General features: G+C 40.3%; 6 protein-coding genes across 12 annotated transcripts; 2 read left to right on the top strand and 4 right to left on the bottom strand.

The window, feature by feature from the left end:
- Positions 1-21956: 21956 nt before the first annotated feature.
- On the bottom strand, positions 21957-34361 carry LOC133956650 (targeting protein for Xklp2-like). Of its 2 annotated transcripts, none has more exons than XM_062391882.1 (16): positions 34266-34361; positions 33738-33860; positions 33307-33426; positions 33011-33164; positions 32556-32633; positions 32350-32445; positions 31920-32029; positions 31613-31761; positions 31084-31394; positions 27215-27434; positions 26979-27074; positions 25427-25600; positions 25196-25342; positions 25007-25118; positions 24595-24761; positions 21957-22208 (listed from the first exon to the last, which is right to left on the bottom strand). In XM_062391882.1, exons 2-16 carry the CDS (start codon positions 33844-33846, stop codon positions 22098-22100), a joined length of 2154 nt encoding a protein of 717 aa, XP_062247866.1. In that variant the 5' UTR covers positions 33847-33860; positions 34266-34361; the 3' UTR covers positions 21957-22097. The 2 variants fall into 2 exon arrangements, with proteins under 2 accessions (XP_062247866.1, XP_062247867.1); XM_062391883.1 differs by having other exon boundaries at positions 33011-33134.
- A 6420-nt stretch (positions 34362-40781) lies between these two features.
- Positions 40782-58008, bottom strand: LOC133956649 (targeting protein for Xklp2-B-like). Of its 2 annotated transcripts, XM_062391878.1 has the most exons (16): positions 57916-58008; positions 57383-57505; positions 56949-57068; positions 56646-56769; positions 55839-55916; positions 55217-55333; positions 54580-54689; positions 54306-54454; positions 53767-54077; positions 51552-51771; positions 51321-51413; positions 44272-44445; positions 44041-44187; positions 43849-43960; positions 43206-43372; positions 40782-42933 (listed from the first exon to the last, which is right to left on the bottom strand). In XM_062391878.1, exons 2-16 carry the CDS (start codon positions 57489-57491, stop codon positions 42823-42825), a joined length of 2142 nt encoding a protein of 713 aa, XP_062247862.1. In that variant the 5' UTR covers positions 57492-57505; positions 57916-58008; the 3' UTR covers positions 40782-42822. The 2 variants fall into 2 exon arrangements, with proteins under 2 accessions (XP_062247862.1, XP_062247865.1); XM_062391881.1 differs by lacking the exon at positions 55217-55333 and having other exon boundaries at positions 57916-58007.
- Positions 58009-60163: 2155 nt separating this feature from the next.
- Positions 60164-98609, bottom strand: dennd2da (DENN/MADD domain containing 2Da). 4 transcript variants are annotated; one of them, XM_062392625.1, is made up of 19 exons: positions 98398-98609; positions 94428-94494; positions 94222-94308; positions 93981-94046; positions 92422-92508; positions 92172-92237; positions 82959-83006; positions 82492-82587; positions 81605-81780; positions 80763-80875; positions 79300-79369; positions 79125-79202; positions 75523-75663; positions 64240-64388; positions 63340-63511; positions 63191-63238; positions 62387-62468; positions 62067-62306; positions 60164-60475 (listed from the first exon to the last, which is right to left on the bottom strand). In XM_062392625.1, the coding sequence occupies exons 1-19, from the start codon at positions 98425-98427 to the stop codon at positions 60408-60410; spliced, it is 1884 nt and encodes a 627-aa protein (XP_062248609.1). In that variant the 5' UTR covers positions 98428-98609; the 3' UTR covers positions 60164-60407. The 4 variants fall into 4 exon arrangements, with proteins under 4 accessions (XP_062248609.1, XP_062248610.1, XP_062248611.1 ...); XM_062392626.1 differs by having other exon boundaries at positions 62067-62303; XM_062392627.1 differs by lacking the exons at positions 92172-92237; positions 92422-92508 and having other exon boundaries at positions 98398-98608.
- A 5879-nt stretch (positions 98610-104488) lies between these two features.
- stk38a (serine/threonine kinase 38a) lies at positions 104489-125663 on the top strand. Of its 2 annotated transcripts, XM_062391821.1 has the most exons (14): positions 104489-104566; positions 112484-112621; positions 113401-113452; positions 113746-113868; positions 115672-115755; positions 115852-115975; positions 116062-116216; positions 118978-119089; positions 119219-119280; positions 120381-120498; positions 120590-120713; positions 120926-121021; positions 122979-123073; positions 123164-125663. In XM_062391821.1, exons 2-14 carry the CDS (start codon positions 112491-112493, stop codon positions 123298-123300), a joined length of 1413 nt encoding a protein of 470 aa, XP_062247805.1. In that variant the 5' UTR covers positions 104489-104566; positions 112484-112490; the 3' UTR covers positions 123301-125663. The 2 variants fall into 2 exon arrangements, with proteins under 2 accessions (XP_062247805.1, XP_062247804.1); XM_062391820.1 differs by having other exon boundaries at positions 122979-125663.
- LOC133956728 (E3 SUMO-protein ligase ZBED1-like) lies at positions 110215-111771 on the top strand. The gene has a single exon (XM_062391999.1). The coding sequence runs from the start codon at positions 110215-110217 to the stop codon at positions 111769-111771; it is 1557 nt and encodes a 518-aa protein (XP_062247983.1).
- A 205-nt stretch (positions 125664-125868) lies between the features above and the next one.
- On the bottom strand, positions 125869-130772 carry LOC133956625 (mitochondrial carrier homolog 1-like). The gene is made up of 4 exons (XM_062391822.1): positions 130457-130772; positions 127660-127744; positions 126802-126889; positions 125869-126081 (listed from the first exon to the last, which is right to left on the bottom strand). The coding sequence occupies exons 1-4, from the start codon at positions 130598-130600 to the stop codon at positions 126066-126068; spliced, it is 333 nt and encodes a 110-aa protein (XP_062247806.1). The 5' UTR covers positions 130601-130772; the 3' UTR covers positions 125869-126065.
- Positions 130773-135048: the final 4276 nt, after the last annotated feature.

Genomic DNA, 135048 nt, shown 5'->3' with positions numbered 1-135048 from the left:
AAGGTCAAAAGCACTACACCAGAAAACTGTATGAATATTATTTGCTCTGGCCCCTTGCTCATTTGTATTCAGTTATTATTTAAATGGAAAACTATATCTTCCTTTGTAGTGATCATGTTATTATATTATTTCAACCTTTCAGATCTGTTAGTTTTGTTTGCGTTTTAAATCAAATCTATCGGGTTGTTTCTCCCTGTGAGTAAGTGCTGGTATAATTTTTTCTTTTTCCTGTAGAGATGGAAGAGTAGAATTACATACAGCCATAATAATCAGATTCTATCAGACCATCATTTAATAAACCTTAATTTTTCATTATCACAATATATGCCACTAATACAAAATATTCCTTTTCTAGATGTCTACCTGATAGGGCTGTAGCTACATTTAAGGAAATAATTCCAATTACATTTAAACCCTTATTATCCGTCGATATAAACAACAAATTCTTTAACAACCCTAGCTCCACTGAGATTGACCATCTCGTCGATAGCTCTGTAAACTCATTACGATATGAGCATTAGACTCAATAGCGGCTCTAAAAAAGAAACGTGCAAAACATAGTAAATTAGCTCTGTGGTATAATTCCTACACACATGAATTAAAACAAGCGTCAAGAAAACTAGAAAGGAAGTGGCGCTTCAGCAACCATGTTGAAAATCTCCTAGACTGGAAGAGTAGTGTTAAAGAATATAAAAAGGCTCTCCACAAAGCAAGAGATGGTGACTATTCAAAACTAATAGAAGAGAATAAAATAACCCCAGGTTTCTCTTCAGCACTGTAGCCAGGACATTCTGCCCCTAATTGATAGTACTTTACTGAAAACAAACAATCTCTCATTATCATCAGGAAACTTACCAAAGTCCTTTAAAATAGCTGGTATCAAACCCCTACTTTAAAAATCCCACTGGACCCGAAGGTATTAGCCAACTACAGACCGATATCCAACTCCCCTTCCTGTCTAAAATCCTGGAAAAGGTTGTAGCCAATCAGCTGTTTGAGTTTCTCCAGGAAAGTAATGTATATAAAGACTTTCAGTCTGGGTTCAGAGCTAATCACAACATGGAGAAAGCCTTGGTAAAAGTGACTAATGACCTTCTAATAGCTTCAGGTCAGAGATTTGTGTCTGTCCTTGTTCTGTTAGATCTCAGTGTCAATTGACCATAACATTTTATTACAGAGACTAGAACAGTTAATTAGCATTAAAGGACCCATCCTAAACTGGTTTAAATCCTATATTTCAGGTCGATTCCAATTTGTGCAAATTAATGATGAGTCATCTGTGCGCACCAAAGTTATCCAAGCCTTAAGCTATATGGATGACACCCAGTTACACTTGTCAATAAAACCTGAACAAAGTAATCAATGAACTAAATTTTGAGCATGTCTCAAGGACAAAAAAACCTGGATGACCCGCAATTTTCTCTTATTAATCTCAGATAAAACAGAGGTTATAATACTTGGCCCTATCTAATGATATAGCTGTGCTAGATGACATTGCCCTTGCATCAGACATGTACTTTCTCAAAAAGATGCAGAAAAACTAGCCCCTGCTTTGTTACATCAAGACTTGATTATTGTAATTCCTTATTATCAGGCTCCAGAAGTAAGTTGTTAAAGACTTTGTAGCTTGTCCAAAATGCTACAGCACGTGTCCTGACAAGAACCAAGAAAAGAGAGCACATTGCTTGAGTATTAGCATTGCTACACTGGCTTCTGGTTAAGTCTAGAATAGAATTTAAAATGTTCCTCTTCACCTTCAAGGCCCTTAAAAATATGGCACCATTATACCTCAAAGAGCTGATAGGAGCCTATCTTAGACCTGCTCTTAGTTATGCTGCTATAGGTCTAGAATGTCTGGGGGCATATAACATAGAAGCTTCTCTTCACAGCTTGACCTTACTCTTCTCCATCGTTATCACATCAAAGAAACTCATATCTCATATATAAATACTCAATTGTTCATATATATTTAGATATATATACCTTATTTCCTATTTTGATATTCTATTTTATTCTATTTCTCTTATTTTATTGTATAGTGTGTAATTACTTGAGCATTGTTAGAAGAGAGCCTGAGACTCAAGCATTTCACTGCCAGCCACTGCTTAATGTTTTTGTTGTGCATTTGACAAATAAAAAATCTTGAATCTTGGATCTTGAAAACATGTTACTGACTTGACTTCTTTGCCGGAGTCCCTTTGCCTTATCGTCCGCAGATCCAGGGCCGTGGTCACATCGTGGATTATGATGGTGGATCACGTATCAGAGATTGTAATTGTATTGGTGGATCCTGTATCGTGTTGGCATCTGATAATGGTGGTGGACCACGATCAAGATGGCAGCTGATGGTTGGATCCTGATGGCGGCAGTGGACAATGACTGTGTAATATAGCAGCATCTGATCTTGATGGTGGATCATGATCATGGTGGCTGCTGACCATGGACTATGATTACAAGACTGCTTGATATACAAAATCTCCCCTGGGATACTACAGACAATAATCCATCAATTCACTGACCTCCAGTTATGCTTCAAAGTGTTTATTCTAATCTATGCTGCAACATTACATTACATTAAATTACATTACATTTCATTTAGCTGACGCTTTTATCCAAAGCGACTTACAATAAGTGCATTCAACCCCGAGGGTACAGACCCAGGACGACGAAGAATCAAGAAAGTACAATTTCTTCAAAATAAAGCAAAACTACAAAGTGCTATAAGTAAGTGCCACTTAAGTGCTATTAAAGTCTTAGTTTTTTTTAATTTTTTTTATTCAAGGTATAGTCTGAAGAGGTGTGTTTTTAGTTTTTGGCAGAAGATGTGTAAATGACGCTTATCGTTCTGATGTTCTTCTTTACAAGTGGCATCTATTGCACTTCTGTCCGTCCTGGGAGAGGGATCCCTCACATGTGCCTCGCTCTGAGGTTTCTATGTTCTTTTTACCCTGTTAAAAGTTTTTTTTTTGTAGTTTTTCCTTACTCTTGTTGAGGGTTAAGGGCAGAGGATGTCACACCATGTTAAAAACCTATGAGACAAATTGTGATTAGTAAATATGGGCTATACAAATAACATTTGATTGATGATTGATAACACAATGCAAAGCTGTGGCTAATGTAAGTATTATGCCTATTCCCTTGAAACGTACTGTAATATTCTGCAGAATAAATAAATTGATAATTAATTCTAACATTTCTAATTCTAGAATAACTGATCAAATCAAGATGACCGTTTTATATTAATATGTACAAATTTGACTGATTTTATCCAATGAGATTTACACCTCTGGGACAATGTTTCTCATTATTCCAAACCTGATGATGCAGCACTAGAATGAGTTGGGGGTTCAATATCTTGCTCATGGACACTTCAACATGGTAAGTAGCCATGTAGAATCTTTTATTTTGCTGCCAGCCAAACCCACTGAATTCAGTTTCCCTCGCATAGTACAATTTGCTTCAAACTAGTGAAAAATAAAATTATAATCAGGCAGAAAGGTGTTTCTGGCCTTTTGACCCACAACATAGTAACAGCTGTTTGCGGTCACCTTGATAAGGCGGTGGGGAGAGCGCTCTCCTTGTGGCTGCTTGCGTCACAGTCGGATAATATTATTCACTCCCATGTCTTCCCATGCGGGGCTGCTCCAACAAAGCTTCCAGTCACATCTGATTCTCATGGCCATGCTGTTGTTGTCAAACCAAAGGGTTAAATATTAGACTGGCAACATTTTGCTAAATAATATTTTTAGTTGCATCCATGGTTTATGAGCAGCTGATTTACAGTGAGCTCAGCAACATTTCTATCTTCTGTCATGAGAAGTCGTCAGAGCTCGCCTTAGTTTCTCTCATTTGACTATTTCCAGCAAGTCTAACAGAGAGAAGTATGGATGAACATTCCATGCAGACTTCACCTATCTTGAGGAAGTCTATTATAAGACATAATGCACCTTTGCCTTCAGGTCAATGCTATTAATGAAAAAAATGTTACTCACCTACACCTTAAAAATGTCACCACATTATTAAAGCATCAAATAACTTATTAAAACCACACTTAAGTCGTTTGATGTGTACATGTTCTTGTTACATCGACATGATTTCACTTACCTTTGGGAGCTGTTATGGCATTCATCTTTAAATACCTGGCTAGCTCTGTGCTATTACATGGGCTAGGTTTGACTCTGGTTAAGGTGCATGTAGATGCTACGCTCCAAGGCAGATGTGACGTCATGTCACATGACCAGCTAGTTTGTGCGTCGTGACTTTTGATATATATATCTGTATCTGTATCTGTATCTCTATCTCTATCTATATCTATATCTATATCGCTATAGACATAAATGTTCACATATATATATATATATATATATTTAAAAATACTATAGGGGGATGGGGTGAATATTAGTAGGGACAAACCCATGGTCCTTTGTCATGCTATAGTACAATAACAGCTCTTGTACTATTCTGTATTTGGATTTAAGAGACATTGAGAAATGTGTTTTTTGTTTTTGTTATTTTGCAGTACATATACACAACACCAGAGTGCCCTGCTTTGTGCACAAACACAGACGCCTAGACTTTGAACAGGTCCACCTGTACAGTTCAGTGCGACTGTCAAGGCTGCTGAGGGGTCTGGATGCTCCTTTTCCTGCTGTCATATCAGCAGGGTCACATCTGCAGCACAGCAGCTGCAAACCCACAACACAATGACAAGTAACAGCCAACACTCAATCTGGACCAATAACACATGCTGGGGGCCCCTTTACTCCTGCACTGCGCAGATATTTCCTTACAGATATAGGTAGGCCAAATTTATACTGTGGTGCTGTTGTTGTTTTACAATGACTGACTATCTCTGTGTGGTTGTATTCCAAATGTATATTAATTTATTCTCAGCATTTCTGTTTTGGGAATTTCTAGAAAACAAAAGAATCCACAACTTTATACTTACACAGTTGCTTGGCCACCTGTAGTGCATTCGTCACATGACATGCTTACCTTTGATGGCATGAGGCCAAGTTAAAAAGGGACATGAGAAACCATGTGGCTGTGATTTAAATAAAATAAAATACAAATAGTTCGACAGGTAGGATAAAAAATATGCTATATTACTCCAATTCTCAATCATGAATTGTTACAAGTGTATGTCTATGGAGGAGCCAATAAAACAAAATTGAGCTGGTCTCGGTCATCAAAAGCTGCTTTCAGACATTCACTGAACTCTAGCCAGAAATCGAAATACAGAATCTATCAGCCATTTTGTTACAAAACATAACAAAATAGTAGTTCCATTTGAAATAAACCCAAATCAACATATTTCTCAACAGCCTTCTGATTTTCTCTGTTCCTACATGACCCCTGCAGTGATGAAACCAGCATCAGTTACAGCAGATCAGTTTGTAGAAAGTCAATAAAAGAAACTAAGAATAACTAACATACATACAGTACACAACCATCAGTGCAAGTACAATACTGAGACTGATCCTGCATTATTACCTAAAATCGGTATTGTCAAACTGCATCATTTTTATCATCCCATTTATAGTAAAAAAAAAACTATGAGCAGCAGTTACACACATACTTAACACAGTGTCGACAACAACAGTGAACGAAATAGACCAAACCGTTTGTTGGCATTTTCAACAGTTTTTTCTTAAACGTATATATATACTGTATGGTATAGTATGAGTAGTAGAGGTTCAAGACACAGGCAGTAAAAACAATTTTGAACAATTCAGTGAGGGTGTGGGCTGAGTGCCACGTAAATAAAATACAGTGAAGCAGGCACAAATGTGTACTTATCAGGCTGTTCATTGTCTCCTTTTGTTGTTTTGTTTTGCTTTTGGTGTTGGCATGATAAAGCCAGTGTACTTTTGCTTGTGATAAGTGTGTGGGTACACTTATAAGATTAGAAAGGATGTAAACGCACCCTCACCAAAGAGGACCGGCAGAGGGAGGATCATCTAGACATCTAAACAAATTTTAGTCAGCAATTTGTGACGCAGTCGTCCGACATGTTTTCATCTGCTGCATTCATCACCTTTACCAGCCATTTTGCCATGAAATAGTTAAACATAGTTATTACTAATCACATTCACTAAGGTTGAATTAATGATTGATCCTTATCCATAAAAAATATGTTACGAAGCTCCTTCAATCCATTCAATTATTATTATGGCAGCCACTGCAATACTTTCGGGTCATTTCACTCAGTCAGGACTTATGTAAAGAACTGTGTGCCAGAGTGGTGGTGGCGCTGTGTTTTGGTGCAGGAATAAAAGGCTGTGATCAAGGCTCAGTGTCCTGTGTGCGCAATGCCGAGACAACCCATGGTGACCTCTAGTGTTACACTGCATATTTGCATCAGATGCTGGCTCCATCCACATGTTCCCTCAAGGCCCCTACGATTTACAATGAAATGATGTCGACAAATAAACAGGGATTTAAAAAAAGTTGGAAGGCACACACAACTGGAGTCACCCAGCAGACAGTGGTATCAAACAGAAAACAGATGCATTTCTAAGTGGTCAAACGAAGAGATGGCGAAGGTCAATGTGAATGTTACAGGCCTTAAGATTAGATCATATCACAATCAGTGATGTAAAATGATAATCAGAGCAGAAAATGTGAAGATCCCAAGTTCAACACATCAAACACAGGAACAGGTTTACAGGGTTTGATTGTCCAATCAGGTGAGGGGGACACATTACACATGGAGCTTCTCTTCAGAGCTTCTCCTTCCTCTTCTCCTTCCTCTTCTCCCTCCTTATCACATTAACTAAATGAATATCTCATCAATACATGTTGCTGACTTGACTTCTTGCCTCATCGTCCGCAGATCCAGGGCAGAGGCTGCGGCCACATCGTTGATTATGATGGTGGATCGAATCAGAGATGTGATAGTAATGGTGGATCCTGTACCGTGTTTGCTTCCGATAGTTGTGGTGGACCACAATCAGGATGGCAGCTGATGACGGCAGTGGATCATGATTGTGGACTTTAGTGGGATCCAATTATGATTGTGGATCCTGATCGTGGTGGCTGCTGACAATGGACTATAATACTATGATAGGGAGAGGCGGTGGTCTAGTGGCAGAAACTTGGACTATGTGCAGAGAAGGTCTCTGGTTCATCTCTGGTTCGACTCCATGGAGAAACAACAAAAGATGAACCTGGATTGATCTGTCCAAAAATCCAAGAGGATTCTCCCTACCCTGTCTGGTGCCCCTGAGCAAGGCACCTTACTCCCCCAACATCTGCTCCCCGAGCGCCGTACATGGTCGCTCACTGCTCTGTTTGTCCTGCACCAGATGGGTCAAAATCAGAGGTTAAATTTCCCTACCTGCATGAGTGTGCCTTTGCATGTCTGTGCATGTGTTTGGGACTAATAAATGCATCTTAATCATCTTAATCTTAATGTGTTTGGGACAAATACATTTTAACCTTAATCTTGATCTTGACAACAAGACTGCTTGATATACAATATGTCTCCACAGATGCATTACTGACAATAGTCCATCAATTCATTGACTTTCCATAATGCTACAAACTGTATATTCGAATAGATTCTGTAAACACCCTTATCTTTTTGATGTTCTCCATTACACGTGGCATCTATTGCACTTCTGTCCATCCTGGGAGAGGGATCTCTCACATGTTTTCTTTTGGTAGATTTTCTTACTCTTGTTGAGGGTGTCCCACCTTGTTAAAGCCCTATGAGACAAATTGTGATTTGTGAATATGGGCTATACAAATGCAGTTTGATTGATTGATGAATTGATCGATGGTTTCAGGAGGCAGACACCATCTCTACATTTGACCCTAGAACACTGACGTCGGGTTGTTTTTACCCGAGCGAGAGTGGTCATGGGATTTTCATTGTGTTGCTGCTGTCTGAGTGGTGTGGGTCCTTGGATAGCTTCAGTCTGCTCTCTGACGTCATAGAAGGTCGGCTAGTTTCCCTGGTCCAATCCCTGTGCTTTTCAATAGGCACGTGTTTCGGGTGATTTTCACCCTACGATGGAGGGTAAAATATTTGTTGAATATGATATACCTTGTAAATGATGCAGGGAGATTGTTAGTGATGGTGTTACTAATTGTACGTTAGTGCTCTAGGGTTAAGGTTAGATTTAAGACGTTCCTTTTTGATTAAGGTTAGTTTTGAACCATCCCGTAGTTATACTGATAGGACAGACTGCTGGGGGAACTCCCATCATGCACTGAGCACTTCTCCCCTTCTTTCTGTCTTTCTGGCCCACATTTATTCATTTAACTTTATGTCACTAACTTTGTGTTTTTTCCCTCACATAGTCTCTTCCTCTCTCTGCAGGTAACTCCTCCTTACAGTCCAACCGGTCGAGACAGATGCTTGTCCACATTGAATCCGGCTTTACAGGGTTCTTCTAACCCAACTCAGAAACAATTAGATAGCATGGATAATGCAACGATGAGAAGAACCATCCAGACTGTTACAGGCAACAAGTCCAAAAGCCAGGGTCTGTCATGGTATGGGGTTGTGTCAGAGCCCTTGTTAAAGGTTAATTACCCTTCAGGTCTGGCACCATTAATGCTGAAGGGTTCTTAGAAATTTTGGAGCAGCATCTGCTCCTTTCAAGACAACATCTTTCCCAGGGACGTCCATGCATATTGTAAAAAGACAATGCAAAACCATTTCTCTCTCCACAATCCAGTGTTAATTTTGGCAGCTATTTTTGATTTAGTCTTAGTCTTAGTCTTTTGACGAAAATGCATTTTAGTTTTAGTCACATTTAGTCATTTTTGTCCTTCTTAGTTTTAGTCTAGTTTTAGGCACATTTAATAGCCACATTAAACTCCTTTTCTATAAAAACATATAGCTGCAGCCTAATAGCTTAAAAATATATATTTAGTTTTAAATGTGAAAACAAAAAGTGAGAGCAGGTCAGACTGGAGGCGAACACAGAAACTGCAGCTCGGTAGAAACCAACTGCAGCTTCTGCTCTGATCAAGAAGCTGAGGCGCTGATCTCTGATCAGCTGAGACCAGAGAAACTCTGTGTTTTCACTGTTTCCATAGTTAAGAAGCAGTCAGTCACTGAGAGGCTTCTTCACGTGTACTAGCTCTGATCTTGTGTCTCTGAGCGAGTGAGCGGGGCGGGGGGCAGAGCTAACGGTGAGCTATCTGGGAGCGCAGAGGCACACTCACACACACACACAGAGACACACAGACTCACTCGCCCGCTCCTGATACTTGACATGACGGCCTGATCAGCTGATGTTAAAAAAATTATTGTGACTTAGTCAACCACCAACATTTTCGTCTCGTTTCGTCTCGTCAACACAAGTTAAAAATAGATTTAGTCCTAGTTTTTATTTTCAAAGATCCGTTTTCGTTACGTCTTCGTCTCGTCTTCGTCATGGAAAAAGGGTCGTAAACGAATATATTTCATCATCGTTTTCGTCAACGAAATTAACACTGCCACAATCACCAGTGGGAATTGTTGTGTTCTCTATCATTTGAAGGTCCTTTAACAACCCTCCATGTCCAGTGTCTTGAGATAATGTATATTATGATTGGACCTATACAATCAAAGTGGATTTCAATGTGGGCGTTGTGACAATGTTTTATGTTGACGATAGGCTAACAATCCCGATCAATTCAGCCAAGTTACATGGGGTTCACACCGGACGTGGAAGCTCCCCGGAGCACCGCGCAGCGCAATTCGGGGCGCTTCCGTAGGTGATCTGGGGTAAATGACGATTTCATACTCTTGAAACAACAGCTAGCTGAGGAGCTAACAGTGACATTGTGTAAATACGGATGAAGCTGGATGGTTAGAGACTAAACAGGTGTATACGGTGTCATGCGAGAGAAAGCCACTCCCTAAACTTCTACATCTGGTTTGATGGGATTTTATTCAGGCACAGTTTGAAAACTATTTCCTGCTCTGGATGCAAAGTGGCGGAAAATAATAACATCAGATTATTAAATTGGTTGATCTTATTTTAACAGCATTCAAACACCAAATCCAGAATGCATCCAAGGTCTCAGTGTGGAATTAGCTGACTTGATATATGATTGCATAATCGACTTTTATCAATAACTCCTATTGACAGTTGTTATTGACTTTGGGAATAACCTGCTCTAGTCAGAATGTGGTGTTTGTGTTTTGTTGTGTATCTAGTTTGTTGCTGTCGTCTCCTGCCTTTCTATGTTTTCCCTGTGTGTTGTGTGTGGCAGCGGGCGTGGCTGGCTGGGGACTGCAGCAGGACGAGACACACCTGCCTCCAATTCAACTAATTATCACTGCTGTATAAGCCTGGTCGTCTCGTCACTTCGACGCCAGATTATTTTGTCGTCTACGGTAGCTAGTCGCAACCTGAATGCTCCACTTATGCTTCACCTGGATTTATGCTAACCGTACTCTGGGGTTTTTTTTGTCGAAAAGAAGGACAAGTCGCTGCGCCCTTGTATTGACTTTCGGGGCTTGAATGACATAACCGTTAAGAAGAAGTACCCCCTCCCGCTTATTGACTCAGCGTTCGGACCACTTCACGAAGCTGCTATCTTCACGAAGTTGGATCTCCGAAATGCTTATCACCTGGTGAGAATCAAGGAGGGGGATGAGTGGAAGACGGGATTTAACACCCCTCTGGGACATTTTGAAAACTTGGTGATGCCTTTCGGCCTCACCAATGCACCTGCAGTATTCCAGAATCTTATTAATGACGTTTTAAGAGACATGTTGAACTGTTTTGTGTTTGTTTATTTAGATGATATTTTGATTTTCTCCCGTAATCTCCAGGAGCATGTGCAACACGTTAATTTAGTTCTTAAGAGACTCCTGGAGAATCGTTTGTATGTTAAAGCGGAGAAATGTTAGTTCCATGTTTCTTCTGTCAGTTTTTTTGGTTTTATTGTGGAGAAGGGACAGATCAGATCCGACCCTGCCAAGGTCATGGCAGTGGCCGACTGGCCCACTCCCACATCAAGGAAGCAATTGCAGAGGTTTCTCGGGTTTGCCAATTTCTACCGTAGGTTTATCCGAGACTATAGCAGAGTTGCCACACCTCTTACGCAGCTAACCTCTGTTAAGATTCCGTTTGTATGGTCACCGGCGGCCGAGGCTGCATTTTCTAAGGTGAAAATGTTGTTTTCTTCAGCTCCTGTTCTCATTCACCCTGACCCCGCTTTGCAGTTTGTTGTTGAGGTGGACGCCTCTGACTCCGGGGTGGGGGCCCTGCTTTCACAGCACTCCTCCGTTGACCAGAAGCAGCACCCGTGTGCCTTTTTCTCCCGCCAGCTCTCCCCGGCAGAAAGAAACTACGACGTGGGGAACCGGGAGCTGCTGGCGGTCATCCTGGCTCTTCAGGAGTGGCAGCACTGGCTGGAGGGATCCACGCATCCGGACCACAAGAACCTCTCTTACATTCGTTCGGCTCGGAGGCTCAACTCTCGCCAGGCCCAGTGGGCGTTGTTCCTGGGTCGGTTTCACTTCACACTCACATACCGTCCAGGTTCCAAGAACACTAAGCTGGACGCACTGTCACGTCAATTTGCTCCTCCTGTGGAGGACACCGCAGGAAGCACCATTCTTCCATCCGCCTGTGTGGTGGGAGCAGCTGGGTGGGAGATCGAGGGTGTGGTCCAGGGGGCTCAGAGGGACCAGCCGGTTCCCCAGGGTTACCCTCCTGGCAGGTTGTTTGTGCCCGAGGTCGTGAGGTCTCCTGTGCTGCAGTGGGGACATGCCTCCCGGATTGCCTGCCATCCCGGTTTTCGCAGGACACTGGTCCTCCTTCAGCAACGGTTCTGGTGGCCTTCCATGGCGGCGGACACCAAGGAATTCGTCGCGGCCTGTTCTGTCTGCGCCAGGAGCAAGGCTTCACATCAAGCCCCTGCCGGACTGCTGCGTCCCCTGCCTGTCCCTCATTGCCCGTGGTCGCATGTGGCAGTCGACTTCATCACTGGCCTTCCTCCCTCTGAAGGGAACACCGTCATACTCACCGTGGTGGACCGTTTTTCCAAGGCGGCCCACTTCATCCCTCTGTCGAAGCTACCTTCCGCTCTTGAAACTGCCAACCTGCTGGTCACACACGTCTTCCGCCTGCATGGAATCCCTGTGGATATTGTCTCGGACAGAGGTCCTCAGTTCTCCGCGAGGACGTGGAAGACGTTTTGTCAGGCATTGGGGGCGTCGGCCAGCCTGTCTTCAGGGTATCACGTTTCGTGTTTCGCTCCTTAAACAGAAATTATGCCTGATCCCACATGTCTGCATTCACAGCCACATTGTGTAAATACGGATGAAGCTGGATGGTTAGAGACAAAACGGGTGTATACGGTGTCATGCGAGAGAAAGTTCTACATCTGGTTTGATGGGATTTTATTCAGGCACAGTTTGAAAACCATTTCCTGCTCTGAATGCAAAGTGGCGGAAACTAATAACATCAGATTATTAAATTGGTTGATCTTATTTTAACAGCATTCAAAAAAACAAATCCAGAATGCATCCAAGGTCTCAGTGTGGAATTAGCCGGCTTGATATATTATTGCGTTATCGACTTTCATCAATAACTCTTATTGACAGTTATTGACTTTGGGAATAACCTGCTCTAGTCAGAATGTGGTGTTTGTGTTTTGTTGTGTATCTAGTTTGTTGCTGTCGTCTCCTGCCTTTCTGTGTTTTCCCTGTGTGTTGTGTGTGGCAGGGGGCGTGGCTGGCTGGGGACTGCAGCAGGACGACGGTGTGGCCTAGTGGTTAGAGTGGTGGTTCTTCAACAAGAAGGTTGCCGGTTCAAATCCCACTCTCTCCCATCTGCATGCCGAAGTGTCCTTGGCAAGATACTGAACCCTTAAATGGCCCCTCATGAATGTTGAGTGTACTAATTGTAAGTCGCTTTGGACAAAAGCGTCAGCCAAATGACATGTAATGATGTGCCCAGTTTGAGTTGTTGGCTACCACACAAGAGGGGTGACGGATAGTATTTACACAACTCTGTAATGTTATACATGTAGTGTTTCATCCATTTTAGGCCAGAACCTAATTTGAAAATCATAGTTGGTTAGTTAACTGCTTAAACCCTAAGTGAAACACTGTAAATATCTGGTGGAGTTCCCTGAAATACTATGGGCCAGTTTTTCTGAAAACTCTCCAGGAAAAAGAAAAAGTTACATTTTCTTATTTCGGCCCACAGCGCAATTTGGTGTCATCAAGCTGAGACTGTAGCAGAATTCTAAAATTGAGGGTTTGGTGTTATGGTTAAAGTGATACATTAACAAACTGACGTCAGTAAAACCATCTACACAATATCTAAGGTTTCATAATAAGAGATAGAAAAAGATGGAGTTTTTGTTCTGAACTTAACACCTAAGGAATTGTATGTTGTTTCTTATTTTTTTTACTTTTGAAGAAGTGGTCACCAGATATTTAATTGTATGGATTTGGCTTCAATATTGTTTACCCCTTAGACTCCAAAAGTGTTTTGTTGACTCAAACACAGTTCATTGGCATAGTGACTGGTGATCCTACTTTTTCTGGGACTGAGACTCTGATTATTCTGATAACTGCTCTTATGACAATGACTGAAGCAGAGAGCTGTGTCCAGACCGTCAAGAGAATCTAGAAATTTCTGTGAAATGCAATACAACAGGAATGTGTGAAAGCACTGGCCACGCTCCCCATGCACAAGGAACTAGTGAACATGCATGAATTTTAAGTGTGGGAAATATATCACTGCATGTAAGAGATTATCCCATTTTAAGTACAAATGATTAATGGAATTTAAAGGTTCAGTGTGTAGTATTTAGTGATATTTAGTGGTGGAGTTGCATGTTGCAGCTGAATACCCCTCACCTCACACCCCTTCCAAACATGAAAGAGAACCTGTCTTGGCCTTCAGTGTCCTAAAAACTCAACAGGTGTATAATATGTCCAGTTTGGACAACTGTAAAAAAACATGGCGCCTCCATAGAGAGGACACGCTCAGGATGTAAAGATAGTATTGTAAGTATTGTAATGTAAGGGTCCTATTATAGCATAAAGAAAACAACCATTTGTACAATATAGGTAAAACGCACAAATGAAAACATCACTAAGATTATTCTATATTCACTTTCAGCCAATAGATCCCTTTCAACCAAATCTTACACACAGGACCTTAGAATAGGGATTAAACATATCAGCGTCGGCATAAATGCACGCTGTTATCTTCAGTCATAAGAATAATACTTGTAAGTAATGCGCCGGAACAATTACCAGAGTCTTCACTATTGTGTCCGTGACATTAAGTTGAGTTGTCTTTTCCTGTTTTAGTAATTGTTGTGAGGAGAATAAGGAACGGCGTGGGTCCCTGCCTTATTTTAATGAATTAAAGGTATGACATTATGATGTGTTTTGTTTGATAAATGTTTTTAATCATTTTGATAAACTGGTTTAAATTGTGAGACCTAAATATAACATTTTTATTTTATAGGGCTGCCTCCAGCAGAATATTTACGGCCACTGTTTTTTCCCACATTTAGATTTCATTTAGTTTATTTGGCCTTGTTTAGATTTAGTTTCTAGCTGATTAATTGGTTTCTTTGTTTTGTTTTATCTTATTTGGTTCTATGGCAATGTGCAATGTGGTCGACTGGTACTGGGCATCCGGCTTTAAGGACTTGAATATTGATGAGTTATTGGCTCCAAAAACTATAGGGCCTCTTCTGCCCTTTTATTGTATTATATCGCTTGCAGTGATTCTTAAAGTGTGCTGTGTTTTGTTTTAATGCATGATATTTTAGCGTTGTAAAATTGGGTCTGGAGCCTTTATATTCTCTCTTTTACTCTCTAATTGTATCAAGTCCAGGCCAGTACTTCAACCTTTGCACGTGTCACTCTGCTGTTTGATCAGTCTTTTAAATCATTTGCACGAATTAAATAAATTGTATATTTCTGATATCTCAGCCTCCCTTCCTGTTTTAATCTGGATATGTGTTGAACCAAATTGACATTCACTGTCACTCTATGTCCTTTCTCCTCACTACACTAATAGAACAGAACTTTATTAACTCAAATGCATAAACCAACAAGAAACAAAACGAAACAAACAATCAACAGAATACAAATTAACATATGAAATAGAACACTTTAGATAAGATCACACAGGGACAGGGCTGGGACTTATCACTGCGACGAGAACCAAAGGAAAAGGCTATGTATTAACAAACTAACCACCCATGACACTTCAAACCAATAAAATGGGTTGTGAAGAAAACGCATGGAGGAGAAGATTCAGCAGCTCAGGGAGCTTGTGTTACAGTTGGACCCCGGTGGGGCTGTTTTCTTTCCCTCTGCTGCAGCTAGTCAGCCGACTGCAAGTGTACCCGCAGCTGTCACAAAGAGACTGGTTATGGTTCCCAGAGACCGTAAGTGTCCCATGTTTAATGGCAGGGCAGTTATAGGAATAGCTGAGTGGATAGAAGAGATACAGGCATGTGTGCGTGCTCGCTATCTTTTTGCTGTTGACCAGTCCCTTTTTATGTTTGATCATTTGGAGGGAGAGGCCAAGGAGGAGATTAAGTTTCACCCTAGTGTGGAGCGGTGAAACCCAGCCCAGGTTCTTTCCATCTTTTTTTTTTTTTTTAAAGATTTATTTTTGGCATTTTTATGCTTTATTGATAGTGTAGAGAGACAGAGTTGAAATGGGGCAGAGAGGGGAGTGACATGCAGAGAACGACCGCAGGCTGGAATCGAACCCGGGTCCGCTGCTGGCCTAGGCCCATGGGGGGGGACGCCCTACCAACTGAGCTAAGGGCGCCCCTGGTTCTTTCCATCTTAAAGGAGCCACAGTGCCTTCCATAAGTATTCACCCCCCTTGGACTTTTTCCCATTATGTACTGTTACTAACTGGAATTCAAATAGACTTAAATAAACTTTTTCCCGTTTGATCAACAAAACATGCATAGTACTTTGGAGGTGCAAAATAAATTTTATTGTGACACAAACAATAATGAGAACAAAAAAGTTGACATCTGTTGGGTGCATAAGTAATCACCCCCCTGTGTCAATACTTGCTAGAACCCCCTTTCGCTGCAATTACAGCTGCAAGTATTTTGGGGTATGTCTCTACCAGCTTTGCACATCTAGAGATGGAAAGGTTTGTCCATTCTTCTTGGCAAAAAAGATGAAGCTCAGTCAGATTGGATGGAGACCGTCTGTGAACCGCAATCTTCAAGTCTTGCCATAGATTCTCCATTGGATTGAGGTCTGGGCTTTGACTGGGCCATTTTAAGACATTAACATTCTTTAATCCAAACCATTCCTTTGTAGCTCTGGCTGTTTGTTTAGGGTCATTGTCCTGCTGGAAGATGAACGTCCTCCCCAGTCTCAAGTCTTCTGCAGACTGCATCAGATTTTCTTCAAGGATTTCTCTGTATTTGGCTCCATCCATCTTTCCCTCTATTCTGACCAGTTTCCCTGTACCTGCTGAAGAGAAGCATCCCCACAGCATGATGCTACCACCACCATGTTTCACTGTTGGGATGGTGTGCTCAGGGTGATGGGCAGTGTTGGGTTTTCGCCACACATTTGCATTGAGGCCAAAAAGTTAAATTTTGGTCTCATCTGACCAGAGCACCTTCTTCCACATGTTTGCTGTGTCTCCCACATGGCTTCTGGCAAACTCCAAACGGGATTTTTTATGGATCCCTTTCAACAATGGCTTTCTTCTTGCCACTCTTCCATAAAGGCCAGATTTGTGGAGTAGACGACTAATAGTTGTCCTGTGGACAGATTCTCCCACCTCAGCTGTGGATCTCTGCAACTCCTCCAGAGTAACCATGGGCCTCCTGGTTGCTTCTCTGATTAATGTTCTCCTTGTCCGACTCTTCAGTTTGGGTGGACGGCCTCCTCTTGGTAGGTTTGCGGTTGTGCCATATTCTTTCCATTTTCTTATGATGGATTTTATGGTGCTCAGAGAGATGTTCAAAGCTCTGGATATTTTTTTATAACCTAACCCTGCTTCATATTTCTCCACAACTTTATCCCTGACCTGTTTGGTGAGCTCCTTGGTCTTCATGATGCTGTTTGTTCAGTAATGATCTCCAACAAACTCTGAGTCTGTCACAGAACAGGTGTATTTATACTGAGATTAAATTGCAGACAGGTGGACCCTATTAACTTGTGAATGCAATTGGTCGCACCAGATCTTTGTTAGGGGTTTCAAAGTAAAGGGGGTGAATACATATGCACTCAACACTTTTCAGATTTTCATTTGTAAATACTTGTGAAATCCATGTAATATTTCCCCCCACTTCCAAATGATGCACTATTTTGTGTTAGTCCATTACATAAACTCAAGATGAATAAATTGTAATCTGTGGTTATACAGTGATAAAATGTAGAAAAGTCCAAAGGGGGTGAATACTTATGCAAGGCACTGTATGTGGTTGTGCTCAATTGTGTGTGACCTTACAGCAGGCTTTCTTTTCTCTGCACCAACTCGAAGGAGAGATGTTGCAAGAGTTTTCCATAGCTCTCATGGCGTGAATGGCACGGGTTAAGTAGTGTGCACCTGATGGAATGCCTAATTCAGATGGCCTCCTCAGGGATCAGTTTGTGAAGCATGTTCTTGACAGCTCTCTTCACCGGGACCTCAAGCAACTGGTCAGATGCCAGCCTACTGTCATCTTACAGTGCCTACTGAGCACTCACAACATACACACATACACACAACAAATCAGTTTTTTGTGCTAATGTGCCATGCTAGCTCTTCATGAAATGCCAAAGGAAAGTATTTTGAAAATAAACTCCACAAACAGACGAGCACATACCAGTTTCAACAACCTTGCAGTGTCCTTTGTGCATTGTTCCCACCAGCTAGTCCAGACCAAAGGGGACAAACGCTGTAGCTGTATCATCTGATTTGGAGTGGTGACCATGTTTTTTCTTTTAAAGTCCAACATGACCATTTCTTTCTTACTTATAGAATCATACACAACTTATGACTCTAATCCACCTTTATCAGCAGTGGAGTTTCAGAGATCTATAATGTACTGAGACACCCATTGGAACAAGAACATGTAGGAGGTAATTTAAATACAACAGTTTATTTTTTTTGATCGATCTAAAGACTGGTCTGGAGTTTGGTGTGGAGCCTGCTTTGCCTCTAGCTCCACGTTTCTCAGGAAATCACCAGTTCAGCTCAGACATACTTTTGTAAAAACCTTGTGTTGTTGAATTTACTTCCATAAGTTACATAAAGTGCCTTTTTATACTCAGATCTGTTCTTTTAGATTTTTTATTGAAGTGAAATACTCCAAAACCTGGTATGCCTCTTAATTTATTTTAATTTGAGTTTATTTGATAAAACCATAAAACCCACTCCACTCTTTGTGTATTTGCTTTCTCACTGCTGTTTGACAGATTCTGTATTCCTCGGCTTTCACTGAGGTCAGTCAGCTGAGTTTCTGGTCTGAGTAACATTCACACACTCGCTGTGCTTTAAACACAACTTGAATAAAACGGTTTACCAAACTGAAGTGATTCTGAGCTGTGATCAAACGGTTCTGTCCCTGACTGAAGCTTCTCCCAGATGTGATGAGAAAACTAAGAACATAGACTAGCTTTCTCTGCGCAGATCAGCTTCACATCAAACTGTAGATACACAGGCAGCAAGTGATGTGGTATCTTCATAATTGTTAAGGATCAACTCAAATGTGATGGTTCACTTTAAAGGGGACATATTATGAAAATTCCACTTTTGTAGTGCTTCTACACATTATTTGGGGTATCTGGCATATCTACCATCCTAAAAACTCTGGAAAAAAACAACTCCCGCGATTTGTTGAGGTTCCTCTATTTCAGAAACTATGTGCTAGAGTGCGTCCAATGGAATTACGACCGAAATAGATGTCATAGTCGCAACATGCCCATTTAGTACACTCCCCCACTACCACTCGACCCACCCCTAGATGGACCCTCCCACTTTATAGACGGTCGGCCCATCGGTGTCCAGCCGCCATTTCATTCTTGCAAGCCTTGGAAACACTTGGATAAGCTAACTAGCAGCAAGAATCTAATTCGACAACCGAGATGCTCAGTGGTCGGCTGCACAAATGTCTTCATGTGACTCCAGCTTCAGAAGACACAAGATTGAGATGGATTGAGTTTATATATGTTGGCAACGTTCCTGCCACCACTTTGAATCGGACTGGTTTATCAACCTGGACCAATATAAAAACGGATTCTCGAAAAGGTTGTTATTGAAAGAGGGGTCGGTGCCATCTTTCCATCGCAATACTGAAGAAGAGGGAAATGTAAGTATTTTTAAATAATTCTGGTATTTGCTTCTTTTAGACATTTTATGTGGAGGCTAGTGCCGTTAGCATGTTTTGCCGTGTGTGTGAGGGGGTGGGGGGCTAGTATGTAGTGGTGGGGGATAGGGACAGACTTTACAGGAGTTTTCATGTTCGACTATCAATAACGTTATTGAACAATTAATCGAGGACGGCTGGCAAGTCTTTGTATGGATGACAGTAGTACAAACATGAATAACATTGCTGCTTTTGGTGTTCAGGCAAGCACATCTGTTCACGGTGCTAGGCTACATCACGTAGCATGCCAGACGGACCCACCAAAGATGCGCACACATGGCACGCAGCTTTCTATGAAAACACTGCGAACTCACTACAAAAGTACAGGTTTGTTTAACCTCAGTTACTTCGTCATGTCATTGATTGTGTCTCTGTGTTAAAGTTGTAACAGCATCTCATTTGTTGTGACTCCATGGATACTGAATGTCTGTTTTATCATAGGCACACAGAAAACTGTGCTGCACTGATGTCGGTGTTGGGACCTCAGCTGTAAGAGGCCTCGCTTGGAGGAGGGAGAGGAAGACCCAAGTTGTTCAAGGATGGACTTCGGAGAGTCACAGGATGCTACCTATGATCCTGATGACTTGATCACAGTCTTGACTGAGTCAGCAGATGTGACGTGGGTGACTCAATATTTAATCTAAACATTTCAATAATCAGATGGATTACCATCCTACGCTTTTTTAGCTGTTGCAGCCTTTTGGTGAAATCTTTATCGTTATAATTATAAAAAGAAAATAATAAATACAAAAAGTGCAAAATGTCCAACTTTTTTCCCAATTTGTATTACAGATTACGTGGATAACCTGTTGGACCTCGTCTTTCACGAGGTTTTTCGGGACCCGGCCCCATATGTGAATGAGGTGCTGAATATCTCAAAACCTGAGGATCTCTCTGCCAAGTATGAGAAACCTGACTAGCAGGAAGTTATAGCCAGCAAAGTTTACATTGTATTGAGAGAATAAAAGGTGACACACAAATATAAAGTGTTCCTTTGTTTACAGTATGGCTACTGATGACACAAAGTGTATTTTTGTAATCAATGTTTTTATTATATTTGTATTTATTACCTCTGTCCCAGCCAGTACATTTAATAACTATTTTTAAAAAGCTCTGTGGCATTCTTTCTAGCAATCTTTCTGACAATAACAGTTTATAGAAACAGTTGTGTGCTTTTAATGTTTGATATGTAACATGTCAACAATTGACACGTGTAAGATGAGCAGTTAGCAAAGTAATACAGAGGGAAGAGTAGTTTATGTATTTTATTCCTCAGTCATAATTTTATTGCAGAAATGACTGATATCTCATGCATAAAAAAAATAAACTTACTGCTCTATTCCCTCTTGGACATAAAGGCCCATAATCTGCCCTAAAGATGTTGAATGCATTCTGTAGTGAGAACACATTCAAACACATGTCCTACACCTCCATGATAGGGGGGAGGGGTGAGAAGGGGGAGGGATGAGAGGGGTGAAAAGGGGTGGGGTAAGATGGGGGCGGGCTGAGAGGCGGGCGGGTCCTCAAAAAGGGTCGATCTGAGGAGGTCTGTTTTAGACAGAGTAAAAAGGTGCTGTTTTAAATGATTAAATGATCTTACAGACATTTCATTAAGACCCCAAGGAATCAACTGTGTCGAAATGGGCATAATATGTCCCCTTTAAAAACTCTTCAAAAGAGTGGCTTCATGCAGACAGGTCACTTTCACTCAGTGATGTCATCATAACAGCACTGAGGTCAGTGTTTGCTGTGAAAAAGAAAACACTTGCAATTTCAAGTGAATGTTAAACTGCTTCACATTCTGCTGCTGTCTGACATCTGCATGTCATCCTGTTCCCTTAAAAAGTTCAGTGTGTAAGATCTGTATTGGCAAAATACATATCTTACAAATAATTTAATATAAAATAATCTTAGTGATGTTTAGTGTCTTTCACCTAAATTGCACAGTTTTCTTTACCCTAGAAAAGGACCTTTATATTTAATACTTTATCAAGAGTAGGTCCTCTCTGCAGAGATCGCCATGTTTTACAGGTTCTCTTTCATGTTTGGAAAGGAAAGGGTGAGGGGTATTCAACTGCAACATGTAACTTCACCACTAGATGTCACTGAAATGTACACATTGACCTTTAAATAATAACTTTATTTATAGAAAACTTACAACAGAATGAATTGGTTAAAATACTGAGGTACATAAATAGATAAGACAAATAATAGCTGGCACTTTAAGTAACTCATTAAGACTATTACTGAGAAAAGTAATGTCTGAGATGTCCCAGACAATTCAGTCCAGATCCTTGAGGCCCTGATGTATAACACTCTGCCTCTTGAGTTTTCAGTCCAGATTCAGGAAGTCACATTACAACCTCGCCTGAAGATCACAAGCTGTCCAAAGGTAAACAGAATACAAATAAATCTGAGATGCAGCTTGGACCAGGCCATGAAGTCTGAAGTGATTTTTGTACAGAATGCAATCATGCATTACCTCAGGGCATGAGGTAATAAAAGCATGTATGATCATTTCTGAATCTCCGAAATGGATTGGATAATGATCCTGAGTTAGTAAAACCAAATTGGACGAGCAAAAATATTATAGGTTACATCCATCAGAAATTCTAATTAAATGACCATAATCATGATTGATTCATCAACTTTATTAAGAGAAAAGTAAAGTGTAAAACACAGCATTAAAATGTAAATACTTCATTGAAATATAAAGCTCCAGAAAATACATCAAGCTTTGATTGTTTCAAATATACAATCTAGACACTGGATCACAGGCGGAAGCGATCAGAGAAGTTTGGACTGTGTGGGACCGTGAGAGGAACGTCACTCTTCTTAACCAGAAGAGGTTTGAAGTGTTTGACGGGCTGAGCCTTGTGAACCTGCAGAGGAGATGCAGAGGAAGAGTGTCACACACACAGATTATATGATACAGCCCATAGAAGTTATTTTTTAAAAACACATCATTCAAACTGCTCATTGTTTTTTTATACTTTAGTTTTTAGCACATCTCAACTACATATAGTAAGATCAACTTGCAGATGTTAATGCAGTGCAGATAAAACAAACATACTGTAATGAACAAACAATTATAACAAAAACAAACAAAAACGGAGCCTGTGGGAAAACTTGGTGTAGATAAAAAGATGAAACACATACTAACCCTATGTAAAGATTAAGCGCAGCTCAAGTAGCTGCCTTACACTTGAATGCAAACAGACTGTGAGTCAGTGTCCTTATAGTTCGTCCAAGTAAAGTATCCACTTCTGCCATCTCTTAGCATACAAATCTAACCTCAAACGTATCACACAAGTCAGTCGTTCCATTGTCCTTATTTCCTGAATGACATCAAACCATTGTTGCTGTTTAGGTGAATCAGGTTTATACCAGCTTCTAGTTATGGTTTTCCTTGCTGCTGTAAGGAGTACTTTTACCAAGTATCTGTCCCTCTGTAGAGTAACCAGTGAAATGTGACCAAAGTACAAGACAGTGCATGACAAAGGAATCTTATATCCAAGCACATTAATTAAGATTAAATGTACATCTTTCCAAAATGACTTCAGTTTTTCACAACTCCAAAAAATATATGTGTGGTGTGCTTCTAAGCAGCCACACTGTATCCAACATGGTTGGGGTGTTGAAGATGCTTTACTGCTGATTTTAGGTGTAATAAAGCTTATTGGTTTTAATGCCGAGGCTCATCCATGCAACTGCTTTTTAAAACATGTTGAATCTATAAGCAAACTAGGGCTAGGTTGTAGCAGTTAAGTGCCAGAGCACAGGCAATTTCTAGCCTGTTGCGGTTGGTGGAGAGAGTGAACGAGGACCAAGTGCTCGTCTCCGCGTTGCATGAGTTTTGCATACTTCGGCAAGGATAAACGCTTCACTTCCTGTAGCCAGTAGGTGGCGCTATGATTGTAAGTCATGATGACTTTGTAGATGTCATCAGGTCGCAACTCTTGTCTTACATGTCTAGATTGGACTTGATTGAACCAAATATGCCTGAGTTACATAAGCTCGTGTTTTGATGGTGCGTCACCAAAATGTTACGCCACAGTCACACGATGTGGCTAAATCAAATATACCCAGTCAGTTTATATCTCCATCTTGTTGAGATGACATTCCCAGAGGTTGAAGTTGATCTGATGAAAGCCAAAGCACAAGTTAAGAGTAAACTTGTAGAGTTCTTTGCCAAGCCCATTTCTTAAAACCATCTGAACGTCTGCAGCGGGGGGCTGTTGTCACATATATGTAGTTTTAGGGAGATACTCATGAACTAGGTAGTAACAGCGATTTTGTGTGTCACGGCGAGTTAATGAACTTTGATGCCACGGCACTAATATGGCGTTTAAAAGAAAGTCCCAGTAATCTTATGCCTACATTGTCAATGTCTTGAGAGCCATTAGACACAGTTTGACATGGTCACAAAAAGTGGATAGGGAGATATACATCCAAGTTTAAGATGTTCCAAACACAAGACATTTCCTGTTTCCACCAGGGGGCGCTGTGATATTAAGTCATGATATCTGTAGAAGTCATCAGGTTGCGACTCTTGTCTTACATGTCTAGTTTGGACTCGATTGGACCAAACATGTCTGAGATACAGAAGCTCGTGTTTTGATAGCGTGTAATCAAACTTTGCCGCCACGAAAAGTAAATATCCGAGCAGGTTTAGATCTCCATCTTGTTGTGATGACACTAAACTACATTTTAAGTTGATCTGATGAAAGCCTCAAGTATGTCAAAGTAAAAATTGTGGAATATGGCCCAAAAATCCAAAATGGCGGGCTTCCTGTTGTGTTTTTCGTAATGCTCTTTGAGGCTTTTTTAAGAATAGTCATGATACACCTGTGTTCCGATTTTAGTGAAGATCGGTCAAGTTGAAACCTAGGGGCTGAGTTCCAGGTGGCGCTGTTGAGCCATTTTGCCACGCCCATTTCCAAATACTCCAGAATACTTAAATTGTCACCACTCTTTAAAAGATTTTTGAGCACGTTGAAGCCCTCAAAAAGCCCATTCACAACGCTCAGAATAATCCTTACAATTTCAATAGGGCCTGCCACCGTTCGATGCGTGGACCCTAAGTAGTCGCACATTGGTAAGATAACAATGGATAGTCAACTGCTTTTTTAACTATATATATATAAAAAAATATATATAAAAAATATATCGTGATTTTCCTTACAGGTTAAATTTACAGCTCCACTGTAATCGCATAGTATTTTCCCTCATCTCATCTCAATGAACAGTGTCGTGTTTGAAAGTGACCTGTTCTTGCCGCAGGCTGGTGATCTCCTCTTTTTGTCTCTGCTCCTCCTCTCGTCTCTGCTCCTCCTCCATGAGCTCCCTGAGAGCCTCCTTCTCGCTGACCAGTCTCTCGTACTCCTGGCGCTCCCGGGCGCGTCGCTCTGTCGACAGCTCAAATTTCTCCACAGCTGTGGAAGAGAGGGGGACTTAAGAGAGAAGTGAACTCACACAGATCAGTTGGAGTAAAATAATACTGATTGTGATGAAGACACTGATGAAGAGTAAGAACTGAAGAGGCTGTGTCTTCAGTAAAGAACTGACTCAGCTCCTGGGAGACCATCACTCCACCTGATGGGGGCAGAGTCCAGTGGAAACTCTACATGTAGCTTCATCAGGCGCTCGTGAAGAGGAGAAAATGAAATGTCAGTCCTACCTGCTGCAGCTCGCTCTGGCTTTTTGGGCTGGAAAGGTTCTTTATGAATGACGGTGTTGGGCCTGGCTTTGAATGTTGCTGCTTCCTCCTGTTGCTTCTGCTCTTCTTTCACCTACGAGGCACAGAGATCGTGTGTGAATGTTGTGAAGAATAGGTGCTTGTGTGCGTTCAGAGGCAGATCTATCATACCATCAACTCCCAGCGACTGTTCTTCACAGAACCACGTTCATCCAGGAGAAGTCTGAAGGGCTCCGGCTTTGTGGCCTCCAACTTCTTCTTTTCAGGGAGATGCACAGACTCAAAGTCTGGCAGCGGCTGGGCCTTGAACTGGGGAACCTGAAACGTTCAGAGGACAGTGATTTAAAACTTGCTATGAAACCTCCAGTATAAAGACACAGCGGCTGAGGAAGTGAGACTCACCTCTTCATTACTCTTCTCCTCCAGCCTCTTTTCTTTCATTGCCCTCCTCTCTCGCTCCCTCTCGTCAAAGGAAAAAGGACAGACCTCCACATGGTGGTGCTCTGGGAGCCGCGGCTGGAAGGGGAGGCCAAAGTGAGGCACTGGGGGGGCCTTGATTGGTGACGGCTGTTTTACCTACAAGACACAAAAGCAGGTTTGGGTCATTTACAGGGGTCTGAGCAGGGGGAGGAGTTTGTTACAGTTGTTGCTGCATGCATTGATTAATATCAATTACTCAGATCAGATTTAAAATTTCATCTATTAAGAACAGAAAACACTGAAAATATGTTTTAAATGACAGAGCAGAATGTGATGGCGTTTTGTTCAACCACTTTTAAATTCAAGTCAGTAAAAGAAAAAAAGGAGATGGAGAATTCTCCAGTTGGAGAGACCATTTATTAAATATGCCTTTTCACATTTCTGGACCTAAACAGATTCAAACATCTACAATGTAATTGCCAAGTGCTGGGAACTACTTCATGCAGCATATTATCTGCAGACCTGTAGATTACAGTTTGATGCCATGCTTTAGGGTAAGTGGTCCTTATTGTGTCAGCGACCCAAGAGGTCATGAGGAATGATTGTTAATCTAAATCAGGTGTAGATTTAATCTCTACTCTTATTGATTGCAAGAGTGAATGCAATATTACAATATAATGACCTCATTATCTGATGCATCACATCAAGACACAATAAAGTGACGCTTAATAAAAATTATTTGCTAGGATTCTTTTCAAACAGGTGTTGAAACACTTAATCTTCAAATTTAATACCTACAGAGAAATATTGGACAGTCATGCATTGAGCAGTTCTCTCTCTCAGTCTCTGCCACTCCATTTATCTTACTTAATGTATTTTTCCCTCTTTTTCCGCACGTGTCCCTGATTCCAGAGCTGCAGGATTCAGACAAGAAATTATATAAATATAGCTTAAGTATGATGATTGCACAAGCGCTCCTTTTCTCTGTACCCCTCTCCCTCTAACACCTGTCCCTTTTCTCTGCTCACCCCAACCAGTCGAGGCAGATGGCAGCCCACAGAGTCTGGTTATAGATTTCTTCCAGTTAATGAGTTTTGTTTCTTTATCTTTCCCGTTGCCAAGATGCTGCTCATTGTGGGAACTGTTGGGTTACTGTTTACTTTTTCAGGTATTCAACCATACTATGTAAAGTGCCGTGAGATAATGTATATGATGATTCAGCACCATCAATAAATTGTTATTTAATATTGTCCTTCATTTTAATTTGAGACTTTTTCATGCCCTGTAGAAGCTGTGTCTGGTTACTTGAGCCACACTATATTTTATAGACATCTGAACTAGAATTATCACCCCTCAGACCACTTCTCCCAACTACATCTATATCTTTTTTGTCAAAAGGCCTGGAATAGTTGACACAGGCATGCTGAAAGAGGTCATGCCCAACACATATGAACGAAATTTGTCTTGGTTATTGTGGACATGTGAATGAATATTTAAGTTGCTTTCCATACAAGACAAACAAATGTGTCCTTACTTCCTCGACCTTGCGATCAACACGAACCCTCTTCTTCAGAGCAAAAGCTGGAGACTCTGGAACAGTTGGATGCAGAACTTTCCTTTCTGGCACTCCCTGTTGAGGAGGAAATCGACTTGCTTTTATTTATGGGAAGAACCTTAAAAGCTCCATGTTGTGGATAAGTGCTGAACCCAGCAAGTTTAATGTGAAGCCTGTAGCTGATATTGAAGTGTCAGGGCAGGTTACAAACTCACCACGACTCCTTCCAGGATCCTCTTGGGCAGAGGCTGGGATTTAAAGGTATGTGGCCTCTCTTCTTCCTCAGGATTCTTGGAAATCTGTCTCTCCTGGAGCCTTTTTTCAATCTGCAGCTCGAAGCCTTCCGGTACTGTGGGTTCCTTCACGGCTGGCTTCTTCAAATGCTCTGCACCTTCCAGAAGTTTCTTGTTTAGCTCCAGAGCCTTGAATTTAAACCTGGGATTAGAACATAATATTGATTAATTAATGGCCCATGAAACTCAATGACGGTCTTTCCAATTGATAAACTTGATATACCTTCAGCGTAAGACCTTAAATAAAGCCTGAGCCCGTTAGACACTTTAAGACAGGGTGTCAGCTCAGTATTTGTAGCTTGAACTTTAAATCGTTAACATTAGATTGTAGCCACACTCTGTTGAAAAGATGAATTTTCGTTTGGCTTATCAATGTGTAACCTCCCCCCCACCCCATAATCTTTGCCAAGAACAACTGCATAATATCTCTGCAAGGATGTGGCTACCTGCAAGGAGCTTTGTATTTATCTGCCTAACCTTGATGTCGTAATCACACAACAGCGCCTGTGTTTTGAAACAAGCTAGGGCTCAGAATGCATAGTTAGCGTCTGAGCAGCAGTGTCAAGAGTAGTAAATGCGGGAAGTTGCCAGTAGAGTTGCACCTCGAGTCCAACCTCACTTGTAAGTAGGGTTGCAAATTTCCGGGAATATTCAAAGTAGGAAACTTTCCATGGGAATTAACGGGAATATAATGGATATGTTGTGGTTAATTTATAGTAGTAAGTATTTACCTTGTCATATAAAGACAAATAAACATTTTGTGTTTCATAGGCTGATTTGAGCCCTGAGGAAATTTTGACTATATGCTTCTGCATCTTTGTGTCATTCTTAACATAGGTCTTTGCAAATGTACACAGCCCTTCCTTCTACATTGGCTGGGGTGAAATGTCTCCAAACATGTGTTAATTTCGTTGACGAAAACTATGACGAAATATATTCATTAACGACCCTTTTTCCATGACGAAGACGTAACGAAAACGAATCTTTGAAAATAAAAACTATGACTAAATCTATTTTAACTTTCGTTTACGAGACGAAAATGTTGGTGGTTGACTAAGTCTCAATAATTTTTAAAACATCATCATATCAGGCCTTCATGAAGTATCAGGAGCGGGCGAGTGAGTGTGTGTTTGTGTATGTCGTCCCAGATAGCGCTCCAGTCCATAGCTCCGCCCCCCGCACGAGACAGTGAGAGCAGAGCTCATTCTAGTCGAGCAGCCTCTCAGTGACTGACTGCTTCTTAACTATGAAAACAGAGTTTCTCTGGTCTCAGCTGATCAGAGCCGCAGCTTCTTGATCAGAGCAAAAGCTGCAGTTAGTTTCTACCGAGCTTCAGTTTTGGTGTCCGCCTCCAGTCTGACCTGCTCTCCCTTTTTGTTTTCACATTTAAAATTAAATATATATTTTTAAGCTATTAGGCTCCAGCTATATGTTTTTATAGAAAAAGGAGTTTAATGTGGCTATTAAATGTGACTAAAACTAGACTAAAATGTAATTCGTTTTCTTCGACAAACTAGACTAAAACTAAGAATGATAAAAATGACTAAAACTAATATGCATTTTCGTCAAAAGACTAAATCAAAAATAGCTGCCAAAATTAACACTGACACATGAGCGTGCACGTGGCATTGTTGTGTGGAATCAGATGAGAAAAGTTTGTAAAAAAACACTAATGCAATGCCAGAGATATAAATAGTTTACAATTGGAATAGTCTCTAACAATATTTTACAATTGATGGATAAATGAATAGAAATAGGCTAGATGAACAATCCTCAATCAGCATGCTAATATATTTTCCCCAGTAATATCATCAAAACTTACCCAACTAGTCCTGCACCCTTCAGCAGGCCTCAATAGCCCTGCTGTAGTGTGCAGGATGCTGGGAATTATCTGTGCATGTGATGGAAGAATGCACAGTGGAGGGTTGAAATTCAATAGGCAGCGTGTACTGCATACCATACATTTTTAAAATAGATTTTGAATGATGATTCAATACTCAGCGTTTCATTTGCATATTTGTTTTTGTTTTTCAAAATTCCCAACCTTAATTTCCATGGAAAGTTTCTGGAAATTCACCGAAAACGTACCCCCCCTTTGCAGCCCTACTCATAAGGCAGCACAACATTGATTTTGAGCAATGTACTGAGATAAGTATCAGGGTATGAGCGTGTTAAGCCTGCTCAGCCAGTGCAAGAACCTCCAGTAGAGCCGAAAACACCAGTTAAGGTGCTAAGCACTTCAGTTCACATTTTGTCCTCTCTGCTGCACTTTTCTGTCTCGAACAGATTGTAGGATTTGTGACAGCAGCTCAAAATGTATTTTATGTAAAGTAGTCATTCTATGTCACTTTTCTTTTGCACAACCACAGATATTAATGAGAATGTTCATGTTGATTTAGTCACATGAGAAAAGTGGGACTTCATGCTTTTCCTTATTAAAAAGGGACTCTTAAGTTTCACAGGTCATATCTGCCTTAACAGAAATGGTTCTCATTGTTATAAAGCTTGTTTCTATTCCGATATTCATCTTATCAGTATTCTATCCCAACAATGAAAATAATACCCTTGTTGAATTGCAAAAGATTGATATGGGCACATTTTCTACGCTAGTTTATAATGTCTTCAACACCTGCACAAAGTATTTGGGTCGATGCCGATATATCATCACTTAGTCCTTAATGCAACAAAAGCAGAGCCATTGATCAGTCCACTGTCAAAAGGTTGTATCGTCAGTGCAGGAATCGGTGTCTCAGAGCTATGACAGCAAATATCATTATTCATTTACAGCAGGCAACATTTACAGTTTTAACACTGTTTGCTCATAATATGAACTGGACTAAGACCCTCTGGAGGAGGAAGTGGAGGTTCACAACAGCAAGAAATCCTTCACATTATTTAGGCGAGAGGTGGTGCGGCCGGGTGCAGTAGACAGGAAGTCATATTCATTCTGCTACGGAGATCATACGAATTTCTTGATAATACACAGACACTGGTGTGAGCTCTCATCACCACAAACTCTCTAGACCAGGGGTAGGCAACCTTTACTATCGAAAGTGCCATTTCGCCCCCTCTTCCCCCAAATTAAATCTGTCTGGAGCCGCACAACATATTTGATAACACAGGTATCAAATATGTATACCCCCCCGCCCTGAGCCCCGCTCACTCGCTCACTCTGAGCGAGTGAGCGGGGCTCAGGGCGGGGGGGCGGAGCCCCAGCTCTGTGTGTTTGTTGGATATCTGGGAGCGCGCACACACATTCATCCGCTCCTGGTATTTCATGATGGCCTGATACGATGATTATTTAAAAACTGAGCGTGAACGCTACGTTCACTCACGTTCATCATATGAAAGAACTGATTCGTTAAGTTCACCTTTCGCGAAAAATATGCGCAGCATGCACTGTACAGGGAGCCACTGAAGAGGGGCTGAAGAGCCGCAGGTTGCCGACCGCTGCTCTGGACCTTTTCATTGGTGTCTTCTATGTTCATGACACCCCTTTTTCACTGAGCCATATTGTTTTCTTTTTGTTGTTAGAATCAACATTAACAACCCCCCCCCCACACACACACACACACCTCACTCGCTATGAATCTGAGGGCCAGGTTGAGAAAGAGTGACCTTTGCGTTCAAACATGGCCATATGCAGGAGAACGTGTGGAGAATCTCTGCAGTTGAATTCATGTCTGAAAGCAGCTCTAGTGTGACATTTGGTTGAAGGTTTCAGAGAGCAGGTATAACCACCAGTTTAAGAAAGTGACAGACGTGATAAGTGACTAAGAACAGGCTCTTACTTGTGAAGTTGGTCCACCTCTTCAGCCTCCAACTCAGCACTACTCTTCAAAGTAGTGGGCCGGCTCCTCTGGCGGGTTATCAGGTGTGGGGTATGAGGTTGGGTGAGCTTCAGTTGGTCGCCCTTTACTGGATGTGGCCCCCTCTCTTGACTCTGGCGACTACGCAGATGGTAGCGGTCAGGGGTTCGTTTTTGGTACTGCTCAATCTGCTGCGCCATGGGCACATAGGCACCTGACCCCTCTACCTTTCTCTTGTTGCCCGTCGACAGGTTGAAGGGTTTGGGTATAGTGGCACCTTTCATGGCCTTTGCCTTTAAAAAACAAATTTATAAAAAATATGTTTAAAATAGAGTTTAAAGAGTTTTTATCATAGCCATTTGTTTGCTTTTAGACGATCATATTACTGCTCAATAAAGAAATTAGAACTGAAGTCTAGTTCTATAGAGACAGTATGAGCTGAAGACAATTACGGCAACAAAATCAGAGTATATTAAGAATTTGGATCAGGTTGATCATATGAAGAACTTACTGGGGAGGAAGGTTTGCGAAGCTGACTGATGAAGTCCACTTCTTTATCTGCTGTACTGGATGAAGTAGTCGCCTTAATGCGGTTGTCTGTTGTGAAATTGAATTCTTTAGGCACAGTCGTGGACAGGGCCACCTTCTTCAGGGGTGGATCTGAAATAACAGTGACACAGGTTTCGGTCAAGAAGCAAAGTGAACTTCGATCCCGTTTTACAGTCATTTTCAACTGGTACAAACTAACAGCTAGTTATTCAGCACATTGAACTGAATTAACTGGAGCCACACAAAGTCAGTCAGTAATATCCACTCACTGCCAGCCAGCGCAGCTTTGTAGCTGGCCTCGTTCTGTCTGCGGTGCAGAGCTACTTCCTTCTGGAGGATCCTGATTCGCTCCATCTCCTGTTCTTCAGAGCTGCACAGCCTGTTTAGCATATCAGCAAACATCTCAGTCTCATTTAAAGTCAAATCTCCACTTCTATACATTCAATACTATTAACATACTTAAGATTGAGGACACTATCTCCTAGTTTTCTACAGACTTCTGTTTTGGAGTAGACAAAACCATCCCGACAGATTCTGCATGTATATAAAAAGGCAACCAGCCGATCCCTGGTATCCCGAGAATCTAGTTCAAGCCTATAAATTGACAATGTTCGAAGGGCCCTGAAGTAACTAAGACCCATAGCAGGTGCATCAGTCCCTTCAGGATTTTTTTTTCAGTCTGAATACAAGTCTTCTTACTCTGTCTTCCCAGTCTTAGGTGCAGTCCTGCAATTTTTTTGTCCATTTCTGCGGAGGACACTACTGGATTTTCGAGCTGGTCTGGCAACAGGACTCCTAAAACAAGGGGATACAAAGTGGGGAGCAGACAAGGCATCACAATCACTTGAACTATTAGTTCGGAATCTATAAATGTCTTGGGATGAAAGGACAATCATGACACTTACGGTTTGGATTTCTTTGATGGTGGTGCAGCCGACTGTGTAGGAGCTGAACCGGTTGTTGTCACTTTACGTTTTGAAATTCTAAAATGAGGGGGGAAAAAAATAAAAGATAAATTGAATTACATCAAAAGTACAGAGATGCTAACAACTTAATCTGAGGTTCCCCAACCACCTGATTGTGCATTTACCATTTCCCCTGTATGGGACTGAGTTTCAATGCAACATTAAACAAAGCACAAACAAGCAGAACATTAACCTTTGGCCTCTGTGCACTTTGTCTCATGTTTAATTCAGTCTTGCCATAGGATGCTTATACAAATGTATTATCGGTTTGCTCAAGAGCGTGCGCAAAAAAAGCTGCAGACTTCAGCACCAGTTTCATTTGTTGTACTGTGAAGCTTGTGGCAGCACACGTCGATCACACTGTGCTGCATGTGTAGCCATCACTAGAACCGCACCTGATTGGCTGGGCAGGGGGTTGATTCGCTGTCCTCCTCTTTGGTCGGCCATTAGCCTGAGTCGCAGTTTCAGCTCCCCAGGATGTGACAAGGTTTGGAGGTGGAGATGTAGATGTGCCAGGACCTGGAACATTAATCATCCACATGGATTCCCCTTGACCAAGTCATGAGATTACTGAATTACAGAAGACCAGAGGAACTCACACAAGGACCAAGCAATCTTTTAAAACCTTAAAGTAGCTTAACAGAAAATAAGTGCATAATTTGTACTTGGCTATAATGCAAAGTTAACTTACCACTGTCTACATCAGTCTTGACTAGAGGAATCACAATGGCTTTGGGCAGGTTGGGTGTATTGCTTCTTATAAAGGACCAGTCAGGTCTTAAAGGTGTAGTAAGGCCCCCGACCTGTTGTTCTGCACGTGAGACACAGAGAAAGTAGATGTGAACATGTGGTTTAAAACACTTAAATGTTGGTTATTCTTTCATACAGACTGTTTGCACCCTCAGTTTCAGAGCCTGGGTGAGTAGTAACAAGAGAGACTTGTCTGCCCTAAGATTAAGTTTAAAGTGTTTGTTTGTCATCATTGTATTTTAACATGTAGAACCAGGGTTGCTCATCAGGACTGGACACAGCTTCAGCGTTCAGCTGGTCAACAATGGTCCAACAAGTGTTTACTACCGTCTGAGCAGGTCAATGTTAAACTGCAGTCAAACTGGGACTCACCGAACCACTGATCATCACTGTCGTTATTCTCCAACTCCTTCAAGTCGACGACGTGGGAGGGAGCATCGAACTCGTATCGTTCAGAGGAGCCACAGTCGAGTTCCGCCATTATTCAAGACGAACCTTTAGAAAACATGCGACATTACAGTGAGTTAAACTACGTGACCATGTGTTTAACCACCAGTTTACACACGATAACTATCTGTGATGAGTTAAGAACAGGACCGAAGCGGAACAGATAACAGAGAACCTGGTTTATCTTTAAGAATAAATGATCGTAACATTCAGTCAGTGAATGTCTCCGGAGACAGTTTCTTCGTATGCGCTGTAGTCTCCGTTGGGTTCATGTTATGGAGGAAGCAAATGGCTAACGCTAGCTAAGCTTAAACCTGGGCTGGTTCAGAAGCGTCAGGTCGTTAAATGAACCAAAGACTCACACACGTTCAATATCGATTCAGTCATTTGATTAGAGATCAGCTTGAATTAACAGTTTCTGATGTTTCACTGAATATGAAAGAAGTAACTTACCGTCACTCTTTTTTCTGTACGATCGGACTTGGAGCACTGCGCGGAGGGATGTAACGTTAGCTTTTAAATTGAAACTGACCAATAACTGACGTCCTGTTCATCAACTCGTCGCTCATTGGTTCATAAAGCCAACTTCCGGTGACCTGGCCACGTGATCGCCGCGGCTTGTATACAGAAAATAGGACATGTTTTTCCCTATTTATTGAAATACACATAAACAATAACAAAGACCACTTAGTGTAGACCAGGTGACAGGTATATGAAAGAGGATATTTGGACAAATATAAGAAACCAAACAAACACACGCATGCACACACGCGCGCGCATACACCCCCCCCCACACACACATACCAAAATTAAACACATTTTTTAAAGAAATTCTGCCACATGGTAGGAACCTTGTGTATTGTGTGTAAAGTTGGTCTCCTTGACCTTTGGAGAAATCGCCCATTTGACATATTTGATTAAAATCATGACAAAGGATGCATTTCAAGACAGCCCTTATAAATGTGTTGTTAAAGTTTTAACATTTAGATTACACTGATCAATCACTAAATTGGGCAATCCAGAATTCACATTAGATTGCATTAAATTGTTTTGGATTAACTGAATAAGAGATAAGGGGATATCTTTACAAAGCTTATTCTTCTGTCTTTGGGTACAGTTGAAGTTATATAAAAAAAAGAAAAATTAACCTTCTCATACCAATAACACTTACTTATAGATTTCCAATTAGTTGATTTTCATAACCTATGATTATACTTCTGTGAAACCTGAACCAAACGAATCAGATCCCATTTTTTCCATCAAATACTAAATGCAAAATGCAAAAGATGCTGAGGGTGTATTCAAAATAATGAAATATGATTGTGTGTCAATACAAATTATTATGCATATCGTGTATCTTAACATACTTTTGTTTACTTTCAAGTTTTTGTGATGAAGCTGATTATGTTAAAATTAGATACACTGGCAGATTAAAGTTAATCTAGTCAGATATTCTTTCTTATCAGTGATTCCCATTTTACAGATCATATTACTACTGCAGTGTCTCTGTATTGTATCCCTATTAAATTCAGAATAGAGATTACATTTACATTTTTTCATTTAGCTGACGCTTTTATCCAAAGCGACTTACAATAAGTGCATTCAAACCCGAGGGTACATACCAAGGACGACAAGAATCAAGAAAGTACAATTTCTTCAAATAAAGCAAAACTACCAAGTGCTATAAGTAAGTGCCATTTAAGTGCTACTAAAGTGTTAGTTTCAAAAAGTGTTAGTTTTTTTTTTTTTTATTCAAGGTAAAATCGGAAGAGGTATGTTTTTAGTTTTCTGCGGAAGATGTGTAGACTTTCTGATGTCCGGATGTCAATGGGGAGCTCATTCCACCATTTAGGAGCCAGGACGGAAAACAGTCGTGTTTTTGATGAGTGTTAAAGTATAAAGACAGTATAAGTTACAAATGCCCAAAACTCTGGAAGAGCAAGTTTTGTTTTTCATAAGTTTTTTTTTTTTTTTCAAGGGTTCAGTTTCACCACTTCACCGATTCTTAGATTCATCACGATGTGGACTCTGCATCGATGAAGAGACTGAACTCAATGACTCATGGTGAAACCAAACTGCAAATAGCTCTCGTCATATTTGCAGAGCTTTGTCTTCTTCGCAACTGGCGCATCGGTTGCCTGACTTTTACGAATCAGAAACTTCTAAGGGTTAAGGGAAGAGGATGTCAAACCTTGTTAAAGCCTTATGAGACTAATTGTGATTTGTGAATATGGGCTATACTAAGAAAATTTGATTGATTGATTAATTGATTGATGGTTTGAAGTGGCAGACACCATCTCTACATTTAAGGTTAGATGTAAAACGTTCCTTTTTGATAAAGGTGAGTCTTGAACCATCCCTGAGTTATGCTGCTGTAGTCTGACACCAGGGGACTTTTTCAAGCCAAGGACCCCCAAACTGGTGGAGAGATGGAGCAGGGACCCCCTACTGTATTGTATACAATTGTGTTTTATATTAAAATGGGCCTAGTGCCATGTAAAAACATAGTTACCCTGTTGTTGTGCTTTCAATGCTAAGCCATTCAAATAATACACAGGTTCAACTATTCATGTTTTTATTTTAACCGTGTGCAAGGTATAGGAGCTGCAGTGTGTGCATTGCTAACTGGAAGATGACTTATTCATCCTCCATTTATCCGTTCATTACAATATGTTGGATGCATGTTAATGTATATTTAAACACATTTAAATTTGTGGGGGGGGGGGGAATTGGTTGAAAAAACAAAAATCAAAAATTGTCTAATCAACCAAAGATTTCTGCAGTACCTCTGTGGAGCCCCTAGGGGTCGCAGACCCCCTGTTGAAGACCTCTGGTCCAGACTGCTGGGGGAACTCCCATCATGCACTGAGCACTTCTCCCCTTCTTTCTGTCTCTCTGCTTCACATTTATATATTTAAATACATGTCACTAACTTTGTGTTTTTTCCTACACATAGTCTCTTCCTCTCTCTGCAGGTAACTCTTACTCTACAGCTGCAGGATTCAGACAACAACAACAATTTATAATTATTATTATTTATCATGTTGCTGCTATCATTAGAAACATATTTGCATCTGTAATTATTACTCTGATGTCTTCACTATAATAACTATTCTGACAGAGTTGAAAAATCATGGTTACACAACTGTTCCTGGTCACCCCTTCCCCTCCCCCTCCTCTTTTCTCTCTTCATTTTGGGTTAGGGTAAGAAGGATAGGACTATATTTGGATATTACAATATTTACATCCACAAATGGCTTTACTGTGTCAAAAGAAAGCCTTATGTTTACCTATCCAGAAGCGCTGTTGACTTCTCCGGACAGTAAAGCATCTGAATTGGACCATAGCACAGTGGAACATGTTCCTGCTACGCTTTCTGACAAAAGTACCATTTGCTCCACATTCAACATGAACACTTTGTGCCCGATGCACTGCAGAGAACATTCCAGAGAAGTGGACACCTGAGGTCAAACACTTCTGTCCCAATGTGCCTATAATTCTGGTGGGAAACAAGAAAGACCTGCGGAATGATGAACACACACGTCGAGAGTTAGCTAAGATGAAACAGGTGAGTGGGGCCTGTACACGTTTAAATCAACGTGGTTATGTTCATACTGAATTTCAGGTTACTGATGTCAAAATGCACAGAATTAATTTTGATAAAACTGTTTGTGAAACTGTATGAGCGAGGAGTCTCCCATATTCTGTACTTTTGTACTGCATCAAAGCTATGCAAAATAGACGGTTTAAATGTATATTTGCACAAACAGAGAGATAATATTGTGCAATGTCATAATTCATCACTCCCTATCTCTCTACCTCTCTGTCTCTCCCACACACACGTACACCTCATCAACACTCGCACAAACAAACATGACATGCACGTCTACAAGTATAATGAAAACGATGTAACAACTGAAACCCAAACTTGCTGTGAATATCTGTATGAGTTATAGCATGCTAAGCTTTCACTGTGTATGTGTAATTGCATAAATGTTGTAGCTCATAAGTATCATATGGCAGGCTCTGTCAACCCTAAAAAATGTATCTCAGTTCCATAACATATTTACATTTTTCGTGCTTTAATATAAAAACTGGTGTCACTCAAACAAACCAGTATTTTTAAAGGGTTAAAATAATGACAATTAACGAAGATAAGTGATCATCATGATCAGGACTGATTTCGTTAAATATTACAGCAGATTTAGGCACGAAGGTGCCGAGAGTGTTTTTGAAATGTGACACTACACCCATGACATATGCCAGGCAGTGTTAACCCTCAAAATGAGATTTTGGCCACGAAGGTGCTGGAAGGACGTTATTTTTAAGGCAGCCATAACGGTTAACCACCTGAAGTATGCTGATGATGTCATTGTCTTTTCTCCTCACAGTGCTGGTTTACAGCAACTGTACAAGTTAAGACGTGCACTTTGACATTCAGCTTAAGTCTAAAAAGAGTGTTGTCATGATTGTTAGAACCCGAGGCCAAGTCCTAAAGAGAAGAACAAAGTCAAATATCTAGGTCACTCATTATGAATGATTTATGTGATGATGACAATGTGCAGCATCAGTGCTGTATACTCTACTGCACATTTTCTGTGTGCAGATGATGTGGAAATGGCACTTTTCTAGGGCTTACTTCACTCCACTTTAAGCAGCACAGAGTCAAATCATTTAAAACGGAAAAAGCTTTAGAATGATGCATTCTAAAATTTGATCAAGGTTCAAAATGGACACGTGCAACCAAAAAGTTCTGACATGATTTATCTTGGTCTAATTTTTTGAGATCGTAACAACCTGTCATTTTAATGACATTTTAACCTGGGGTGTGTAAACTTTTTTTATCAACTGTATGTATCCGCTGCTAAAAAGATGCAAAGATGTAAAGAGATCAAACAATAAAGTCATCCCATGTTCTGACACTTTTTAAAAGGATATCTAATATGAGTTGAGCTGATTTCCTTTTCTTTTTCGATGCGGCCCACGCAGGAACCAGTGAAGTCGGATTAGTGCTCGGCCAAGACGAAGGATGGTGTTAGGGAGGTGTTATAAATGGCCACCAGGGCAGCACTTCAGGCCAAGAGAGGCGGCAAGAAAAGCGGCTGCTGCCTTTTATAGTGTCAGGTAACGCAGGATCAGGAGGGAAATAAACATCCCAAAAAAATATCCCTGTACCTGTTTTCTCCAAGGCTGGCACAGTTGACTGGGGAGTTGTAGGGAGGAAAAAGGAAAGTCTTGAGTTTAGGATTCCATAAACCTGAAATTAAGAGAACATGACGATAAGGAAACATCTCTCCTACTCATACTCTTCTCCACTACAGTAATCAGACTTATACCTGCCTACCGAGCTGTTGGAAGACTTCCATGGCTTGCAGTGTGACTCTGCTTGTCTTTCATTCTGTATGTTTTTCACTCTCCTTAATTTCCAAAGTTAGAACTATATGAACCCGCTTTTCTTTTCTATGATCCTGTAATACTTCACACTATTTCCAATTCAAATACAGTTTGATTAATTGCAGTTAAGTATAAATACATAATGAGACCAACTAAAAGGGTTTTATACCTGCTTTTTAATTAATACAAGTTGATTTAGTTAACCTGGCCTTAATGTGACAAACTGTGATTGAAATAAACCAGAGTGTCCTGTCAAACACGTTGTATATGGGTGGGTATTAAAGGGTTAATAAAATGTTATTGCCATTTGGACGGTTACTGTAAATCCTGAAATAGTAACTGCCCTTCATTTATAACTGCTACAGGGGGCAGAGCCATTTTTTAAACAAGCTGAAAAGACTTGATTCCTTGATTTCCCCAGTTTTCTGAGACTATTTCATAATTTAATAAACATCCTCCCAATTTTATCAAGTGATCACTTTTAATTTGCTGGTAATGCAAATCGAACAGCCTCCCTGGCAAATTTAGTATAATGTACATTTCTGTAGAATAGTATCCTTTACTACACAGTTGTGTAGTGTAGTTTCTTCCTCAAAATAAACACTGTTTTCAGTAACCTTTTGTTAAAAATTATTTACGTATATTTGACATTAGTAGGATAATAGGATGAATTGCTTGATGCCAGTTGGCTTTTAACGTGAAAAAATTTGCACAGGACTTGAGTCACTTGTGGAAGTGAATGAAAACAGTGTTTGTGTTGAACAAGTGATGCTCAGAGGATAGTTGATGGAATCAGTGCCATGGGACTGTCAGCTATAGTGAATGTTCATCTGCAACATACAGTAACTCCAAAGCTCAGTGTTTAACCCTTCTTTCCCCCCCACTCTGCCAGTTCACTCATGTCTTCATATGTTTTTCTGCCTTGTTGTATGTTATGTTATGTTAACTTTGTGATATTCAGGAGGTTGGTGTGTTAACACTTGGAAAATATATGATGTCAGATTACGAAATACAAAAGCAAATCCTTAAGGATCGGCCATTTGTAATATTCTTTTGTATGAAAATGTATCCTGACATTTCTCCAGTAGTCTTTTGTAACGTATTCTAAAGGAAATAAATTGTAACTGAGAATGGCCAAATTCTGCCTCTTGCGTAGTGTGCTTTCTCTCTTAACACCATTTCAGTAATGATGAATCATGTAATTGTCCAATTAGATCCCAAAGTTTTCAAGGTTCCCGATGTGTCAGGCGGAGTATCAAATCATACACATTTCCATTTGATTGTTTGGTGCAGCCATATATAGCTTCTGGCTGTGAAAAGCCTCTGTTCTGCCTGTTGATTGGTTAATTGTTTTAACCTTCATACTGTAACATGTTTTTGCAGTTATACTTTGTTTATCGTGCACAAATTAATCAAAATGTGGTGACAAATGGATTAGTAGTACCAGCGTTCAATTAAGTAAAACATGTCCTTTATATATTTATTGTTCTGACTCCCCTGAAGCTCTGTAGAAAAGTAGGACTTGGATGTAAAAACTCTGAGAGACAGGAGATAAATAAACAGATGGACACAGAATTAAAACAGTATTTTTCATTTCATATGCAGAAGTTGGTGGGACTGGGTTAACATTCTCAGTTTTACAAGCAGAATCAAAATGTTTTTTAAAATCTATTAGATGTGTCATTGGAATTCGGTGGGCTTAGATTCCTTGTTCTGACTGAAAGAGCAAAGATCATTCTCGTAATTAGGGACAGTTTGCATACTGAGTTTAATTAGAACAATGTTAATTAAATTCACATTTGTAAATACTCGAGAATGTTGAGATAGCATACTATTCTGAGGAACTACTTATTTATTTACACTTCTTGATATGGTTGAGACACAGATGTCTGTATTTGCCTGCCTTGGATAAAATTTGCAGATGACGGGGTCATCTACTTCTAGGTCCCGAGATTCATCAGATGAACCCCACCCCTCACCTCCCTGCTGAGGCTCAGTCACTTCTAGATGGATTTGGCTGACAGCAACAGGACACAACTTGGCTTATAGAAGGCGATGTGCTGAGATACATGTTGTCAATATAATCATTCTAAGATATGATTCCGGAGAACGTCTGCAGAAGTGGGTCAGAATTTCTGCAGAGTTTTGCCTTTTCACGTAGCAGCTTCTTCACTCAGACGTGTTCACATCAACAGAAGTAGGCATACGCAGGAAATAACGTTGGCAGGAGGTAGAAATCCTGCACCTCTCCATCCCTCACTCTGGGCTTGAAACTCACGAGGAAGCACCAGATCATAGACAAGTTTATTCTTGGATTTTGGATATTGGAATAGATGTTAATGGAATCCAGATAGTCTTGCTTTTTACATGCCTCAAGTATGTTGGAACCCAGTATTTTTGAAGTACAGTTCGGCCTACATGTTTACTCAAGGCCTGACCACATGTTTATTTGGTCTGGAGACAAAGCAGAGCTGTCAGAACTCCGTCTCCCAGGGTGCTTCAACTCCACACCAAGGTGTGAAAACTGACCGTATACACAACTTTCAACCCCTATTGGTCACTCTGGGCCCCATGACCCATGAGGTCACCAGGCTGATATTAGCAAAGTCCCCCCTCTCTTCTGTCTCTTTCGACTCTTCTCTTCTACTCAACTCTCTGAGAGGGGATCACCTCTTTCTGCTCAACTTCAATGGAGGAGAAATGAAGCTTTCCAGCTCAACAAGCAAGAGAAACTTCCTTGCCACACTCTCCATGGACAAGGAACAAGTGTACATGCCTGGATTTTAAAGAGTGGTTAATAGATCACTTTGCATTTAAGATTTAAAGGATCAGTGTTTAGTATTTAGTGACATCTAGTGGTGAAGTTGCATGTTGCAGCTGAAATCCCCTCACACGCCCCTTCCAAACATGAAAGAGAACCTGTGTTAGCCTTCAGCTGTCCTACAAACACAAAGGATATTTAATATGTCCAGTTTGGACCACTGCAAAGAAACATGGTGCCTCCATAGAGAGGACCCACTCAGGATGTCAGTATAAAGTATTGAAATATAAGGGTCCTATTATAGGGTAAAAAAAAACATTTGTACAATATAGGCAAAACACACAAATGAAAACATCACTTAGATTTTATATTCAATTTCAGCCAATAGATCCCTTTCACCTAAAACTTACACACAGGAACTTCAAATAGGGATTAAATTGTGTCTATTGCAGTCATTGTAGAGCATGTGGAAACACTGACTATGAGTTTTTACGTCTCCTCTCTTCTTCTCCCCCCCTCCCCAATAGTTGTTTTGGGGTAATTTTCCTTACTATATATTTGTGAATATTGGCTTTACAAATAAAATTGGAATGATTAAAAAAACAAACATCTGTCATCAAAACAAATTTGACCCCAAAAATTGGAGAGGAACCACCACTGGTTGAAAGCTGAAGATGACTGGTATTATGCAGGCAAAACAAATGTTTAATAAACGTTACTAATTTTATAAAGAGTTAATGTAGCGAGAAGATTATATACAGCATGTCGTTAAAATCTAAAGCTCAACAGGAAGGAGATAAAAAAAAAAATATGCTTCAACGTTTTTCAAACATTTCCAACAGAAATAAGGTTTGATCACAGGCGGAACCGATCAGAGAACTTTGGAGTGTGAGGGACCGTGAGAGGAACGTCACTCTTCTTCACTTCTACAGGTTTGTAGTGTCTGATGGGCTGAGCCTTGCAAACCTGAAGAGGAGATAGAGAGAGTGTCACATACACAGCATCTGAGCCAGTCACAGTCGTAACACACTCAGTTTATAGAAATCCATGTTTTATATACAACATTCAAACTGCTAATTGGTTTCAATACCAAGGCTCATCACTGAAACTTTTATTCAGCAGTGATTTATCAACAAAGAAGAACGATGTCACATTATGTAGATTGTAGAATAAAATATAGCTCAAATTGTATTTTCTCTCATCTCTTCTCAATGAACGCTGTCGTGTTTGAAAGTGACCTGTTCTTGCCGCAGCCTGGTGATCTCCTCTTTTTGTCGCTGCTCCTGCTCTCGTCTCTGCTCCTCCTCCATGAGCTCCCTGAGAGCCTCCTTCTCGCTGACAAGTCGCTCGTACTCCTGGCGCTCCCGGGCACGTCGCTCTGTCGACAGCTCAAAATTCCCCACAGCTGTGGAAGAGAGGTGACCGATATCGTCAAGATGACAGGAGCACAGTGAGTTCACAATAGTGAAAGAGGCTCGGAGCAGAAGGCTGCAGCTGCTTCACCGTCAGATACAATGTTCAATACCTGATCATGTGATCAAATTATAGTCAGGCGTCTGGCATGAAGCTGCGATAAACAACAATATTTTCCCAAAAAAACTGTTAAAAACGTCATATTCATTTGGATTATAGTATATAATGTTTAATATTTCCATTGATCAGATAATAAAACTCACACAGATCAGTTGGAGTAAAATAATACTGATTGTGATGAAGACACTGATGAAGAGTAAGAACTGAAGAGGCTGTGTCTTCAGTAAAGAACTGACTCAGCTCCTGGGAGACCATCACTCCACCTGATGGGAACAGAGTCCAGTGGAAACTCTACATGTAGCTTCATCAGGCACTCGTGAAGAGGAGAAAATGAATTAACAGTCCTACCTGCTGCAGCTCGCTCTGGCTTTTTGGGCTGGAAAGGTTCTTTATGAATGACAGTGTTGGGCCTGGCTTTGAATGTTGCCGCTTCCTCCTGTTGCTTCTGCTCTTCTTTCACCTACGAGGCACAGAGATCGTGTGTGAATGTTGTGAAGAATAAAAGGTGCTTGTGTGCGTTCAGAGGCAGATCTATCATACCATCAACTCCCAGCGACTGTTCTTCACAGAACCACGTTCATCCAGGAGAAGCCTGAAGGGCTCCGGCTTTGTTGCCTCCAGCTTCTTCTTTTCAGGGAGATGCACAGACTCAAAGTCTGGCAGCGGCTGGGCCTTGAACTGGGGAACCTGAAACGTTCAGAGGACAGTGATTTAAAACTTGCTATGAAACCTCCAGTATAAAGACACAGCGGCTGAGGAAGTGAGACTCACCTCTTCATTCCTCTTCTCCTCCAGCCTCTTTTCTTTCATTGCCCTCCTCTCTCGCTCCCTCTCGTCAAAGGAGAAAGGACAGACCTCCACATGGTGGTGCTCTGGGAGCCGCGGCTGGAAGGGGAGGCCAAAGTGAGGCACTGGGGGGGCCTTGATTGGTGACGGCTGTTTTACCTACAAGACACAAAAGCAGGTTTGGGTCATTTACAGGGGTCTGAGCAGGGGGAGGAGTTTGTTACAGTTGGTGCTGCATGCATTGATTAATATCAATTACTCAGATCAGATTTAAAATTTCATCTATTAAGAACAGAAAACACTGAAAATATGTTTTAAATGACAGAGCAGAATGTGATGGCGTTTTGTTTAACCACCTTTAAATTCAAGTCAGTAAAAGAAAAAAAGGAGATGGAGAATTCTCCAGTTGGAGAGACCATTTATTAAATATGCCTTTTCACATTTCTGGACCTAAACAGATTCAAACATCTACAATGTAATTGCCAAGTGCTGGGAACTACTTCATGCAGCATATTATCTGCAGACCTGTAGATTACAGTTTGATGCCATGCTTTAGGGTAAGTGGTCCTTATTGTGTCAGCAACCCAAGAGGTCATGATGAATGATTGGTTAATCCAAATCAGGTGTAGATTTAATCTCTAATCATATTGAATGCAATATTACAATATATGACCTCATTATCTGATGAGTCACATTAAGTCACTATAAAGTGCCGCTTAATAAAAATGATTTGCTATGATTCCTTCCCAACGGGTGTTGAAACACTTCTTCAAATTTAATACCTACAGAGAAATATTGGACCATCATGCATTGAGCAGTTCTCTCTCTCCATCTCTGCCACTCGCGATACGACGAGTTCCCACATACACCTGTGAGTCGATAGTAAGGTTGAATACCTGAAAAAGTAAACAGTAACCCAACAGTTCCCACAATGAGCAGCATCTGGGCAACAGGAAAGAAAAAAACTCATTAATTGGAAGAAATCTCGAGATCCTATGTGGGCTGCCATCTGCCTCGACTGGTTGGGGTGAGCAGAGAAAGTCCCTTGCAGCAGTGAGCCCAGGGCAGCTGGGTGCCGGTCCGGAGGGGGCATAGTGCTAGTCTTAAAAAGCCTACGATTAAAGAGCCACCAGCTCACGTTTCAAATAGATTCGCTCCACTCAGCGAGAAACCCGCTGATAAACAAACTCTGATTATTGGCGACTCGGTTCTGAGAAACGTCAGGTTAGCCACACCAGCGACTAGGGGTGCAAGGATTAGTCGACATCGTCGACTAAATTCAATGATAAAAATAGTCGCCGACAGATATACTCGTCGATGAGTCGTTGAATACGTCATAGCGCGTGTTGTTCGTGCCGTGCAGCTGAATTAAACGTTTTACCGGCGGTGCGGATGGAAACAGCTGAGAAGTGAGCCATCTCGCTTCTTTCCCATCCCTGCATGTGCAGTAGTGACAAAACATGGACCAATGGTGGCGTCCGCTGCAACAGCATCGCGCAAAAGGAAGTCAATAGTTCGAGAGAACTTCACCCTCAACATGGCCCGAAAATAACTAAGTGCACGGCGGACCCGAGTACAGCCGGGCCGGACCCGCTTTACGCTGGCCCGCTCAGCGGACACGCTTACGTTACGATGAGGTCTGACATCGTAACGTAAACGATGCGGACTCGCCTCGGTAAGATAGCCTGTTAGCTAGGTTGCTACACGTATATACACCTGTGCGCAGGATTCTAGAATCCATTACAAAAAAAAAAATTTTACGCGTTTAAAAGCGGAATGTTATCCTAGTGCCTGACAAACGTCTTTTTTAATTAAAATTATTTAGTCCAAAGAAGACTGTAGTTTCGTTTGTTTATGTTTTTATTGCTGCTACTTTCCCTGTCCTTTTTGTTAACAGAAAAAAATGGATACTTGAAATTTAATATATTTTTAGTATCAGCACTTTGCCTGTTCTTGGTTCACAGGGAAAAGGGAAACTTAAGTTAGATTTTTTTTTTGCCATTATCACTTTGCCTGTCCTTGTTTTAAAATGAACAAAAACTAGATTTTTCTTTGCTTTTGTGTCAACAGTACACTAATATGCAGAAAAATGTATTAAAATACTTTTTTTTGCATGAAGTATCGATCTTGATTGTCTTTATTTTCAGTCATCACATGCCTCTAACAACCTCAAGCTAAATTAAAAGCTGGTGGCCAAATAAGAGCAATTGAGAATTTGTCATTCACAATCCGATTAGTCGATTAATCGTTTCAATAATCGATGACTAATCGACTATTTGAATAGTTGTTAGTTGCAGCCCTACCAGCAACCATAGTAAATTGTATCCCAGGGGCCGGAGCCGGCAACATCGAATCTAAACTGAAGTTGCTGGCTAAAACTAAACGTAAATGCAATAAAATCGTAATTCACGTCGGTAGCAACGACTCCCGGCTTTGCATGTCGGAGGTCACTAAAGTGAATGTTGAGTCCGTGTGTGCTTTTGCTAAAAACGATGTCGGACACAATAGTTTTCTCTGGCCCGCTCCCTAACACAACAGGTGATGACATGTTTAGCCGCTTGTTGTCTTTTAACCACTGGCTGTCGAAGTGGTGTGCTGTAAACGGTGTGGGCTTTGTAGATAATTGGCAAACTTTTTGGAGGAAACCTGGTCTTGTTAGGAGAGACGGCGTTCATCCCACTTGGGATGGAGCAGCTCTCTTATTTGTGCAAATTAATGATGAGTCATCTGTGCGCACCAAAGTTAATCATGGTGTTCCACAGGGCTCTGTGCTAGGCCCAATTTTATTCTCATTATATATGCTTCCACTAGGAAACATTATCAGGACACACTCTGTAAATTTCCACTGCTATGCGGATGACACCCAGTTATATTTGTCAATAAAACCTGAACAAAGTAATCAATTAACTAAACTTCAAACATGTCTCAAGGACATAAAAACCTGGATGACCCGCAATTTTCTCTTATTAAACTCAGACAAAACAGAGGTTATAATACTTGGCCCCAAACACCTTAGAGATGCATTATCTAATGATATAGCTGCGCTAGACGACATTGCCCTTGCTTCCAATGAAACAGTCAGGAACTTGGGAGTGATCTTCGATCCTGATTTATCCTTTAATAGTCACTTAAAACAAATTTCTAGGACCGCTTTTTTCCACTTGCGTAATATTTCAAAAATTAGACATGTCCTTTCACAAAAAGATGCAGAAAAACTAGTCCACGCCTTTGTACATTGAGACTGGACTACTGTAATTCATTATTATCAGGCTCCAGCAGTAAGTCGTTAAAGACTCTACAACTTGTCCAAAATGCCGCAGCACGTGTCCTGACGAGAACAAAGAGAAGAGAGCACATTTCTCCAATATTAGCATCGCTACACTGGTGACTGAGGACTGGAGTGGCGTCTGGTCTGGATGGTGGATGGTGGTCTAGATGGTTGCTGAGCATGGACTGTGCTTGCAGCGGGACTGCTTGGCATGTCATGTTGGGGTTGTCCTTCGGGATGTCTACCCTCATCAATGCTGCTAGAGACTTTGATTATTGATGATGTTTTTCCTGCACGTGGCATCTATTGCACTTCTGTCCGTCCTGGGAGAGGGATCCCTCACATGTGGCTCTCTCTGAGGTTTCTACATATTTTCACCCTGTTAAAAGGGTTTTTTGTAGTTTTTCCTTACTCTTGCTGAGGGTTAATGACAGAGGATGTCACACCCTGTTGAAGCCCTATGAGATGAATTGTAATTTGTGAATATGGGCTATACAAATAAAATTTGATTGATTGATTGATTGATTGATTATCTAGGAATATTACTCAGTCTATTACATGACAACCCATAGTTGGGACCAGGAAGCATGAAGACTTTCAGTCTGGGTTCATAGCCAATCACAGCACATCTCCTTAGCAAAAGTCACTAATGACCTTCTAATATCTTCAGATCAGGGACTTGTCTGTCCTCATTCTGTTAGATCTCAGTGCAATTGACCATCACATTTTATTACAAAGACTTATTGGAACCGCCCTTAACTGGTTTAAATGTTATTTTTCTGATCGCTCCCGATTCGTACAAATGAATGAGTCATCTGTGCACACCACAGTTAACCATGGTGTTCCAAAGGGCTCTGTGCTCAGCCCAATTGTATTCTCATTATATATGCTTCCACTAGGAAACATTATCAGGACACACTCTGTAAATTTCCATGGCTATGCGGATGACACCCAGTTATACTTTTCATTGAAACCTGAACAAAGTAATCAATAAACTAAACTTCGAGCATGTCTCAAGGACATAAAAACCTGGATGACCTTTTTCCACTTGCATAATATCTAAAAAATATGACATGTCCTTTCGCAAAAAGGTGCAGAAAAACTAGGCCATGCCTTTGTTACATCCAGACTTGACTATTGTAATTCTTTATTATCAGGCTCCAGCAGTAAGTCGTTAAAGACTCACTGCACACGAGAACCAAGAAAATAGAGCACATTTCTCCAGTATTATCACCGCTACACTGGCTTCCGGTTAAATCTAGAATGGAATTTAAAATTCTCCTCCTCACCTTCAAGGCCCTGAATAATATGGCACCATTTTACCTTAAAGAGCCCTATCAACGCACTAGATCCCTCCGCTCCTAGAATTGAGGCTTAAGCCTGAAACATGCTTCTGCGACTGCGTCTGCGTCTTTTCACGCCGCTGTGGCGCAAGACTCGTTTTCATTCATGCTTCCCCAACCGTTGCGCGTCTTACAAAGCAATTCCGCGCCAGAATACTAGGCGGAGTAATACTTTTTGTCGAAGACGACCTTAGAGACGCCTTCTTTCTTCTTCGTCGATTGTTTATTTACATAGCCACTGCGGCTCCTCATAGCCTTTTTCTGGCGGACAAATCCGCCAGTCAGTGACAGGTTATACAAGTGATCATACTATCGGATATCTTCTGCCAAGTGCTCTTCTATTTGGTCCATATTCGTTCTTCTAAATCTTCCGTGATTTCTGCCGGTATTATGGGGCATGAAACCGGAAATGCAGCTCCAGAAGGGATGTAGAGCAGACCAATCACAGCCTTGCGGGCTGAGTGAGCTTGCGGAGCATTGCCGTAAATTTTAGAAAAGGGGGTCGACACCCGTCAGCACGTAAGGAGGGATACATAAGCACGTAAGGGACCCGGAAGGGCTCTTGCGCTTACGGACCCGTGAAAACGCAGAAGCATGTTTCAGGCTTTACTTGTCATCCCTAAAGTAGAGTAGGAGCCAGAGCTTTTAGCCATCAAGCCCCTCTCCTGTGGAATAATCTACCACTTTCAGTTCGGGAGGCGGACACCATCTATTTGTTTAAGAGTAGGCTCAAAACCTTCCTTTTTGATAAAGCTTATAGTTAGAGCTAATCAGTGCGGCAGAACGTTACTTTCCTATGTTCTAAAATAGGAAGCGTTTAGTTTGAAAAGGCATAGAGCAGTGTTAATTTCGTTGCCGAAGACTATGACGAAATATATTCGTTAACGACCCTTTTTCCACGTTTTCAGCTTCTTGATCAGAGCAGAAGCTGCAGTTGGTTTGTACCGATGTTCAGTTTCTGTGTCCGGCTCCAGTCTGACCTGCTCTCCCTATTTGTTTTCACATTTAAAACTAAATATATATTTTTAAGCTATTAGGCTGCAGCTATATGTTTTTATAGAAAAGGAGTTTAATGTGGCTATTAAATTTGACTAAAACTAGACTAAAATGGAATTAGTTTTCGTCGACTAAAACTAGACTAAAACTAAGAAGGATAAAAATGACTAAATGTGACTAAAACTAATATGCATTTTCATCAAAAGACTAAGACTAAATCAAAAATAGCTGCCAAAATTAACACTGGCATAGAGGTATTGATGGCTGATCTACTGAGTGGGCCACATGGTTTTCATCGTACTACCATACAAACCAGTAGCCAGTCAGATTTACCTTGAACCTTGACTCCCAAGGTTGGCCTGTATCATTGATTACAGGACAAAAAACCCTGATGACGCGAAGGGAATTTATGACACACAGAGCTTCTCTTTCCAGCTTCCCCTTCCTCTTCTCCACCCCTATCACATCGAAGTAAGTCATATCTCATCAGTACATGTTACTGACTTGACCCCTTCCCCAAGTCCCTTTGCTTTATCGCCCGCAGATCCGGGCCCACTGTGGCCGCACCATTGATTACGATTGGGGATCGTGCAACAGAGGTGGCGATGGTGGATCCGGTATGGCGGATTCTGTATCGTGCGGGCTGATCGTAGTGGTAATGGCGGATCCTGTGTCGGGTTGGCATCATATAATGGTGGTGGAACGCGGCCGAGGTCGGCGGCTGACCATAGACTATGATTGCAGCAGGACTGCTTGACATAGTATTGAAGTTATCCTTCAAAATTTTTACACTCATCAATGCTTCTAAAAACTATAATCTTGATGTTTTGATATACTTGACATCTATTGCACTTCTGTCCGTCCTGGGAGAGGGATCCCTCACAAGTGGCTCTCTGAGGTTTCTACATATTTTTACCCTGTTACAAAAGAGTTTTTAGTAGTTTTTCCTTACTCTTGTTGAGGGTTAAGGACAGAGGATGTCACACCATGTTAAAGCCCTTTGAGACAAATTGTGATTTGTGAATATGGGCTATAAAAATAAAATTTGATGATTGACTATGTAAAGTGCCTTGAGATAATGTATATGATGATTTGGCACCATCAATAAATTGTTATTTAATATTGTCCTACATTTTAATTTGAGACTTTCATGCCCTGTAGAAACTGTGTCTGGTTACTTGAGCTAAACTACATTTTATAGACATCTGAAGTAGAATTATCACCCCCTCAGACCACTTCTTCCAACTACATCTATATCTTTGCCCAGGAATAGTTGACACATGCATGCTGAAAGATGTCATGCCCAACACATATGAAGGAAATTTGTCTTGTTTATTGTGGATATGTGCATATTCTTGGTGAATATCCAGTAAAGTGAATAAATATTTAAGTTGCTTTCCATACAAGACAAACAAATGTGTCCTTACTTCCACCTTGCGATCAACACGAACCCTCTTCTTCAGAGCAAAAGCTGGAGACTCTGGAACAGTTGGATGCAGAACTTTCCTTTCTGGCACTCCCTGTTGAGGAGGAAATCGACTTGCGTTTATTTATGGGAAGAACCTTAAAAGCTCCATGTTGTCAGTACAATAACCCAGCAAGTTAAATGTGAAGCCTGTAGCTGACATTGAAGTGTCAGCAGCAGGCTTCAAACTCACCACGACTCCTTCCAGGATCCTCTTGGGCAGAGGCTGGGATATAAAGGTATGTGGCCTCTCTTCTTCCTCAGGATTCTTGGAAATCTGTCTCTCCTGAAGCCTTTTTTCAATCTGCAGCTCGAAGCCTTCCGGTACTGTGGGTTCCTTCACGGCTGGCTTCTTCAAATGCTCTGCACCTTCCAGAACTTTCCTGTTTAGCTCCAGAGCCTTGAATTTAAACCTGGGATTAGAACATAATATTGATTAATTAATGGCCCATGAAACTCAATGACGGTCTTTCCAATTGATAAACTTGAAACACCCTCAGCGTTAGACATAAAATAAAGCCTGAGCCCGTTAGACACTTTAAGACAGGGTGTCAGCTCAGTATTTGTAGCTTGAACTTTAATAGTTAAAGGACCCATCATATGCCCATTTAACCACAGTTGATATGGTTCCTTGGGGTCTTAATGAAATGTCTAACATATTTTGGTCAAAACAGCACCCTTTTTTTAGTTGCCAAGAAAGACTGCATAATATCTCTCCAAGGATGTGGCTACCTGCCAGGAGCTTTGTATTTATCTGCCTAACCTTGATGTCGTCATCACGCATGGACGAAACAGCGCCTGTGTTTTAATACAAGCTAGGGTTCAGCGTGCATAGTTAGCATCTGATCAGCAGTGTCAAGTGAAAAGTCAGTTCTTTAAGTGACAACAGTAGTAAATGTCAATTTATTTTATGTTAATTAGTCATTCTTTGTCACTTTTCTTTTGCACCGTCACAGATATTAATGAATGTTGTACATGTTGATTTAGTCACATGAGAAAAAAGGAACTTCATGCTTTTTACATTACATTACATGTCATTTAGCTCACGCTTTTGTCCAAAACTACTTACATTTTTAGAACACTCAGCATTTATGAGGGGCCATTTTAGGGGTTCAGTATCTTGCCAAGGACACTTAGGCATGCAGATGGGAAAGAGTGGGATTCGAACGGGCAACCTTCTTGTTGCAGAACACCCGCTCTATCCCCTAGGCCACGCTCTCCCACGCTTTTCCTTATTGAAAAGGAAGATATGGGCCACCAACCCTTAACTTTTAGTGGGGACTCTTAAGTTCTAATAAGTCATAGCTCTCTTAAACAGAAATGGTTCTCATATTGTTATGAAGCTAGTTTAAAATTCCATATTCATATTAACAGTATTCTATCCCCAACATGAAATAATACCATTGTTGAATTGCAAAAGATTGATATGGGCACATTTTCTACGCTAGTTTATAATGTCTTCAACACCTGCACACAGTATTTGGGTCGATGCCGATACATCATCACTTAGTCCTAAATGCAACAAAACAGAGCCATTGATAAGTCCACTGTCAAAAGGTTGTAACCTCAATCCAGGCATTGGTAAGAGCTATGACAGCAAATAAGATCATAATTCATTTAAAGCAGGCAACATTTACAGTTTTACACTGTTTGCTCATAATATGTACTGGACCAAGACCCTCTGGAGGAGGAAGTGGAGGGACTAATAAATTACAGAGCCATGGCTCTTTGTTCCATGTAAATTAATACATCTTTAGATAGAGTTCCCACATTACATGCTTTCATAGGTTTCCATGTTTCCTATGCCATTTTCACCTGCGTATATAGTCGGGAGAGATGGGTCCGGACTTTAGCCGCAGTTTTCTTTTCACACATGCAAACACCGCTGGAGGTTCACAACAGCAAGAAGTCCTTCACATTATTTAGGCGAGAGGTGGTGCGGCCGGATGCAGCAGACAGGAAGTCATATTCATTCTGCTGCAGAGATCATACAAATTTCTTGATAACACAGACACCGGTGTGACCTCACCACAAACTCTCTAGACCTTTTCATTGGTGTCTTCTATATTCATGACACCCCTTTTTTACTGAGCCATATTGGTTTTCTTTTTGTTGTTAGAATCAACATTAACCCCCCCAATCACTCGCTTTGAGTCCAGCAGGGGTTCTCACATTAAATTCACCTGATTTTCCGCAGACTTAAAATCTGGGGGCCAGGTTGAGAAAGATTGACCTTTGCGTTCAAACATGGCCATATGCAGGAGAACGTGTGGAGAATCTCTGCAGTTGAATTCATGTCTGAAAGCAGCTCTAGTGTGACATTTGGTTGAAGGTTTCAGAGAGCAGGTATAACCACCAGTTTAAGAAAGGGACAGAGACGTGATATTTGACTAAGAACAGGCTCTTACTTGTGAAGTTGGTCCACCTCTTCAGCCTCCAACTCAGCACTACTCTTCAAAGTAGCGGGCCGGCTCCTCTGGCGGGTCATCAGGTGTGGAGTATGAGGTTGGGTAAGCTTCAGTTGGTCGCCCTTTACTGGATGTGGCCCCCTCGCTTGACTCTGGCGACTACGCAGATGGTAGCGGTCAGGGGTTCGTTTTTGGTACTGCTCAATCTGCTGAGCCATGGGCACATAGGCACCTGACCCCTCTACCTTTCTCTTGTTGCCCGTCGACAGGTTGAAGGGTTTGGGTATAGTGGCACCTTTCATGGCCTTTGCCTTTAAAAAACAAATATATAAACAATATGTTTAAAATAAAGTTTAAAGTGGTTTGAAGAGTTTTTATCATATCCATTTGTTTGCTTTTAGACGATCATATTACTGCTCAATAAAGAAATTAGAACTGAAGTCTAGTTCTATAGAGACAGTATGAGCTGAAGACAATTAAGGCAACAAAATCAGAGTATATTCAGAATTTGGATCAGGTTGATCATATGAAGAACTTACTGGGGAGGAAGGTTTGCGAAGCTGACTGATGAAGTCCTCTTCTTTATCTGCTGTACTGGATGAAGTAGTCGCCTTAATGCGGTTGTCTTTGGTGAAATTGAATTCTTTAGGCACAGTCGTGGACAGGGCCACCTTCTTTGGGGGTGGATCTGAAATAACAGACACCGATTTCTTTCAAGAAGCAAAGTGAACCTCGATCCCATTTAACAGTTATTCAGCACATTGAACAGAATTAACTGCAGCCACATGAAGTCAGTCTCTAATATCCACTCACTGCCAGCAAGAGCAGCTTTGTAGCTGGCCTCGTTCTGTCTGCGGTGCAGAGCTACTTCCTTCTGGAGGATCCTGATTCGCTCCATCTCCTGTTCTTCAGAGCTGCACAGCCTGTTTAACATATCAGCAAACATCTCAGTCTCATTTAAAGTCAAATCTCCACTTCTATACATTCAATACTATCAAGATACTTAAGATTGAGGACACTATCTCCTAGTTTTTTACAGACTTCTGTTTTGGAGTAGACAAAACCATCCCGACAGATTCTGCATGTATATAATGGCAGCCAGCAAATGACTGGTCTCACCAGAATCCATAATATTGCTTAGTTCAACATGCACAAAGCATATAAATTGACTTGAGACCAAATCACCATGTTCAGAGGGCCCTGAAGTAACTGAAAGTCATAAAGTAGATCCTCATATCATAGCATTTTTCACCTCCCTCCGATCCCATTTGGCTTTTATCTCAACCTTCGAATGTAGCCGTTCAGAACAGTTAACACTCATTTACTATTGTGATTAGGCGTCAAGTCAGAATAACATTATTTTCTAGCACAAGCAGACCCATAGCAGTTCCATCAGTCCCCTAAGGATGCTTTATAGTTGCACAGATATTCTGAGTAAAAGTCTTCTTACTCTGTCTTCCCAGTTTCAGAAGCTGCTTTCCCACTCATAGGTGCAGTCCTGGAATTTGTCTTTCCACTTCTGCGGAGGACACTACTGGATTTTCGAGCTAGTCTGGCAACAGGACTCCTAAAAATCAACCGCAGTAGAAAACGTGAATGAAGCGCAACCAAACAGGGGATACAAAGTGGGTAGCCGACAAGGCATCGCAATTATTTGTAAAAATGTAAGAACTATTAGTACTGACTCTATAAACCACGCAGAGAAAGGTTTCACAAAAGCGTCTGCATTTTGGGGAGACGAAGGCGGGCTAAAGCCTGCATGCGACAGCCCCAGCCACGGAGACCACAGGGGGTCTCCGAGTGATGCAAAAGCGATCCTCAGTCTTCAATTGGCTCAGGCACCGAAGTCAGAGTCATGAATCAGAGTGTGTGTGTGTGTGTGTGTTTTGTATTTATTTATTTATTTAAGTATGGTGTAAATTTTTGTTAACTGTTCATTTATTATTCATAGTTTTAAGTAAAAAAGTGTTTTGTATTTATTTATAATCTACTTTAAACAAATCATATATTCGGCAAAGTATCGTTTCAGGCACCGGTATCGGAAAAAAAATACGATACCCATCCCTACTTACTGTTTGGATTTCTTTGATGGTGGTGCAGCCGACTGTGTAGGAGCTGAACCGGTTGTTGTCACTTTACGTTTTGAAATCCTAAAATGAGGGGGGGGGGGGGGGGGGGGCAAAAAAAAATAATCAAAGATAACAAATTGAATTACATCAAAGGTACAGACATGCTAACAACTTAATCTAAAATTCCCCAACCACCTGATTGTGCATTTAACATTTACCCTGTATGGGACTGAGTGTCAATGCAACTTTACACAAAGCCCAAACAAGCAGAACATTAACCTTTGGCCTCTGTGCACTTGGTCACAGAGGCTCCCCATTGACATCCGGACATCAGAAAGTTTATACATCTTCCGCCGAAAACTATAAACATACCTCTTCGGACTATACCTTGAATAATAAAAAAAAAAAAAAAAAAAAAAATATATATATATATATATATATATATACTAACAACCTTTTGAAACTAACACTTTAGTAGCACTTACTTATAGAACTTTGTAGTTGCTTTATTTTGAAGAAATTGTACTTTCTTGATTCTTGTTGTTCTGGGTTTGTACCCTCGGGGTTGAATGCACTTATTGTAAGTCGCTTTGGATAAGAGCATCAGCTAATTGAAATGTAATGTAATGTCACAGGTTTAATTCAGTCTTGCCATTGGATGCCAATACAAATGTATTATCGGTTTGCTCAAGAGCGTGCAAGAATAAAGCTGCAGACACCAGCACCCGTTTCATTGGTTGTACTGTGAAGCTTGTAGCAGCACACGTCGATCACAATGTACTGCATGTGTAGCCATCACTAGAACTGCACCTGCTTGGCTGGGCAGGGGGTTGATTTGCTGTCCTCCTCTTTGGTCGGCCATTAGCCTGAGTCGCAGTTTCAGCTTCCCAGGATGTGACAAGGTTTGGAGGTGGAGATGTGGATGTGCCAGGACCTGGAACATTAATCAGTCCACATGGATTCACATTGACCAAGTCATGAGGTTACTAAATTACAGAATACCAGAGGAACTCACACAAGGACCAAGCAATCTTTTAAAACCACCATAGAGTAGCTTAACACAAAATAAGGAGTGCATCCTTTGTACTTGGCTATAATGCAACGTTAACTAACCACTGTCTACATCAGTCTCGACTTCATGAATCACAATGGCTTTGGGCAGGTTGGGTTCATTGCCTCTCATAAAGGACCAGTCAGGTCTTAAAGGTGTAGTAAGGCCACCGACCTGTTGTTCTGCACGTGAGACACAGAGAAAGTAGATGTGAACATGTAGGTTAAAACAATTACATTTTGGTTATACTTTCATACAGACTGTTTGCACCCTCAGCTTCAGAGCCTGGTGAGTAGTAACAAGAGAGAGACTGTCTGCCCTAAGATTAAGTTTAAAGTGTTTGTTTGTCATCATTGTACTTTAACAACATGTAGAACCAGGGTTGCTCATCAGGACTGGACACAGCTTCAGCGTTCAGCTGGTCAACAAAGGTCCAACAAGTGTTTACTACCGTCTGAGCAGGTCAATGTTAAACTGCAGTCAAACTGGGACTCACCGAACCACTGATCATCACTGTCGTTATTCTCCAGCTCCTTCAAGTCGACGACGTGGGAGGGAGCATCGAACTCGTATCGTTCAGAGGAGCCACAGTCAAGTTCCGCCATTATTCAAGACGAACCTTTAGAGAACATGCGACATTACAGTGAGTTAAACTACGTGACCATGTGTTTAACCACCAGTTTACACACGATAACTATCTGTGATGAGTTAAGAACAGGACCGAGGCGGAACAGATAACAGAGAACCTGGTTTATCTTTAAGAATAAATGATCGTAACATTCAGTCAGTGAATGTCTCCGGAGACAGTTTCTTCGTATGCGCTGTAGTCTCCGTTGGGTTTATGTTATGGAGGAAGCAAATGGCTAACGCTAGCTAAGCTTAAACCTGAGCTGGTTCAGAAGCGTCAGGTCGTTAAATGAACCAAAGACTCACACGCGTTCAGTATCGATTCAGTAATTTGATCAGAGATCAGCTTGAATTAACAGTTTCTGATGTTTCACTGAATATGAAAGAAGAGTTGTAACTTACAGTCACTCTTTTCTCTGTACGATCGGACGTGGAGCACTGCGCGGAGGGTTGTAACGTTAGCTTTTAAATTGAAACTGACCAATAACTGACATCCTGTTCATCAACTCGTTGCTCATTGGTTCATAGAAGACAACTTCCTGTGACATGGCCACGTGATCACCGCGGCTTGTATACGGAAATGAGGACATGTTTTTTCCCTTTTTTTGAAACATACACAAACAATAACAAAGGGCACATAGGAGACGATAGATATATATCTATGGTGTAGACTAGAAGACAGGTATATGAAAGGGGATATTTGTACAAATATAAGAAACCAAACAAACACACACACGCGCGCGGGCGCACGCACGCGCACAAACACACACGCACACATACAAAAAACACCAAAAGTTAGACACAGGGACCTCTCTTGAATAACAAATTAAGTTTTAATAATTTATTTAAACTACAATGAATAAGATATTTACCTAAACATGGCCTACAGATGTGCCACGTCAGGCCATAATGATGCACTTCTGGAGGTGAGCCTAAAGTTGCCCACTTGTAAAATAGCAATTGTGGCCCCAACATTCAACAAATCAAAACTCTGCCTTTTTAGCAAACATGCCGGGCTCTAGTCCAGGTGTAATCTGGATGTGAACCTTAAATGGCCCATGTGGTAAATAGTGAATATGGCCCAAATAGCACAAAACAAGTTCAGGCCACCTTTGGTTCAAATCAATTAAATTTTACTTGTAAAGCGATATATCATAATATACATTATCTCAAGGCACTTTACATTGACGGTCACAGGGAAGTGTTAACAGGTTGAAATATCATTGACATAAGTGATAATATTTGGCCAAAATGTGTTAGAAACAGGGCATTAAAAAACCATGTGTTGTAATGTTTCGTCTGTCTTATGCAAGGTCCACCTCAAATTAAAAAATTTAAAAAAAAAGAAATTCTGCCACATGGTATTTTGTGTTTAAAGTGGGTCTCCTTGACCTTTGGCGAAATCTCCCATTTGACAAATTTGATTAAAATCATGACAAAGGATTGAGTTTCAAGACAGCCCTTATAAATGTGTTGTTACATTTTTAACATTTAGGTTGCACTTATCAATCATAAAATTGGGATTACATTAATGTGTTTTGGATTAACTGCCGAAGACATAAGGGATATCTTTACAAAGCTTATTCTTCTCTCTTTGGGTTCAATTTCAGTTTTATTTCCAAAAAAGAAAAGAAAAGGCCATAGAGTTCCAGGGGTTACCCATTTCTTACAGGGAAATTGCCCTTCTCATACCAATAACATTTACTGATATATTTTCTATTCATTGTATTTAACAAGTATGTGTGCTGGGACTAACAACAACTATCAGGTAAATGTGTCATTTTTCCTGCATACAATTAAAGAAAATTACAGAAAACAATGAGTATAACTATAAGTCCTGTCTGATGGTTAATGCATAAACTGTATGTGACGGTTAAGTCAGAGTGAGATTTCATAAAAACTGTCAAAATTACTATTTCTGGTGGTCCAAGGGGAAAAATCATGGAGCAGGATTGTCCGTATCAAAGTCTGTGACACTTCATCCAATAGTTGTTGAGACATTTCAGTCTGTAAGGGTTAGTACTGAGCTGAACAACTGACTTTGCTGTCCACTAAAACATAGAGATATGTGTGCGTTTTGAGAGAAGCTAACTGAACGTAGCCAGTAGAAGAGGTAACATTTTACCAACCTATTATGACACTTCCCTGAAACCTGAACCAAACCAATTAGATCCCATTTTGCTAATAAAGATTTTATTTAAATAATTTAAACTTGTCAAACGCAAGAACGCCCTTAACCTGCTTTAGTTAGTAGATATTATTGAAATAATCAGCTATCCCCATTTTTTACTTTTCATAATTATGATAAAATATCAATATTTATTAACTTTATTTGGAGTTTTGTCTTCTTAAGTGCTTTCATATTATTTATTTGATCAAGAAAACATGAATGTGCCTTGTTTGTTTGTTACCTCAGGTCATTCCCTAATTTAGGAACCTTCACTATTAGACTGTACCCATGCTTGAAACCAGTGGGTTGCCAATAGTATTTCGTTCAGCTTTTTGGAGGTTAATTAATTCCTGCATAACATTATAACTACATAAAATTGCATTAATTCAGAATAACAGACAGATATGGACGGACATATAAATAGAAACCAACAAAGACAAATGAGCACTATACTTGTTAAGAAATCAGAGAATGCAGGTATGTAGACATAAAAAACTAGTCTTTATTTGAAATGATTTTCCTGCTCATTGGCACAGGCCGCAGGCCAAGAATCAACACCTGGAACTCAACTCTCTCATTCTGCCAGTGTTTGACAGAGTAGCAGCAAGCTAGCCATACAGTTATTCACACATTGCATACATATTTAAAACCAAACGGACACAGGACATCATTCAAATCTTTTCCTATGTACTCTATTATATACATCAAAAGTCCCTGCTGAAAGTTAGTGTTTCCGTGCCTTGTCCCTTTTCTTTTTTTCTTCGTATTCTAGGATCTTTTTGTGGAATATTCCTGCAGGACAGAGGACAAAAGCATGAATATGTGCACTGGAAAGTGTTCAACAGCAGATCATTTTACAAGTTGTTCTTATCAGCTGACTGTGATTTGGATTAAAGAAAAATGTAACATTGAATAGGAAAGTAACTTGAACGCACATAATTGAAAGTAACTCTATAGATGAACGGTGAGACACTTAAGATAAAATACACTATGTTAACTAAGTTAAAAAAGTTAAGTAAAAGTTAAAAAAAACAACTAGGTTGAATTAAAGAAGTGGTGTGTGAGTAAAAAGGTGAAGTGAGTCTTTTTCGGACCACTGTTTTCTTCCTAAGGGGGTCGGACATGTCCCTGGGGACAGTCACACTGTGGTCATCCCTTTTGGTGAAGGAGTGAATTTGCATTGTTTAATTGTGTCACCTAATGTCTAAAGGGTGAGGTCGCATTCTATCTCCACCATGAACCAATTAACATTCACTGCTTATAAAATCAAACAATAAAGCAATATAAGGCAGAAGGGGAATTAAGACAAATGTGTGTTGTAGGAAATCATTGATGGAACGATATACAACAAAATTAGAAGTAATTTTGATAACAGTATTATGAACTATTATAACATTAATAAATATTACTAACATTCATAAATTCATGCGGCTATATGGCAAGGGAAATAAAACATAACATTCCTAGCTTCAGTGTGTTTATTTGGTAAATGTATAGATGTATGTAAGAATATCTCAGTCTTCTAAATTCTCAAATTAGTTTTCATTAAATATGAATGGCGTAGGAATTTTAATAAATTTACCTGAAATCAATTAGAAATCAATATTAATCAAATCACTTCATTACACTTTTTATGTTGACCTTACTTGTAACTTACATGTGATAACCGACTGTTTAGATGTGGAGAGTGACAGTGTGTGCAGGTCAAAAGAGAAATGCTGTTTTGTAACAATGTGAGGCAGCTGGATTTAACACAAGCCAGAATCCATCTTTCCAGACTCAAGGCTGCGGTTCTTTCTCTCATATGAGAACTTGTCTGAAACCCTTTAGTCTGTGTACCTGTTACTTGGATTCTGTAAGATCTGAGAGAGACATCCGTGCGTGTGCATGGGCTACCCAAAAACTGCCATAGATTTTGTTGCATAATTATTGATTATATTGCATATTTAATTAAAAAAAAAAGGAACTCTTTGAGCTGCAGTGTGAATGTGATGTCAGTTCACTGAAGTCTCCTTCTCACATAGATATCAAACTGCAGTCCCACAGGGAATCTGGATGTCTGGTCTGTCTCATTCTCACTGTGAAGTTCCCCTTGTGGTATCAATAAAGTTTTGTCTAATCTGGTAAATGGTCTGTATTTATATAGCGCTTTTAGTCTTGATGTTTAGTCTTGATGACCACTCAAAGCGCTTTACAGTACAGTTCACCCATTCATGCAGTGCATCTATTGGCAGCACTATTTTCTATGAGAGGCCATTTCGGCATGCAGATGGGGAAGGCTGGGATCTAACCATTGACCTACAGGTTGGATAAAGACCGATCTACCCCTCAGCCACAGACTTATCTTCAACTTATTTGTGTGTGATGTATTCACAGTCCTCACCTTGCTGCGGCCCAGGCTGCTGCTCCACCTCCTGGATAAACAGGTCAAACATCTGTGTCTGGATGAACTTCTTGACAAAGTGTCGAGTGGTCTTGGACTCAATGGCCTTGTAGAAGCTTCTCTTTTCAAACACTCCCTGCGCCCCGCGATTGTATTTCACATATGAGGCGTAATGGCCGACTGTTTTCACAAAGAAATGCAGGAAGGCTTCCGACACCACTCGGTTCAACTCCTCAGCTGCTGAGAGAAAGAACAGAAAACATTTGTGATGTTGGAGCTATGTTTCTCTTCGTCACTGTCAAGTTTTTGTGTTTACTCACTTGATGCTTCTTGTCTTTTACTTAGTGCCTCTAGTATTTCTGTTTGGAGCTTTGGGGGCAGAATAGAGGCTTCATCCCCAGTCTGGTAAAGATAAAAATTTCAAAATTTGCATACAGTTATGTTCACAGGTAATATTGTTTCCCCATGCGTGCACCTGCGCACAGCATTTAATTTAATAGTAATTACAACATTTACTAATTTACCTTTTGCTTGGAAAACAGAGCTAGTAGAAAGCTATTACACTGCAGCTAATTGTTTGGGGATTTTCCATCTCTATCCATTGTTCCTCATTTGCATTGTAAATTATTGAAACAATTGAACTAAACTGTAGAACTCCAGGTTGAAGAGGTTGAAGCCTCTCTTCTTTGGAGGGTAATTTAATAGTTTCCGCTTTAATCTGGGAGCTTTGTTACACCAGATAAATTAGGAAAGGAGTGAATTCATTTGTTTACATAAAGGGTTTGGTAAGGCAATAAATAGCTGGAAAAAACCTTTTAGATTAATCCTTTAAGTCAAATTTTTTCAGCAATTGGTTAAATTTCCAATGCAAACAAGGAACATTATAAAGGGCATCCTTGAGCTGTAGCTCTAGTTTAGGTGGCCTGAGTGACTTATAGATCATTTTCACGATAATTTCACCAAAAACCTTAGGTGCTTTAGAAAAATATGACCTTTTAATTAATTCGAAAGCCTTTTCTGCATCAACTTCCATTAGTGTTATTAACACAAATTTGAACTTGGACAAAGTTATAACCAATTTTCAACGAAAAGATTCACTACAGTTTAGTTAACAAAGCACTCACCGAAAAAATGAAGGTCTTCTTTTTATCCTCGGACAAGTCAACCATCAGCTGTGTCACAGAAGAAGAAAGGCACAGAATGAGGGCGTCCCTCTTGACTTCAAAAGTAATCCCACTACTGCCTTTGTACAGCTTAAGTTATGTTTACTCACATCACCCTGGTCGTCAAGCTGGTCCTGCAGGCGCTTCTGGACTCCCAGCAGATAGGGGGTGGGTGCCATCACTACATCAATCAGGATCTTTGGAACAATGGAGATCAAGGTGTGCTGCCAGGTGAATGGGTAAAGGAGGGCTGCTACTGCATGAATGACTTGGGATAATGTGCTGTAGAGAGATGAGAGTCAACATCAGAGCTGATTATGAGCAAATAGACTGACCTCGATGAACCAATCTTATTGATAGTCAAAATTTCAATATTACCTAAGGTTTCAGCTGCAGAGTTTAGGCTTTTTTGAGGTGCATAGGATTTATATCAAAATCAAAATTTAAAACTGAATTTTCTGCAGACCAATAAATCGGGAGTCTCTGATTCCATTTCCAAGTATTTGGGGAACTTTCTTAGATGAATTACTTCGATGCCACAAATACTGATTTGATTCATAAAAAGGTTTTATTAAAGGTTAAGTGTATAGGATTTAGTGACATCTATTGGTGAAGGTTCATGTTTTAGCTGAGTACCCCTCACTTCACCCTCTCCTTCCAAACAACTTTCAGTTGTCATAAACACTCAAAAGGTGTTTAGTTTGTCCAGTCTGGGCTACTGTAAAAACACTGGCCACCTCCGTAGCGGGGACCCCCTCCTGATATAAAGTAATTAAATACAAAGGGTCTTTTCTAGGGTAAAGAAAACAACTATTTGTACAGTTTAGGTGATTATACTTTATCCCTTTATTTTATATACAATTTCAGCCAAAAGATCCCTTTCACCTAAATCATACGCACTGGACCTTTCAATGCGTTAATGTTAAGAAAACAAAAAGGTATCCATGTTGAAAAGCCTTTTCCACACTTCTTTTATTTAGTAGAAGAGTGTCCAGGTAAGTATGCAATACCCCAGATCATCCGCGATGAAAATGATCCTTCTCTCCAGGACAGCGGCCGCGAACACCAGTAACACCTCATCATCTGTCAGGCAGTCGAAAAGTTTGGCAAAGTTGACATGTTCCAGCCATGAATCCAGTGGACGTGTCAGACTGATGATCTGATGGAGAGTGAAACTGTCACAAATACGTCAACAGTGGTAGCAGCAGTCTTTTCAGACCGTTACTGCACCTCGGTCTAAAGTCACTATAGCCTTGAGATAAAGTGACAAATGTAGGTTAGTTTCAGTGCTTTTCAGGATTTATTACATCCTCTTTACGTGAATGTACATGATGACAGCAGTAGCATCCCCGCCAATCATGAACCAGAGGCATTGTTCAGAAGAACTGGTATTTACATCTGTCCTGACAGGTCTGACCACAAGTGGTCAGTGTTCAGTACGTGTTCATGTCTGGCATTAATATACATTCTGAATATGTCTCCTGTGACCACTTGTGATGAGATGTCATAATAGATTTTACAAATGTGTTCCGCCCAATGAAAGTTGGCTACAGGAGTTTAATTGTAATGGCCACTGTCAGATTTATAAAATAAATAAAGGAGACTGTATGGATCAGGATGAAATGACCTTACTGGGCCCCTGGATGTTAGGGACACACACCCAGGTCTGATCAGCCTCTGGTGGGCCTGCCTCAGCTAAGGGAGTCTTTTGATTAAAAAGAGGAAATGCCCAATGATGCTCAGGTACACAACTGATGATACTCCTGGTGATCGCTACCATCTGCTAGTGGTTGGTGACTTAACACTAAACTAATGCGGAAGACCTTCAAGTATTCCGGATCAAATCTGGTGTGTTAACTCCGGTTTTTAGCACTGACCACTTGTGATCGGTTCACTCAGGACGAATGCCACCAGGTGTGAAGTAGTCAGTCTTTACGGCGTTAGGGAACCATTTATCTGTCCCTCTTTGAGTCTGAGAGCTTGTCACAGTAGAACTGAACTGCAGCAACAATGGCAACAGTGAATACTTGAGATGACTGAGAGATGCTGAGACATGGTATGTGGCCTGATGGGAGAAGTGTTAGGTTTCTGCTGTGAGCTACAGGTTGGGTAATGCAGGACAGGTTCAGACACAACCTTACACTGACACGCCCACCAAGAGGATCTCATGTGACACTGGATTTCACTTTGTGTGGGGGTTTGTGGGCTTGTTTTTATCCTCTACATTTACAACCTTCAAAGACATAGAAGACAATCAGTGATGACATAACAGCCCCTATACTCAAGATTATCAGAGCAAGGGACTGTCTCTCTGTCCACACAGCTCTTTGGAACTGTTAGGAATTTAAATTCTAGCTGGTATTTGGGTCTGACTGAAACTATTTGCAACTAAAGGGGGGGGGGGGGGCATTAGCAGTTGGGCCATATATAAGGCCTTTATACAAATGATTTATAAATAACCCTTGCTGCATATTGTTAATAATTAATCTTATAATTGTTCTGAATTCTAACTATTGGTATTAAACCATTATTCCCTTAGACTCATTCGAATATATTTCAAGCAGCTGTCTGATAAAGTTCTGGAGGTCGGACAGAGTGACTTTGTTGACATGGTTTTGTTTTGTTGTTTTGGTTTCGAGGATCCTAATGTTTACACCAACAGGACATTGTTTGAATATAGCAGGAACATCATATTCCTTTCTCCAATGGCCCACATGGCATCAGCTGTGTCAAGGCCTTTCATGAAGAGAACATTTTGCTTAGCAACTATCAGAGTAGTAGAAGCGTCACAGAGAGCGGCTACTTGTCACTTCCTGGATTTCTGTGCCAAGAGGCGTGGACATGCCTGTGCACCAACAAGGGAGAACCAAATTGATTTGCGGTGACTCCCCTTCAATCTTTCATAACCAATCATATTAAATCTACTGTTATAACTACAGTTGCAATCAGAAATATTCAACCCCCTCACCTTAATAGACATTATAGTGATGTGGATGACAGATAATGACAATAAATGACAAAAAAACCTCATCAAACAACAAAAGATATTTATTGATGCGTATTTTAGTTATTTTGACAACAGAAGTTGACTTAACTTTGAAGTTCAAATGAAAAATGTAACTCTTTCAACACATGTGCATGTGCAGTACTTTGTGGCGCATCCTCTAGCTTTTATCACTTCTAAAAAATGTTTTCGGTAAGTGCGGACAAGCTTCTTACACCTCTCGATTGGAATCTTTGCCCATTTTTCAAGTGCAAAAGCCTCTAGATCAGTGATGTTTGATGGCTTCCATGCTGCAACTGCCTTCTTTAAATCCCACCAAAGATTTTCAATCAAATTTGAATCTGGTGACTGTGAATGCATCTCCAGGACGTTCCAGGATCTTTTTCTCAACCAAGCTTTGGTGGACTTGGAGATTTTGCTTTGGATCATTGTCTTGCTGGAAAGTCCAATGATCACCAAGGTTCAATTTGTCAACAGAAGGAATCACATTACTCTTTAAAATGGCCTGGTATTTCTGTGAATCCATGATGCCATGTACACAATAAAGATTACTAGTTCCTGCCGCAGAAAAACAGCCCAACATCATCTTTGACCAACCTCCATGCTGGACTATGGGGATGGTATTGTTCTGGTCATAAGCCTGTCCTTTCACACGCCAGACATACCGCTGGTCCATATGTCCAAACAGTTCCAGTTTGGTTTCATCAGTCCATAGAACTGTCACCCAAAACTCTGTAGGCTTATTCAAATTCCTCCTGGCATATTCTAGTCGACTTTTGATGTTGCCTGTGGTCAAGAGCTGAGTGCGTCTTGGAGCCGGCCATTAAGTCCTTTATTATTCAGTGCACGTCTTATAGTTGCCACTGCAGCACTTGTACCAGCCTTCATCAGGTCATCCTGTAGGTGTCTTGCAGTCACACAGGGATTTATCTGAGTTGTTCTGACTAAGTTGCTGAGGGTCCTTGATGAAATGCTGGGCTTTCTTCCACGGCCAGGCATGTTTGAAGCTGCTCCATCAGTTGTAAACTTCCTTATAATGTTCCCAATTGTGTCTCTTGGAATATCATTTTTTGGGGAATTCTTCTTCTACCCAAGGCCTTTCAGGTGTGATGAAATAATCTCCTCTCTCAGGTTTTGTGTAAGCTCCTTTGTCTTTCCCATGATTGAAACTCACCTTGAATACCTTCATGGGTGGGGTTTATATATGCATCACAGCGAAGCAAATGAAGGATCAGTATAGAGTTCCCAAAGGCTTAATAATGTTTCAACTCAACTTTAGGACAAAAAAAACTGTCAGACAGCTTTAAAAACAACAATATTATATAGGGGTTGAATAATTGTGACATGGCTATTGTTAGGATTTCAGATTCTAGCTGGTATTTGGGTCTGACTGAAACTATTTGCAACTAAAGGGGGGGGGGAAGCATGATCAGTTTGAACCAGATATAAGGCCTTTATTTAAATGATTTATAAATAACCCTTGCTGCATATTGTTAATAATAAATCTTATAATTGTTCTGAATTCTAACTTTTGGTATTAAACTATTATTCCCATAGAGTCATTCACAAATATGTTTCAAGCAGCTGTCTGATAAAGTTCTGGAGGTCGGACAGTGTGACTTCGTTGACATTGTTTTGTCTCGTTGTTTTGGTTTCGAGGATCCTAATGTTTACATCAACAGGACATTGTTTGAATATAGCAGGAACATCATATTCCTTTCTCCAATGGCCTACATGGCATCACCTGTGTCAAGGCCTTTCATGAAGAGAACATTTTGCTTAGCAACTATCAGAGTAGTAGACGCGTCATAGAGAGCGGCTTCTTGTCACTTCCTGGATTTCTGTGCCAAGAGGCGTGGACATGCCTGTGCCAAATTGATTTGCGGTGACTCCCCTTCAATCTTTCATAACCAATCATATTATATCTACTGTTATAACTATATCAAACCCCTTTTGTTCGGGGCCATTATTAACTACCTATTGCTAACTTAATTAGCCTAGGCTGTGATAATTGTCCATAGCTATGTTGTTCAACTTTCATTGCATCTCAATAAATATTTAAATTGGACCAGTCCGGCTCTTCTCATATTTAGGATAAACCAACACGCCTGACAATTTGGTGACCCCGACGTGATCCTAAGAGAAGTTTTTACCGACGTGATCCTGAGGAGGAATCTTTTGACCAGAAAGACCGGAGACCTCGAGGTCTAGGCTGCTCCGATCGATCCTCCGCATTCTCACAAGAGCTCTAAATCACAAGGTAGGCAGAAACCTGTTAAAGCAAATCCTGTATTAGTTAGATAGTCATTGTTATAGGTGTGAGAGTGCGGTGGAGAGATCGGAGGTAAGATATAAATAAGTTCTGTGTTTTTTGAGATGCAATGAAATGAGATAAAGAAATGAAAAGAGATAAAGACATGAAATGAGATAAAGACATGAAATGAGATAAAGACATGAAATGAGATAAAGACATGAAATGATATGGGATAAAGAAATGAAATAAGATAGAGACATGAAATGAAATGGGATAAAGAAATGAAATAAGATGGAGACATGAAATGAAATGGGATAAAGAAATGAAATAAGATGGAGACATGAAATGAAATGTGATAAAGAAATGAGATGGATGAGATAGAGAAACCAAGAGAGGGATTTGAGGTTTTTTTCAGCTTGGCGCAAAAGATTTCCAAATTTGACGATTCAAACAATTGTTTGCAAATACAACAAACTGCAACCTGAATTAGTCAGGGGGTTTTGGAGGAAGCGGTTTTTGCCTGCACCGGCGAGTGAGGGACCAAACTGCCAAATACCCTGTTGTTGAATCAGGTCCTAATAGATAGAGGATTCAGGAACCACGATTGCAGTGGGATCTGGAGACGGAGTGGTGTTCTGACGGGGACAGTTGCTTAATGGTCCAGAAACCCTGTTGAATCGATCCTGAAGCAATGATAATAAGGGTCTGCGAAAATATCGTGTACTGGAAAGTCAGCGCTGTTATGACGAGACCAGACGCTTCACTGCAACCAGTCACAAAGCTTTGGAGCGGCCCTTGAATTCGGAATATAACGGCTGTGAAAATATTGTATTCTGACCGTGGCATCAGTTTCGACGGATCTGAAGCTTATCAACCCAGAGTGCAACTTTGAATCAAGTGCCTAAGATTAGTTAACGGGACTCAGGTAATAATATGATATCTCTGCATCTAGCACCTGTGCTGACGAGGCAGGAGCTTGACTAGCAGACTTTACCGTTATTCTGAGTCTAGCATAAAAATGGGGTAAGACGCCAAGCTGCTATTAATATTATTGTGAGCTCACCTGAATTGTACAAGTTTTGTAAAATCTATGGTGATTCAGCACAGTGGCTGATCACCGTAGGAAGCTGTCTGCTGTTTTGTTTTTGTCTCCGTGGAGCTGCTGTTGCTGCAGTCGCCACGGTAACGCTTCCATATGTACATACATATATGCAATGTCCGTTTTGGCTTATGTGGTTTATTATTCATAACACAAAGACCTGAGAGGATTTATTCTGGCTTAGTTTTGTAAAAGTTATTGTGTTGTGTCTTTCAACTTTAGAAATCAGAGCTTATTTGAGATTTTAAGACGCTCTGAAGACGTAAAAGCAGGGGAACACTGTAAATAAAAACCTGTTAAAATCGTTGCAATCATTATTAGCTCTGTGTAAAACGCATTGATCATAGAATTAGTTCTCAAGGATGTTTTTGTGACCTAGAGACTCATTTGTTGCTTGAATCAGGCCCAAATTATAAAGCACAGAGACATTAATATTCTGTTTGCACCAAAGGTGAACAGAAAAGTTTGTTTTTGTTTTGTTCCCTTCTCTCAGGGGAGGGGTCGTAGTTAAATAAAGTTTTAGGAGGTCGATGTGGGGATATTACTAAGATTCCTATTTTTTGCTTCGTGTAAATGAACTATTTTGAATTGAGGAGTTTATTCTCAGGGCATTTATTTATTATCAATCACTGGCTTAAAGAGCTTATTTTGAGGGGAAGTTAATATACCTGATATCAGAGTTAACTTTGTGCTATTGTTATAAACAAAATAGCGACTAGAAATTCTAACTAAATTGACACAAAATAGGGAGAATAATCTTTTAATTTATGTTTAGGCTGCCTGGAATCACAAAGAATACCAAATCTAGGTTGAATTAAAAAGTATGTCTATGAAAACGAGAGATGAGGAGAGAAAAAAAGAGTCAAGGTCACACGGCTGACTGAGACGCAGGAAAAACTGACTGAGCGAAAAACTGACTGACAGGAAAACGACTTTTTCCTAGAAAAATAGGAAAATAGACTGGAAGCTATACGCCTGCCAAGATGTATGTTGTATGTATGGACGGGAGGAGCAAACTTGTAAAGAACTTGCCAAAGAAAGTAAAAGAATGTTGAATGAAGGTTTGAGAGATTAACGGATGACGAGAAAAATAAAGCTATGTTTGGGAATAAGATAGGAGTGAGATGTTTCAATTCAGTAATATCTTGCTCTGAGATGGATAATAGAATGTAAAATTTGAGGGGTAAAGAAAGTAGGGGAAGAGATGTGGGATAGAAAGATTTTGTATGTGCACAACAGCAGGAATGGGAGGGAGATAAGAGAGTTTGGGAGTCGGAAAGCCATCTGGGGAAGGCCAAAAGCTTTACAGCTTGCAACTGGCATTGACCACATAAGGAGGCTTGGTTGTTTGTTTCTATGGTGGGTTGTTTGTTTTTTACTATTGCTTCAATCAGAAGTAATAAATTCCAAACTTAATTGTTAAAATTATACTTTTTAGGCACAAATTTGTGGTTTCAGATTTTTCAAATATACCCTATCCATTAGAGGAAAGGAAAAAGGTTTAGGCCTCCAAATTTCTACATAAAATCAGATCATTTAATATCTTATTTTTTACCCGACAGCAGGGATAATTGTAGACACCAGTTTAATACTTTGATTCGTAATATAACTTCAAGGATGAGTGATTAACCAACCTTACAAAATCACATTAATGTGTCCTTTAAAAGTCCATCTCTGAGTACAGTCAAAATTTTATGTTTTTTGATTTTTCTTTCTTTGTTTTTTGATATTTATTAGCCATTTACACCCTTGAAAAGTGTCATCCTCAACTGTGGTTTTGTCACAATGAAACGATAATCGTGTTTGTTTTTAGTATGGAGAACTTGATTCTCTGATGCAATGAGCCCTGTGAAGAAAGACAGAGCTGGTCTGCTTTGTTCTACTCGAGTTTGATGAGAAGGGAAAATCTATCTGTTCCTTATTAATATAAATCGATACACCACCCTTTTTTATTTTGTATCTTCATTTCGCAACAATTTATGTTGAAACAATCATCAATTATGTCTGTGAGCATAAACGAACAACTGTTTCATATCAACTGAAAGCAAAGGATAATTGTTTCAAAAGAGGGATTCATGTTTGAGTCTTGTTGAAATGCTCTAATTCTGCCTCTTTATTTTTATTTTTTAGAGCTGAAGTCATTCATGTGCTTGCGATGAACCAAATCAGTCATATGAGGATGAGAAATTCAACCTAAACTTTCAACTTAATGCTGTGCTGCCTGAAATTATCAAAATACAAAAAATAAGACCTTTTGAATGAATACTTTTGCCATTTTGGCCTCTATACACCAACTGGTTGCTGACAAAGGGTATTACACCTGGGGAAACCTAAAGATATTAAAGCTCAGGTTACAACTGGTTTGACATCATTGGATTTGCTTGTTTAATTGTATAATTGTATAAAAAATTAGCTTTTGTTTAATATTTTATTAATTTTGTTTTGTTTTATTTTGGTTATTGTTTTTAATTTTAATTTAATTTAATTTATAATTTGGATTTAGATTTAGATTTTGAATTAGAATTTTGAGTCTGATTCTGATTTTAACTTTTTACAGACAGAGATACACACCCCTGACATACCACCACGACCAACACCGACCAACCAAAATACACACACATTCATCGACATGGCACAGCGCTACCAAAACATTGAGTGGCTGAAGTAGAGGATCTGGTTTATTCTGAGTCTGTCCCTTCTGCTTGGAATACTGATAAGTGTGCTGTTCTGGAGGTATTATTATTAACAGGCTAAAGAAAAATAAATAATAACCTGTCAAAAACAGTGTGTTTTATCCCGAAAGATGGCCGCCGCCCCTGTCCAGACCCCCACCAACCTGCTGCCGCTTCTCTCTCAGCTGGAAGACGCAGCCTGCGAGGACCAACGTCAAATCCAGAGTCTACGAGAGATAAGTATCGACCTTCAGTCACGTGCTGATATTGCCCTTGAACAGTTGCACCAGTGCAGAGCTTCTTTCGCAGAGAACGAGGAGAGTAGAGACCAACTGAGACGGGATGTGATGAACGGCAAACGCCAGCCCAACCAAACTCAGGACGCATCAGAAAACCACAGGAAAGAGAGTATGGAGCTGCAATGCAACCTCAGTGAGGTCAGCAAAGAGCGGGACGCTCTCAGCCAATCAAACATCCAACTGAGAGAAAGTCTGCGAAGTGCAGACACCGAAAGAATCAGTATAAAGCGACAGTGTGAGGAGGAGGTGGCTGAGCTAAGCAACAACCTCAGAGAAGTGGAAAAATCACGACTGGAAGTTTGGAGAGAACTCCAAGAGCTGCAGACTCGTCGGTTGGGGGAGGAGCCCCTTAATCAGATGGCTGCCGTGTCAGAATTACATTTGGAAATAGCAGAGGCAGTAGCGCAGGCTATGAAAATCGAAAGAGACAATCAACCCATGGCTCCATACGTTCAACCCCCTCCATTCAGACCAAGAGGGGGGTACGGCCGTGGTCAGTATGGAGATCAAGCCATAGGTTACAACGATAATCGATGCCATCGGTGCGGCCAATCTGACCATTGGATCAGAGATTGCCCTAATATGGGACAAAGACGATCATCACCTAACCCAAACCCTAACCCCTACAGAGGGCAAGGCCCCCATCGCGGAGGACCCCCAGGACGAGGCCGAGGAAGAGGCATGCCCCCCGCACCCACACCAGATGCCAACTGCCACCTGGGAACACGGCAACGGCTATGACCAATGAAGTTGCCCAGTGTCCACGGAAGGTCACGTCATACCCCAAATTAGACCCCATAGTGACCTTTAGAAACTAATGGAGAGTCCATCCCCTTATCATGTATAAATACAGCCCAATACCCACTTTTAAACAAAACCCTCCCCGCCATTGAATTAGGAAAAAACAGTCACCTGTATTATAGGTGACATTATAGCCACATTTTTATATGTCACCCCCTAAAAAGTCAACTCGGACCACGGCATCACTGCAGTTCTGAACTTTAAAGCAATTACCTTTACACCGGCCCGACAAACCAAAAGCGCTCAGGTGCTCAAACACCCTGACATCACCTGAAGGATCCAAACCCATCAACATGGCCAATGGAATGATATCGGAAACACACGCCCCACATATATCCAAGGCCCTCTCCCAAGAAGAGATCAAACTCAGAGAAGATCTCCAATTCAAACTAGCCCAGATATTTCTCAAACAGGCCCCTGGACCCACACACATCAGTAGGAAACAGACTCAGAAGAACATAGAAATACTCTGGTGGCATCAGTAGTACACAAATACAATACATGCAATTCACACGACACTTAAAAGACCATATAAATGCCTATGGGCCGATTCCCTGTTTGTAATGCGCCATTCAAAGCGCTGACCACCAAGTACAGGGCAATTTAGAATAGGAGTTTGATTCACCCTCAATGTAACTATTGTAAGACTCTTGTAAGCCTGAAAAAAAATATGTTTCACCACTTAAAGAGGAATAAATCTGAATCCAATTCAAGGACCAGAGGTCTAAAACACTTTAACTCATAGCGTGTTTCATCTTAAATGAAAAGCACAAACCATAATACAAGCCCTTTGTTTACACTTTATTGAATGCCATATCTATAATCATATTTAAATTTTGTTGCAACACTTTAAACTCTGACGCCTGACACTATCTTAACAAAATATACTGCTACACACAAATACTACATCATGCATTTTCCGTGTTGATTTCTTTATCACTCAACTCATAAAGAAGGCATCCGAAGCAGAATCTTGATCAAAGAACAAGATCAAAGAACAAGATTCTGTCTACTTTAATTGATAAATCCTTAAAATCTTTGGGGGGTTGAATATTTCTGATTGCAACTGTATATCAAACCCCTTTTTTTCGGGGCCATTATTAACTACTTATTGCTAACTTAATTAGCCTAGGCTGTGATAATTGTCCATAGATATGTTGTTCAACTTTCATTGCATCTCAATAAATATTTAAATTGGAACAGTCCGGCTCTTCTCTTATTTAGGATAAACCATCACGCCTGACAGAACCTGTCTTTAGAACTTTCTGTCTATCCACTGGCTCAATGTTTTCCTCTTGTGTCACTGAATGTAGTCATACTACCTTAATGCAGCTTGGCTGAAGTCCCAGTCAGCCAGCAAAAAAAACACTTGGATTCCTCACCAAAGCCTGCTGGAAATCTCTGATATATATATGTTTACGGTCTTTTCACCGTCCAGAGCACTTACAGTTGATTCAGTCAATAGGCAGTGAAATTATAAGGATTTGTGCGATTCTCTGCAACCTGACTTGTAACCAATGTTGGGCAGTATTTCTGATACGTGTATTAAAAAAAATTATTCATATATTTATCAAAACACTTAAGTGTTTTGTATTTTTGTAGTTTAAAGTACTTTTTGTTCGAGGTCTACGTGATGACTCATAAAAAATGAAAATTGGTGTCTACTCAGTAATTTGCCCAGGCTTAACAGTTCCTGTTAGGTGTTGTTGTAGTATCCTAGGCGAAATCAACTTTACAGTGTGTTCTAGCTATTTAACCCAAGCAAGGATACACGTCTACGCTTAGGCTACGGCGTAGCATGGACGCAGAACTATGAATTGGACTTAATATGTTACGTCCTGCCTGCAGCACCACCCCTCACATGAGCGCTCCACAGATTTCTGTTATCAAAACTTATCAACGAAAAATGTGAAAGGCAAACTCCAGAGAAGGTCAGACTCAAATTCTGCGCACATCCTCCAGAGATCATGTCTGAAAACGGCTTTAGTTTGTGAATAAAATAATATTGACTTTTTAATTAACATTTGGCTAACGAAAACTACAGACAAACAACTATGTGGATCTGCATAGTCTACTGTGTCAATAAAGAAAAAACACTATTGATACAAGTATCGTTAAACTTTATGTTGACTGTTGTGAGCAGAAGGAGGGGTTTAGGTCTGACCTCAGTGCCCGACTCAGGAATGAAGCTCTTAATCTCCACAGTGTTTCCCGGAGCTGGGAATGGGGCCTCCCGCAGCTTCTGCATGAATGGATAGATCATAGCCATGGAGATCTGGCGCCGCTTCTCCACCTCGTCAAATATCTGGACACAGACAGGAGAACACACAGTTATGGGGCGATAATAATAATATATCTCAACTTACTAATTGGACCAAATGATACAAGAACATAGAGGTATAATGTGATTCTTTTTTAATTTTACCATAAGTAATTGAATAGAAGGCAGTGTTAAATTCAGCAAATTTATTTCCACACCAGCTTCCGGATATACAAACAAGTAATAGGAAGTGGATGATAAAGATATTTCTAAGTTTTATTCCCATTCTGAAAGGGTTCACCTTTCACCACTGTTTTAAAGATAAAGAGCTGTAGTACCAAACAGGATAGGGCTGCTCGATTAATCGAAGGGTTAGGGTTAAGGTTAGGGTTATTTAATCGAGGTCAGGATTATTGGCTCAAACGATCTCCAAACTACTATAATCGAGTTGAAACGATTATCTGGCATTTTTTTCGAAAGAGACGCTCATGCGCAATTCAGTCCTTCCCCCAAATCATTCAGCGGACCAGCTGACTGTCTCTCACTCTCAAGCAGCCGTAAAGTGAAGGAGGTGAGTTGTGTGTGTGGTGACCGACGGTGAAAAAAACTGCGCGAGTGGAAAAGCGGGGAGGGAAGCAGCAGACCATGGAGCGGCTGCGCCGAGCACCGCTATTCTCAAGCGCGCTCCCGCCTGGCTGTTCAGACCGGTCCCGCATTTCTCTGCGCCGGTCAGTCAATTATAGAGTGTTAGGGTTGCCATTAGTGATGGGCATAATTAATCGATGATCGATTAATTGACCATTAAGAATTTCGTCGAGGAAATTATTTTTTCATCGAGAAATTCACTAATTACACATTTGACCACGGGGGGCAGTGTTTGAAAAAAACGCCACAGGCCTACTCAGTTACCTGCGACTGGCTGCGAGTTAACGTGTATTTCCATTTCCAAAGTAAACATGAAGAGGTCATGACGAAGTGTAGCGTGGGACCATTTTGAGTTAAAAATGAATTGGTTCACTGCCAATACCGCGAAGCCATCCCCGAGACTGGGGGAGACAAGGAGCTTGCTTTGTCTGACACGGACGAGGGGAGCGCAATAACCGGAGCCGCGGCCAGGCTAGCCAAGTTAGCACGGAGCTACCTGTGTATCACGGGGACGTCAGTCCCCTCGGAGCGAGTTTTTCCGGCGGCTGGACTGACGGTCACCAGGCTGCGTTCGCGTCTGACCTCGGGGAATGTTAACATGCTCATCTTTCTCAACACAAACCCGTAGGCTGGTGCTGAGGTTGTAGAGAGTTACTGGTTATTTTTATGAAGCTTTCTCGACTCGGTGCCTTGTTTGATAGTTTTGAGTTACATCTGGCAAAACCTGTCAGACCTTAGTATTATATATTTGTGGTTAAGTTGTTGTCTAACATGATTTTTTTTAATTATTATTATTATTATATTATTTAAAAAAAAACAAAAACGAGAGTCAGTTAGGTTTTTTAGCACTGGCTTCTAGATGTCGCCTCCGCTGCTTAAGATTACGGCAGCGCATATTTTGTTCATCTTGTAATAAAGATCTCAACGAGGAAACACGCTTTGTTTTTTCACTTCATTTTAATATAGCCTATAAATAGAGAATTTTTTAACTTGAAAATATGAATGATTAATCGAAAATTCGTCATTAATTCTCCCGACGATCGATGAAGACTATTTAATCGAACGCCCATCCCTAGTTGCCATCATTAAAGGTTTGAATAACCGGGCAACGATATCCTGGTTTCACGGAGGAATAAGACACACAGCCATCATCGGTGTTTACCGTAATCGGAAGTGATTAAAAAAATAAAGCATAGACTTCAGAATAAGGGCACCTATTAATAATCGTTTGAATAATCGTGATTTTGATATTGTCCAAAATAATCGTGATTATGATTTTTCCATAATCGAGCAGCCCTAAAACAGACATGTTTTATTGTGAAGTCTGACCTTTAAACACAGTGGAAACTTCAAAATCAAGCAGAACTTTAGTACTACAATACTGAGACTGTAGACGAAGACAACAGGTTAACATTTTCGAAAAATATAGAGCTTTTGTAAAAGTTTTCAGTACTTATGATTCTTAGATTCTGACACATTATGTGTCTGACTGACACTCGTCCCATAATTATTCTGCAGCTCGACGATGAGCCCTAACACTAAAGAGACATGGAGAACAAGGTGTCGAACAGCAGATGGTCTGGTCCCCCCAGGGACCTGATCTCAGCATCATGGAGTCAGTGTGTGATCAAATGAAGACACAAACACTGAGGCCTTGTACACACCTGGCATTAACATCTGGCCTCACATGTGTCTCATGATCATATCTCACTCCCCCCCTCTATACAAAGAAACACGTACAGCCTTTCTGTTCATGAAGACCAAGTTCTGTTATTACCCAGTCTGAGTACATGAGAGGGTCCGATTTCACTCTGTTTGTGTGTGTGTGTCGGCACGAGCGAGCGAAAGAGAGATAGAGAGATGAGTTAGGAGAGTCTGAATGAATCTTGTGTGAAGAAAGATTTGAACAATTGAAGGAAAGTATCGATCGTTATGTGATGATAAGTGTTGATATTGTGGTGGATTTTACAAAATAATCAACGAGAAGAGGATAACTACGTTTGATTTATAGCATTATAGTATATATATATATATAGTGACACTGCAGCAGGTCAGAGGACGTCAACTGAGGTCCTCCACATGTTTCCACTGCTGAAAGATGTGGAAACATGTGGCCCAGATCACCTCCCAATGTGATCAGATCCATGTCTTATTTGAGTGCATTCCCACCAGTATTTAGAACTGAATCCACTAAATAACTGGGGAAACTCCTGCAGACAACCTTACTAACTGTGCAGGTGAACAGAGAACTGCTGCTTCTTTAAAGGCAGAGTGGTCACAGAAAATATAAAATAGGTTATTTGTGTTTACTGGAGTTATTTGTTGTATTGATATTATTATTATTTTTTTTTTTTAGTTATTTCTTTATCATTATTATTTTAGACAGCGTCTTCATCTTACTTTTAGTGCCCTTAAACATTTGCTTAAAGTTGCTGACTGCTTCTTAAGGGAAAAATATTTACAATTCGAGGAGACAGAGAGATTTAGGTGAGCCCGACACACGTCAATATAGAGCAGTGATTCTCAAATGGGGGTACGCGTACCCCTGGGGGTACTTGAAGGTACTCCAGGGGGTACTTGAGATTTTTTTTAAAATATATTTAAAATTAGCATCCATTCAAAAATCCTTGAAAAATTGTTATTTAACAAATATTCAATAAAATATAAGTGTAAGTTCATGAACTAAATTTTATATTCAGTAGGCTTTTCAATTTAATTACATTGTTATATTAATTTAGTCAATCTGTCAATAACATCTTTGTGTTTGAGACCCTGTTAAAAGGTCAGACTTACAGTTAACTGGGCCGGATAAAAAACCCTCACTTATTTCCTCTTTTATAAATGTTAAAAGTTTAGCTCACCTTGGAGAAGAGGCCGAAACAAGCCAGACTGCTGATGATGCAGTACGCCTCCGGGGGGCGAGCTCCTTTCCCTCCGGGCTTCAGGTTGGTAAGTGGAAATAGAGAATACTTAATGAGCAATACATGAGTTCAAAATTATGACACACAGTGAGACCGTTTCTGAAAAGACACTGACCAATAACCTCCTGCAGTATCCATTTCTTCTGCTGCCATCAACCTCAGTCAGAACAAAGGAGAAGGTCTCACTACAGACAGAAGAGGAAAGCTCACAACCAGAGCTTAACACGACATTTCACATTGCATGAAAGTTAGGACAAATTTAATATTTTGTGAGAGAGAAAAAGTTAAAGAAAAGGCTCAGCCGCAAACAGACATCCATGTTCTGCTGTTAGCTTGTATTTCCTAAACTTTGAAATAATCCATAATCATCCATAATCATAGAATTGTTCAAGATCTGATCAATTCTATTTGTAAAACAGTGGGAACTTCATTAACTCATCAGGCTGTATTTGATTTATTGGCACATGTAGTGCAGCTCAGCTGTTGATAAATGATACATCCACATTACTCCGTTTTCATTTGAAAACACATTACAACTGTTTCGATGTGTAGGAGATGAGCTATTATTCCAGCAATCTGTGAAAAAATCTGCAATCAACAACCAAATACTTCCTGTGTGCACCGGCACATGCATGTCCATTGTCCATGAGTTGTCACGTGACAGTTCAGGCGTGTAAGTATGAACAGGGATTTAAATAGTTAAATATCTTGTGTGAACAGAGATCGTTTTAGTTAGAAAACACTGTTTGTAAATAGAAAGTAGCATAATGGATGTAGCCAAAGTCTCTGACTCTTGTGGTAACACTCAGCCAACATGAGCTCTTTTAATAAACTGACTGCAGCTCTGAGATTAAAGCTGTCAGATGCCTACACAGGCAAAGGGAGCTGTAGTAAAAGTGCTTCCAGCTATAAGTTTCCACTGTCACACATTTCATGAAGAAATGACAGATCCTTTGCATTCTGACATGACTCATGAGATAAAAATCATCACAGACGTGAGCTTCTGAAGACTCCAAAGACAATAGGGCAGAGTAGAAATAAGTGCTGTGGATAGATGTTGCCATAAAATCTCTAAAGATCTATTTGGAGCAACTTTTGATGAGACAAACAATTTAGCCATTTGCTGAAATGTTGTGCTGTGGAGCTGTGAAGCAGCCAGTGGGATTGGAAACATTGCACAGGTAGATTCAATAAAAAAAAAAAACGTAGATCAAAACGGTGAAGGTGAAAAGAGGCCTCAGTCCCCTGAGCTGAACGTCGCTGTGGATAGATCTTAAACAACCTACAAATATCTTGAAACCTAAAGTGATCTGCAGGAAGGACATTATTCAGTCAAAAAGAGAAAGACTCCACTACAGAAAGTGTTTGCGAAGGGTGATTCTGTCCAGACATTTGGCACAATCACTTTTTCTTTTTTTTTAGATTTGAGTATGTGAAATAAAAAGAGAGTATTAACATTCAAAGCAGAAAGACTCAGATTGACCTCTTTTCAGTCATGGATCTTTTATGAACTTTAGTGTAGAGTGAAGCAAGAACACAGGAATAAAGGTTGTCAAAGTGATAAAGGAGCCGACAAACCTGTGGTATTCTGTTAAAGGAGCCCAGTTGATGCCTTCTGGGAAACAAAACAATGTGATTGCCTGTAGCGTCTTTTCTTCTTCCTCCTTCTGGGATCTGGCCATCCCATCCCTCTGAAAACACACAGATATCAACATATCTTGATTTGGTTTGGCTGCTTCATATTGTTAATTTAACATATCCTCTTGAACAAAGCGTTAAAATTGATAAGCTGGGAATTCAATGTTTTAGGGTGAGTTATGACGGAAGAAGGGGCCGACTTCGGATACATCCACACTACCACATCAATTCTGCTCCAGATACGCCTCTTGTCCACACTACTCTGGAGTTTTAGAGCAACTTAAACAGAGAAGTTTGAAAATGCTGCTGGACCAGTTTCAGTTGCCTTTTCAAACTAAAACGTATTAGTATGGATGTAGCCTATGGCCCCACCTTTTAAACTCTGTGTCCTGCAATCCTCATATCAGAATCGTTTACTTGTTGTTCGGGTTCGTATTTTGGAAACAAACAACTCTATGAGCAGGTTAAGTTTCCACACTGGTCATTATGAACTTGCTACAGCAACAGAACTGGCTCCTGTGCAGTTAATATAGTTATTACATTTGTTTTCCAAATTTGACATCAACAGAAACAGGGGAATTTCCTTGAGCCAGCTAAAAATCTATGACAAGAAATTGTTGTATTTCTTACCACTAACTGTGGATAATATACTACGTTGGACAGACCACACAACTTTGCCTTGGATTGTGTATTACTGTGATCTGTCTCTCTTAGCAACACATCAGGTGTACTTTCTCAGGCAAATCTCATGTTACTACATGGTGTGACAGTGACAAACTGACCTTGGGAAACTGGTAGGTGATCTGAGGCTCATAGCTGCTTCCATCCTTGTTCTTCTTGAGGCTGACAACCACCAGATACTCAAAGAAGTACTGACCACTCAAGTAACGTTGCTGCCTGGATGTGTTGGGTTCCACTGCTTGGCCGAGTGGCTCTGCAGGCTCCTGGTCTTTCGATCCTTCACAGAGTGTAGAAATACATAGTGAAGGGTTACTGCTGTAGTCCAAACAGAAATGTCCACAGGCCTCTTTCTCAAACTACCCATCTGTCCTGTGCACTGCACTTTACTGCTCTGCTCAGAAACCATCTGTCACCCCCACATCAACAGCAGTCAGATTCCTTTGAGCCTCTGAATTATATGGTTATTTAGAAATGACTTGTTTATAAATTTCTTTTGATAATATCCTTGAAATAAAGCTGAAAGCTTGCATTTCACTTACATCGTGATGTTTCATATTCATTGTGGAGGTGTAAAGTGGAGAAAGTGTGTATCATGAGTTACACTGTTGTCACTGTGGAAATAACTATCATTGGATTACTCTTCCTGATGATTTTCAGATAAGCGCTACACAACATTTTTTATTTCTGAGCAGATCCATGGGCATTTATTAATGAGCTATGTGACTTTATCTTCAGAAAGTGTAATTCAGACTCTGAATATTTAAATCTGTGTATCATGTCAGTGAAGGAGTGTAACTTTTGATCTTGAGTGTATACGGAGTAAATACAGAACCACTGACTAATATAAATAGAACAGAAATTAGAAAACAAGTCAGTTACTTGAGTCAGTAAACTAAAACAAAACTAAAGTGGTACTAAGACACCATGATAATAGGAGTAATTATAAGGATCATGTGCCTGAATCATGTCGCTTCAACAGAGTACTCACTCTCTTTTTTGCCTCTGCGGAAGGAGGACCACATGGCACTAAACCTCTTGAGGGCCCCTTGTCGTCCACCTTCATCTTCACCTGATGGGATGGGATCTGATGGAGAAACAAAAGCTGCACATCACTGACACTGTCACTGTCACACAACAACATTACCCCCAGCTCCTCTTTTTGACTTGTTGTTAAAACTATATTTAACAGAATAGACAATGCAGAGAAGAAGTTTTGGCATTTTAGATCATTGTTATTTATAAATAAGTTTAGGTTATGGTTCAACTTAAATATCGAGGCTCAATTGTATTTATTTGCCGCACGATAATGTGATATCATGACAGTCCTATTATCAGTTATGAAACCTTATTTTGACAATGCTTGGTAATATGAAAAGAGAGAATTTTATATTGTCAGTCAAAAGGGAAATGTATCATCAAGAAACAGCCTGATTGGACTTCAGCGACTTTTCTTACCGTGGTTTCCAGCAACATCAGAGATGAGGTTTCCTATGGGCTGTTCACCTACACAAGACAGAGGTTTGGTGAATATAATGCTACTCAGGATAAGTCCTGATTCAGTAACAGGGACTTTACAATCGCAGCCATTCTACTGGCATTATGCTACACTGTGGAAAATATTATATTGATAAACCTGAGGTAAAAAATCATCTAAACTCAAACCAAGCACCCAGTAGAGCTCATACCTCCAGCCGTGCACTTAAATTCCCTATCAAATCCATCATGTTCATTCGGACATTTCGGTTCTATAACTTTTGAGGATACATATAAGCACTTGATGCAATACCGAATCCACATTATCTCAGCTACACATTAGTGGTAGTTTTAGGATTGGAGCATTATTTGTTAGCATACATTGGCTGAAAAGACCCTACATACTATGAAAGCCCATTTAAATCTGCTCGAACCACATTTTGATTTGGCTCTGCACCAGATTGCATGGATGTCAGTCCCCTAAACGTGGCTAATTAATTTTTTTAAATCAAGGCCATGAATTATTCCCTCAGATAAATTGAAGAATGTCAAATAAAACTTCAAACAAATGTTGAAGAAAGTGATTAAAAAAACCCTAACCCAGACTTGATGAATTAAAATGTGAACCTCAAATGAAGGATGTGAGAAACTACTCTGTACCAGTAAATTGTGAGGAAGTTACTATATGATTTAAAAGATTTAACAAAGGAGGAAAACTGAACATTGAATGGATTCAACGTACATTTGGCCTCAGAAAGAACACAATGAAGTGACTGCATGACTTTTATGAATTTGAGAGGTGGGTTTCCTCCTGATTATAAATGCATAAAATAAATGTGCAATATGTATGAGAAACAACGTGACAACAGATAATATGACCTCAGTAAGTTAATGCAAGGCAAGAAAACTTGTGCGTTTGCATTTTTTAAGATCTGAAGCTCTCTCCGTTTTCACAGATGTACATGTGATGGAAATAATCAAAATACTTATTTAAAAATATATTTCTGTGCGCTTGTTGAAAAAATTGCTGGAAATATTACGCATTATAACCTTTGAATTCAGGTCACAGCCATGAGTTACTTATTAACCTTGATATACGCAGTCAGATAATCAAATAGCCTAAAGCAAACACTTGGGAGTCCATGTGGTCTGGAATACAGACTGAACTTTGAGTCTGAACAGCTGAAATAGTTGAAGCTCAACTATGTTAAATCAAAGGTCAACAGTTTCATTGTTTCGCTTGCATTTGTGACTGAAGAACTGAATCTTAGAATGAATGTATGACTGTATTATAGAGTTGTACAGACTGCACAGGCTTCCGTGCAGAATCGTGCAGCATGAGCCACTCAAAATTAGCAAATGTGAGGGTAAAATATTCATGTCACATCACTGTCAGTTCTGCGACTGTATTTTTCTTCATGTCAGGAACCAAGACCACAGGAGTTTGATCAAGAAGCTCATAAAAATTTAGATGAGTGAGTTAAACTTATATATAGCTGGGCTATTTCACTGTGTCAGGTACACATTCTGTTTGATAAATATTTATATATATATATGATAGGATAGAGTAAGCAGATACCCAATATTAAAGGAATCCAACAGGTCCAAAACAGCTTTTTGATGACTATGGCTACTTTCTGACATGCAGTGAACTCCATTGACATTCCCTAGTAAAAAGTCCCATAAAGTCTGCAAAAACTCCGGAGGCACTAACCTAGACATTTGCGTTTCTAAATGCTAATCAACAGCCGATACAAAGGCTTGAATGACTTGGCTTATTCCACTAATACTGCTAACAGACACACCCTGCAGATACACAAAACTGGCCAGCTTTAACCAAGCCATTAGTGACCCTCATTCATTAATAGCAATATAACAAAAGTCCAATTCGATAAATATATATCAATATAAGCCATTGTGTAAACACAGTGAGGAGGAATAACACCTTTTATCGTTCTCATAATTTTAAAAATGTTTTGTTGTTAAGAGAATGTGTTAAAGTTTTAAAATCCCTTCACCTTCAATCAATGACAATATAAGTCTTTAAACTTTAAAGAAAATAATTACATGAAATTTATTGCAATTATAATCAATACTGTATATTAGATTCACAACTTCTGATTTCAAACTTAATCACAATGTACTGGAGCAGCCATCAATAACATCTCCTTGTTGTATCAACAGCAGCACTCTGTTGAATCACTTGTTTACTGCAGACTCTCAGGAAAGAATTTTTATACTTGTGCTGCATTCAAGTCACATGGGAAAAAATTGTCCGTTTGTCATCTTTTAGATAGTGAATGTACAGCAGTGGTTTAGCATAACTAATACAGAAACAATCTTAAACTGATTATTTTTTTTCTGTAACAAAATAGAATAGAATAGAATAACATAAAAAAGAAGTGCTATATAATGTCTTCATCTAACTGCTTGGGATAAAGTTAATTTAAGCATCGGGGTAGCATTCAAGAGTGGAAGTAGGGGAACTGATTTGACCAAACCCACAAACTCATAGGAGAAATGATACATCATACTGGGGTGTCCGAACCTCATATTTACCAAATGTGATGAAAGATGGGGAGTCAATATTGTTGCAAACATTCATAGTGCCGGAAAAGGTTTACTGACACGAAGGGTGTGGTCTATATCCATCCCTTCAGCCTTCTTGTGTACAAACACACCCCTGCCACCACCGCAGAGTCACTGGATCCGCCCACATATTTGGATCATCTTAAAAATTGTATTATTTAGTTTAATTGTTAAAAGAGTTCTTTCCTAATCCATACTGCATCCTTCATGTTTTAGTCGCAAAATCCTGCTAAAAGACAGACAGTTACTCCATCATCATAACCTCCTAGTGGTAAAAAAGAAGGGCACTCAGAGTGTCTACCTACACAGTCCCCTTATAAAACCACATCTAAATTCATTCGTTCCAGCTGTTTTTACGTAATCCTGCTAACTGACAAGTGCAGATGAAAACATAACCACTTTGGCAGAGGTGGCCATAGCTGCTCACTGCCCTGTGTGTCCTTCACCAGATGGGTTAAAAGCAGAGGTTAAATTTCCCTACCAGCATGAGTGTGCCTGTGCATGTCTGTGCATGTGTTTGGGACAAATAAATGTAGCTTAATCTTAATCTTAATCTCAAATGCACTGAAATCCCTCAAAAAATATTATATGATGAAAATCATATTTGCATGTCAGAGATGAAAACTGGTCAAAAAACCTAGACAAAAACTGAAAGATTAAACTTAAAGACTGGTAACTCTTTGCCCCAGGCTGCCTTCATTTAGGTTAGTGGTTGTCTGTGCAATGTTTAGTTTGCTGTCAAATAGGTCTCGCATTTATCGACACTTAGACTTTTATATTAATTAAAAAAGCTGAGTGAGCACAAACGTTACATAATAAAGACTGAACTCCAAAACAAAATCCCCATGCACATTATCCTGGTTTCACTTTCGGCCTGGTTCACCTCCCTGGTTCCTGAAAACAACCTTTACTTAAGTTAACAATACAAAATCTCTATTGACAGGACAAGGAGCTTGTACTAGGTAAATAGCAATGGCGTGATAAGGGTGTAAATAACAATCCTGTTGAACAGCTTTATACCCTGAGGCTGCTGAACAAGTTACAACACTGAGCTGTCTCGTCTGTAAGCAAAGGAGGGTGTACCCACTGAGGCTTAAACAAGAACTGAATCCTGTTCATGAGTTGTTTTCAACTTAGGAAACATGAAACTGTTGATTTAAAATAAAAGTTGCCCACTTTGTGTATAGGTTGTAAATTGTGTGTGACGTTTTATTCCAAATAAAGCATTTTTTAGCTAACTTTTACATTTCCTTTTCACTAGTGATCCATTTTAGGAATCCTACTGTGAAGCCAGTGCGGAAAGGCACATTAAACCCGAAAAAAAATGTATTTGTCAATGCAGCTGTTGAGGCAGAAATATAATCACCCATATTACACATGTGGATCCATTAAAAAGCTAAAAGTTGATATGCTAATATCTGATGCCAAATGTACTAGGTATAAGTTGATTTTAGCTGGGAAACTAGCTTAAGTACGTGCACTGGTTACAACCACATATCTGGCTTTAGTCATATAGTTATAAGGTTCAACAAAACACCAAAATAACTTGCATGACTTAACTGAAACACACCAAAGTGCAAGTTGTATTTAGTGGAAATAATCTGATGGCTTTAAGAAACAAACCACTGAAGTCAATTATTATTGTGATTATTATTATTTCTAATGATAATTATATTTAATAATAATAATAATAACAGGCCATCGTATCAAATATAACATCATTACGTCTATAAATATCACTCTTTTCATTTTCATTATAAAAACCAGTCTGACAAACTAATGGAGGTGTAACCAGTGGTGGAGCACATGACACCCGGATATAAGAGTTCACAGACCTGTTTGAGACAGGTTACAGGATCGCTACTGAACCAGTTAGTCGGTAACATGAGTCACGTTGTGCTGTTCGTGCCGGGCTCGCACTGTGAGTATGTGGTTCCTAGAGCAGTCTCCGTACAAAGTTATGGTCAGTACTCACTCCATCTGTTCTGTGCGCCTCCTCTCCTCCTCCTCCTCGTCACCGCTTCACTCATGGCTGCTCCACACACACCTCGGTACTCTGGGTAGTTTCAGAGTCAGTGACACAGCAGCTGTAGCGGCTCTCATCGTGTCCTCTCCGACTCAAACATGTCATCCTGCTCCGTGTGCTCACTTCCAACCAAAACCCCCAGCCGCACCACCAGCACCAACCGTCTGAGCTCAGGAGCTGCTCTCCGTGCTGCGTTCAGGGGACGAGCGAAAAAAACGGTGCGATGCGACTTTAGTTCGCTGTAACGAGGAGCCTGGTTTGCTGCCAGTGAACACAACAAGCAAGTCAGCCACATTTACTTAACAACAGCTGGACAGCGCCGAGGGTTAACTTAAGTTCATGTAGAGAAACAGAGATCCGCCAGGCTTCCTCCTTCCAGCTGCAGGCAACAACAAGCTCTAACACGAACATCTGGAGTAGACCAGCGCAGCTCTTACCTAATAAGAACCTGTTTATGGACGGTTCTCTGGGCCAAAACTATATATATATTTATATAGATACATAAATAATTATATAAATACATAAATAAAAGGATAAATAAACAGGTAGATAGTTATCAAATTAATTGCCTGAATAAATGTGAATTTATAAATATATTTATATATTTTTATTTATCTTTTTATCAATATATTTCGAATTTTATTTAGACATTTATTTATAAATTTCAAATTTTATCTATTTATTTATTTATACTTTTATTTATCCTTTGCGTAACCTGCTGCACAGTACATTTAAAAACTGTCAACTGTTGGTTAAAGCTTCTGATTGGTTTGTGAACAGTGTTACAGACCCAGCAGGCGCAACCTGAGTTTGGTTTGCACTGTGAAGCTACAATCCAGCAGATGGAGATGAGGCAGAAAGAAATCATAGGATTCAAAAAATCTATAATATGGTCTTTTATAAATGATAATTATTTCATTATTATCTGGGAATATTGTAAATATTAACATTCTAATATACTCTCTATACCAGTTGGTGATGATAATTAGGGCTGAAAGATATTGGGAAAACATGCGATATGAGATAATGTTGTTTAATATCGCGGTGACGATATGATTTGTCATAAATGAACATAAACAGTCCCTGGCTAAGGTGGTTGAGTCCATGACAGCTCCGTGGCCGGGAGAAGGCATTTATTCATGTATTTAATAATGTAATTATATATTTATTTATGTATTTATTTATCCTTTTATTAATTTTGTATTAATTCATTATGTATTGAAATATAGAGTTTTGGCAGAGAAACCTGTATTTATATGTCATGATAACCAGTCAAAGCACTCTACAGCACAGTTTTGCCATTTACCCATTCACACACATATTCACGCAGTGCATCTCTATTTATCACTCATCACTCATGCACTGCCAGCACAGCCATCATGGACAATATGGTGCTCAGTAACTTGCCCAAAGACACTTTGGCATTCACACTGGGGGATCCTGGGACTGAACTGTCGGACGACGCATATTTCCAGCTTTTCACTACAATACTTAAATTCATATTGTTGCCACAGAACTGCTTGCATCACACAGATAAAAGGAGACAATCGCAGATTTAAACTGATTCTGCAGATTTCTAAAACACTGGTAAAAGTTTAGCAGAGGCCTATGGGCCATCTAACTTAATGTTTTGGACCTTACATTTATCATAATGGAAACCATTATACACAAATCAGAAACAGCATTTAAACAGTTAAAGTGTTAATGTTGTGGTTGGTCTATGCATGTAAAGTAGTGGTGTGTTCCATTTGAATGTCCCCTGAAATTGGATTTCAGACTCAGAGACAGACGAACCTCTTCAGCCACGACCTCATAATCCAAGATGGCTGTTCCATGCATTAAAAGTCAAAGAGCAGATACTATTATCACGTTCATTTTATTTGTCCCTCATTAAAGCAGTCATTCACTGAGTGCTGCCCAACATTCACATGTGGACATATTGGTATGCATGTATTCAAATGTATATTGGTGGCTTATACCCAGATGTGTAAAGTAACGAATTACATTTACTCACGTTACTGTAATTGAGTAGTTTTTTTGTGTACTTTGTAATTTTTGAAATGGGTTATTTTACTTTTATTTAATTCGATTTTAGAAGTATTGTACTTCGCAACATTGGAAATTACATCCGTTACAGTTTGAGAATCAGTGCGCTACACAGGGCCGGCCCTAGCACATTTGGCGCTCTATATAAGCTTCACTCCTGCCCCCCCCCCCCCCCCCCCCCGATAAAAATGTGCATTTCTTTCAAATAAACACAACAACGATCGCAGAGTCAGGTTGCAAGCATTTGATTTAGACAGCGTCTCTCCTCAGGAGAAGGAAAACATTCTGTAACGTTTTAGCTAGACCTCAGATAATATGAACATGTTCACCGTTCAAATTCATTATTTGTTTTGAACTCGTTCATGCAAAACACTGCCTGAAACTCAATAGCCTACTGGCCTACCTGCCTCTGCCGCCTGGGAGCGACTCTTCAGCTGTGCTTTTCAAGGTGAGCTCTACTCACCTTGAAAATCAGCTGTTGCTCAAACTCAACAAGAAGTGTGTAGACTAGTGCTCTAAAGGTGGACCAAAGTTTAACCAAAAGTTTAAATATACAGTGGGACAGCGGCATTTGAACTTTTTATTTTAGCTGTCATGTGGTTCATGTCTTGACATGTCGTCCCAAAAGTTCTTAAATGTTGTGTTGACATGTTAAATGTTTAATGTTTGACATGTTTAATTACATTGCACTTATATTTGTAAAGATACTGCTTTAATTAAAAATTAAAGCGGCCCCCCATCAAGTTGTTGAAATAACTAAGTAACTTTACTTTAAGTACATTTTAAATGAACTACTTTTCACTTTTACTTGAGTAGATTTTTAGATGGGTACTTTTATTTGTACTTAAGTAAAATTTCATCAAAGTAAAGGTACTTTTACTTGAGTACAATATTTCAGTACTTTTTACACCTCTGCTTATACCTGGCTTTAGAGCAAAGCCCTCGTCCCCCACACAATGCATAAAAAAACTCTTTTTCTAGAACCCTGTGAACTGAGGCCTGAGTTAAATGTAATGCAAAATACATACTGTGATATATTTATAAAGATCCTATCACAGCCACAGAGGTCATTGTTCAACCTAAATCACACAACTAATAGAACTTCTCAGGAATAGTAAATTGACTTTGACAGAATTAGATTGTCAATGTGACATCATAAATAAGGTAAAATAATTCATGTCATCATTTGCAATAGCACATTTTTGAGATTTCGTCCTTCTAACATCCCAGACTCATTTTAAAGGTTATTTTTTCTTGTTTCTTCTTATGTTGAATTATTTCCTGTTTTATTTTGTACACTCAACTCTTGTGTCTTCTCAGCAAACCTCACTTCCTGCCCTGTGTTCCTCAACCAGTGGATCACCCTGATTGTTTCCACCTTCACCTCCCTAGTTTCTCCCTCTAGTGGATTTAGTCTCTGTTGTCCTTCTTCCGTTTGAGAGTTCACTGTAGTATTTGAGTCTCACATCCCAGCCTTTTGTTCCAAGTATCTTTGTGTTTTGGACTCATATTCTGTTTTTTAACTTCCTCTTTGCTTAGTGATTTGGAAACAGTAACCTGAACCCCTTTTTTTATATTATTTAGCTCTACTACTCTGTGTGTCTCATCTCCTCTGTCTGTTGGCTGCCAGCTGGGTATCACTCCCTCCTTCTTCTCTTGTTTTTCATTTCCCCCTGTGTGTGAGGGTGAATGCTGTTACAGGATGTGGCTGCAAGTCTTCTCCATCCTGTCCCCTCCGCACCTGATCACACCTGTTGCCACCATATTAAGCCCATTATTCACCCAGTATTCATTAAATTTTCTGTTTAACCAAGTTGTATACTGAGACTCTGTTCCTGCGTTTTGATCATGTTTTCACCTGTGACCCTGACTCCTGCCTGTTTGTCAGGCTCAAACCCTCCATCTGTTCTAACTGCTCCCTGTCTGGTTTCTGTCATGTCACGTTCCAACTGGATTAGATTCATCACTTGCCATCTCATCTCCGCTCTCACCCTGTTCACATACAAACTGTTAGATCTGTTGCTCATTCTTATATTCAGTAAATCTCGTTTTAACTTTAACTCTGCCTTCATGTATTAGTTTAGCATTGAGGTCCAATACTTGCTTTAAACTTTACACACAGGTGTTGTCATAGACAGAAATAATATTTATAAGATGGAAGCCCAATATATAATAAGAAAATTATTACAGTTTTTTCCCATGTTTAAGACTCTGCTCTGTCAGGGAGCTTTCAGAAATTCATAGCAGCAACAATATTCTCCAGGAGAATTAATCCCCCAACCCAATGCATGATTATTACATTTCAGTTTACGTGTATGTCATCAGAGTAAAGGTGTGCTCAGACTGAACACTTGAAAATATTCCCCTTTGTGTTTAATGGAACACAACTCAAAGTGCCGGGTCATAATAGCTGCACCTGTTTGAATATGATTGGATGTTATTGGTCACCTGGAAGCCAAGAAGCTTCTGAATTAGCCAGTCACAGTGAAGCTTGAATCGAGCTGCTGATCATTTAGTGTCACTTTGTAACATACCTGTCTTCTTCACCTGGTCTTGAGAACCACAGGGCTGGGAGGCACCATCACCATCGAAGACCGGCTCTGAGATTGAAAGGCAAAAAATGAAGTGTACAAGGTTTGTATTGACAACTCTGACCAGTTGGTGTTCTTCATGAGGGACCAAATCGATTTGTCATGCTATTGAAAGAGAATGTCGAATTAAGGTCACCATCTTGGTAGATTAAAATTAGTGAGAGGAGCTGAAATATGAAAGTATCATATTTACCCTTCCTAGATGACTCTCGCACTGATGAAAACGACGGCAACCCTCTGCGCCTTCTAAATCCACCCTCTTCCTCGCTGTTGTGCCTTTCTGTAGAAAATTCATGACATGCAGCAAGAGGTGTCAGTAATTAAAAGGCTGTCTGACGTGCAGGAATTGTCTTTGACCAAATATAGGCATTTTATAATTTTTTGAATGTTTGTGACTTGATCATACTTTTTATACGAAGATATGAGAAGTTTCAACCTCTCCTTGTGTTTGGAGACAGTTGCTGCTCCACATCACAGCCACAGAGGTCATTGTACAACTTAATTCACACTACTAATAGAACTTCTCATGAATAGTAAATTGACCTTGACAGAATTAGAATTTTTGTAATTCTACGTAATTGCTAATTAGTCTTAGATTATTTTGACGTAATGTAAATGTAACAACATAAATAAAGGAAACAAAATTATAACTTAATTTGCAATAGTCCTACACACATTTTAGAGATTTCGTCCTTCTAACATCCCAGACTCATTTTAAAGGTTATTTTTTCTTGTTTCTTCTTATGTTGAATTATTTCCTGTTTTATTTTGTACACTCAACTCTTGTGTCTTCTCAGCAAACCTCACTTCCTGCCCTGTGTTCCTCCACCTGTGGATCACCCTGATTGTTTCCACCTTCACCTCCCTAGTTTCTCCCTCTAGTGGATTAAGTCTCTGTTGTCCTTCTTCCGTTTGAGAGTTCACTGTAGTATTTGAGTCTCACGTCCCAGCCCTTTGTTCCCAGTATCTTTGTGTTTTTGTACTCATCTTCTGTTTTTTAACTTCCTCTTTGCTTAGTGATTTGAATACCGTAACCTGAACTCTATTTTGAGACTTAAACTCTACTACTCTGTGTGTTTCATCTCCTGTGTCTGTTGGCTGCCAGCTGGGTATCACTCCCTCCTTCTTCTCTTGTTTTTCATTTCCCCCTGTGTTTGAGGGTGAATGCTGCTACAGGATGTGGCTGCAGGTCTTCTCCATCCTGTCTCCTCGGCACCTGATCACACCTGCTGCCTCCATATTAAGCCCAGTATTCACCCAGTATTCATTCAATCCTCCAGTTGTATACTGAGACTTCTGTCCCTGCGTTTTGATCATGTTTTCACCTGTGACCCTGACTCCTGCCTGTTTGTGTGTCAGGTTCAAACCCTCCATCTGTTCCCACTGCTCCCTGTCTGGTTTCTGTCATGTTTAAACTGGATTAGATTTATCTGCCTCTCCGCTCCCCCCCCCCCCGTTCACCTACAAACTGTTATATCAAACAAACTAATCCCCCAACCCAATGCATGATTATTACATTTCAGTTCATGTGTATGTCAGCAGAGTAAAGGTATGTTCAGACTGAACACTAGGACATTTTTCCCTTTGTGTTTAATGGAACACAACTCAAAGTTCCGGGTCATAATAGCTGCACCTGTTTGAATATGATTGGATGTTATTACACCTGGAAGCCAAGCAGCTTCAGAATTAGCCGGTCACAGTGAAGCTTGAATCGAGCTGCTGATCATTTAACGTTGTGACATTGTAACACACCTGTCTTCTTCACCTGGTCTTTAGAACCACAGGGCTGGGAGGCACCATCACCACCTAAGACCGGCTCTGAGATTGAAAGGCAAAAAATAAAGCGTACAAGGTTTGCATTGATAACTCTGACCATGGTGTTCTTCATTAGGGACCAAATTGATTTTTCATGTTATTGAAAGAGAATGTCGAATTAAGGTCACCATCTTATAAATGTGTGAGTGGAGCTGAAATATGAAAGTATCATGTTTACCCTTCCTTGATGACTCTCGCACTGATGAAAACAACAGCAACCCTCTGCGCCTTCTAAATCCACCCTCTTCATCGCTGTTGTGCCTTTCTGTAGAAAATTCACGAGATGCAGCAAGAGGTGTCAGTAATTAAAAGGCCGTCTGACATGCAGGTATTGTCTTTGACCAAATAAAGGCATCTTTTTGAATGTGTGTGACTTGATCATACTTTTTATACGAAGAGATGAGAAGCTGAAACTTCTCCTTGTGTTTGGAAGCAGTTGCTGCTCCGCATTCTGAGAGAAAAAGAAACAAGAATACACTTAAGTGTAATATAAGACTAAATAAATTTGTTGACAAGAAAGGAATTGTATCACAAGAAAATAAAATGTTCTGACTTGCAAGCAAAGAAATAAGTCTATATCCCATCAGCGTCTGGCATATTCAGAATAAATTTGACACCATTTGACATTTAATCTTGATCTTGATGCGGAGCTCAACATGGTGATGACTGCTACATTGGGTCAACAATATGTACTTTGTTAAGGTTAGAGAAGCATCATGGTTGGGTTGAAATTACTCAATTGAGGTGAGAGGACATTTTATGTTATGGTTACAATAATACCAATATGGTTACAGTTATGAAACTATCCTGGAAATTCCCTACTGATTCTACCCACGTGTCTTTCTGCCTGTATGAACTGTCTATTAATGCATGTCTGTCTGTCTGTAAGTCTGTATTATGAACACATAACTTAAATGTTCAACTTGCTTGACGTCTCACTTGCATGTGCATGCTTACAGTTTTTCTCGATTGCATAAACACTAAAATCAAAAGTATTACACAATTATCAATACCTTACACTCAAGGAGAAAATATCGGCCAAGATCTGAACCACTTTAAGCACAATGTCAGCCTCACACTTTTTGCAAAACAATATACACAGTGATCTGCAAAACACTAAACACACTTGTGTTATATTAGACACATAAGTATATCAAAATATCACTTTCTTGCAATCCCATAGCACTGACAGACAAACGACCACCCCTATGAGCTAATTGGTTAAACACATCCATCAGGTGCTCAAACACATGATTGCTTAATTGTAGACACAACAATCAGGTTTAAGCACTATACAAATGCAGCAGCTGAGTTCACCTGACTTCAACCAAAATGGAGCTTGAGCTCAAAAAAGAAGAAGAGTGAGCACTGTGATGTTGAATACTGCACACGTAACCTTTATAATGTAAATGTACTGTATACCAGACCTATGCTGAACTATACAATCTTGTCTTTCACTGTATTTCTGAGAGTTTTACAGATGGATGAGGAAATCCTGCATCAATTCATATCCATAGATGAGGCAGGGTTCAACCTGACAAAAGCAAGAAGGAGAGGCAGAAATATCATTGGCCACAGGGCTATAATCAATGTCCCAGGGCAACGTGGGGGTAACATCATCCTTTGTGCTGCCACTACACAGAATGGGGTCCACCTCCGTCACGCCAATATGGGCCCTTACAACACACCTCACATTCTCACATTTTTGGCCCGATTGATAACCAGTAAATATGCAAAAACTTCAGAATTAAATTGTTAAATTACTTATCATAGAGTCCAAAATGTTGTGCAGTATTTATGTATTTTTTTTTTTTTTATTTGAACATGTAATATGAATAATGTCCTAGAAATCTCTGTTTAAGTTTAACATGTCCGAGCACAGAGACAGAAGTTTAGGAGAAACCATATCACACCTCTGGTGTCGCTAACTACCCAGTGTGACCAGTGCATGTGGTTGCGATTACGATTATTGGTCCTGACCAAACCAAACCAGTGAAAAACGAAATAAATTAGACAAAATGTTTTAATGTATGTAGAATAGAAAACGGAATGCAGAAATTAAATCATATATAAGTTACAAATATACACATTCTGAACTACAGCCACCAAGTTGTGGGTTGTACTTTACAATCCCAAATATTTGAGGACCTGTTAGTTTTTGTTAGAATCAGTTTCTCATTCTTGCAATTTGGATATTAATGTAAAAATCCTCTTTGTTTTGACACACACACACACACACACAAACACACACACATACACACACTCCATTGCTTAAGCACAATTTTGAAAACAGGGCCCAGTTTTTCAAAGCACTACACAAATTAGCACAACCACACACCCAATAAGCAGAACACCTCAGATCCTTTGCCAAACAAAAAAATGGAATTTTGTTACCATATGAAACACACACGTTTCATATGACCTAATTCTGTTTGAACCAGTTACACACTGCTGTTGCTAACCTAAAGCTCTTTAAGCAATTCTACTTCTCAGTGATTACACTGCTGTAAATGAAGTACACAGAAAAAGTGCAAATATACAATAAATTCACCAAACACTACACAAGACAAATGCCGCAGCCTGATGAAAGTATAATGTATATCTGTCTATATACCCAAATCAGTCAACATGTCAACATGGAGAATCACAACATACATATCCCAGTGTTCATGCTACTACAGTAGTGTGCATAAAACTGTTAGCTCAGCAAATATCAGACAAACAGAAGATTCTGTATCCAGTACAGGTTACAATGACAGATGCCACTGTATATCTGCTAAGATTTGGCTGAACTCTAACCCTAACTCCCTTAGCGTCAATCCGTGGTTCACAACATGGTCAACAAGTGTTGCGCGAATTTCATTTGATACATTTTGTCTTCTTGTACTTTGAGCATGTTCTACTCCTGCTTCAGGTCTTCTTCTTCCTCTACCACCACCTTCGCCTCTACCTCTGGCCCGGCCTCCGCATGTTCCTCTTCCTCCTTCTCCGCCTCCATGGATTCCCGCTCTCATCCTCACTCTTCTTCTTCTTCTGACTCCTTCCATTTTTGTTGAAGTCAGATGAACTCTGATGATGCATTTGTAAAGTGCTTAAACCTGATTACAATTAAGCAATCTTGTGTTTGTACACTCGACGGCTGTGTTGAACTGATTGGCTCATGGGGTTGTCATTTGACAGGCAGTGCTTTGGAATTACAAAGAAGTGACATCATGATATACTTCTGTGTCTAATGTAAACAAGTGTGATTAGTGTTTTGGTAATCAATGTGTGTATTGATTTGCAAAAAGTGTGAGGCTGACATTGTGCTTATAGTGGTGCTTATCTGGTCCGTTGTTTTGCTCCTTGAGTTTAAGCTGAGTTATAGTGTTTATGCAATCGAAAAAAAATTTAAGTTAAAGTTAATGTGATGGTCTCTGAGCAGGCCTCCCCCGCGGGGGTTTGGTCGTCAAGGAGATGTAGCTCATCTGGTTTGGCTGCATCTTATAAGCTGGTGACACTCAGTCGATCTCTCTCCCCATGGTTTCCACAGCATTTAGTTTCAGTTCTGATTTGATTTTACACATTTCATTTCCTTTTCATTTCTTCAAATAACCTTAGTCTTAAGTAAAAATTCATATGTGGTCTACACTACTTTGTCCAGCCTTGAGCCAGGTTGTGACAGTTAAGAAAAGATCAAATAATAGTAAAGGAAGTAAAGTACAATGTTTTGTTGATTCCAACCATAAAAAGACCATTTCCCCTTTTAAAATTACATCAATTGAGATTATCAGTATATATACTGCAGGGACCCCAATTTAAAATCTATTTAACATGTATAGTCAGTGTTTCAAGTTCAGGTTGATCAGCACTTCAGTCTGCTCCTCCTCTGATACCGATGATATATTTTTGTTTCACTTACACAGAGAGAGAATGATACAAACATTGAGATGGTTTGAACCCTTGTGAGTACAATGCAATGTGAATTGATGAGATAGAACTTATTTCAAACTAAAGTAACTGCAGTATTCAGGAGTTAATCTGTTATCAGTTTTGGATTTTACAAGTTTGACTATAGAAAGACTGTCACTTATACTCTGTGGCCACATTTACAGTTTTTTACACATGATTAGAGTAAATGGTTCAGGTTCAAGTAATTACATTTCAAGCCTTCCCCTCTGAGTCAACACCAAAATGGTGTGCTGATGTAAATCTGCAGGAAGTAAAAGTGAAAAGTTGACAAAATGAAAGTTCTCTTTTCCTGCTGTCATGTGTTCATACGAACTGTCAGTTTCTCACACTTTACATTTCACTACAATTCAGTGTCAAGTTGACCATAAAGGAGCAACAGACAAAGAGTGTGAAACACACTTACCACTTGTGCTTGCTGTGACGTCTTATCCATTTTCTTGAGCTGATGTAAGACACTATTTATCCACTGGATTCCCTGTTAAAGAGCTGACTCCGACATTACGTTGACTTTACTTCTCCCTCAGTAAATAAAAGCTGAAGAGGTTCTCTTTCCCAGCAGTCAGTAGTATGAAGAAGCAAGTGCAAGTGTATGAGGAAGCGTTTATTTAAGAGAGCGGTTGGACTTCAGTCTAAGGCTGGGATTTCCTCTATCAATGTTTAACCACAATACTGTGACGCAGATGACACAATGTGTGTGTGTGTGTGTGTGCTGTACAGTTACACCGTTCGTCTACTTTTAAAACCAGTTAATTAATGTACTACTTAGACTTGGATAATGATTAGTACTGTGTACTTTCCTGACTCTTTAAATCATTTTGAGGCAACTGTCCCCGGTAAGATCCTGTGTAAGCCTGTTTGATTCTCAATAATTGATATGAATGTTAAATGTAATATCCTTGGAGTGCTCTGCCTTTGGGTCTTGAAATCTTTGACCATAACCAACTTGTGCCATCTATTGGTGATATAAAGATGGAGCAGGTGCCAGACGATAAGATGGTTGTGATGGAAGTAGTCCTGCTGTTTTGGATCATTTGTAGACAGTGCAGAAATGACTTGAAGGAACTGCAGTTGTCTATTCAGATGACATAAAAGTGTGTATAATGTCCCTCTGGTTGAAATGCAATAGTCTTGAGTTTTGGCCATCTTTCTTAAATAGATTCAACATATGAGGACATACTTGGACTATGGCCAGAGAAGGTCTCTGGTTCGTCTCTGGTTCGACTCAACGGAGAGACAACGAAAGACGAACCTGGATTGATCTGTCCAAAAATCCAAGAGTCTCCCTACCCTGTCTAGTGCCCCTGAGCAAGGCACCTTACTCCCCAAACATCTGCTCCCCGAGCGCCGTACATGGTCGCTCACTGCTCTGTGTGTCCTGCACCAGTGGGGTAAAAAGCAGAGATTAAATTTCCCTACCTGCATGAGTGTGCCTTTGCATGTCTGTGCATGTGTTTTGGACCAATAAATGGATATTAATCTTAATCTTAATATGCTGTTCAGAGTGCAAAGGGCATGATCAAAGTAATCTTGGAAATCTCAAAATGATGATAGTACGGCTAAAGAAAGATAACGCTAGATCAAGACCTTTGAAGCTTTGCTATCTGAAGCAATGATAAGGATCGCAGTATTATCAGAATTTAGCTGTTGTTTGCCATCCAGACTTTTATGGCTGTCAGACAAATCTCCCAACAAGATGTTTATCTGCTTAAAAGACAAACTGCCGAATAGCCTTATTTGCAGGAGATACTGAATTTGTGATGTGACTTGGGGTGGCTGTGTTTCGGGAAATAGGTTGTCCACTAACCAGAATGATGACGGTTCCATCCCAGTCGTTTATCTTTCCATCTGCCGAAGTGTCATGGGCATGATACTGGACCCCAAATTGAACCTAGTGGCTGTGTCGGCATTGTTTGATTTATGCCTGATAAAGAAATCGTTGTACATAGTTGCACTGTTTCATGTGATCAAAAGTATAATATACAGCAACATATTGCTTCTTCCAATGCTGAAGAAATCTCACTATCATCCTGTACATATACATACAACCCAGAGTTGGGACCCGGAAGCACAGCTGCAGTGCTAAACACTGCGCTCCCTCTGGATCAGTCACAAAACCACAACCCCATAGAGATTGTGTTTGTCCACCATCCGATTAAACTATTTAAATTAAACATAACAGACCGAGAATTCCACACAATAATCTAATACAAATTAACACAACCTCTGAAGCAACGCAGGAAACGAAGACTTTTAAATTTGGTCTTTTAAACATTAGATCACTGTCAACTAAGGCTATTTTAGTTAATGAACTAGTCTCTGATTACAACATAGATTTATTGTCCCTCACTGAGACGTGGCTGCATCCTGATGAATATGTCAGTCTAAATGAATATACTCCCCCCAGTCATATCAATAATCCTAAACCTAAACTCAGCTACAAATCATTTGAATGTCTTGTTCTTAGTCTTCCACACCAATCCAGGAAACACCAACAGCCAATCATATTTGCTGTAGTTAATCGTGCTCCGGGGGCTTATACTGAATTTTTTACGGAATTCCCTGAGTTTTTATCAAACTTAGTCCTAAAGAGCGATAAAATTATTATTGTTGGTGACTTTAAAACAACCCCAGGTTTCTCTTCAGCACTGTAGCCAGGCTGACAGAGAGTCACACCTCCACCGAACCCAGTATTCCTCGATCCCTAAATAGCAATATCTTTATGGCCTTTTTTAATGATAAAATTCAAACTATTACAAATAAAATCCACCATCTCCTGCCCTCAATTGGCACTAATACCCTCCCAACTAGTGCCAATTCTACCAATTACTTAGACAGCTTCTCTCTGATCACCCGTGATCAGTTTACCAAATTAATCTCAGGTTCTAAACCAACAACCTGTATCTTAGATCCCATTCCTACCAAATTACATTCTGCCCCTAATTGATAGTTCGTTACTTAACATTATCAATCTGTCATTATCATCAGGTTATGTACCACAGTCTTTTAAAATAGCTGTCATCAAACCCCTACTCAAAAAACCCACTCTAGACCCAGAGGTTTGAGCCAATTACAGACCAATATCTAATCTCCCCTTCATGTCTAAAATCTTAGAAAAAGTTGTTGCCAATCAGCTGTGTGAGTTTCTCCAGGAAAATAATATATATGAAGACTTTCAATCGGGGTTTAGAGCCAATCACAGTACAGAGACAGCCTTGGCAAAAGTCACTAATGACCTTCTAATAGCCTCAGATCAGGGACTTGTGTCTGTCCTCGTTCTGTTAGATCTCAGTGCAGCATTCAACACAATTGACCATCAAATTTTATTACAAAGACTCAAACAGTTAATTAACATTAATGGAACCGCCCTTAACTGGTTTAAATCGTATTTTTCTGATCGCTCCCAATTTATGCAAATTAATGATGAGTCATCTGTGCACACCAAAGTTAACCATGGTGTTCCACAGGGCTCTGTGCTCAGCCCAATTTTATTCTCATTATATATGCTTCCACTAGGAAACATTATCAGGACACACTCTGTAAGTTTCCACTGCTATGCGGATGACACCCAGTTATATTTGTCAAGAAAACCTGAACAAAGTAACAAAGTCAATTAACTAAACTTCGAACATGTCTCAAGGACATAAAAACCTGGATGACCTGCAATTTTCTCTTATTAAAATCAGACAAGACAGAGGTTATAATACTTGGCCCCAAACACCTTAAAGACGCATTATCTAGTGATATCGCTGCGCTAGACGACATTGCCCTTGCTTCCAATGACACAGTCAGGAACTTGGGAGTGATCTTCGATACTGATTTATCCTTTAATAGTCACTTAAAACAAATTTCTAGGATTTCTTTGCACTTGCGTAATATTTCAAAAATTAGACATGTCCTTTCACAAAAAGATGCAGAAAAACTAGTCCACGCCTTTGTTACATCGAGACTGGACTATTGTAATTCATTACTATCAGGCTTCAGCAGGAAGTCGTTAAAGACTCTACAGCTTGTCCAAAATGCCGCAGCACGTGTCCTGACGAGAACAAAGAGAAGAGAGCACATTTCTCCAATATTAGCATCGCTATATCGTGTATATTCGTTAGAGTATACCATGTTGGGACGTGTCTTAAACACAAAGACAGGCTTATATACTTCTGGACTCTCAGACATTCTCGGAGAGTCCTCCAGGTGTTTGTGTTATTTGCACTCTGACTTTTTGGGATTACTTTTGAATTAGGGAATTATCTCTGACCAGCTAATGGATGGGTTAAGAAGGAATGTTCCTGACCTGTGTGTCTTCATGTTCGGACACAGAAACAGGCCCTTATTTAGTCAGAAATCCCATGTGGGATGTGTTTTACCTGAAGTCATGGGTGGAACCAAACTCCCTATATAAATGTGTGTAGGACCCCAGCACGTCAGACTTTCACTATGTGTATCTCCGGGTATCTAGATGCCCGTCCCGACCTGTAATTTCTTGTAATAAACTTTGTTACACTGAAACTACTGGGTCCCCGGAATCCTTCCTTCATCATCAACAACTTCTACAACATCATTGACCTCTCGGCTGCATCAAATATACGATAGCTACACTGGCTTACAGTTAAATCTAGAATAGAATTTAAAATTCTCCTCCTCACCTTCAAGGCCCTTAATAATATAGCGCCTTTTTACTTTAAAGAGCTGTTAGTACCTTATAAACCCGCTAGAGCACTCCGCTCCCAGAATTCAAGCTTACTTGTCGTCCCTAAATTCTCTAAAAGTAGAGTAGGATCCAGAGCTTTTAGCCATCAAGCCCCTCAGCTGTGGAATAATCTACCACTTTCAGTTCGGGAGGCAGTCACCATCTGTTCGTTTAAAAGTAGGCTCAAAACCTTCCTTTTTGATAAAGCTTATAGTTAGAGCTAATTAGTGCGCCAGAACGTTACTTGTTCTATTTTATGACACATGACACACGGAGCTTCTCTTTCCAGCTTCTCCTTCCTCTTCTCCATCCCTATCCCCCTTCCCCGGAATCCCTTTGCTTTATCACCCGCAGATCCAGGACCTCTGTGGCCGCACCATGGATTGCAGTTGGTGGATCGCGCACCGGGGGTCGCGGTGTTGGATCCAGTGTGGCGGATTCTGAATCATGTACAGAAGCCAGATCTGAATTTCCCTCGGGATTAATAAAGTATCCATCTATCTATCTATCTATCTATCTATGTGGGCTGATCATGGTGCTGGTGGCGGACCCTGTGTCGCGTTGGCATTGGGCACGGGCAGTGGACCAGGACCGCGGTGGTGGCTTGTGATGGGTCCTGGTGGGCGGCGGTGGACGGTGACTGAGGACTGGAGTGGCGTCTGGTCTGGATGGTGGATCGTGGTCTAGAAGGTTGATAACATCCACTGGCGGTATGCATTAATTAGTGTGGCAGAACTTAACCTTTGTTCTAAAATAGAAAGCGTTTAGTTCAAAAAGGCATAGAGGTATTGATGTCTGATCTACTGAGTGGGCCACATGGTTTTCATAGTACTGCCATACAAACCAGTAGCCAGTCAGATTTACCTTGAGCCTCAGTGTACCCTCAAGTTCGGCCCGTATCATTGTTTCATTGATTACAAGGCAAAAACACCTGATGACGCTATGGTGCAAGGGGAATTTATGACCCATGACACACGGAGCTTCTCTTTCCAGCTCTCTTCTTCTCCATCCTTATCACATCAGAGTAATTCATATCACATCAATACAATATTTCGGACCCTTGTTCCCCTTCCCCGGAGTCCCTTTGCCTTGTCGCCCGCAGATCCAGGGCCGCAGCTGTGGGCACATCATCATGCATTGCGATTGTGGATCGCGTGTCGGAGGTCGCCTGGTGGATTCTAACCTGTTCAATGTGTAAACATAAAATATTTGGGCTCTACAGTGGCATGCCACTATTTAATCACTGTTTTAATTACATCTCCCATTCATAGCAGCAAAGTGATCATTACCCTCTCATTACAAGCAAGCATGTGCCCTGCCCATGGGAAGCTTGGTCAGTGCATTTAGATGTCCTCATCCCATTGAGGTTCTAGTAGTACATAGTACATCTTATATCAGGCTTATGTAGTACGCCATACTCAAAAATTGGAGTACCTGATATCTGAATGAAGAGCCTCACAGTCAATGACTGATCTGGTTGAAATCATTCTGAAAGAGGCAGCACTACTCTGAACCTGCTGCAGACAACTGGATATTCAAAGGTAGGGAACCATCTCGAGGCAGAATTATGAAAATCAAATTAATTTAACTATTCTTAAAAAGATTATGACAATCATGATTCATAATTATCTATATTTCATTTTGTAGATCAAGGGGTTGATACACTATCACCCTCTAATGACCAGCAGTGACTTATTGTAAACTCAATTGAGTTACTGCTGCTTTTGATTCTTATGTTAATTGAGGTTCCACCTCCAAGTTTTTCAGTCAGGCGTGCTGCTTTGACACTGTTTAGCCACTAGGGGTCATGCTGAGTTGTGAATGATGGTGACACGCAGCATTCAGTGACACAGAGGAAGAGACGGCAGGCACCGCACCTTCGACCAAGGTAATGAACAAAGACAACTCTGAAAATACGCAACAAACAGACTAAAGGACAACATGTCGGCTGTTTTCTTTCTTTAACCTTTACACCAAATTAACTGTCGATACACTACCGTACAACCTTGTATTTGAAAACAGACCACTCGAGGTGTTTTAGCAGAGAAGTGGCTAACGTTGGCGAGCTAACTTTCCCTTTGCTGTTTGCTTTGGGTAACTTCGGGTTGTCAAGTTCGTGAAAGTGAAGATCGAGGTTTTCCGACGAAAGCTTTCAAAATAAAGTTCCTAATAACTAACGGGTGAGAAACTGTCCTTCTGGGTCAGTTTTATTTTGAATATGGTTTCCGGTTTAGTGTCATACTTTATCTTCTGACTTCACCCAGTCAGGAACTTTAATAGCTAACTAGCAAGCTAACTGAAGTTAGCTGGTTAAAGTTGTTGTTTATAAGGCTATTGGATATTGGGAGCTGCGTAAACCTACCATCATATATCATATTTGAGCCAAGATAACGTTTAAGCACCTTACATGTTAAGTTAAGTTCGTATCTGCTTGTTCTGTGGGTGATGAATGGCTACGTTGCAACCGAGAGAAACAACTTCATAGGCGATGTGGTGTTTACGCTGACTGGTTCACAGAGCTGAGCAAAATTAGCTTCACTATATGTTTTTTAAATAGTTAGCAACACTATATTTCTTTATGGAGAACGACACGATGCGCCCTCGTTTAAATTCTGTACAAAATACGTTACCTAAACCTAAGGTCAGGTGGCATGAAACGCTACAAGCGTTTAGATTATCATCAATACAAGGCTGAAGATAATAACTGCTCGTTCTTCTTAAAATGAAACTGCTCACTGGTTAATATGAGGCGGTTCAGTATGAAGACAAACACATGGTTTCTATTTCGGGAAGCTTGACACCACCAAAATAATTTGCATGTAACCCCCATTGTAAAGGTTTTTGTGACAACGAAACATCCCCATATTTTATGTAGGGTCGTAACTGTATCAGGTTTTCTCTCTATAATGAGTTTTGAATTATATAACAGTATATTCCATATCACAATTATTATTTCCATCACCTTTATGAAAGTTGAAACATGAAATGATTTAGTTAAATTAATTGGTCGTTAATGTTTGATAGAAATATTAAGATTGAGATTAAGATGCATTTATTAGTCCCAAACACATGCACAGACATGCAAAGGCATACTCATGCATGTAGGGAAATTTAACCTCAGCTTTTGACCCATTCTGGTTCAGGACACACAGAGCAGTGAGCGACCATGTAAGGCGCTCGGGAGCAGATGTAGGGGGAGTAAGGTGCCTTGCTCAGGGGCACTAGACAGGGTAGGGAGAATCCTCTTGGATTTTTGGACAGATCAATCCAGGTTTGTCTTTTGTTTTCTCTCCGTGGAGTAAAAATGCAATTTGAAAAAAGATCATGACAGATTATATCTGATTCAATACCTGGTATTAACACCTGTCTTCAGAGATGTGATCATAAATGGTCAGTTCTAATTACAATGCACCCAAGTGCATTCCAAGATCCAATCACTTGGAGATGGTCCGGGACGCATCTGACCACATTGATTATGCTGTGTGGACATCAAACCGTCCTGGGCCAGGAAAGACCACCTAATTAACTGCATCTTCCAACCTGCTACCATTTCACTATTAATCAAACAAACTTTATCGTTTCGCAGTGACCGTACATCGATTTACCACAATATCAACACTGTTCACCACATAAAGACACTTTCCTTAAATTGATAAACTCTTTTCTTGACAGTATTGCTGTATGAGCTATATTCACTGCCTCCTTTCTATCTCACTCATGCACACGGACAAATTGACATAAGACACACCTTTGTACTCAGACTGGATAAAAACAGTATAATTAAGTCTATGTGAACACAGGACATTTGTGATTATTTGCGAGCAGGGAAGTTAGATCCAATCACAAGTGGTCACAGAAGACCCATTCAGGATACATTTTACTGTCGGGTGTGAAATGACAAACGTAGAGCTGACCACTTGATGGGAGTTTTCAGGATGGATGTTGATACCAGGTCTGAACAGGGCCAGTGAGACATAGTTCTACAATGAAGCAACAGCATAAAATACTATAGTTATTCAATTAAATTTTATTTTTACGGCTAAGAATCACAATACACATTACTGACCTGACAATATTAAAGAGGAACCCAACAATTCCCACCACAAGTAATCCAAATCCCATTAGAATCTTTTGTTTTATTATGGGGAGTGTACACATTTGTTTAGCTTTTAATGAATCTGTAGCAGGACAAATGATTTTGTAGAGGGCTGCTATGGGTTAGACAATGCAGGGCACCAGAGTGTGACCAGTGATGGGAAGTAACGAAGAACAAATACGTTATTACTGTACTTAAGTAGATTTTTCACATATCTGTACTTTACTTGACTTTTTATTTTCCTGACGATTTTTTACGTTTACTCGATACATTGAACACAAATTACTGTACTTTCTACTTCTTATATTCTCAAAACTGGCTTGTTACTTGAGCAGCAGAGGTTGACGCAACATGGGCTTTAGTCACGGCGCACCTCTCTCTCGCTCACTCGTGTGCCCGCTGCATCGGGAGATGTGCAGGTCTGTCGGTGTGTTTGCCGCCAGGGGGGCAGCGCAAGACCCTAGGATCCAGAGGTTGGTCAGGTTGCCTTGGTCAACCAGGGTCGAGCAGGCTGTATCGGTAATGATCCCTCCGTAGGTTCACATTCAGAAACTTTGCTAAGAGTTTTACTTCCTCTAGATAGTCAGGTTTGATCGTCCTCTCAGCGCTCCGCCAGGTCCGATCCGAGGACCTCACTAAACCATCCAATGGGTAGTAGTGATGTGTGTACAAAGGGCAGGTACTTAATCAACGCGAGCACATTCCCCATTCATTTAGAATTATCCAGATGCTCATGCAGGAGCTCAGTTCAGTCTTTATTATTCTGTCTGAAATTTAGCCTGCAGCAAAACTAGAATGTGTCCTGTGATTTTGTTTTCTTCTCTGTACTAACACTGTGCAGGTTGTAAACAAAAGAGGAGAACTATCCTATTATGTGTTTCTAGAACTTGTTTCCTTTTGCTGTGATCATAATGGGCATTGTGTATCATTCTTGTTACTGAAATGTAAAATTATACTTTATATGTATATTTTTTTTATAATTTTTCAGTCAGTAGAAATAAAGCCTGAAGAGAAGAATTTTTGGTTGTTTTGTGTCTATATAGGCCTACCATAAAAAGCACTTTGCATTTTTAAGATTGGTACTTGTACTTTTACTTTTGATCCTTAAGTAGATTTCAACACTTGATACTTTTGATACTTAAGTAGATTTAATATGAGCTACTCAAGTCATTTTCTTACGGGTGACCTTTACTTTTACCGGAGTCACTTTCAGGTAAGATATCTGTACTTTTACTCAAGTATGGCTTTCAAGTACTTTATACACCACTGAGTGTGACACGTGCGACCAAAAGTCTATGAAGTGCAACTTAACATTTTCTTTGGTCGCACCGGTGTGCCAAACATTTAAATGGTTTGTTTTTTTGCCAGAATTAAGTTCATTTATCTTTGAAAGGATGTACTTGCATGATTATGCTATAATATTCTCATTATAATAGTGGTTTAAAACTGTTTCACAATGATGACAATAATATAATTTATCACAATAATTTCTGGGAAAAATATCGTGCAACAATATTTGTTATTGTGACAGCTCTACCTTATTACCTTTTGAATAATGCACCACACCAGATGTTTTCTTGCACAGTTTACAGCTTTAGTTCCATGAGGGCAACTCACAAAAAACATGTCTGAAGCGGCGTGAAAATATTTGTAGATAGCTGAAAATTGTGAACGCATGTTGTGATCGTCCACTCTGGTGAATGCACAACCAACGCTTGATTTGAGACATTACCCTGTTGGAAATGTATGCACTATACCAATCAGGATACTCTGTACAGTACAGAATGTACTACATGTGAGTGTATTGACTGCAGTATGCGATTAGATTACAGTGTAAATGTAGACTCAAATAGGAGCTCAGTTTCCCTTAAATTGCATCTGCCTCAAATATGGAATCTGCTAGCATTGCACAAATCCAATTTCGTCATTATTTCTTCATAACTGCATGTCACAATGTTATTGCTCTGTTCAGGCAGCAGAGCCCATAGCTTTCCTTCCTCTTTCTCTGGGTAGCCAGCATTGTATTTATTACATTTAATAGAGCAGACATTGCAGCCTACTCGGCTGCTTCTAACAGCAATCCATTACCTCATCCAGCGTCTTTCATCTCAATGGTACAGTGCTGTGGCTGAGGGGGTAGAGTGGTCGTCCTCCAACCTGAAGGTGGGCAGTTCGATCCCCAGTCTGACCCATCTGCATGCTGAAGTGACCCTGGGCAAGATGCTGAACCCTGAATGGCCCCCCATAGAATAACAAAGTGCTGCGAATATAGGGCTGCAACAACGAATCGATAAAATCGATAAAAATCGATTACTAAAAGCGTTGCCAACGATTTTAGTCATCGATTCGTTGAGTCGCGCGATTAATACGTCACTCGTAGGCGCAGAACTGTTTACTGACGCCGGCAGGTACATGCTTCATGCGCGCCCACAGCGAGCCTACAAGCGCTTTAGTGTTTGCGACCTTTTGCGACCACTGCTTTTATTTTTGGACATAAAAGATGGCGGAGGGGGTTCGACCGAAATCATCCAAAGTGTGGGAGCACTTCACACTGCATAAAACTAAAAAGTGTGTTTGTTGCAATCTTTGCAAAAGCAAAATGGCGTGGCACGGAAGCACCACGGTAATGATGCAACACCTCAAAAGAAAACATGTCGGAGTCATCCATGACGAGGAAGGGGGCTCGACAGCAGGGTAAGTCAATACAAAAGCTCACATTTATTCCGTTTCCAAGTAAGAACATACAACATCTACTCTCTCGTGTGTGTGTGTGTGTGTGTGTGTGTGTGTGTGTGTGTGTGTGTGTGTGTGTGTGTGTGTGTGTGTGTGTGTGTGTGTGTGTGTGTGTGTGTGTGTGTGTGTGTGTGTGTGTGTGTGTGTGTGTGTGTGTGTGTGTGTGTGTGTGTGTGTGTGTGTGTGTGTGTGTGTGTGTGTGTGTGTTCCCAGATAGCGCACCGATCCGTAGCTCCGCCTCGCGCAGTCGCTCAGACAGACACAGTGAAAGCAGAGAGCGTTCTCGTGGAGCAGCCTCTCAGTGACCGACTGCTTGTGTGTGTGTGTGTCTGTTACTTTATTTTATTTTTTTAAAGCACTTACAGCTTAATCTGTAAATTACTAAAAACGATCTTACTTACATAATAAACTTACATACTACATTTTACTTAAACCTCCATGAGTGTAAATAAATAAATAAATCATTATTATAAAAATGTGTATTGTCTGTAATTGATCTTTGGGTTACTTACTGGCCTCAACATAACAGTATTAATAACTAAAACAATGAGGCATATTAATTTTATTTAAATCGTGCTGTTTTACATACTTACTAATATTAACTTTGTCATTGCAGAAAAAAACAACCAACAATGAGTGGCTTCCTGATTGGAAGAACATCATGTACACCACAGCAAGCATCTGTCTTGACAGATAGCGTCCTTAACATGCTAGTCACTGACATGAGGCCTCTGTCAATGGTTGAAGATGACGGCTTCAGGACGATGATTCACACCTTCTATCCTGGTTACACTCTTCCCTCAAGGACCCATTTCACTAGGCTTATGGAGAGAAAATATGAGCAGACATTCAATGCAGTGAAGACTGCTTTGAACAACGGCAACAACAGCAAACTTGCTCTCACCACTGATGTTTGGACAAGTGTAGCCATTCAGGCCTACCTTGGTGTTACTTGTCACTATATCACAGACGATTGGGAAATGAAGTCAATTTGCCTCACTACCATGCCACTGCAGGACAGACATACTGGATCCAACATCGCCGAATGGTTGGAAGAAGTTGTAGCCAGGTTTGAAATCCCTCCTAGCAACATCATTGCCGTAGTCCATGATAATGGTGCCAATGTTGTGGCTGCGGCACGCATCCTGGAGGAGAAGAATGGGTGGTCCTCTGTGCGTTGCACTGGTCATACCTTGCAACTTGTGATCAATGCTGCGTTAAAGCATCCGAGCATTGAAAAGGCTATTGGGGCTGCAAGATGTCTCGTGGAACATTTTAAAAAAAGTGAGCTAGCCAGCGGTAAGCTACGAGCAAAACAACAGATGGCCACACCTGAGCACAGCCTTGTTCAAGATGTAAGCACAAGATGGAACAGCACCTTTTATATGGTCAGTCGACTGATTGAGCAAAGATGGCCTGTAACAGCAACACTGTCTGACATCTCTGTCACACAGAAAGGAAAAAGGTACCTTGATTTGAAACCAGAACAGTGGATCCTGCTAGAAGAACTTTTAAAAGCCCTAAAGCCTTTTGAATGTGCCACTGTGTTCATGAGTGCAGAGAAATACACTACAATATCTGCAATACCTCCACTTGTGAAGGGGCTATTGATGTCCACCGAGAGTGCTGCCTACGAGTCGGGCCCATTGCACGCTTTTCAAGTCACTGCTACCAATCAGCTCCAGGGGCGATGGAAAAGGGAGACTACCTTTTCAGACACAGCAGCAAACACAGTGATTCTTGCGTCAGCATTTGACCCAAGGTTTAGGAAACTGAAGTTTCTTTCCCCTGAAGAAATCCTTTGTGTTCAAAACAAAGTGCAAAGACTGGCGCTTGGAGAGATGGAGAGGAATTTGCAGCAGCCCGACACTTCCTCCGATACAGCTTCTGCATCAACACCTCCTACCACACTACTTGATTCACTCCTTGGTTCCAGCAGTGAAGAAGGGGATGGATCAAGCGGAGATGATGATGTCAACACAAAAGTACGGGAAGAAGTCCTCAGATACTTTGAAGAAAAGAAACTTTCAAAGGAAGAAAACCCATTGCAGTGGTGGAAAAACAACATGGACAAATATCCGATAATGGCCAGGCTAGCCAAGTCCTACTTGTGTATCCCTGGCACCTCAACACCATCAGAGCGGCTGTTCTCTGCCGCAGGCAACATGACTTCAAAGAAGAGAGCCAGCCTTAGCAAGGAGCATGTAGACATGCTTACATTTTTGCATTGCAATGCAAAGTTCATGCCTAAAACGGTTAACTGAACAGTGAGTTTGTGTGTTGGTTAGAGCACCAAGCAAGACCGCGTTAATGTGAATGTTAATGTTAATGTTCGAACAAATACAGTGTGGACAGATTGGTAGTTTGCATTTTTCTTTATTTTTTATAATTTATTTATTGTTCTAACAGAAAACCTCAGTTTGTTCACTTTATAAAAGAAAGTAGCCTTTTCATTTTTTTGTATTTATATATACATATAAAAATGTATATCATACATTGTATTTTATTTTGTGTTCCATTTTTATTATTATTTAATATGACTTAATAGCTCAGGGACGTTGAAGCAATAACCTGTTATTTTTTCACTTCATTCTACTGTGAATTTATGTTCTGTTTTTATGTTCAGAAAGTAATGTTCAGTTTTTTAATAAAGATGCGGCAATTACAAATGTTTCTATTTTTATCCGATTCATCGATTAATCGAAAAAATAATCGACCGATTAATCGATTATTAAAATAATCGTTAGTTGCAGCCCTAGCTGCACTGTATGAATGTGTGTGTGAATGGGTGAATGTAAAACTGTACTGTAAAGCGTTTGAGTGGTCATCAAGACTAGAAAAGCGCTATATAAATACAAAACCATTTACCATTTACTTTTGCTCAGCTTATGTGGCAGCAATATGGACTGACAAAAGGTGGACTGTGTACTTTATGGTGGACATTCAGCTCACTTTGTTGTGTTCATGTATTTGAAGGTAAAGCATGGCGATGACCGGCCAGAGCTCATGCTCTTCCATGAGTAACCACACTAAGGAGCGGGTCACTATGGCCAAAGTGACCCTGGAGAACTTCTACAGCAACCTTATTGCCCAACATGAGGAGAGAGAGATGAGGTAATGTCCAAGACTTTCACATTGAAATATGGGATTTTAAATGGCTACATGCTGAGTTTTTGCAGTGCTGCCGATAGATGTGCCTGAATTAAATGTGACCCCAATGTTTGAAATCCACTTTACTCTTCAACTATCGTTTTATCTTATAGTGAAACTGAAAAATAACTATATCTTTAAATTCTACCCTAATATAACTAGAGCTTAACCTCCTTAACTCAAGGTTCTGCACCAAGGACAGCACTATATACTACGGTTATACTTTAGTATAGGTTTTGGTATGGAGATACTTATATTTGCAGGAAAGTGTCTCTTCAGAAGAAAAACCATACAGACTTGGAGGAAATTGACTCTTTTTTTGGATGCTGAAACGTTTGGTAGTGGTCAACTGTAAGGCAAGGTTACATCTGTGTGCTATTCAAAATAGTTTTGTAGTTCTTAAACGATGAATGAATCAGAACGAGTGAAACTTTGGCCTTCACAGGTTTCCCTTTGTTGCCCATTTCCTTCTTTTTTTCCCTTGAAATGGTATATATAGTTTTTTTCATTAAAATATTACTCTTACATCAAAAAAATGTGTCCTTCAATATGGCGCCAATACTCCGTTGTGTTGTCTCTCCTTTTGCTTGGAATCTTTTTGGAAACATTTTTTCACAAAGGGGCAGTGAAGTCTTTATGATTTTGCCTTATTTCTATATAATATAATGCTATATGCCAAATTATATAATGGGGGGTGCATACTCTATTTGGTGGCTATAAAACACAAGTAATTGTCTTTCCAGACAGCAGAAGCTGGAGAAAGTGATGGATCAGGAGGGCTTGGCTGATGAAGAGGTGAGTTACATCTGCAGGGTTTCCCACAATGCTCTGTTGCAGTATGTGTTAACTCTGTCAAAGGATTTTCGTGAAAGTGTTTAAAACAATAGTGTGACGTGCTTGATGTTTGTTGTCTTTGAGTGAACAGTATTTTAGTATTCATTATGACTTTCTTCACAAGTGTTGGATTTTTTAATTATCAGAACGATGTAGGTGTTTTCGGTTTTACCCCTTTCCAACAAGTAGTTGGTTGGTATATATATATATATATATATATATATATATTTAAAAGTAGGGTTTGGGCTCTGCAGAAACGTATTCGGCGCTCTCAGCATGCAAGGAAAGAGACAGAGTTTCTGCGTCTGAAACGAACTCGCCTGGGTCTGGAAGACTTTGAGTCCCTGAAGGTGATTGGCCGAGGAGCTTTTGGAGAGGTAAATACCCTTTTACACACAGTGCAAAAAAAACGGCTACTAGTTTATTTTAACCTGCACGTGCTGTTAATATGGTGAATTTGTTATGTTTGACAACTGTAGATGATAGTACTGATGACATCATCAAAAGTGATGGTCCAGTTGGACAGGCTACGCATTAGACTTAATAATAAACACCCCTTCAGTAGCGAATCTGTTGGATCACAGTGGCACGGAGAGAAGATACTCTTTTATCTGTGACAACACACACAAACACTCAGGTCATACCAACAATGTCATGCTACACAACTGTCCCCCCTGGTCTTATATCTTACACGGCCACATCTGAAGTTCTGAAGCTACGAGCAATAGAAAGTCAAGATTCATTACAAAATATATATACAGGGCTGTGAAAAAGTACTTGCCCCCTTCCAGATTTTTATTTTTTGTCACACTTAAATGATTCAGATCATCAAACAAATTTTAATATTAGACAAAGATAAGATAAGATAATTTATCATGGGGGGCAATTACTTTTTCACATAGGGCCAGGTAGGTTTGGATAGCTTTTTTCCATTAATAAATGAAACTTTCATTTAAAAACTGCATTTTATATTTACTCGGGATATCTTTGTCTGATATAAAAATTGGTTTAATGATCTGAAACATTTAAGTGTGACAAATATGCAACAACATAAGAAACCAGGAAGGGGGCAAATTCTTTTTCACAACACTGTATATAACCACTCAGGCAAAATGCAGAATCACAGCAGTGGAGTGTGTGTCTGTGCAGAGTTACTTTCCCTCAGGTTGTGGGATCACAACACAGCTACACACTTATTTTATATAATCAACCGCTCATAGTGATGAATTTAACTCAGGACATACGTTTCTACATTTTGTTGGAGGAGGCGGACTGGCTCCATCTGATTGACCAAATATATTGACATGGAGATTGTGATTGTGTGGCGCATGAAACACCATTTATTGCAGTTTTTGCCATCTTTTGCGATACCTCTATTGCACACGTTGATATCGTCATAACGATCGATTTTCGATATATAGTGCAGCCCTAGTTCTAACTAGAGATGGATCCCTGTCCGTTCAGCCATCCTGCAGCTGCAAGTTATGTCATGTGACATTGTGTTCTGCAGTACCGGTAATAGTTGGACACAATTTCTTACCAGCATGCATTGCTTTAAGTCAAGCATGCATCGTTAAGTCAGAGCTGCTAAGCACCTCATTAAGTCAAATGTTTTGACTGCTTGTATTTAGCCATCAGTACACCCATCCATCCAATTCTGGTTGGAATAATTACTCAGGATTGTCTTGAGGGAATTTCTTCATGGCCTCTTGAATAAAGTGATTAGAATGTAGTGGTCGGAGATCACTGTGACACCACAAGGCGCATCTTTGGCCATGTTGCAAGAATTCATAAAATTCAAGACATAATTTTAGAACATAAAATGATAACTTTATGTGCAAAAGGTCTAAGGTCAGTTTGACCCTGACATCATTATGATCCGATACAACGGCTTCTGCTCTTTAGACAACATAACTCTGTGACAGAAGGGACTGTGACCACTTATCATATTAAAGCAGATGCTAAATTTGTAGTACAGATCTTCTGGTAAAATCTCTAGACAGCATGTTACACACTGGCAATCATTCCCTCGAATCATACATGTCAGTATAAGGATAAAAACATAAGACTGCTAAGAGATCGGTGTAAAATGCAGCACGACTGGTTGAGAGACCAAAGACGATTTTCCACTGATTAAGCATCTGTTGATGTGGTCTGAGCTTTACTGTGTTTGCCTCTAGGTCCGTCTGGTTCAGAAGAAAGACACCGGTCATGTATATGCCATGAAGATCCTCCGTAAAGCTGACATGCTGGAGAAAGAACAGGTGAGGCAGCAAATGCTCAAACTGGAATACTACTGCTGTTGTTTGTGAATGACATTTTGTAACCCGCCTGTGTTTTTGGTTGTCCCTGTCTGTTAGGTTGGTCATATTCGTGCTGAGCGCGATATTCTGGTAGAGGCAGACAGTCTGTGGGTTGTCAAGATGTTCTACAGCTTCCAGGATAAGATGAACCTCTACCTCATCATGGAGTTCTTGCCTGGAGGTTTGACCTCTAACCCAACAACACTCATCTGTTTTAATCAATTTCTCCTGACTGTAAATCTGACTGTTTCGGCTCCTGTGCTGCAGGTGACATGATGACTCTGCTGATGAAGAAAGACACTCTGACAGAAGAAGCCACTCAGTTCTACATAGCAGAGACAGTGCTGGCCATCGATTCCATCCACCAGCTGGGGTTCATCCACCGAGACATCAAACCAGACAACCTTCTGCTGGACTCCAGGGTGAGTCAGTTTTCATTTACTGTTTTCAGTAGACTAGATACAGATCAGTTTAGCTTCTGCCGGGCATGCACTCAAATCTGCAGAACCTGCTGACATTCTAGCAAGGGACTGTATGTGAAAATGCAAATGTCCAAGCCTCCGGACTTTCCCTGGATGATCACAGCCAGCCTGCCTATTAAAAACTCTTGTGTCTTATGTCTAAATGAGCTATCATGAGAACACAGTAGGATATCCTCAGAGGGATGTTTTTAACATGAGACAGATGGAAAAAACTAAAAGAAAACAAATATCTCAGGATGATGCAATACACATGTCAAGGTCTGCTGACGGTGTTGATATGCTGTATACAAAAACACATCATCTCCGCAGTAGAGTTATTACACCATACCACACACTGCCTCTGCCTGCTGCACCACCCCTTACCTGAATGCACCAGAGATTCCTGTGTAATGAATGCGTCAGAGCGGAGTATCTCTTGCACTGCTGTTCATGTGTGAAAGACCAACTCAGGTGAAAGTCTGGACTTAATTCTGCGGACATTATCCAGAGTTCATGTCTGAAAATGGCTAATGTCACTGTACATGTGTTTACGTAAAGATAGAGTAAGTGATCCTGGAGAAGGACTGGAGCACTGAATGCCACAGCAAAGCAATTACTCCCTCTGAAGAAACACAGAAAGGGATAACTGAAACTAAAAACTAAATATGATATTAAATGCAATATGTTTATGTTTAAGTATTCCAGCCTGGAGAGAATTTAGTTGGAAGCTAAGATTGAGATATTTTAAAACACCCATAGTAATAGCTAAGTATGACAATAGCTGATTTTGGGAACTACACCTTCAAGGGGGCTATGGAAAAACTAATTGTATAGGATCAGGGTAATGATGTTAATTGGCCACAAAATTATTACATTAAACTGGATCAGGCCCCACCCATCTACAATGGACCAGTGGCCCCAGAGGCTTCAGGCTGTAGCTTCATGGAAAGTTTAACTGCAAGCCTAAGACTCCGGATGGACATGTATCTGTTAAAATTAACATTCTGTTGACATTTGACTGGACAAGCTGGATTGAATATGAAACTGTGAACCCATTTGGATAACCCTTCGGCCATTTGTGCATCTTTTTATTTGGTCTACACTTGTAATATTGTACGACATGCTATGTGAGACTCACTGTCAAGGAACTTGTTCTAATAAAAAAAAAAACCAGTAAGACAGTTAAACTTCATTGATATCAATCTGTGCATTTAGGAAGCACAAGCGATAGTAATCAGCTTCACCTGCTTTGGTGCAAATGAAAGTGAGAACAGGTGCAAGAGGCAAAAGCAAGAAAAACCCCCAAAAGAGAATGGTTTTGCATGTGTTGCCACAGACAACTGCTCTCTAATTATCCTTCCTGACTGAATCTTCTCTAATTTAATGTTCTGCTAGTGTCCTTGTCACTACTGGTAGCATGATGCGTTACCTGCAGCCCTATCGGGTTGCACAGGTAGTCCAGTTTGCACTTTGTCCCAGCTCAGTCTAAAAAGCATGGAGGAGATACCTGGAGACAGTTACCCACGAGAGCTTGACAGGGCTGTAGAAGAGCATCAACTCAACAGCAGGACCACTATCTGCTCCTTTGTGCAAGGGGGAGACACTGGTTTGCATACAGGCACGTGGGGGCCATACATATTACTGAGTCACATTATGTTTTGCTGGGATAAAATTCATGCATTTCTTCTTTGAATTTTGGTATGATTTTGAATCCAGCCCTCAATGGGTTGATGCTTTTTGTTTCCATTGATGGTTGTTACATAATTTTGTTTTGTTAATCAAAACAAAATTGTTAAAAAGTAATTTTTATCTTGAATAATTGGTTCATGAAGATCTGATGTGTGATTAAAGTGTTAATCTTAATTTTTTTGAGCAGTTAATATTGCAAAATATCATCAAAAAAAGAGCATTGAAAAAAACTAGAGACAGTAAGTTATTTGTTTTTAAAGAATTACAGAGAATGAAGAGATCTTCGTTAGTTTTTAGCTAAGTTAACAAGGAAGCAACATTACCTGTCAGAGTAATTCAAATAATTAAACAGCCCAAATAATCCTGTTAATAATCTGTTAGCAGACCCTTGTTTTCAGGCCCCCTCACACGACCCCTCACACATATACAAACATATACCGTGATACAGATAAAAAAGTCAGACTGCAGCTAACATTACTTGGGTTGTGGGATGGCAAACTCTACAAATGCTGCTGCAAAGCTACATGCAGATAGGGTTACACAGTTTCCCATAGTCGCAACAAGACAGTGATATTCGCAATCACACTGCTAGCCACCAGCATTGTCCATCAGCTACATAGAGAGAGGCACTGCCCCTCATCTTACCACCAGTCTACATATGAAACACACATATTTATGATTGCGCTGGCTGTGGGTGAGGTGTAGAGCGGTCGTCCTCATACCTGAAGGTCTTCAGTTCGATCCCCAGTCTTCCCCATCTGCATGCCAGTGTCCTTGGGCAAGATGCTGAACCCCGAATTGCCCCTCATAGAACAACAAAGTGCTGCTAATAGATGCACTGTATGAATGTGTGTGTGAATGTAAAACTGTACTGTAAAGAGGTTTGAGTGGCCATCAAAACTAGACAAGCGCTATATAAATACAAACCATTTACTGAAGACTTAGCTTGCAGCACTGTACTGAACTTGGTTATGGGCTCGCACTGTGTGATACAGACCTCAGTGTTAGAATATTGTGTTTCGTGTGTTTCCAGGGTCACGTGAAGCTGTCTGACTTTGGTCTGTGCACTGGGCTCAAGAGGGCTCACCGCACTGAGTTCTACAAAAATCTGAACCACAGCCTGCCCAGTGACCTCAGTAAGCAAAGTCAGTAAACCTTTTCTTTTATTTCATCTAAAGACTGCACGCAACCTCAGCTCACATTCATTACACATTAAGGTCCTTATAACAACACAAGGGTGTCAGTTTTAATATTTCGCTGCGCTCTCTCCACAGCTTTCCAGAACATGAACTCCAAGAGGAAAGCAGAGACCTGGAAAAGGAACAGGAGGCAGCTGGTACGTCTGATCATATGATCATATTTTGACAGCCTTTTGGTCATATTTAACAAGAGCTGGCTTTTCATCTTCATTTATGAAGATTGTGAATTGAACTTATGAGCCTATAGATTACAGTTTAAAATAAATATGGGTAAATTTACCCTCACCTGACACCTTAATGTTTTTCACAAAAGGGAATAATGCAATAAGTCAGCTAATATTACGATTTATTTCCTAATTGATGTGGATTGGAATATGTCTCTATTTATGTCTTTAACTCATTTTTTTTAAGTGAAAACATTCCTGTAAAGTAACATGTTAATTTCTCATGGCAAGTTATTTTGTAGTAATGTTATCTTGAAAATATCCAGCCCCACAAATATTAACTTTTTTGACTCAACACTTCAACATCTGTTTCACAGGCTTTACAATATACCAACGTCATGTAGAATTCCATTATTATGATTTATCTAGGAGATAAATATGAATACAAATTAAACAGGCTTTTATATATCATTTTGAATTCTTTCCCAAACACATTTTGGTTAAGCCTGCATTAATAATAATTGAAACTCAAAAGAAAACTCGGTCGAGATTAACACATTGTTAGTTCAGAAACAGTTCCAGTTGACTGACTGCCTAACATTTAGATCCTGTAATTAATTACTTATTTAATAAGCAGGTATCTATTAGTTTTTTTCAAGACACAAAAATACACAGTGAGTCATGTTCAAAGAGTGATGCTGATTGATATTAACTTTGATAATTACAATTGTTCAAAAAATAATGGGTGACTGAAAAAAAGTGTAACTTAGGCTTAATAATTGAGGCTAATGCTTATCAACTCAGAAGTAAATTTATATCTTCAGGACTGTGTGTGTGGTTGGGTCCAATTTGATTAACAGTGAACTGGAAATATCAGAGTTGTGATTAAATGGTTTTTAATTCAGATTTTATTTTTGGTCACCTTTTCTCTTCCATTTTAAACCAGTGAGAAAAGCACAGGGGAGAAACACAAATCTAGAACGGTCTCATGTGACACTTGAACTCAGATGAAGAAACAAATGCTCAATGTTCATAACAAAGCATCATAGCAAACGTTGTGTTGTTCCTGTCAGGCTTTCTCCACAGTTGGGACACCAGACTACATCGCTCCAGAGGTCTTCATGCAAAATGGATACAACAAGCTCTGCGACTGGTGGAGTCTGGGAGTCATCATGTATGAGATGTTGATCGGTAATGACTCACGCACACCACCTCATTTACCTCCGGAAGACTTAGGGCAGATGTGGTCAGAATGACGATGACTGGTCTTTGTGATCCACAGGTTACCCTCCGTTCTGCTCTGAGACGCCTCAGGAGACGTACAGGAAAGTGATGAACTGGCGAGAGACGCTCACCTTTCCCCCAGAAGTTCCCATATCAGAAAAGGCCAAAGACCTCATCCTCAGGTATGATATACCTCTTGACATCTCCAACCCCTCTCACACTTACTATAGTTGTTGATGCAGCCGATGGTCACACGCTGATGAGTGCTTACACTGGTTTTGTATATTTATGGTGGATGCATTGTTATGTTTTGAACAAAGATCTGAGACACCTGAAATAGTTTGCATGAGCTGGTGCGTGTGAATGATTTTAAGTGAACACATGTCATGAATAGGTTCTGCTGTGAGGAGGAGCACAGGATCGGAGCTGTAGCTGTCGAAGAGATAAAGTCCAATCTTTTCTTTGAGGGCGTGGACTACGACCATATCAGGTAAGGACCGTTGCCATACGCTCATCTTAATTTTTACTTTACCACATTGATACATGTGAAATCTTCCCTACTTCTTAGACCACTGGAGACAGTATGTTGCTTTCAGGCACTGAACTCTAATCTAATCTCCTGAAATTATCTAGAGGGGCTGTAAGAGAGAACACAAACTGTAGTCAGTGACTCCGGACAATCTTTGGAGTTTTTCCTGCCAAAGATTGTAAAAACTGCCCTGCCTCTATCTGCTTTACTACCACCTGGCCTGAATCCTCCGGAGATTCCTGTGTTGTTGTGAACCCGTCTAACTGGAGAATCTACTGTTGCGTTCTTCATATTTGAAAGACAAACTCCGGTCCCGAGAAATTTTCCGGAGGTCATGACTGAAAACAGCTTTTCTGCCTTTTAGCCGTTAAGATGAGTGTGCTCTAAATTGATTGTAATGGGTTACCTTTACTCTCTAGAGCAGGGGTTCTCAAACTTTTGCAAGCTGGGCCCCCACCAAGCTGGTTAGGTGTAGTGCCCCCCCCGCGCCGCCCGCCACCACCGCCCTCAACTACACAACAATATATAGATAGACAGATAGATAGCTTGGGGACAGTGCTATGCTTGGAGTTGGTGGATTGTTGTTGCTGGAGGCCATCACGTTTACCTTTTTAAAGAAGTCCACAGGCTTCTCTTTCAAGTTAGGGTGTTTGGTGTCGAGGTGCCTTTTAAATTTGCATGGCTTCATGCTGTCATTTGCCAACACCTCGGCACACAAAACACACTGAGGACGCTGCTCAGTCCTGCCAGTGACGGTGAAACCAAACTGCAAATATCTCTCATCATATTTGCGAAGCTTTGGCTTCTTCACAACTGGCGCATCGGTTGCCTGACTTTTACGAATCAGAAACTTGTCCATGGTTGTGTTTGTTTGCTGATACAGTGTGTGTGATGTTTATAAAGTTCTAATTGCAACATTGTGGTCTTGTGAGTGTGTTTGTATGTGTGGCTGTGAGTGACTGGCACATGAATAATGAATAAGGCTGTGCTAGGCATTGGTTCCCAACAAAATGAACAGTACACAATGTAGACAGGGACAGCACAGAATAGTATTCAAAATGTGCTGGTGTTTTATTTTTTTGCAACACGGTGGATGATTGAAGATGTAAAGGTAGGTGTTATGGAGAAAAGGGATAGCTGCAGTTGGAAGAAGTTAGCTAGCTAGAAGGCTAGCTCTTGGAGCTATGAGCTTTCTAAAAAAGACTGTGGAGCAAATGACTCCTTAGATTAGGCTACGAATAGGCCTGCTGCAAGTGCAGGAAGGTATTACTAAGGAAGGACTGAGTCTTTAAAAAGACTGTTTATAAAGCAATGAATATCTGAATTATAGAGGAAACAAGAGCAATCGCACAAACTCTGCAGGGTGTCGTCTCAGTGAGGGTGAATGCTGACCATGCCTGCAGTAACTTTTATACTCTGAAGCGTCCGAGCAACTTGCGTTCCAATGAACACTCCTCTTTTGATTGGTGGATCAGGAACGAAACAGTTTTTGATTTGTGTGTGTCAGTCCAGCCCCTAGCATTTCGCCACTGAGGGAGCTTTCACTAACCAGTGACAGGTCATCTGTCGTTTTTTTTTGTCTGTGACATTGCGTCCCCCCTGGAGAGTGTCCACGCCCCCCACTTTGAGAACAACTGCTCTAGAGAATATGAGAAACGGCTAAATCTGATCATACGTTCACTCAAAAGAGCCTCTTTATGGAGCATCCCACTGGTGAACCCCAGCACCGACCTTCTGTCATGTATGAGTTGTGTACTAATGTTTGCGTGTTCTTTGAAGCTGCTTTATGAAGGCCAGGGTCAGATCATAGCTGATTTCAGCTCTGTTCTCGCCAAGTTCTCGCCAAGTTCTCGCCAAGTTCTCAAATGCAACATTTCCCCCTCTGACTCTTCTTTAACTTGACTGATCTGCTCTCCAGGGAGAGACCTGCTGCCATTCCCATCGAGATCAAAAGCATCGACGACACCTCCCATTTTGATGAGTTCCCTGATTCCGATATCCTCACACCTACAGGTACCGTACTGTTCATGATGAAAACATTTCAAATTCCACGCCTCTGCTGTGAAATGCTTGAAAACCTTGCTCCTCCTCTTCATCTTCCAGCCACCCCAGTGTCCAACCAGACTGAGGTTGACCTGAAGAACAAGGACTGGGTCTTCATCAACTACACATACAAACGCTTCGAAGGCCTGACCGCCCGAGGAGCCATACCGTCCTACATGAAGTCAGGAAAGAGATGAGCACCTTCAACTGGCTTTATCCAACACCGCCACGAAACCTTGAATGAGTCGTCCAAACCCCTGAACTTCAGGCCGGAAAGGAAAACGCTTCCTGTTCTCACCAGTACCTGACTGATGAGGATTCTCGTCACAGGACTTAATAATAAAGGGGCTCAATTACATCCATTGCTTTCCACCATAGGAACTGCTGCCTTCATCTCTGCAGGTCTTCTTTCTCTGATGCTTCCGAGGGTACCTCTCTACTTCTTGCTTATACCTGAGAACAGAACTGTGGAATTAAAGTGATTGTGATTCTCTCCACTTGCCTTTTCCACCAGTGGATGCAGTGGGACGTCTTCACTCCTGATACCAGCATCATCTACATTCCCTCTCTATAAACCAGCACCAGTCTGTTTCACCTACCAGGGGTTCTTGTTCTAAACCAGGACATCCACTCCGCTCTTTGCTTTATGATGACTTGTCAACTCAGACTTTGCGTTCAGCTGTCACTTGAAGTGAATAAGGTGCTCTTCAGGGATTCTGTCCAAATGTTTCTTGTTTCCTCTAAGAGCTCAATGCTGCTGGCTCTTTCAGACGATCCAACCAAAGACTTTCTGCTTCATCTCTCTGACACGTCACGTCCTTAAACTTAGACTTTTTATCCTTTTATAGACTAGTACTAGGAATATTTGCTCGTTGATAAGTGTGTGAATATGAGAATGATGCATTTTATGGAACAAAACAAGAGTCTTGTTACATTTACATTTGACATTATGTTAATTTACCTTGAGCACCTTATGTGATGTCTGATCACTAAAGTCAGGCCCATTGGTTTGTTTGGATTGGTGTTTTCATTCGACCAATAAGAAAACTTTCCCCACAAATGTCTCCATTGTAATATTTTAATGCCACAAACTTGTCATACGTCAGTACATCTTCCGTTATAACTGAAATTAAACTAGATGACTGGATATAAAAAACTGCTGAACTCACTGCAGCCGCCAAGACAAAGTGTCAGCTCCTCGGCTGATCGACTTGCTGCATTGATGTAACCCTGAGAAAAACCGGGGACAATAGTTCCAGATTCAAAATTGTCGGCCATGACAAATGGCCTCAAATGATCCTCGACCAAGAGAAATACATCTGCTTGTTAATGTTAGCCCCCCCCCCCCCCCTTTCCCTCTTCACCTCTGCTTCAGCTGCTACATTCACAAGACATTGAAATGTTTTGGATGATAACCGTGTGTTGAGATTTAGTTCTTTAATATATTTTGATATGTAAAAGCATAATTGTTCATTCCTGAGGTCAGGATGTTTGATATTTCAAATCTGGGAGCACAGGGCTAAACATTTTCCAGTGAACACAATATCCAAAATGCTGTCATTTAAAATGAATTTAGATTAAGTTTTATGGAGTCGTGGAGAAGAAGTTCCTCTTTTCTTTTTGCCACAATCCTTTTAAAATGGTGTTTGTGTGAGTAGTCTGGACCTTTATTTTCATCTTTGTCCTGATCTGATGTGCAACTAGAAGAAAGTTTCTCCTTTCCCAGGAGAAAATATGAAACCTTTGGAATTTGACAATATTGACACTTACATGGTTGAAATTTATCGAAAAAGATTCATTAAGTCAAATTATAAGCAACTCTTGTAGTTTTGACTCACTAAGTCCAAATTGAATCATATTGGTTTTTAGTTTATAATCACATTTTGAAATATGTGTGTGTATATATATATATATATATATATATATATATATATATTGTAAGATTTACATTAATTTTTAATACAGTTTTGACTTAAAGCAGACCAAGTATTTTATGATTTTCCCGTAAAAATAAAAGACATTTAGTTCTCTTTGTTGTTGGTTTTAAGCTTTTCTCATGTTTCCCCTGTTTGTGGAAGGCATGATCTTCTGTATGCACCAGCTCAGTCTGAAGGTTTTCCTTATCTGTTGTAAAAAGCCTCTTCAGGTAGTGTGTAGATGAAGCTCAGAACGTTGTAACACGTTGTAGAAAAGCACACAAGGAGCTTTTTTCTTTGACTCTATTATTGGAATGCTCCTGCTCCGCATGCTAGGACCAGACAACAGATGAGTCTGATTCCAGCAGCAGAGCATGTGGTCTGGTTTCATGATGCCACTTGGTGGGTGAGTGAATGAGATTTCAGATGTGCGTGTGGATGTTTTCATGATCTGGAGAAAGGATGCTATGTTCTCCACATGCAAAGCTTAGATGTGTATGTATGCTGTAGCACGTGTGACCTGAGAGTGAGAAGTGAGGGGGGGTTTGGGAATGTGGGTGTACATTATTTAAACCACTGTTCTCTCTGTGGCGTGTGGCTGTTTTTGTTTTTTGCTATTTGACAATGAATTACTCTGCACTTATTGAGTTGTGTCTTCCTTCAAATCTGATCGTCTTCATTGTAATTCCTGTGTTGTGCCCCCTAGAGGAACAGTCAACCCGAACCAGTCAGTTAAGATTAAGATGCATTTATTAGTCCCAAACACATCCACAGACATGCAAAGGCACACTCATACAGGCTCTACCCTACAAGGATAATTAGCTGTACACTTTTTGTATTCGCCAATTTTCCATTCTCTGTGCACTGGTTGAACATTTTTAAGAACTACTTTGACAGATTAATTTTACACTGTAACAAAAAACTACCTCTACAGCAGTTAGCCTCCACATGAATTGAGCCTGGGATGATCCCAAAGTCGGGAGCAGGGTGATCTCTCACCTCTCTAACCACTTTCTGGAGTGAGGTCTGAAGGTCGTCTCTCTTTGCTAGAAGCTCCGCCTGCTGAATAAACAAGTGAATTACTCGGACAACTCAACATAATACCTACTGTATACCTTTCGATTCTTTAACAACCTCGACAGCTGTTTCTGTCCGTCCCTCTGTCTAACCTGAGGTGTAAGGGCGATCATGCGTTTGCTGTCACTGTTCTCATGCATTTGGGTGTTCTTAAGCTGTATTCACTTTTAGCATAACTTTTTCTGTTAATTTCCATGCAGCTGAGACATTCTGCTTTTGTAACCTGAAGGCTAGTCCCATAATCGGCATGTGTGAATCCACTCTAGGTGAGCAACACTTTGAGTAGGTAATACTGACCGACTTGTGGTGTCTCCAATTTAGCATTTCTTGTGTGGTCATTGTTCAACGAGTCCTCAACTGGGAGCCGGTTGAACAAGGTATTGTTTCCTTCTCTTGTTGTTTTGGGCTATAATCAGAGGTATATTGGCAGTCATTTGATTGATTTTGCCTGTCGGTTTCTTTGTTTGGATGAGAAATCCCCAGTTTGAACATCTTCTTTGCTGTCATTCAAAGTTTCTCTTTTGTTTGGGCTGGTAAAAATCGCCAAATTTATAAATGTGTGCTTTACCTTTGCCCAATCCACTCTAAAGATCTGGCTTCAGTTTCGGCCTTCAATCAGATTTCTGCCCCAACACAAGGCCCCATAAGCAACAGCCATAACACTGTCATGATATCTGTGCAGTCTTAGTCTCAGAAGTTGCTTACCTGTTTAGCGTTGCTCCACTGGTTACGAAACGAGGTGAGAAGCCACGGAAGAGTCCCCTCTTTCCATCCACCTTCACAATGTGATGTGCTGAAAACAAATCCATCTCCTGTCGGCTGCTCTTAATTCATGTCCAGTGAAACTGTTACAGAGCACTCACACATATCAGACTTCAGCAGGAACGTGTGTAGTAGAAGCTTAGAAAAGCTAAAATCTTCAAGTGGCAGTGCCAACACCAGTCAATGAAATCACACTTAAACTAGTCAATCAATTCATATTCTTTCTAATACAGATCCTTCCAGGCATCAAATGAACTGAACCTGGAGAGAGAAGGTAGAGGCAGTTGTTGAACCTGGTATGTGCTCGTTTGTTTGTTTATTTTCAAACTACTTTCCTTTGGCATTTGATGAAGAGCTACAATGGGACATTAGCACAAAAAACTGATATGTTGTGTGTATGTTGTGAGTGCTCAGTAACATCTGGTATAAATGTTCATCCTGAATGATCCAACACAAGTGGATAGCTCATTGTACAGGTGTGAACACACCTGAATAAATGGTCAATGCGTCTTCAGATCCTATAACTCAGATCTCTCCCTCGCACTGACTCAAACTCAAACAGGTTCATTTAAAAACAGACTGGGTAAAAACATAATTTGGTCTTCAGGAACAGAAATGACGAGCATGATTATTTGCATATAGAGCGGGGAAGTGAGATCTGACCCCAGTGGTCACAGGAAGCATTTTAACGGCAGGTGTGAACAGACAAACTCAAGCTCTCCACTTCGGATCGAATCTAGGACAGATTATGAAACCACTCTGAACAGGGCACAAGACAATAAATAGTCACATCTCACTCACCATAGGAGAAGAAGCCAGGTAAGTATAAGACTCTTCTTCCAAACATCGTTGTGCCCACAGTTGGAGGAATTGGTTCATGTCCCACCTAGAAACAACAATAGCAGAGATCAAACACAGCTTCCCTGCTTCATGGGAATCAAGGAAACCCTGACAACTATTGTACTGACCAAATAGAATTACTGCATCAGAGCTGTATGCAGTAAAGTTGCAGGATATATGGTCACAATTTCCCCGTCTGTTCCTGAGTTGTGGCGTTGAATAATGACCAGAAAGTTGAACTTTAACGTCTTCACATTTTTGTGTGTGATAACACAGAGCACCATAAATCTTAAAAGGGCACTTTATTACCACAGGCTGGATAACTGTAATGCTCTCCTATCCGGTCTACCCAAAACAGTTATAAATTGTAAATGGTTTGTATTCATATAAAGCTTTTCTAGTCTTGATGACCACTCAGTATAGTTCGCCATTCAAACACATATTCATACAGTCCGTCTATGACTTTGTGTAAAACTTTTTCTATATGGAGCAATTTCTGGGTTCAGCATCTTGTCCAAGAACACTGCGCCATGCAGATGGGAAGACTGGGAACTGCCAATCTTCTGATTGGATTAATCCAGGACTCTGAACAGGACTAGAAGGAGAGAACATTTTAAATCAGTCCTTAAATCCCTACATTGGCTGCCTGTTAGTTTCCGCATTGACTTTTGCCTGTTTTAAAGCACTTCATGGTCTTGCCCTAGTATATTTGACTGACCTGCTGAGAATGTATGAACCAGCTCGGCCCCTCAGGTTCTCTGGTACAAGTCTTTGTAATTGTTCCAAGGTGCCGGACGAAAACTCTTGGTGAGTCAGCTTTTGACTTTTTAATGCCCTGAGCAGAAAAAAGTTGACATTTTGAAGCGTAAACTTAAAATGACCTCTTTAGTCTTGCTCTTAACTACTTATGGTCTTATAGACACGTGACCATTTTTTAACTGTTTACTTTGTTTTATCATTATTAAATAGTTTTACTTATTCTACTATGTCTTCTATCTCAACTTTTATTTAACTATATTTTACTATTTTGTTCTTCTTTGCCCCTTATTTTCTTTTATTTCGGTTTCTTAATTTAGATTTTTATTCTACACTCCTACAGTTATTGTAGCCGGTTTGTTATACTCACCTAATGTCCTATTTCTTCATTTATTTGTCTCCATTTTAAAGTGTGCATTAGTCTAAATTTTTTTTTTTATTGTTAACTATTTATTAATTTTCTTTGCTCTTGTTTTTTTCTTCTACTTATGTCTGTCTAACAATCATATTGTCAATCATAATGTGAAGCACTGATGGATGGTTACTGCCATTGGTAAAGATATTACGCACAATCTATATATAAATTTGTATTTGTATAGCCAATATTCACAAATCCCAATTTGTCTCATAGGGCTTTAACAAGGTGTGACCTCCTCTGCCCTTCACCCTCAACAAGAGTCAGGAAAAACTACCAAAACAACCCCATTAACAGGGGGAAAAATTCATAGAAACCTCGGAGAGCCACATGTCAGGGATCCCTCTCTGGCCTGTTACAGTTTCACAAGGACCGAGAATATTTCTACCCTTCTCAATGTCCATACCTTGATTTATTTGTTGCATTGACCACAGTATAAACACTGACCACCACATAATGGCCGATACTTTTCTTAAGTTGGAAAATCTTTCTTCACAACACTCATTCAGCCCCCCTTGACTTTGCTCACTTTTTTTCCTCACCATCTCTCTCACTCACTTACGCTGCCAACACACTGACACACACATACAAACATGTTGACATTGGATACATCTGTAAACCAAACTGGGTAGAAAAAATAGTATTTGTGCTTTAGCAGACAAATGACCCAAATGATTATTCAGGGAAGTGAGATCGCAAGTGGTCAAGGAGACACATTCAGGACGCCCTTAAAGACCATGTGTGAACAGACTGTGTCTCTATTTACCAGCCATCCATCTATCCATTTTTCTGATAATCTGGGGTCAGGTTGAGTAGACAGCCTTTTAAGCAGGTATTGTAGACATTTCTCTCATCAGCAATGCCTTCCAGCTGCTACTGGAAAATTCTAACTTCATTACCTCAACTTCAAGTGGAGATTTGTCTGATTGATGCTCGAAAGTTCCATTACAGTCAAACTGTTGTTGAGAAAGCAGACCAGAGGTAAAGGTCTTACAAACTCAAAACGTCCACATGGAAAGGCAGGAAGACAGCAATGAAAATATATAATAAAGATATAAAATACATAATTTAAAAAACTGCTGAAAGTTAGGGTCTCATGTCACAATACAGCAAAGATGGTGTGCTGAGGTTTAGGAAAGCATCATTTATTAATATTGAGCATGTTGCATGTCTTAATCGCATTAAGGTTTGAACTAGACTTTCTCAAGCATGTTACAATCGACCTTCCATTTGTGAAATCGATTAGATGAATGGCTCACAAGTCATGTATACACCAGGGTTCAATCACCAGAGCATGTCACGGTAGACACTCTCAGTCAAAACTAGGAGAATATTTCACATATGACGTTATTATGTACATTTGTTTGCAAAAGAAACTGCGGACTGAATTGTTCATGAACTTTTGATAACGCAGAATAGTAACTGCTCTGAACCTCTGTCCCAGCTGCTCTGGTCCCTGCTAGCAGCTCAGGTGAATGAGCGCACTGTATTCCCCCCATAGATAGTATATAAACAGGTGGCCAACACACCAGCGGCGGTGATATCTGACTGTCTTTCTTTGGTTAGCTACTTAGCTACATTAGCTACCTGTATTAGCAGCTTCACGTACAGCAGCGGGTGTGTGACGGCTGTCACACCAGCTCCTAGCAGCAGCACTGCGGTGTCCAGAGGCACGAGGGTCGGTGTAGCATCCGGGTCCACACATACTGACAGGTTTTCTGACGGCTCCATATTTAGTTACCGTGGGAGGAGGACACTGCTCATCCCCGCTGTGCCGAGCTGAAGGCTAGAAAGATAACATCGTAGTTTCTACGCGACGTGGGTTTCAGTTGTACAACATATGTATGTGAACTAGTCAGATACATTGTATTTACTGGAATGTGAGTGAGCTCATAACAATCTGTTATAGTTATAGTTTTATCATGGACTTTATATAGTTTGAATTATGGAGTGTATCTATGGTCCGTACCGTTGACTGTATACAGACTATGGGCTGTTTCTGTGGTCTATACAGGAAATAAAGTCTTTGATTTAAATGCAAAATTGCATCATCATCCAGCAAAATATTTGTTGTGCCATCTCTACTTTCTTTTCCACCAACTCACCAGAAAAGACAATTGCGACCATATTATTATTATTATTATTGCTGTTGTTGTTGTTATCATTATTATAAACTTAAAACACATTATTATAAACTTAAAACACATTATGCACCCTTGTTTCTGAAGCAGGTTGACTGCAACTCTGTAGAAAAGGGTTAAATTCAGCTCAGAGTCAATTCAGGATCTGCAAAGCAAAGAGCACATACTCAATTAATTCCAGTAGGTGGTGCTATTAGCCTGACAATGGTTCAAATAAGGACCAAACAACAGTGGCTCGATTTAAATTTGTTATTATTTGTGTGTGTGTGTGTGTGTGTGTGTGTGTGTGTGTGTGTGTGTGTGTGTGTGTGTGTGTGTGTGTTTGAGAGAGAGAGGGAGTGTGTGTGTGTGTGTTTCTCTGTGTGAAAGCTACCAAACTTGTATTTATTGATTATTATAATTATAGTTATTTTTTATTATTATTACTAACTCACCTCCTGTCAGCAGTCAGTGGTTTGCAGGCTTAACAATTGAGGGTGGTGAATTTAAGGATAATGAATAGACGTGATGTTAATTGAATACAATGCTATCTTGAAAGGCTATTGTCAGGCGTGTTGGTTTATCCTAAATATGAGAAGAGCCGGACTGGTCCAATTTAAATATTTATTGAGATGCAATGAAAGTTGAACAACATAGCTATGGACAATTATCACAGCCTAGGCTAATTAAGTTAGCAATAGGTAGTTAATAATGGCCCCGAACAAAAGGGGTTTGATATAGTTATAACAGTAGATATAATATGATTGGTTATGAAAGATTGAAGGGGAGTCACCGCAAATCAATTTGGTTCTCCCTTGTTGGTGCACAGGCATGTCCACGCCTCTTGGCACAGAAATCCAGGAAGTGACAAGAAGCCGCTCTCTATGACACATCTACTACTCTGATAGTTGCTAAGCAAAATGTTCTCTTCATGAAAGGCCTTGACACCTCTGGTGCCATGTAGGCCATTGGAGAAAGGAATATGATGTTCCTGCTATATTCAAACAATGTCCTGTTGATGTAAACATTAGTATCCTCGAAACCAAAACAACGAGACAAAACAATGTCAACAAAGTCACACTGTCCGACCTCCAGAACTTTATCAGACAGCTGCTTGAAATATATTTGGATGAGTCTAAGGGAATAATGGTTTAATACCAAAAGTTAGAATTCAGAACAATTATAAGATTAATTATTAACAATATGCAGCAAGGGTTATTTATAAATCATTTGAATAAAGGCCTTATATCTGGTTCAAACTGATCATGCCCCCCCTCCCCCTTTAGTTGCAAATAGTTTCAGTCAGACCCAAATACCAGCTAGAATTTGAAATCCTAACAATCCCTCTTTTCACACCATTTAATGGTGTGAACCACTTACTTGGGATTTCCATGTACCCCTAACCACCATCCCATCCAGTGCTGTTAGGACATCAGTTTAAGAGTCAATGATCTTGGATTTTAGCCTTGTGGAGATCCTTTTGTGGAATTAATACTTTCCGTTTGTCAGGTTGCAAGAGGTGCAGCTGTCACCGGATGGGAGTGGGTTGTGGAGACATGGAGCCCAGATCCCATAGATTGAAAGGAAACAAACAGTAAAGTGATTAATATGCTGCAGTGCGTAACTGAGTGTAAAGTTGATTATATAAACTTATATTTGCAAAGGAAAATTAACAAGTAATCAAAACAAGACATACAGGTAGACCCTTCTTTTGAGGTCAACAATTTCTTTAAGATTTTGAGGAGTAGTAGCCTAATAAGTGGACATTAAAAAATAAAGATTCAAAAAGTGGAAGAAGACTGACAAAAATCTTTGGCATTTCATGAAATATTAAATGATTAACAAGCTGAATTTCAATAAGCAGCAGAGATGACAGCGTTTGAGTATTTGTGTTCAAACCATTCTCCAAAAATCATCTGACTGCTTCTATACATGATAATTCAGAAATGAAATTCAACAAACCGTTTCAGAGTCGACAGCTGAAACAGATTAAATAAAAGTTATTCTGACACACTTTTCTTTCATGATAAAATAATAAAAACATAAGTAGAGCTTAACAACACCTTTCAAATTAAGAGCATTGGATGTTAAGATAATTGGTGAAACCAAAAAATAAAAACCTTCTTCACTGAAATTAAGAGTTTAAAGTGTTGCAACAAAATTTAAATATGATTATAGATATGGCATTCAATAAAGTATAAACAAAGGGCTTGTATTATGGTTTGTGCTTTTCATTTAAGATGAAACACGCTATGAGTTAAAGTGTTTTAGACCTATGGTCCTTGAATTGGATTCAGATTTATTCCTCTTTAAGTGGTGAAACATATTTATTTTCAGGCTTACAAGAGTCTTACAATAGTTACATTGAGGGTGAATCAAACTCCTATTCTAAATTGCCCTGTACTTGGTGGTCAGCGCTTTGAATGGCACATCAGAAACAGGGAAACGGCCCATAGGCATTTGTATGGTCTTTTAAGTGTTGTGTGAATTGCATGTATCGTATTTGTGTACTAACTTCTTTACCAGAGCTGTCATGTGTTGATGACACCAGAGTATTTCTATGTTCTTCTGAGTCTGTTTCCCACTGATGTGTGTGGGTCCAGGGGCCTGGTTGAGAAATATCTGGGCTAGTTTGGATTGGAGATCTTTTCTGAGTTTGATCTCTTCTTGGGAGAGGGCCTCAGAGTTATGTGGGGCGTGTGTCCGATATCATTCCATTGGCCATGTTGATGGGTTTGGATCCTTCAGGTGATGTCAGGGTGTTTGAGCACCTGAGAGCTTTTGAGTTGTCGGGGCTGGTGAAAAAAGTAGTTTCCTTAAAGTTCAGAACTGCAGGGATGCCGTGGTCCGAGTTGACTTTTTAGGGGGTGAAAAATGTGGCTGTAATGTCATCTATAATCCAGGTGACTGTTTTTTCCTAATTCAATGGCGATGAGGGTTTTGTTTAAAAGTGGGTATTGGGCTGTATTTATACATAAGGGGATGGACTATCCATTAGTTTTAAAAGGTCACTATGGGGTCTAATTGGGGGTATGACGTGACCTTCCGTGGACACTGGGCAACTTCATTGGTCATAGTCGTTGCCGTGTTCCCCGGCGGCAGTTGGCATCTGGTGTGGGTGCGGGGGGCATGCCTCTTCCTCGGCCTCGTCCTTGGGTTCTTCCGTGATGGGGGCCTTGCCCTCTGTAGGGGTTAGGGTTAGGGTTAGGTGGTGGTCCCTCATAATGGCAGTCTCGGACCCAATGTTCAAATTGGCCGCATATGTAGCATCCAGTATTGGAGTTTCCTCTTGTTTGACCTCTATACTGACCACGGCCGTACCCCCCTCTTGGTCTGAATGGAGGGGGTTGAACGTATGGAGCCATGGGTTGATTGTCTCTTTCGATTTTCATAGCCTGCGCTACTGCCTCTGCTATTTCCAAATGTAATTCTGACACGGCAGCCATCTGATTAAGGGGCTCCTCCCCTGACCGACGAGTCTGCAGCTCTTGGAGTTCTCTCCGAACTTCCAGTCGTGATTTTTCCACTTCTCTGAGGTTGTTGCTTAGCTCAGCCACCTCCTCCTCACACTGTCGCTTCATACTGATTCTTTCGGTGTCTGCACTTCGCAGACTTTCTCTCAGTTGGTTGTTTGATTGGCTGAGAGCGTCCCTTTCTTTGCTGACCTCACTGAGGTTGCATTGCAGCTCCATACTCTCTTTCCTGTGGTTTTCTGATGCGTCCTGAGTTTGGTTGGGCTGGCGTTTGCCGTTCATCACATCCCGTCTCAGTTGGTCTCTACTCTCCTCGTTCTCTGCGAAAGAAGCTCTGCACTGGTGCAACTGTTCAAGGGCAATATCAGCACGTGACTGAAGGTCGATACTTATCTCTCGTAGACTCTGGATTTGACGTTGGTCCTCGCAGGCTGCGTCTTCCAGCTGAGAGAGAAGCTGCAGCAGGGTGGTGGGGGTCTGGACAGGGGCGGCGGCCATCTTTCGGGATAAAACACACTGTTTTTCGACAGGTTATTATTTATTTTTCTTCAGCCTGTCAATGATGCTTCCTCCAGAACAGCACACT

This window comes from Platichthys flesus, chromosome 7 (assembly GCF_949316205.1).
Source record: "Platichthys flesus chromosome 7, fPlaFle2.1, whole genome shotgun sequence".
Classification (NCBI taxonomy): Eukaryota; Metazoa; Chordata; class Actinopteri; order Pleuronectiformes; family Pleuronectidae; genus Platichthys; species Platichthys flesus.
The sequence above is the reverse complement of the archived record's forward strand: the minus strand, read 5'-3'. Positions and strand labels throughout refer to the sequence as shown.

Coding starts and splice junctions, on each gene's coding strand:
- LOC133956625 (XM_062391822.1), bottom strand. CDS start 130,600: ATGGAGCCGTCAGAAAACCTGTCAGTATGTGTGGACCCGGATGCTACA. Junction 127,745..130,456: donor ACGTGAAGCTGCTAATACAG/GTAGCTAATGTA, acceptor TGTTGTTTCTAG/GTGGGACATGAACCAATTCC. Junction 126,890..127,659: donor ACCTGGCTTCTTCTCCTATG/GTGAGTGAGATG, acceptor ATTTGTTTTCAG/CACATCACATTGTGAAGGTG.
- LOC133956728 (XM_062391999.1), top strand. CDS start 110,215: ATGCTAGTCACTGACATGAGGCCTCTGTCAATGGTTGAAGATGACGGC.
- stk38a (XM_062391820.1), top strand. CDS start 112,491: ATGGCGATGACCGGCCAGAGCTCATGCTCTTCCATGAGTAACCACACT. Junction 113,869..115,671: donor GCCGAGGAGCTTTTGGAGAG/GTAAATACCCTT, acceptor GTTTGCCTCTAG/GTCCGTCTGGTTCAGAAGAA. Junction 120,499..120,589: donor CATGTATGAGATGTTGATCG/GTAATGACTCAC, acceptor TGTGATCCACAG/GTTACCCTCCGTTCTGCTCT.
- LOC133956650 (XM_062391882.1), bottom strand. CDS start 33,846: ATGGCGGAACTCGACTGTGGCTCCTCTGAACGATACGAGTTCGATGCT. Junction 31,762..31,919: donor CAAAGCTGCGCTGGCTGGCA/GTGAGTGGATAT, acceptor CTGTTATTTCAG/ATCCACCCCTGAAGAAGGTG. Junction 27,075..27,214: donor GGATCCTGGAAGGAGTCGTG/GTGAGTTTGTAA, acceptor CCTCCTCAACAG/GGAGTGCCAGAAAGGAAAGT.
- LOC133956649 (XM_062391878.1), bottom strand. CDS start 57,491: ATGGCGGAACTTGACTGTGGCTCCTCTGAACGATACGAGTTCGATGCT. Junction 56,770..56,948: donor CGAGACTGATGTAGACAGTG/GTTAGTTAACGT, acceptor TTAATGTTCCAG/GTCCTGGCACATCCACATCT. Junction 51,772..53,766: donor GAGGTGGACCAACTTCACAA/GTAAGAGCCTGT, acceptor TTCTAATCCCAG/GTTTAAATTCAAGGCTCTGG.
- dennd2da (XM_062392625.1), bottom strand. CDS start 98,427: ATGGATAAGACGTCACAGCAAGCACAAGTG. Junction 94,495..98,397: donor CGTCACAGCAAGCACAAGTG/GTAAGTGTGTTT, acceptor TTTTTCTCTCAG/AATGCGGAGCAGCAACTGCT. Junction 63,512..64,239: donor TTCATCGCGGATGATCTGGG/GTATTGCATACT, acceptor ATCTCTCTACAG/CACATTATCCCAAGTCATTC.